The following is a 126,439-nucleotide window of genomic DNA, read 5'->3' as shown; positions in this document are numbered from 1 at the left end:
TATTTTGCTAAGAAAGTTTTAAAAGAAGTTGCGATGAAGATGAATGTTGGATGTTATGTTGAGGATGAGTTTTTAATGTGAAATTGTGAAGACCGTTCCACATAAATCACCTAGTTTTTAGTATAATCTATATATCTCTTCCTTATGTAAAATATTTCTCAGCTTTTTCATTCCTTTTGTCCACCAAACAAACTACTTTTTTGGGCAATTTACTCTTCAATGTTGTTTCTTGTAATCGAAGAAAGAGCTTGAGCAATGAAAAGAGTTCAATGTAGAGTTATGATTTCTTCTTTCTATTCTTTATTGTACGAACTTTGGGTAAAGTTAGAAGCAAACATGTAAAAACATTTAAGATGCACTAACAAACCCAAAAATATATAATAGAGGATAAAATTTAAGATGCATGATACAATTTTACATATTTATTCCTTTTGCGGTCTAGTGGGTTTTGGACCTTTTGGTATAGGTATGTGTAAGAACATTTACTGATTAGCTTTGAGAAAAGTTCATAAAAACAAGTTACAACAATTATACTTACAGATCATTTTTTTTACGTTTGGTTAAGAATAGATAGTTACATTTCTCGCTAAGAAAGTTACATACTATATGCAAAAAAAAAGAAAAAGAAAAAAAGGGCAACGGCATTATTGCATTGTATACGATTAATGATCTCAAATGTTATGCTATATAAATTCTTCACTAAGCCTTAATTAGCGCTAAGATCATTCTTTATCACGTACAAATTTGTGATGGGATTTTTATATGTGTTAGAAAGGTTAATCTGGTTTGTGTCTCAAATTATATATATTGTTTTCTCTGGACGGGGTCGAATAGTTCAATGACTAAATTAATTTGCAATATATAAACATTATTAGACGTCGGGGGTCGAATTCAAATAAATCTATCGACTTAAATGAATAGTGCGTATATTTTTGAGTTATATTTGGATATATAGACGGGGAACAATAGCTAGAAGCACATGTGAATGTGTTAGCTGGTGTCATGCAAAAAAAGAAAAGAAAAGAAAAGCTAAGGCATTGATTATTGCATTGTATACGATGAATGATCATAATGTTATTGAATATGATTCCTCACTAAGCATTAGCTCTAATCCTTATTGCATACATTTATAGCTATATATATGAGCTATCATGATATATCCATGCATCATGCATGCGTATTTAAAATCTTATTTGAATATTAAAAAATGGTTCTTAATGAGAGATACTATATATAATCAAAAAAGCTAGTCGATACATGAGATTTACATTTCATCTTATGGTTAATCTGCGGATACCTACGCAAGTAGTACCATAAGGCAAGGTCGGTCACACGCAATGGACACAAACTCTACAATGGGACATAGGGAATCTATACTATAATACTATTAATTGAGAAACCTAAGAAAGAGTGTTGGAGGTTTTATGAAGGCTAAGACTATCCTCATCGGTGGATTTATGTTGTTTCTTAGTTCATTTCTTAGGTGTAGATAATATTAATTATTCAGACATAAGTTAAGAAATGCAAGATTCGTTTCTAATTTTAGGATTGCAAGAAACGTCTCTTGCTGGACAGGTGTCACAAAATCAGTGGGTCGAGTCTTAATTGGGACGAAGGGGTTTATTTTTTTCTTTTTCATCTCTCTTTCACTTTCCTTTTCTCTCTTTTATCTCTCTCTCGAGACTTTTCGCGATTTGCTTTGATTCTCTTTTTCGATTCCGAAAAACTGATTGCTTCTCTTCCAGTTGATTCCCACGGCTGATTGTCCATGGATTCGGCCGCGATTTGGTTCCGGTGAAGCAGGAGGCATGTGATTCCGGTGGAGATCGATCCGTCGAAACCCTAATATTTGGGGAAGATTCAAGCAGTTCGATTTGTTCAGGTAATTGTTCTTGCATGTCTAGTAATTGTTGTTTATTTATTTGAAAAATGTCTCAATTTTAATTTAATTATGTCTTTTGTTTGTATGCTGGTTTCATTTGCGTTTCATCAGTTGGTTGTTTTGTATGTTTATAAATCATGGATATAGGATTCGTTTTTGTTGAAATTTCATGGTTTTTGAGTCCATATAAGAGTCCCAGTTGATCTATGTAACAACTTCTGTCGCTAATTAAACGAAAGAAGAAGAAAGATTTATTCTTCATATATTCTCTTCGTATCAGTGCGATTAATCCTCCCGATGTTGCTATTGTATTTCCCATGGATGGGTTTCATTTGTATCGTTCGCAACTTGATGCAATGGAGGTTGAGCTTTATTTGATTTTGAATAGTTCTCTCTCTCTCTCTCTTGCTCTTTGTTTTTAACCAGACTTTTTGAATGTCTCTCTAGGATCCCAAAGAAGCCCATGCGAGAAGAGGAGGTGAGATCTGTTAAGAGTTATCTTCTACGTAAGGTTTCAAAGTGTTCAAAATTGGTTTGACCCCTTTATCCATTAACCAGCTCCATGGACTTTTGATCCTGCACTATTGCTTAACTGTTTAAAGAAGCTGAGAAACGAGGTAAAGAGATTGTTACAAGATTTTTTGTTGACCTTAGGGTCTTGGAGTTACAACACTTGCATTAGACTCTGATTAGTTTTCAAGCTGTTCAGGGATCAGTTTATGTACCATCATTTGATCATGGAGTTGGAGATCCAGTTGAAGATGATATCTTTGTTAGCCTCCAGTAAGTAGCTTCCCGAACCGGTTGAATCCTAATTCAATAGTATCATATAATGGTTTTATGTACCTCTTCCCGAGACAATCAGTCTTCTCTATCTCCTCTTTTTACAGGCATAATGGTTTTATGGAAAGGCATGTATACACGAGGATCCGGCAAACCAACAATTGTTTTAGAGGCGGTCGCGTCGTATGATCTCTGGATATGGCACGCGTTTTTTGGGTCTCCAGGTACTTTTAACGATATTAATGTTCTTGATCGATCTCCTGTCTTTGATGATATACTTTATGGTCAAGCTCCACAAGTTACCTACTACGTTAATGGCAGAGAGTACAATTTGACTTACTATCTGACAGACGGTATTTATCCGAAATGGCCAACGTTTATTCAATCCATACCACTACCACAGACTCCAAAAGCATCTTTATTTGCTGACCGCCAAGAAAGCTACCGAAAAGATGTTGAGCGTGCGTTCGGTGTCCTACAAGCTAGATTCGCGGTCATTAAAAATCCATGTCTTTTATGGGATAAAGACCAAGTGGGATTGATTATGAGGGCGTGTATCATACTCCACAATATTGATATATCATGGTTTTTAGGTGTTTTTAGCCATGATATAAGTCTTATCTATAGAGTCTTTTGGTGTTTTTAGAGTCTTTTTGAGTCTTTATAGGATTTAACATGGATGGGAGCATAATTGAGCTAAATTGGAGGATTTGGAGCTTAATCAAGCATTGAGGCTGAGTTACAAAGTTGGGAGACGAAATTGAGAGAGTGCATCGATCGACACATTGATAGCATCGATCGATGCTAGGCCAAATACGAAATTGGAAGTTTTCCCACAAGTTTTGAAGATTTACAAATCTGCCCCAAAGTTTTCCATATTTGCATCATTGGTCCCTGGACGTGTTTAGGAGTATAAATAGGATTTTTATGGTCATTGTTTAGACCTAAGCTTTATTTTTCCCTGCAACTTTTGAGAGCAAAACCCTGTGAGATTTTAGAGAGCTTTTGGAGAGAAGAATCAAGACTCCTTCAGAGAAGATTCAGAACTCCTTTACTTCTTCTTTAATCTCTTTCTTAATGCAATTTATTCAGAAGATGTTTTGTGTTTCATTGATTATGTCTGAGTAGATATGCTTGTTAGGTTTAGGGTTTCTCATTAGGGATTTCATGGATTATTAGATCTGTTATTATTTAGGATTCATTATCTTTCTTGTTCTTCACCATAGGTTGTTTTTAATGCTAGATCTTTGATTAGTCATCTGGATTTAGAACTTAGGATTATTAATTGATATGAGAATATAATTGATTTTCCTGATAAAACCTTGGTGAGCAAAATTACTTTTTGCAAAGAGATTTGAATTAGTGATTTTGTGAACTTATCTAACCTGATTTTAAAGCTGATTTATTACCTAGAATTTTGCAAAGAGATTTGGATTTTCTGGTTTTAAATTTAGATAATATTTGCAGTGAGAACTGATTTATTTTATAATTGTGTTTAGAGTTCAAGAACGGTGCTTAATTGTTGAATCCTGCTTATTTAATTAATTGATCTGATTTTCCATGATTTCCTGAGAATTTCCCTAAGCCTAGCGTTTATTCCTATTGATTTACAACTCCTTTATTTTCTGTTTTTGCATTACTATTTAAATTTAATATTTTGATTTAGCATAATTAAAAGAGTAATAAGTCTATTGTGTGAATCTAGAGTTCTTGTGGATTTGATCCCTAAGTACTACAATTGATCTCTTAATTTGAGAGAGTAGCTCAGGGTTAAATTTGAGCATATCAAATTTTGGCGCCGTTGCCGGGGACTCTTTTGATTCACCATTAGATTAAAATCTTTGATTTTGTCTAAATTTTTCTTTTTCTGTTTTACTCACACGCTTTTGTTTCTTTTCTCTTGTGTGTTTCAGGTTCATGCCTAAGCCTAGCACCAGGAAAAATCCTACTGGTCCAGTTATTAAGCTTACAAACCAAGAGTTAGGACAACTAGAGCGTGAAAACACCAAAGCAGCCAAATCAGCGAAGATGGCCAATATAATCATATTGAGACCTGATGAGGCTGGGGTTTTGAAGGATCAAGAGGGTAATGTGTACAACGAGCAAGGCTAGAAACTTGATGCTGAAGGACGGGTTATTCAGGAAGAACTCATCGTGGCCGATGAGAATGCAGATGGCGTCGATCGACGCAACGTCGGCATCGATCGACGCAACCAGGACGGCATCGATCGATGCAATGCTGGCATCGGTCGACGCAATGCCGGAGCCGGTGCGAATGGTGCAGATTTGGGTGGCAATGACCAGCAAATTGTTCAGCCTAGACGGGACAACAATGGAGAGCTTGTCAAGACTCTTGCGGACTTCAACAGACCAGACTTATTCTATGAGAACCGTTCTGCAATTGTCCCTCCTCCATTCCCAAGGAATGACTTTAAGCTGAAGCCTGCCTACTTCGCTCTTGTTGGACAAAGGCCATTCCAGAACCTGCCAAATGAGAAGCCTCTAGATCACATTGAACACTTTGAGGACATTGTTACTAGCATCAAGGCTAATGGAGTCACTGAAGACTACCTCTACTGCAAGCTTTTCCCCTACTCTCTTGCTGGGGAAGCTTCTCATTGGCTAAGGCAGCTCAAACCAGGATCTCTGACAACCTGGCATGACATCAAGGTGGCATTCTTGAACTACTTCTATGATGATGCCATGTCTGATGAGCTGAGGATCAAGCTCTCCACCTTTAGACAAGGACCAACTGAATCTTACAAAGCTGCTTGGGTAAGATTCAAAGCATACCAGAGGGACTGTCCACATCATGGATTTTCAGAGGTGCAATTGATCAGTATCTTCTTTAGCGGAATTGATTGGAGGTATCAGATGGCTTTGGATGCTGCTAGTGATGGGAACTTCAAGACAAGGTACCCAAATGATGCTGAGAAGTTGATTGAAAGGTTAGCATCAATCAACAGTACCAAGAATGCAGACTTAGAGCGGAAAAGAGCACATGAAGGCAATGGTTCAAATCAGTTTGCTGCAGTGAATGCTAAGTTGGATACAGTGCATAATCTTCTTGTGGGAAAGAAGTCTGTCCATTTTGCTGAAGATGTTGAGAATTTTGAGCCAAAGCCAGAGACTAGAGAAGAAGATGTCAACTATGTGTATGGAGCTGGATATCAAAATCAGAGATTTGGTCAGAAGAATTCCTTCACAGGAAATCCAAGCAGCAACTTCACAAGGAACTATGGTTCTTCATCTTACCAACCCCTCCCTCCACCCAGTTCAGAGAGCAAGATGGAATCAATGATTGGCCAGATTTTGGAAGGTCAACAGAAGTTAACGGTGGACTTCAATGGGAAGATTGATTCTGTATACACTGAGCTGACTGGGAAGTTTGATGCATTAAATACTCATGTCAAGAAGCTGGAGAATCAAGTGATTCAGACTGCTGGATCTGTTAAAAGACAAGAGGAACTTCTTAATAGAAGAACTGAGAACCCCCACCATGCTTTAAATGCGATTTTGGTGAAGGAAGAAGATGAAGATACGACAGTCGGTCCAGCATCGATCGACACTACTCAAGAGCATCGATCGATGCAATCATCACCAAGTGTCGATCGACGCAATGTCAGCATCGATCGACACACCCCACAGACAACTACGGTTTCTGTTCCAGTTCAACCATCCGATTCACAACAAGCCTACAAGCCTAAGGTTCCTTTTCCTAAGCCTAGGAGGTCTAAGCAGGAGATTGAAGAAGCTAGATGCAAAGCTATGATGGACAAGGTAATGATTGAGATGCCTTTGATTGATGCTGTCAAGTTTTCTCCTAGTATTAAGAGATATGTGAAGAGAATGGTCACCAATGGTTTGAGTCATGAGGAAGGAGCACTGCTTACAAAGGATGTCAGTTCAATTCTGTTGAAGCAGCCTCTACAGAGGAAGAAGGATAAGAAGCAGGAGGTGGTTGTCTCTAAGGAAGTAAGTGCAGTAATTCAGAGTAGGATTGCAGAGAAGTTACCAGATCCTGGAAGCTTTGTACTTGACTGCTCTATCTCCACAGGAAGGTTTCCTCACTCTCTTTGTGATCTTGGTTCTAGTATTAACTTGATGCCACATTCTGTTGCTGTGAGACTTGGGATGACGGATTTTAAGCCAACTAAGATCTCTCTTATCTTAGCTGATCGATCTAGAAGGATTCCTGAAGGTGTCTTAGAGGATATTCCGATCAGGATTGGAGATTGCATGATTCCCACTGACTTTGTGGTACTGAAATATGACCAAGAGCCTAATGATCCTCTCATTTTAGGACGCTCTTTCTTGGCTTCAGCTGGTGCCATCATTGATGTGAAGAAGGGACACATATTTCTGAATGTAGAAGATTTGGTCATGAACTTTGAGATGGACAAGCTGAGAAGGGTTCCCACTATTGATGGTCAGACATTTTCTGTGGAGGTTGTTTCTGATGACAATCTGATCATAGAGCTTCAAGAAGACATTACTGCTGGGTATGTCAAAGAGTTGGAGCCTGTAGAGGAAGTGAGTAAACAAGCTGCTAAGCTTGAAGATTGGAGTGGAGATCATCTAATCAGTACTAGAGACCATGATGAGGTTCTAATGCATGACAAGTCTCTGGAAGATGATGTTTTGTGATGGAAACACGAATTGCTGAGGAAAGCTGCAAAAACGTTGAAGAAACACGAGTTCAGAGACTTGCATCAATCGATGCAGCTGTTGCATCGATCGACACTCCTTCCAGAGACGGCTCGGACTTGTCCACAACCACAAATTCTCGCGTTGGATCCTTAGCTGCAAGTCCTAGACCAGTTGTAAAGCTGAAATCTCACTATTCCACAGTTCAGAAGCCACAGGTAAGGCCAAGGTATGCATCTTCTTTACCCAAACCTTCTCCTATCATCAATAAGAATTTCAAAGGTACAAAAACTGTTGTGCAGTTAACCAAGCCGCGAGACTATCGCAGTGTGCTTGTTTCTTCTGTTGATGATTTTCCAGGACTTAAAAGAAAGCCACCCATCCCTCAGTCCCGTCCTGGTCCTGCTCCTCACATCCTTGTCAAACCTCATGCAGCTAAAGCCTACACACCCCCTTGGATGAAGAGGACATCCTCTCAGAAGCATTCACTGCCCTGTTCCGATCCACCGGATGCCTGAGATCCGACACAGTCAAGCTAATGACTGAAAACAAGCGCTTAGTGGGAGGCAACCCACTGGTAGGTTTTTTTTTTTCCTTGTTCTTTTGAATTATTTTTTATTTTTATTTTTATTCGCCAATCTCTTACTTGATAGCACTGGGGACAGTGTTGTTTAAGTCTGGGGGAGGCAGTTACTAACTACGTTTTTGTTTTTGAGAGTCAGTCGAAAAAAAATGGTTTTATTGAGTCAAAATTTTGTTGGGAACTATGACTTTTCTTTTTAGTGTACTGCTTTGGTTGTTTAATGCTGCAGATTGAATCCACAAATCCGACTAATGAAAAATCCAATGGCTGACCAGTGAACCAGAGACATCCGAATTTCCAACAGAATCCATAAAAGCTTGAGGTAATTTCTGTACTTTTCTTTTTACCTCATCAAGGAGATTGATTTTCATAGAGCTTGACTCCTTGTTCATACCTGACAAGTAAGACTTCAGAAAAGAAAATGGTACTCCTCTCCCTTATTTAAGTTTAAAAGATTTTTCCTGAGAGCTTTGTTTTTTTAAAAAAAAAAAGAGAATAAAAGATGAGATGATTTTGATCAGTTTAGAGAGGTAGGTAAATTACCTGTGACCTCATTATTCTACTCTTAAGTCAAATGATCATATAAAGCTTGGAAGCGAGGGGTAGGTAAATTACCGATGACCCTATTATTCGCCTACAACTTTGAGAAACAAAAAAAAAAAGAAAAAAAAAAGCAAAGCAAAGCTCTGAGGAAGAATAAAAAGAATAAGTCTGGGGGAGAGAAAGAGTACCACGTGTGGTAAAAGATATGTCTTGCTTGTTATGGTATTGTACGGGAATGAGTCTAGAAGGTTCTTGACATTGATCAAATTGATGAGACCCACTGATGAAAGCTTAATGGAGGAAGTAGTGGAATTTGATTTGAATTTGGGATGCTATGAAAGTCAACGGAGAAGTACATGGTGGTTCGATTTGGATTTATCAGCTAAGCATGTGGATTAAGGTTTGGATGATCATGGCATTGCTTTGAAAAGAAAATGAGTTTCTATGTTTTCAAACCTCTTTCACAGATGAAGTTTATGTTTTGCTTGAGGGCAAGCAAAGGCTAAGTCTGGGGGAGTTGATATATCATGGTTTTTAGGTGTTTTTAGCCATGATATAAGTCTTATCTATAGAGTCTTTTGGTGTTTTTAGAGTCTTTTTGAGTCTTTATAGGATTTAACATGGATGGGAGCATAATGGAGCTAAATTGGAGGATTTGGAGCTTAATCAAGCATTGAGGCTGAGTTACAAAGTTGGGAGACGAAATTGAGAGAGTGCATCGATCGACACATTGATAGCATCGATCGATGCTAGGCCAAATACGAAATTGGAAGTTTTCCCACAAGTTTTGAAGATTTACAAATCTGCCCCAAAGTTTTCCATATTTGCATCATTGGTCCCTGGACGTGTTTAGGAGTATAAATATGATTTTTATGGTCATTGTTTAGACCTAAGCTTTATTTTTCCCTGCAACTTTTGAGAGCAAAACCCTGTGAGATTTTAGAGAGCTTTTGGAGAGAAGAATCAAGACTCCTTCAGAGAAGATTCAGAACTCCTTTACTTCTTCTTTAATCTCTTTCTTAATGCAATTTATTCAGAAGATGTTTTGTGTTTCATTGATTATGTCTGAGTAGATATGCTTGTTAGGTTTAGGGTTTCTCATTAGGGATTTCATGGATTATTAGATCTGTTATTATTTAGGATTCATTATCTTTCTTGTTCTTCACCATAGGTTGTTTTTAATGCTAGATCTTTGATTAGTCATCTGGATTTAGAACTTAGGATTATTAATTGATATGAGAATATAATTGATTTTCCTGATAAAACCTTGGTGAGCAAAATTACTTTTTGCAAAGAGATTTGAATTAGTGATTTTGTGAACTTATCTAACCTGATTTTAAAGCTGATTTATTACCTAGAATTTTGCAAAGAGATTTGGATTTTCTGGTTTTAAATTTAGATAATATTTGCAGTGAGAACTGATTTATTTTATAATTGTGTTTAGAGTTCAAGAACGGTGCTTAATTGTTGAATCCTGCTTATTTAATTAATTGATCTGATTTTCCATGATTTCCTGAGAATTTCCCTAAGCCTAACGTTTATTCCTATTGATTTACAACTCCTTTATTTTCTGTTTTTGCATTGCTATTTAAATTTAATATTTTGATTTAGCATAATTAAAAGAGTAATAAGTCTATTGTGTGAATCTAGAGTTCTTGTGGATTCGATCCCTAAGTACTACAATTGATCTCTTAATTTGAGAGAGTAGCTCAGGATTAAATTTGAGCATATCAAATATGATTGTCGAAAATGAACGAGATGGATACAGTCAAGCTGAGGTTTCTGATTTCCCACAAGCAGAGGGTGTGGATCTTTCATATTCTATCAAATTCTCTTTATTCAGATTGTTCTCCTTATTTTTAAATATTAAACTATTTTATAGCAAAAAATTACGATAAAAATAGACGCAACTGTAAATTTTATATTAAGTTGTATTAAATTTCTCTATTGTTATAATTATTTAGAATATTTTAGTTAGTTTATAGAATAACGTTGAATATTAGATATTTAATTATTTAGATTCAACATAAAATGGACTAAAAGACATGACTATTTAAATAGATACACCTATTAGACTGAAAAGTTGTGATAACAAGATATAAATAAAATATAGTGAAAAGACACAACTTTACAATAAACAGATACAACAGTTTGAATTAAAAAAAAATTATGAAAATGTGCTACGAAAAATCGCAAATATTGTGTCTGCACTTGATTTCACCTAATATCCCATATAAACTAATTTTAAATAGAAGAATCTTTATTACCATATTGAGAAGTCAAATTCAAAAACTCACTATATAATCCATCTAACTCTTGAAAAAAAACTCTAAGTATTTTCATGAAATTTTTATTATTAAAATTAATTAAAAGTTGTAAATTAGATTCGTCATTCCAAAAATCTTTTATTAAATCAAGAATTGGAGGAATATTTTTATTTTTAAAAGAATGAATGCCAGAGAACAATTTGGAAAGCTGTAAAAGCTGTTGATATTTAAATTTTATATTATTTTGTGTCACAGCAAAAAAATGAAAACAGTTCAAAAAGAGAAATATATCTAAATTTTAAAAGAGACGAATATTCGAATAAACACAACTCTACAATCAACAGTTGTAACTTTACAAAAAAAAAACTGTTACGATGAATAATAGCAACTTTTTGTAAAACACACAGTTTAACTTTTCTACAGATTTTTTAAAAAAATATCCAAAAGGTGGTTGAAAAAACACAAATTTTGGTGACTTTTATTCGGATTGCTATTATATATAAACATTAGATTTTTATATTTAAAATTAACTAAAAGTTGTAAATTAGATTCATCATTCCAAATATATTTTGTTAAATCAAGAATTAGAAGAGTTTCTTTACTTTAAAAGAATGATTGCTAGAGAATAATTTAGAAAGCTGTAAAAACTGTTGATATTAAAATCTTATATTATTTTGTGTCATGAGAAAAAAATGAAAACAGTTCAAACAGATAGATTTCAAAAGATACGAATATTCGAATAACCACAACTCTACAATGAACAGTTGCAATTTTACAAAAAAATCGTTACAATGAACAATCGCAACTTTTTGTAAAACATACAATTTAAATTTTTTATATATTTTTTTAAAAAATATTCAAAAGGTACGATTGAAAAAACACAACTTTTGGTGGTATTTATTCGGATTGGGTTTAAATATATTGAAACGTCAAAATCCAAAAACTCACTATGTAATTCATCTAAATCTTGGAAAAAAACTCTAGGTATTTTCATTAAACTTTTATATTTATAATGAACTAAAAGATGTAAATTAGATTCATCATTCCAAAAATCTTTTGTTAAATCAAGAATTAGAGGAATTTCTTGATTTTTAAAAGAATGAATGCTAGAAAATAATTTAGAAAAATGTATTTATCGTTGAGATTTAAATTTTAGTTGATTTTGTGTCATGGCAAAAATATAAAAACAGTTCGATCAGACCAATATATAGATTTCAAAAGATGCGAATGTTCCAATCAACACAACTTTACCGTGAAAGTTGTAACTTTTCATAAATAACCGTTCTAATGATCCATCACAACTTTTCAGAAAATATCCAAAATGTACGATTGAATAAACACAACTGTTAGTCGCATTTATTCGGATTGTTATTATTATATAGATTTGGGTGATTTTCAAAAATACCCTTTTCTATGTCACTTTTCAAAAATATTTTTTCATGGTGTTCATTTTCAAAAATACCCCTTTTTAATATATAAAATGATAAAATTATAAACTCTAAACCCCATATATTAAACTCTATCCCTTAAAAACTATACCCTAAATATAAATTAGGAACCCAAACCTAAAATTTTTTTTTAAAAATTAATTTAACATAGTGTAATTGTGTAAAAGAAGGCAAACATGAAAATATTAAAAATAAAGGGTATTTTTGAAAAAGGGTTTGCCAAAAAGGACATTTCTAATAAATTCTCTATAGATTTAGTGTGTTAATTATCAAAAATATTGTTGTATTTTAATTTGGTAATTAAAAGGAGGTGAATAGGAAAAATTCATATTTTCAGAAATAAGCCGAATAAATATTATTCATAAATTGTATACACTTCATAGTTAACGGTTAATCTGCGGATACTTACACATGTCGAATCATTAAGGTAAGACAATGCCCATAAACTCAACAATGAGACATGTAGAGAATCCTACTATATTAATTGAAAAGTACAAATATGAAACTAACCTTAAAATGTGTAAAAATTACATTCAATTGCCATTAGAAAAAATTAATTAAGCTTAATTAACTAATTTAAATAAATATAATTAAATTAAAAATAAAAAACACTCACATATTAAATATTAAAAAATCTAAAAAAAATCTAAAAAAATATTTTCTCTCTCTAATAAATTATGGACGAAATTACTAATTATTTTTAAAAAAAAATATATAAACCAATCAGAATTTTAAAAACTAAGATTTTCTATCCAAGTTTATAATACAATTATTTTTAATAACTAAATTCGAAGATTTTGTAAAAATTTTAAATTATGATTCTCCTATCATTTTTATTTTATTTTATTTACAAATTGTTTAGAACTTTCATATAATACTTATAATTAATAAAATGCATATGTTGTGATTTGAATTTTTTAAAACAAAGATATATTACTCAATGTATGAAAATGTGTGTTTTAATTTCCACATTGGCGGGTTGGTAAAACTAAATTTATATAGATGATAAATTATTAATTTTTATTTACTCACAATTATAATATTAAAATTACTATTTTATATTTCACAAAATATGATGCAAATACAACAAATAAACAATATAAAACTGTAATAATACGTCAAAAATAAAATACTATAATATTCTACAATAATTAGTATTCAAATAGACTAATAGATTTATATAACAATTAAAAATAAATATTATCCCAAACAAAATAATTTAAAAAATAAATAAAACAATAATTTTTATTATTATATTATAATTTAAAAAAAAAGGTTGACCCGTATCCTAGTAATATCTTAATTGAGAAACCCAAGAGTTGTATTTTTATCTATATATCATAGCCAATCAACAAAACCTATTGATATTTTATTGTAGAAAGTTTTCTGCTTTATAAATGCATGATCATCACCAACTTTGATCAAAAACATATTGTATACTAATGTAATATGATACGGTTTCTAACTAAACTTGCTCTCAAATTTTGATAACTAACATTCTATATACTTGAAATGTATGTATACTAGTTCTTTTAATCGATCTTGTGTATAATTTTGTGTATATTTTTCCAAACAATTGTTGAATTATAGAGACAAACGATATAAAGGAATAATAGATTTACCTTAATACGCTATACTGTATATGAAAAAAACGTTGGCAAAGATCAAACTCAGTAGCAAGTAGACTGGTAATATATATGAAGCCATATATTCTAAACATGATCAAATTTTTATAAATAAAATGGTAAGCGTGTATATATCTTGGATTGAAAAAAAAAATCAATGAATATTGTGTTTGAGTTTGACCATAATTAAGATTCGTAGTTGGGAAAATTGGTGGGAAAGTGTCTTCCTAATATGGATATGGTAAACTTGGCGAGCAAGTCTCTTCTTCTATACTATATTGATGGAGGATTTTAAAGATGTGAATATCAGTTAGGTGCTTGACAAGGTAAATTAGGCTTATATTGCTAATTAACAACAGTCATGTCTCTGCATCTCAATCAGCCTTGGTAAACCTGTGTTGGTTAGATCCTCTCCTCTTCGCTCGAATGGCTTGTCATCTTCCTTGCTGCAAACCCCTCCTTGTAGCATCCTCGGCGTTGTTTCTTGGAATTGGGATTTCGGTCATTTAGGTCAACTCGTGATTATGAATGAGAATGAACATTGATGGAATTATACGAACAAGAAGGTGCCTCTGGAGTTGATGGATAAAAAAAGACGGTTTTGATTGGGTCATCTCATGGCTGGGTAGCTACTTTGAAGGGTAACGGAAGAGTGCGTCTCCAAGACGATCTAAACCCGGTTGCATCGGACACAGATCCGAAACGCATTTTGCTGCCTCCTCTTGTAACTCTCTGCCTCATTGCCAAACTCAAATTGTCACCAACGTGGCAATGTCCTCATCATCTCCTGAGGAAGAGGATTGTGTTGTGGCTGTCAAGTTCTTGGGACCTCAGCTCAGCTTTTGCAGACCCGCTCAAAGCAACTCCCAGTGGATCAACATTAGAATCGAAAACCCCTGCTTCAAGTCCTCCCGAGTCATGTTCTCCAAGAAAGATGGCATATTTCGCATACCCGGATCTGGAGGCCACCTCATAGGATCATGGGATCTCACTAAAAACCACATTCCAAAGTTCCAGAAGCTGCGATTTGAAAACCTTCCTGAGCTGACCAAGACTAAACGCGACCTTTTGCTTTCGTGTTGCACAAGCGAACACTTGGTGGAGTCGCAATCAACCGGTGAAACTTTCTTGGTTAAGTTGTTCAGGAAGGCCACTAACATCATCCACCCTGTTGCTCCCATATTGGATTCAGAAGGTTTGAAAACAGAAGCGTTGATGGTGTTCAAACTTGACCAAGACGGAAACGCTGTTTACACTCAAGACATTGGAGACCTCTGCATTTTCCTCTCAAATTCTGAACCTTTCTGCGTCCCTGCTAGCTCCTATCCCGGCGTGTCCACTAACTGCGTCAAACTCTATGACTCCTACGAAACCGGGCATGTCGATCTGGCTGTAGGCGAATTCAGTGGGTAACTCTGCATTCAGAACCCCTTTCTATTTTCCACCTCAACCTATATAGACTAGTTGTTTCGAATTTAGTGAGTCTTTGTTTTTTTCTCTTAACCTATATCAAACATTTAAATCTATTTTATGAATGGTGATCTCTGTTGCGTAATTTCATTTGTTTGAGGTGATATTCTCTTTTTTCGGTTGTTGAGTAAACTATATATGCATATGCTCTGGATCTTTTTGTTGCTTTTCAATGTGAACAAGTTACTTAAGCACTTCTGATCAGATCAGGTGACATGAATCTGAATTTGTATTATTGTTATAATATATTCTTGATATATAGCTTCATTGGGATCAACGATCTTGTTTTACCCGTTTTGGTTTTCCTAATACGGGTGTTAGGAACTGGTGGTGTGACTGTGACCATTAGAAACAGTATGTTTTTGGTTAACTCCAGTAGCAGGTGCAGGTGTGTCCATTATTATCCAAAGGAGAAAAAGGTACATTTGGCGCATACTTGTACTAACTAACATCATGTATAGTCTGAAGAATACTCAAAGCTTGACAGATGAGATGACACACTGAAGATCTACACCTCACATTACCAACCGAAAGAGCCGCAATATTGGTGACAGTAGATGCAGACAATCCATGTTTGAGGCTACGAGGAAAGCTGTAGTTGGTTCTAAACTTACGTGTGTGGTCTCGCATGTACAAAATATATCCTTCAAATATTGCTAAGGTTGTTGGTAATATTTTTGGCTTGTTGCTGCTTGATTGCTATTAAGGAACAATACTCCGCTCCATCGTAAGAAATTTTTATTCATATTTGTTATGTTAATTTTTCTTTCTCAGAACAAATTGACTCGTAAGTTGAGACCTAACCCCTTTTTTGGTCAACTTAAAGGGCTAAGCTTAACTATAATAAGATGGTAAAAACTTTAGCAAACAAAATCATGATTGAAGCCACTTCGACGGATTTATTAATTGGATTGGAAAGAGAAGAGAGAAATTAAGGGGGGAGGGTGTATTCAACTTGATATTTTAAGTGATTTGTGTAAAAGTTACAAATCCTATGTTATTCAATCATGGATTTTAAAAACTCTCCTAAAATCTACTGTTATTGAACTGATGATTTAAAAATCTACTTTAAAATCCACTATTATTCAAAACAGTTTGTGGATTTGGATTTTAATAAGTTTTAGGGATTCTGGAGGATTTGAGAGGATTTGTTTAGTTAAAAATACAGAAATCAAAATCTCATGGTTTTAGGTGGGATTTGAAAGAATTTTCCTATAAATCATATCAACTTCTCTAAAATCTACAGAAATTCCAAATTTACTAAATCCCATCAAATCCTCCAAAATCATTGTTTCAATACACCCCTAAAAGTCTTAAAAAGGTAAAACTGTGACAAAAAAGACTCCACTGGCTTTTTTACTGTGGGCGTGTTAACAGATTGAGTGAGTCGGTGGGTGTGAATCAAGGACTAATCCAACTCAAGGACTCTTTCTCTTTTATTTACATATATAAAAAATCAAATATAATCAGAGGAGAATGCTCACAAACCACCACCAAACAAAACAAGAGAGGTCTCTGCAAAACACAAACCTTGAAAACTCAATACATCATCACACATCTCTCTAATTGTCTCTTCATCAACGTTGTCCTTCTTCTTTCGAAGCCGCCACATAAGAGACAACAACTGTAATGTCGTCAAGCTTACCTCCGTAGTATCTAAAGCCAGCATCTTGTGCTGCCGTCGAGAATGGAGTTTGTCTGTTTTTGTCCTGTGCTCTTTGTCGCGCCAATGCTGCAATCTTCTGTGCTGTTACCTGAGGATCTATGTTGGCTCTCACAGCATGAACCACTATGGCTGTGATCTCGTTGTTGTACAGGTTGTCGAACAACCCATCTGTTCCAGCTATTATGACGTCTCCCGGAGCCACAGCAAAAGTAAAAACCTGACCCGAGCTTGGCAAATCGCCGTTTCTTCCACTCTCCAGCTGATAGGTGAAGTTGAAGTCATGCTGTTGAACCGGTGAACGGAAAACCGTGTGCCCTTCACGAACTACCATGAACCCGCTGTCTCCTAAGTTGATTGCATTAAGTCCCTGGTTGGTTAACGCTATGATGCAAGCTGTTGAAGACCCTAGTGACTTTGTGCTAGTGTGAGCCTTTTCCAACACTCTTGCTGGATCAATCGACCCTTTAGGCTCGTCTTGGATTGCATTCACTGAGTTAGACATAAGCTCCCTAGAGTAGAAACCTGCATCAATACCAAGCTCTGCCCAACCTCCCACACCATCTGCCACACCCAATGCTTGCTCCTCTGCACAGATAAAGTGAGCATCCTCTCCCCCAGTCGCCTCTTTATCAGGATGCGGTAGATAACACGACCCCGAGACAAGCTTCAGAGGCTTAGTACAAAGCTTAGCCGCTACAGAATCAGAAGAATCTCTAACCTCTTCCTCAGTGACAGAGTTATCAAGCGAGACATCAGGAGCATTCCCAGCTGATAAACGATTAGATAGTGAGCTATGCAAGCCTCTAAATCCCAATCCTTTTCTTTGGTGGTTCATGTATATCCATCTCTTGGCACCTCTATAAGCAAAATACGCATATATTGTAGACTTCTCCGAGTGATCTTTCCCTCTGAGTCTCATACTGATTCTTCCACGGTTAGGACCGTCTCCACATACCATACCAACACCAAAACGCTTCGAAACAAGAAGATCAGAATGACGATCCGCAAACAAGGATTTAGAACCTAAACTAGCCATTGATTTACCCTGAGCTAACGAACTAGGGTCCGAAAGCAAAAGATCAATGTGATAACCACAGACCTGAAAGGCTGGACCAGATACAGAAGGAACAGAGAAAGTTCGAGAAACAGCACCAACGACAGAAAGGTTCCTCCTTTCGTTAATCAAAAGCAAATCAGAGCTCGCAGGTTCGAGAAACCCGTTAGGGTTAGTAAACCTAGAGTGCAATCCCCTATAACTCCCAAACCCTAAATTCGCTAATCCAATCAAAATCTTAACTTGTTTCTGAAGACCTTCTCTCACAGTTAACATCTTAAGCACAAACTCGAAACCCAGTAATAATTATAACCAGAGATATAGATAAGATCATATCTTCCAAAGCATCACTTTTTTTTTTGCGTCGATTGATCCAACACAAACCCACAAAAGGCAGAGCTTCAAATCAAAAGACGAATTCAGAACTTACCAAAGAACAAAATCTTCTCTTTTTTTCACAACCCTTCAGGCTTCAGAGCAGATAATGCGAAGATAAAAATAGGGGAAAGCAGAAAAAAGAGAAAGATTAAATTTTTTGAAAAGAGGAATTGGCTAGAATCCAGATGAAATTGCAAGAAAGAACCCTAGCCAAATCTGGATCTTTTTTAAGACAAAACACAAATAAAGCTGGTGGTCAAAAGCAACTCGCTTCTCTTTTTTGCTTGTTCTAAAAAAAAACAAACCAGTAAAAAAATTAGGATTGTCTCAAATCCTTTTTTATTCTTCTTCTGTCTGCGTAATGAGAGAGAGAGTTTATGAACGCGTGGTGGGTACAGAGATGATCAGACTGTTCCTCTCTCACATATTTTTGGATATATGTGAGCCGTTAGATCATTGCTTTGGCAATACATCAGCCGTTTATTAAATTAATAATAGAAAATAACGAGAACACCGAGTCGTGGAAAAAAAAAATATCATACCGATTACTGGGCTTATAAAAGCCCATTTGAGTATCAATCAAAGCCCATGTGACCAAGAGTTTAGAACACCATATTAGTTAAAAATTTGTGGTTTCACTTTAAAAATATTTAAAAGAGAAACAAAATTGGGTTTAAGGGCTTCTGTACTTGAGTTCAGAAAAAAAGGAAGCATAGTTGTCACATAACATTGGGAGTATTATCAAAACTGTCCAAATTTGACATGACTTTTCGGAAAACTTATTGGGTGCATGTGAATCTGCATCTCTACTTCTACTATGTCTATGTGCGCATCTACCTTTGGAAGTCACAATCACATCATTTAGACCGCTCTAAATTTTTACTTAACAAATATTTTTAAGGACTGAAACAAATTCTGTGATGTTACCATAGGTCCATAGCCACACACAAAACGTACCTTTTCTATCTTCTTAATGACGACCATCAACTAACTAAGATAATGATTAGGCCCTAATAGCTAGTCCATTCATAGGGGCTTTTTAGAAAGTTGTAATACGTGAGATTCTAATTAGAAAGTTGTAATAAGCACTCCCCAAATTATTAGAGGCTCTTGTATAATTAAACTAAATTTAGCGAATTTGTGAAACAGAATTCTCAGTACTGATATCATCAACACCTACTCTAACTTTTATGTGTGTACATATATATATGAATTCGAGTTGGTGACTGCTACTGTGCTACATCATTGACTAATTTTATTTAATTATTACTAAAATACTAAGTAATCATGAAAAATTGTTTTAAAAGATAACTAACTTGGTCATTCATTTGAAAGTACTGATCGACTGTAGTAAATCTATACCATATAAGTTCATTTAATTTTCCATTGCTGAAAATACAGGGGGCAAGGCAATTGTGACGCACATGGGATGTGTATCACACTCACAACTTTTCATGAAATAAACAAAACAAAAAGGACACAAGGATTTATAAGTGAAACGATTGTATCTCTAAACTGAAAAAATACAAAAAAAAACTAATAATTAACAAATAAAATAAAAACCAAGCGGTAATTAGTTGAGAAAAATATGGAGTATGATCGCCTTTAACTCGCGTTTTTTCTTCTTCTTTCCGACTTCGATTTTTCAGAAACTTTTTCACTTATGTTTGGTCAGTTAAAAATCTTGTCATGCTTTTTATATTCGTTGGATTAGTCGGGATTGAGTTTATAGCAATATTTTCTGAAAATAAGAGTTAGATACTTAGATGTTATATTTATATTTGCCATTTCTACTGAAATTATTTTACACAAAACATGCATCTTTTTATTCTAAAATGTGTATATTATTACAAAAACAATAGCCACTTTTTCAAGAGAGTTAAAATATACCATTTATATTTATTATAGAAATAGGGTCTTTTCACCTTTTTTTTTTGGGTCAAACGGGTCTTTTCATTATAAAACACATCTAAACCTTAAAAAAATAATATGAGCCCATTTTGTAAGGTCCTTTTCTGTAAATAAATATTAAATATATGCATTTGATTACTAATATTATATATGAAAAACTAATCTCCTAGCTATTGTTACTACTATATATCAAAATCTAAAGTTTTAGTTTTCAAAGAATGTTTGGAGACTATTTAGCGCATTCCTCTGATTGATGTTTATTTTCTAAACTCTACCCACTTCTAATTGGCAAAATATCAATCATGAATGCTAATTCATGTGTGATTGATATATTTTTTAAAAAAATAGTACAAGTAAAAATGTAATTACAAAAATACAACGAATAGTCGTACTCGTACGTCAGTAGATTACAAAATACAACTAATAAAATGCATGCATGAATCACGTTGAAAAATCTAAACAAAAATTATGAGGAGGAGGAAATTATTCCTTTTTGTTCCGTTCCCTTCTGTGGATACCAGCTTAGAGAAGCTGCGATAACGTTTACGCCCTCGTCCACTGAAATTAGAATGCGAGGAATAAAAATAAAGAAAAATTAGAAAGTTGGAGAAGGAGACAAAACCAGTCAATTTTTTCACACACAACAACAACAAAAAAAGAACAAACCAGTGAAAAGTAAAAATACATGACAATTAAAAAATAGGTCAATAAAAAGGGTCATTTTGTGACAAGAAAGAAAGAAAATATCAAGTCCATCACTTCTCCTCTGTCGATCGAGCTTCAGTTATAGAGCAGCAACTAGCTATGTCTCTATTTCTGAAGCCCTTCCTCTTCCTATACGACACCACTCTTAGTCTCCTCTTACTTCTGGTAACTCATAGCTCCCCTCTCTATATGTAAATAATTTATTTATTAATGTACATTAACTGATAGTTATTTCTCATGCATGAATGAATTAGTTCAATGGAGGTAGTCTCGAGGATGCAGCTGCTGCCCAACAGAGGCTTGAGGCAGACAACAATGCTGCACAGTCGTCTGAATGGTTCCATATGCAATATTTGTGGATAAAAACGAGGAGTGTTGTACTAGTTCCCGTTTTCAAGTGTTTGGTGGTTATGTGTTTGGTATTATCCATCATAGTGTTCTTCGAGAGTTTTTACATGAACTTTGTCATACTCTTCGTCAAGTTATTTAGACGTAAACCCCATAAAGTGTACAAATGGGAGGCCATGCTAGCAGATGTCGAGGTTGGACCCGATAACTACCCAATGGTTCTTATCCAAATACCAATGTACAATGAAAAGGAGGTATATAGATATAGTACCTTTGTCAGTTAAACTCTCTGCTATATCTTAATATTTATAATGGGACCTATCGCAGATTGACGAGACCTTATGGCTCGTTGTAGGTCTATCAATTATCTATAGCGGCAGTATGCAGTTTGGTCTGGCCATCGCGCCGTCTAGTAGTTCAAGTTGTTGATGATTCTACGGATCCGGACGTAAGGGTAAGTGGCTTGTTTTTGTATTTTTTTTGGACATCAGTAAGTACGTAGCTTGTTAGATACATAATATATATAACTTTGCAGTGTTCTAAAAATTGGCCGCTTAAAATGACCAACACAATTCAAATGTGTCGATTTTGGCCAAATAGATAAAAAAAAAATAGAATTGGTCGATAGAAAATCAATTGTATAAATGGAAAACTTTTAAGTGTATACCTTATTTATGTAAAGTTCAATATCATAATTTATTGATTAAATAAATAATATAATAGATGCATCTATTGTATAGTATGCTAAATTTGAAAGAGAGAGCGTAACATTTAACATTATGATTTATTGATTAAATAAAATAATAGGACGATTTTCCCATTGCATTACGTATATATTTAGATGCATATATTGTATAGTATGATAAATTTGAATGAGGAAGAGTAAAATTTAACATCATGATTTATTGATTAGATAACATATTACAAAAAAAATTCTTAGATTTTCCGTTGCCTAATGTACATATTTAGATGCATATATATTGTATATAGTATGATAAATTTGAAAGAGGGAGCAGGAAGGTGTAGACGTAGAGATTGCAAAATGGCAAAGCCAAGGCATAAACATAAGGTGTGAAAGGAGAGATAACCGGAACGGTTACAAAGCCGGAGCTATGAAAGAAGCTCTTACGCATACCTACGTCAAGCAATGCGACTTTGTGGCTGTCTTCGATGCCGATTTCCAACCTGAGCCCGATTACCTTACCCGCACTATCCCGTTTCTCGTCCACAACCCTGAGGTTGCTCTAGTTCAGGCTCGATGGATATTTGGTATATGCTTACAAACATTTGTATTATGAATTAATTGGTTCTGATCCATGCAATTATGGAGATTTTTAGGCTTTTTAATATTAATGAACGGAGATTTTCTTGCAGTGAACGCGGACAAATGCTTGATGACGAGGATGCAAGAGATGTCCCTAAACTACCATTTTAAGGTGGAACAAGAATCAGGGTCTACTAGACATGCTTTCTTTGGGTTTAATGGTATGAATTATTTTCCATGGCATATTTAATAACATATCTTTTCCATATAAAAAAAATAAAAAAATGATAAGAATCAGTCAAATATAAGGGTCACGAACCACGCACTAGGCTACTAATCATAAACCTTCGCATGGTAAAGCCAACCTAAGTATCGAATATCTATAAAAAAAAAATCTTTTGGGATCAATCCACAATGACGATGAACTCCAAGAATTACCAGCATATAATCTAAGGGAGAGGATAGTAGCTAGGAACCTAACAATGAAATGAGGAAGTATACAAAGAAGAGTATATAAGTCACTTTCACTTATTATTAATGTGCGGTTATAATTTGGGACCATAGATTTTTCATTTTAGACGCATTGAAAACACCATGTGGGCCAATAACTAATTGGCCATACGACTCAGATGTTTGAGACCATGACAAATACATATAAATAAATCTTAGGAACCGCGGGTGTATGGAGAATATCGGCACTGGACGCAGCAGGAGGATGGAAATCAAGAACCACCGTAGAGGACATGGACTTAGCTGTTCGTGTTGGTCTTCACGGCTGGAAATTTGTCTACCTTAACGACCTCACGGTAACACACGTTTTTTATATATATGAGAAAGTTAGTAAAGTTACACCACTCATGTCATAACCATGCAAAGCCACAAGAATAAATACATTATTCTCCTTTTGCTATCACAAACAAAAACAATGAATGGCTAATTTGGAGGTTTGCAGGTGAGAAACGAGCTTCCAAGCAAATTCAAGGCCTACAGATTCCAACAACATAGGTGGTCCTGTGGCCCGGCGAATCTATTTAGAAAGATGACAATGGAGATTATTCACAATAAGGTCCTTTTTTGTTACTTTGCTTCGCTCAGGCCCCTCCTGTTAGTGACTGAATGGTCCTGTGTTTTTTTTTTTTTGTATTAATGAAATTAGTACAAGCTTTTTCTTTTTGTTGTCTCTAGATGAAATAGGACCCTGATAGTGATAAGCAGGTTGTCTTGTTTGGACTAGTGGGTCAATCTAGAAAAATACGTTTTGGTTACTGATTGGTTAGAGTCTCCACATCCGTGGGACTGGAGTAGTGTGATATGTACGGTGTCGTATATTAAATCAGTTTGGCTAATTAATATTTAATTAATTTGGAACAGAGAGTATCAGTATGGAAGAAGTTCTATGTGATCTACAGCTTTTTCTTCGTAAGGAAAGTGGCAGTACACTTCTTGACATTCTTCTTCTACTGTATTGTTGTGCCAACAAGTGTCTTCTTCCCTGAAATTTACATCCCATCTTGGTCTACCATTTACGTTCCCTCTTTGATCACTATCTTCCACACCATGGCAACTCCAAGGTACCTTTATACCTTTACTTGATTTAATTACTCATTTGTATAATCAAGATTAAACTGTCTTCTGACTTCAAATTGATGCATGTATAAATTTGAATCAACTAGATCCTTCTACCTCGTGATATTCTGGATCTTGTTCGAGAATGTAATGGCTATGCATCGAACCAAAGGAACTTGGATTGGCCTACTCGAAGGAGGAAGAGTGAACGAATGGGTTGTGACCGAGAAATTAGGTGATGCTTTGAAGAAAAAGTTACTCCCTGTCCAACGGAAATCTTGTTATCAAAGGTGAGAGAAAGCATATAATTTCCATTTTTGTGGGATTAGTTACCAATAAGTTACAAACTTTCACCCATAATTAATTTCCTCAGATCAGAAAAAGAGCAAGTAAACAACATTTAGACTTAAGCTCGTGATCTTGAGATGTACTACTTTTCAAAAAATTATTAATACACTAATGGTAGAACTATATATGGACAATATAATGCCTCTCTTTTTCGTTTTTGTTATAGTAAGTGATGTTTTCAACAAATACACATGCAAACATACATACTAACAAAAAGAAATTGTGTAATTTTGTTGCAGAATTAACTCAAAGGAAGTGATGGTGGGGGTATACATTTTAGGATGTGCATTGTATGGACTGATTTATGGCCACACATGGTTACATTTCTATCTATTCCTTCAGGCCACTGCCTTCTTCGTCTCCGGTTTTGGTTTTGTCGGAACTTAAGAACCTTCCCCAATTATATAATTATGGGTTAATTACTACATCATTTGTGCATGCTTTATTTATTATTATTTATAGGTACACCATGTTGTAGCTCATATTGTTTGTATAATGAATAAGATGTTTTGTTTGTTTAAATGTGTTATGTGTATACATCACGCTGGAATTAGGTTATATAAAAAAAAAATACACCACTTTGTAATTCTTGCCATTATTTTGATTTGTATCATCCATCCCTTATCTGAAAGTCGATATACGTGCACTAATATATAATTCCACTATTTTTCTCTCTAAACTTAGTAAGCTATTAATATAATACTGTCAAAATATGTTTTCATTATATGTTTGTTATAAAAATAAATAAATATCTATATATCTCCCATCTAAATAAGAAGAAGAAAAAAAAAACTTAACTGAGTTTTCTGCATAGCTCACGAGTCACCACTCACCACTCACCACCTAAGCATTGTGAAAATAATCATACTTATTTTTGGCAAGCATCTCCATCGAGCATCTCCTGCATGTCAACCTGATGTCTTTTATATTGTTTCACCGTCAAGCTTGCGGCCTCTGTTAAATTTGTAGTAGCTTAGCTTTCTGAGGTTTGTGCTATCTCTCATTGGACTTCGCATTTTTTTGTAATTGTCATTGGGCTTTGCCATTTATTTGGTGTAGCCCATTTAATCAAAAGTTTATGTACGAGTAAACCGAAACATGGAAGAGAACGAAAGAAAAAAACCAAATATATGAAATGATAATAACAATTCGGTTCAATTCGACAATGACTTTTAAAAAATCCAACCTTAACCCGAATACAAACTTCCAAATATTGAACCGAACCAAATGGAACCTTGGGAGGGTTCATACAACTTTACTAGTACAGTAAAACCTCTATAAATTATCAATGTTGTGACAAAGACATTTTATTAATTTATAGAGATATCAATTAATCTATAAATTAATAATAATTATTTTATAATATAAATTAATAATTATATTTTTATTGTTTAAATTGTTAAAATTATGTGTGAAAATTTAAGCAAAATAAGATTAGACATTCGGATGTTGTAAATTTTATGGTTTAAAAATTGAACTTGTAATATTTAGAAAACATTATTAATAATAAATAACAAATACTATAGAAAAATTCACTTATACACATGACATACATAAATTCAAATTTATGAATAATAATATCAATTTTCGTATTTTAATAGTTTGTCAAATTATCAAATTGTAAATGATGCATATCTACATATATCACACTAGCTTTGAATCCGCAGTACACCGTGGAACAAATCATAATTATTTTTCATTTTGTTGGTACTAATTAAGTAGAATTTATATGTATATGAGAGTAAAATGTATAATAATTTTTGCAAGTATTTTTTTATTATTTTGCATGTTTTAAGAGGATTATTGTTTTATGATATTGATTTATAATGAGGTTTGAGAGTCTTTTCCATTGTTTTAGTTGAATTATAGAATTGGTTGTTTGTTGAATTACGGATTTGGTAGTTTATATTAATTTTATTTTATAAATTTGGAATAATAGATTATTCATAATATATTAAGTTAATTTCTTTATTTCTTATTTTACACTTTAAGTATCACTATTATCTTCTTATAATTAAAAGAGAAGTAAGCTTTTTAACATGTCCGAAATTATCCAAGTATTTACACAGATTGCCACTCAATTTTACGAAAAGGAAAATGTTTCTCGAAATTGAGAAGGGTACAATCTGTGTAAACACATACTAATTCAACCCGCTCCATTAATACATCAATTCAAAAGAGAAAAGACGTAAAAAAATTATGGGTTATAATCTAGTCGCCCTGGGCGTTCGGAGAGAATGGGTTATACGGGTCGGGTTGTTCGGTTGGTGTAAAATTCGGGTTTCAGAAATCTTAGCCGAATAGAACCAAAATTATATTCGGTTCGGTTCAAACGGTACACGGGTTATTCGGGTCGGTTATCAAGTTTTTAAAAACTTCCGAGAACAATTGTGGACATGCAGAATTCGGTTTATTTATACCGAATTCACCTGTTTTTCACCTGATACAACATGAACATAAACAACAGAGTACAAAAACAACAAAATAGAAGACAAATGTCATTGCCTTACATAGCATTACAGAGGATAAGCTAGTTTTTGATCGAGTTTTACATCTAGCAACCATTACAGACCCAGAAGCTAATAAGCTAGCATATTATCATGTTTTAGCTAGCATATCATCAATGTTTAAGCTAGCTATTACATGAAAAAGAGGCTACAGAACCATCCAAACGTTAGCAACTCTTACCACCAGAGTTGTTTGTTGTTACAAAAGCATGCTAGTCCGCATCAAAAAGTAGACAAAAGAGCAGCTTCAAAAGTCAATACTATCCCCTGTTATCTCTAATAGTTAACGCTGCAAAGGTGCATCAAAAAGGACAAAAGTGCAGCTTCCTACCTACCTGTCCCATGCATACGAAACAATGTCAATATGTAAATCAAAACAAATACTACTTATACTCTTAAGCTTAATAGGCAGAAACTTAACTAATAAGTAGACATACCTGCCATATTATGAGTAATCATGGAGGAGGAGCTAGAGAATTCCTTGAATCTACAAAAGAAAACAGTTAGACATTTACATTTAAACAAACTAAAGAACACAGTCCAAAGAAGACAAATTAAAAATGACTTACCAAGAGATTCAAAAAACTCTACTTCTTCCGACATTTGCACCAAGGTAGCCACATCTGCTTCTGTTTTGAATGAACACCTCAACCACTGTTGGGTGCATACCAAAACCTCCACCATGTAAGGAGTTAAAGAACTCCTATACGGATCCAACACTCGACCGCTTGTACTAAAAGCTGACTCAGAAGCAACAGATGAGGCTTGCGATGCTAGAACATCTCTAGCAAATTCAGACAAGATTGGGAACTTGGAGCTATTACACCTCCACCAACTTAGAACATCAAAGGCATCCCTAGCCTATTCTCAACTCTTCCCTCAGGTTTCTCTGCCAGATAGCGTTGCAACTCATTGCCACTATCGTCATTCACCCCAAAATGAACCATCCTGCTGTATAGAGTCTCGATCCTCTCACAATCATCTTCTTCGTCAGAGAACTCATCAACGCCAATCTGTTGCTCCGCCTCTGCATTAGCTTGAATGTCAACTGGAATGGTCAGCCTTGAAGAATATTCTTAATACAACTTCTTCAATGCACTTGAAACTATAGCAGAAAGATGCCTACTCTCGACTGTATCTTTGCCATACAGCTGATCAATGCAAAGCGAAGCAAACTGCATCTTGTTGCGAGGATCAAAAAAACTAGCTATGATGACAAGTGGATTCATGTTGTTCAATCCATCCCAATACTTCTCAAACTTGTCCCTCATGACATGAGCCTGCTTTCGGGTCTCCTCATCTGGACTGGCACACTTGGCGATCAGAGCCCTCTCAACGTTCACAATTTCATTGTAACATGCAGAAGACGACACAGACTTTGAAGCAGAGAATACCAAAGTTGCCTTATAGAATATCTTGAGGAATTTAACTAACCTTGACACTTCTTCCCAATCTGAATCAGTCGGTGGACCAACTCTCTTGACCTTTGTCTTCTCATCCTCTTCCAAGAAGTAATCACAGTACAACTTGTCCTCCATCAGCATCTTCTCAAATGCAACCCGCAGCTTCAAAGCAGAACTCAACATAAGGTAAGTAGAATTCCATCTTGTGACAACATCCAGTGGCAAGCTGTCTCTGCATAGCTTCCCATTGTCACACCTCATCGCAAAAGACCTTAGCCGAGTGAAAGAAGATCGGACTTACTTCACTGCATTCCTAACAGCCACAATAGTTGCTTTAACCTTCTTCAATCCATCACCAACGATCAGATTCAGGATGTGGGCACAACAACGCATATGCAAGAACTCACCATCTCTAACCAAGGAGTCTTCCCCTCTCAGCCTCAACTCATCTTGAAAAACACTCAATGCCTTGTCATTGTTCCTTGCATTATCCACTGTCACTGTAAAAACCTTCGAGATTCCCCAATCTTCTATGCAGTCCAGCAACTGCCTAGCGATGGTGTCTCCTTTGTGATCTGTGATGACCTTAAAGCTAAGGATTCTCTTCTGCATTTCCCAGTTAGCACTAATCCAATGCCCAGTGATCACCATGTAGTTGTAGGAGGTTGTCGGAGATGTCCATATGTCTGTTGTTAAAGACACCCTTTGTTTCTCAACAGCGAACAGGTTCTTCAAGGCAGCTTTCTGTTGCAGGTAGATCCCAACAATGTCTTTAGTGCACGTTCTCCTAGAGAATGTCTTGTACATAGGGAAGACATTGAAACAAAACCTTTTCCAACCCTCAGATTCTACAAATGAGAATGGTAACTCATTGACTACCACCATCTCAGTAACAGACCTCCTAAACAGATGTGGATCATACTGAATCACCTTCAAGTTCCCTTTGTTATCACCACTAAGAACCTACTGCTTCTCCTTTTCTACCCAATCCTTGTACTGCTTACATATGCGAATGTGACCTATCATAGGACTAGTGCCTACAGTCTTCGAATCACATGCTATCTCTGCACCACAGTACTTACAGTAGCTCTTAGTGAGATCTTCATCTCTTTGCAGAAAGTGTTCCCAGCAAGGTGCTCTTTTAGCATACTTCTTCCGTGCTTTCCGTGGCTTATCAGCTCCAGAGGCTGGTGACTTACGCTTATTCTGAGCTTGAGTTTGTTCTGCTTCTGTCACTTGAGGTTCAGGTGGATGTTCCATGTCGATGTGCTCTTCAGACATCTACAATATACACAAAGAAGAAAACATATTAGTATTTGTTAATCTCAATACATTCAAACAACACATCTAAATCTCAGAGACAATCAAAGTTTTCAAATAAACCCTAAACATATATGATCCAAATTAATACAAATACAACAACTTATGACCATAAACAAACCGCAAGACAACAAAAAAACAAATGAATAATCGTTTATGATGAAAGCCCCAAACTGATTTTTAAACCGTAACCCTAAATGACCCAAAATGACACAAATGCAACAACTAGAGACCATAAACAAACCGCAAGACAACAAATTTACTCATTATTAAGCGTTTATGATGAAAGCCCCAAATTGATTTTAAAACCCTAACCCTAAATGAGCCGAATCAATACCATAACTGCATAACATAACGAAAACCTACCTAGAATAACAAATAATCGAAGGAAGAAGCGATTAGGAGAAATAAGAAGAAGAAAAGCTTACGTTGCGGATTAGGGTTTCAATCCCAGAGAAAGGCGAGATGTGAGATGATGAAGATGATGGTAAAGATGATGTCGAAGATGATGAATCTTAACCGAAGAAGGAGAAGAAAAGATTTGTTTGATCGGAGAAGATGAACTCAAAGTTTTTTTCTGTGTCGCCAACGAGAGAGGAGGCGGAGAACTCGAAGAAAAAAACAGAGAGAAATGAGGTTTAGGGTTACATAACTTATATATATGTCTCCCAATTCTCGGTTTACGTAAAACCGTTCGGTTCCGATTACCGAACCGACCCGAAACTGAAACCGAATTCTAATTATAATTGTCCCGAACGGTTTGCTCCTCAATAACTCTCAACTGCCGAGAACTGAAATTGTCGGGTTCCTCGGTTTGGTTTGTCCGGTTTTCACCGATGTCAGTCTTTAGTTAAAGTTTTTCAACTAGTAAAAAATGGATATACTGTAGATACACGTTTTATTTATTTTTATAACGCGATTGCATGATTCATGAACACGTTTTTTATTCAGTGGATTTTTTATCAAATGTATACAAAATACCGTATGGAAAAATACTGTATTCTAAAGCAAATAAAGTAAACTTATTTATTAAAACCGGCTAACGAAACCAAACTCAATTACTCAAAAAATATAAATAAAAAAATTACATGTGTGTTAGTAGGATCGAAGGCCCAATATGAAGTCTCAAATACTTTTCTTCACGGGTCAGATTCTTTGAAAACATGCGGATCCTCTTCTAACCGCATGTTAATTTTTAATTAGGTTTTCTAATTCTGATTTTAACCTTTTCAATTTCAATTAAATATCTCATTTGTGAATAATTCAATGGCAATTGCTGTAAATAAAACCATAATTTTGGACATTCTTAATTTTAATTTTGTACTCCTCTTTTAATAGTATTAAGATAGTGATTATAAAATTACTTACAAAACTTGTAAATTGACTCATTATATTATTAGAGATATATAACTTTGGATGGTTTCGTGTATTTGTTCGGGTGTTCGAATATACTCAATCGGGTTCGAGTATCCGATTAATTTACTAACAGCATCCAGTCGGATATTTTTAAGTTTGGATCGGATCAGATATTTTAAATCAAGTTCGGGTTAAATTTTTGGGTTCAGATATTTTGCCCAGTCCTAAGAAATATCGTGAATGAATTAAGTATAAATAATAACATAAATACCCTTAATGATTGATTTTATTATATACTTTATAATGATATTTGATTGTAATTAATTACCTTTAGTAAGATTATTTCTTAACTGTACTTTTGATTTAATTATGATTTCAACTTTTCTAACATTAATAACAATGTATACAATTATTGCATTTAATAATAGTTATTGTTAAATTTTTGACTATTTAATGAGAATCTTATCCTTTTACAAGTGTCAGCCAAATTCTCTATTTTTCTCAAAACCATCGACAGTAAGAGTCACTATAAATAAAGCATTGCAGAGACTTCTTAATTAAAAAAAAACAAAAACAATTAGAGATAAAATAATAAATATGACAAAAACTTTTCTTATCGTTGTTCTTGTACTATTAGGAACATCGTTTTCAAACTCCAACGCTTTAGCCTCATCATGTATGTTGTTATTTCTCCTATATCTTTGATCATTTTATAAAAAAATTTAGAATATTTTATTTAAAAAAACAAATAAGTAAACACAATTTATATGTATATGTGTGCATTATTTTTCTTTTTTATTAACTTGATTGTTTTATGCAGCTGTCAATGGATTTGGATATGATTATTGCATTAAACCATGTTTACCAAATTATACAGATACTGACTGCAAGTTTGAGTGTGTAACTTATAAAGGGTACTCAGATGGAGGGTGTGTTGGTTTAGCACCAAAATTTCAGTGTTGTTGTAAGAAATGATAGAAATTATCTTTATAATAAACTGGTGATTTGATTACTTGTATGCTCAATAACTAATCTTATTGTACTTTGATAAGTCTAAATAATTTCACAAAGAGAGAGAGAGTAATGGTAAGACAGTTCATAATTAAACAGCATGACACAAAATGGTTTCCCCTCCAATAATGAACCTCTCTTATTCTAGCCATGGTTCAGTCAGCAAATCATGTAGATTGTTATGTCAAATTCAATGGAATTGGTTTATATATTTGTTGTTATTGTATGGCCATCCCAACCCTAGTTATCGAAAGGATCTTTGGGAAAGATTAGAAATAATTGCAAATTATCGCAGTGGACCTTAGTTAGTCACTGGGGACGTCAATTTAGTAATGATGAAAAACTGGAAGGTCCACTATGACCAGAATGTTATTTTTGTGAAATTTCGACGAATGGTTAGAAATCGTGACATGTTAGGTTTAAAATATGTTAGGAACAAATTAAAACAACTCGACTCATTTTTTTAATTCATCAATAAAAAATCTCATACTTGTATTCAACCTACCGGATTAAACGACCAACAATCAACAGCAAACCAGCAAAAACAACACCAATAATATTAAACCAATAAATAACAAACAAAAGTCACAAAACAAGAACCAAATAACAAGCAATTTAAACTTCAATTCTAAACAACATCATTCCAGTTTTAGCAACCTAACAGAAGCAAAAATTAATCAACAAATCTCTAGAACATCTTCCTCTTCATTACCATGATCCAGAAAAAATCGCGAACCCTAAAAAAATGTGATTAGGGTTCACAACTGTCTGGCAAGCTACTTACAAGGACAGTTGTTTGTAAACGTCTATCTATCACTTGACAGTTTTATTGTTCTCCTCCACAATCTGCGTTTACGATTATTACAGACAACTTTCTGGCAAGCTACTTACAAGGACAACATGTATTCTGTAAATGGGGAAAGATTGTGGAGGAGGACATGCAAAGTGCCAATTGAAGTACCTGATAAGAGGAAAAATTGAGGGCGTCCAAAGAAGTTTGATCGAATAAAAGAGCCAGGTGAATCATCAAGTAATCCAACAAAGCTCACCCATGAAGGTAAATCTGTGACATGTAGCAATTGTAAGCAAATGAGTCACAATACAGGAACCTGCAAAAACCAAGCTGTGCAATTAGCTCCTACACGCAAGAAAGGAAGACCGAGGAAAAGTCTTGCCTCTAGTAAGCTCAATTTCTGCCAACCATATGACTTTTCTTCATCTGCCCACTGAAAAAATCCATGAACGACACACTTGAAGAATCTTCTACCAGGATTCTCATTTTTCCATGATTTTGCAACTGTCGTAGCTCTACCACATTTGCAAAGAGGAAACCAGATTCGGCTCGAATTTGCATCAGATCTTGAACTTTGACTCATCATTCCCGTTTAACCAACGAAGAGAAGAGGAAGATAAAATCAAATTAGGGTTTGCGATTTTGGGTTCTTTATGTAACACCCGCAAACCAATTTTTGGTATTTTTGTAAGGGTGTCGATCGACACCTTCTAGTGAGGCATCGATCGACACCAGTTGTGGCCGGTTTGGTCGGTTCAATTTTAATTGTCCGGTTTGCGTGGTTGGTTTAGGGAATCCCTAAATCGAGTGTAAAAGAGGGGAAACGACCTAGGGTCGTGTTTTTGGTGTTAGTTGGCCGCTTTTAGAGAAAAAGAAAGAGAGAAAAGTGTTCTTGAGCTTTTGGGAAGAGATTGAGAGATTCCTTGCTGTTCTTGGGAGATCTAAGGCTGGAAAGGTGTTAGAAGCTTGCTAGGAGTGACGGAATTCGTTCTTGTTGGTCAGAATCTTCTTGAAAGAGGTGAGTGCATGACCATGGCTTAGCTAAGCTAAGATCTCTAGATTCTATGTGATTTGGTGCTTATGTGGTTGTTTCTTTGAGTTCTCTATGGTATTTCGTCACTGTCTGGGCTGGGTTTGGCTTCTGGGAGCGCATGGAGCGGATTGGAGAAGATTGGAGGCGAGATTCGGAGTTTCTGATCGAGGGAAATCGCTGCTCGGCATCGGTGTCGGTCGACACCAGTTGGGGTGTCGGTCGACACCAACGCGAGGACGGCTCAGGACTTTGGCGAGTGTCGATCGATGCCATGTGGAGGTGTCGGTCGACACAAACTAGGGTTTTCAGGAGTGTCGGGCAGGGTGTCGGTCAACACCAGATAGTCAGTGTCGATCGACACCATCTGGTGTCGGTCGACACCCCTCTTCCAGTTACGATGGATGTTGCATGCTTGTATATTGCCTGGTTTGTTTTATTGATTGTTGTTTGTGGCATGTAGAGATCTTATTGCTTGTGTGTATAGCCCAGTAGATGGGAGGATTGCCTCACTAAGTATTTGTGATAATACTTACGCATCTCAATTGTTGTTTGTGGTGTGCAGGTAAAGGCAAAGTGTGATCGTGGAATCCAGGCAATGAAGAGGAGGATGTTCTAGAGACTTGATTGGATGTTGTCTGGCATTGTTAGGTTGCTAGAGTTGAGTCATTAGAAACATTGTTAGGTTGCTGGTTTCATGTTTTCTGATGATTGATTATTGGATATTGCTTATGCTATGGTATTGGTTATATTATTGGTTTATTATTGGTTATTGGTATTGCGTATTCCGCTGTTGAATGTGTTTGTGGTTAGGTGGCTAGTGGGTATGGGACCACTAGCTGTAGATTATTTTATTATATTATATTTATTATTTATTATTAAAAAAAAAGGTCGATCGTTTCATTTTGGTATCAGAGCCCTTACGGTTCTAGGTTTGGGTTCACTAGGTTTCTGTTGTAGATGTTTGGGATTTGCATGCTTGATTGATTATGTGAGTTAGTCAATTGTGTGTGGCATGGAGTCCTAGAACATCCTCTTCGAGCCGAGTGTGTGATTCCACGGTGAGTTTATGTTTCTGTGTTATAATAGAAATTGTTTGCTTAGCCTTCTGTTCATGGTAGTGCAGATGGTTAGAGAGGATGCTGTGGCTGGTCGAGGTTGTGGACGCGGTCGTGGCCGTGGACGTGGTCGTGGTAGGGGCAGAGCCCCAGTGGTTAGTGAGACCAAGGACCAGAGTGTGACAGCTGAGGGTGTTGGCGAGTCGCAGGATGTTCCGGGGGATTCCGTGAGTGTGGCAGGAGGGGGCGGTGTTGATGCTCCAGTGGCCGGTGATGCTAGGGTCCCGGGTGTGGGAGTCCCAGCGGGTGGAGTCCCTGGTACTGACTTTGCTGCTATGCTAGCAGAGGTGTTGGCGCGGTTACCACCAGTGGTACCGGCGCAAGCTCAGGTAGTGCCACCAGTGGTGGCGGAGGAGCGGCAGCCAGTGGCTGCTGATGCGGGGGTCCATGCTCGATATCTCAGCATGTTGACAGAGATAGGTCGGTTGCGTACTGAGCAGTTTTCGGGAGGTGTAGATCCTACTGCTGCGGATGCGTGGAGGACGAGAGTGGAACGTAACTTCCATACTCTGAGATGTCCTGAGGAGTTTTGGGTGGACATAGGTGTCTACTTTTTGAGTGGTGATGCTGAGTTGTGGTGGAGATCTGTGGCTGCTAGGAGGGTGCAGCGGGAGATGACTTGGGCTAACTTCGTTTTGGAGTTCAACCGCAAGTATTTTCCTAGAGAGGCATTGGATCGTTTGGAGGTGCAGTTCCTTCAGTTGTCTCAGGGGACACGGTCAGTGCGGGAGCTGGACTAGGAGTTCAGTCGACTTCTTTGTTATGGAGGTCGGGCTATGGAGCCTGAGGAGGCTCAGATCAGGAGGTTCTTGAGGGCTCTACGTGATGACTTGAGAGTTCACTGTTGAGGGAGGAGTTATGCTACGCGTGCAGAGCTGGTTGAGACTGCAGTAGAGATTGAGGAGGATATTCGGGCACAGTCAGTGGCGGTAGCTCCAGCAGTTCAGCCTAGTAAGGCTCAGCAGCAGGATGGTTCTAGCAGGGGCGGTAGGCATGCTCAGGGAACCAAGAGGAAGTGGGAGGCTACGCAGAAGCCGAGTGGTGCGGGTTGCTTCGGTTGTGGGAGCAGGGATCACAGGGTTGCTAGTTGTCCCAAGAAGAGTGTTTCGACGGCAGGACCTCGGGTATGTTATCACTGTAGGGAGACAGGGCACATCAGCCCTTTTTGTCCCAAGTTACAGCCGGCAGCAGTGACAGCGTTGCAGCAGGTGCAGCCTGGAGGTCAGCAAGTGGCACGGATTGAGCAGGCGCCACGAGTTTACACGACAGCTGAGACTGGTGGAACCAGTGCCGGGGCGATCACAGGTATATTTTCTGGTACTTTAACTTTGTGAATTTTAGTAGGTTCAGAATGTATATGTTTCCTGTGATAAAGTGTTAGGTTCTCAACACATGAGGTTTGTGTAGGGACCTTGTTGGTGGGCGGGTTTAAGTCCCACGTTATGTTTGATTCTGGAGCTTCGCATAGCTTCATTACTCCAGAGTGTGCAGAGGGTGCGGGGATCAGCGGGGATCCTGGAGAGCGTGCAGGAGTTGTCAGAGTTGCGGGAGGCGAGTTCCTGAGAGTGAGTGGACGAGCCAGAGGAATTGATATTCAGATCGCAGGAGAGTCGTGGCCAGCAGATTTGCTTATCAGTCCAGTGGAGCTGTATGATGTTATTCTCGGGATGGATTGGTTGCATCGGCATAGGGTGCATTTGGATTGCCATCGGGGTAGAGTGGAGTTTGAGCGTTCAAGAGGGAAGTTGGTATTCCAGGGTATTAGACCGACTTCGGGGAGTCTTGTGATCTCAGCCATTCAGGCTAGGAAGATGATCGAGAAGGGCCGTGAGGCTTATTTGGTTACTATATCTATGCCAGAGCCATTGGTGAAGTCTACGGTTAGCGGTATTCCGGTAGTGGAGGAGTTTGAGGATGTGTTTCAGTCTTTGCAGGGATTACCACCATCTCGGTCGGATCCTTTTACCATTGAACTGGAACCGGGGACGACACCGTTATCCAAGGCTCCTTACAGAATGGCTCCAGCAGAGATGGCAGAGCTGAAGAAGCAGCTAGAGGATTTGCTGAGTAAGGGATTCATCCGTCCTAGTGTATCACCGTGGGGAGCGCCGGTGTTGTTTGTGAAGAAGAAGGATGGAAGTTTCAGGTTGTGTATTGATTATCGGGGTTTGAACCGGGTCACTGTGAAGAACAAGTATCCTCTTCCTAGGATCGATGAGTTGTTGGATCAGTTGAGGGGTGCTACTTGGTTCTCCAAGGTAGATCTGGCATCGGGTTATCATCAGATACCGATAGATGAGGCAGATGTGAGGAAGACTGCTTTCAGGACGAGATATGGGCACTATGAGTTTGTGGTGATGCCTTTTGGATTGACTAACGCGCCAGCAGCGTTTATGAGATTGATGAACAGTGTGTTTCAGGAGTTTCTGGATGTATCTGTCATCATTTTCATCGACGATATCCTGGTTTATTCTAAGAGTCCTGAGGAGCATGCAGTGCATTTGAGGGCAGTTATGGAGAAGCTGCGGGAGCAAATGTTGTTTGCCAAGTTGAGCAAGTGTAGCTTTTGGCAGCGTGAGATGGGCTTTCTGGGTCACATTGTTTCTGCAGAGGGGGTTTCTGTAGATCCAGAGAAGATTCAGGCCATTAGGGATTGACCTAGACCGCAGAATGCCACAGAGATCAGGAGTTTTCTTGGATTGGCAGGTTACTACAGGAGATTTGTGCAGGGGTTTGCAAGCAGAGCACGTCCTATGACTAAGTTGACAGGGAAGGATGTTCCTTTTGTCTGGTCAGAAGAGTGTGAGGAAGGCTTTGCAAGCCTGAAGGAGATGTTGACTACTGCGCCAGTGTTGGCTTTGCCTAAGCAGGGAGAACCCTATGTGGTTTATACAGATGCATCTAGAGTTGGGTTGGGTTGTGTTCTGATGCAGCATGGGAAGGTGATTGCTTATGCTTCGCGGCAGTTGCGGGTGCATGAAGGCAACTATCCTACTCATGATTTGGAGATGGGTGCTGTAGTTTTTGCCCTGAAGATTTGGAGATCTTATCTTTATGGTGCAAAGGTACAGGTGTTTACAGATCATAAGAGCCTGAAGTATATATTCACTCAGCCTGAGCTGAATTTGAGACAGAGGCGGTGGATGGAGCTTGTGGCAGATTATGATTTGGAGATAGCCAATCATCCTGGTAAGGCTAACACGGTTGCAGATGCTCTGAGTCGGAAGAGGGTAGCTTCGGCTCAGGAGCAGGAGATGGAGTCTCTGGTAGGGGAGATCAGTGCTTTGAGCTTATGTGCTGTTTCACAGGAACCGTTGGATTTGGAAGCAGTAGATAGAGCAGATCTTCTGAGTAGAGTGCGGTTGGCTCAGGAGAAGGATTTGGGGCTGGTGAATGCCTCTAAGGATGTGGATTCAGAGTATCAGGTCTCAGAAAATGGTACTATCTTGGTGCACGGTCGTGTGTGTGCCCAAGGATGAGGAGTTGAGACAGGAGATTCTGAGAGAGGCTCATGCGAGCAAGTTATCCATTCATCCAGGAGCGTCTAAGATGTACCGTGACCTCAAGAGGTACTATCATTGGGTCGGGATGAAGAAGGATGTGGCTAGTTGGGTTTCGAGGTGTGATGTGTGTCAGCTAGTGAAGGCTGAGCATCAGGTTCCTGGCGGGTTACTGAAGAGTTTACCCATTCCTGAGTGGAAGTGGGATATGATCACCATGGATTTCGTGGTAGGATTGCCCATGTCTCGGACCTTTGATGCTATTTGGGTCATTGTGGACCGGTTGACTAAGTCTGCACATTTCCTGGCCATTAAGAAAACTGATGGAACAGCGGTCTTGGCTAAGAAGTATGTGAGAGAGATAGTCAGATTGCATGGGGTGCCAGCGAGCATTGTGTCTGATAGAGATCCTAAGTTCACTTCGGTGTTCTGGAAGGCATTTCAGGCGGAGATGGGCACTAAGGTGCATATGAGTACAGCTTATCATCCCCAGACAGATGGACAGTCTGAGAGGCCGATCCAGACGCTGGAGGATTTGCTGAGGATGTGTGTGTTGGATTGGGGTGGCCATTGGGCAGATCACCTGAACCTGGTAGAGTTTGCTTACAACAACAGTTATCAGGCGAGTATTAAGATGGCTCCTTATGAGGCTTTGATGGGAGGCCATGTCGTACACCATTATGCTGGACTCAGGTGGGGGAGAGGAGCATGTTTGGTGCTAGTTTTGTTCAGGAGACCTCAGAGAAGATTCGGGTTCTCAAGCTGAACATGAAGGAGGCTCAGGATAGACAGAGGAGTTATGCTGATAAGAGGAGGAGAGATCTTGAGTTTCAGGTAGGAGACAGAGTGTACCTCAAGATGGCCATGTTGCGGGGTTCGAACAGGTCATTGTCAGAGACTAAGTTGAGTCCGAGGTATATGGGTCCATTCAGAGTGATTGAGCGGGTTGGACCAGTGGCATATAGATTGGAGTTACCTGAGGTTATGCGTGCATTCCATAAGGTTTTACATGTGTCTATGTTGCGGAAGTGTCTCCGTGAGGGTGAGCAGGTGTTGGCTAAGATTCCTGAGGATCTTCAGCCTAACATGACTGTGGAGGCGAGACCAGTGAGGGTTCTCGAGAGGAGGATCAAGGAACTTCGGAAGAAGAAGATTCCTTTGATGAGAGTCCTGTGGGACTGTGATGGTGTTGAGGAGCAGACTTGGGAGCCTGAGGCAAAGATGAAGGCAAGGTTCAAGAAGTGGTATGAGAAGCAAGCTGCGACTTGAGCTTGTTTAGCCTGGTCCCATCTGTAATCCGTGGCCGGAGCGGGAATGGAGTATTCCAGCCCATCTCTCTTGTTACTCGGTCGCTTGGGCTGGTTGGTTGTGCGACTCAGTAACAAGATGGGGTGGTGTTGGGGTACAAAGTTCCGTGAGGCGGGGTTGTGAAGGAAAGTTCCTGAAGGAGAAGTTTCCAAAAGTGGAAAGTTTCCAAAAATGGAAAGTACTAAATATGGAAAGTTTTATGGGAGTTAGAATTTGTCCATTTTAGCGGTGGAGAGCCTTAAAGGGGGCTTGTGTGTGACCTTAGTGGCGGACTTTTGAGTCAGTGTGCCCGTGTGTGGCGGTCTTTTTAGACAATGTGTGGTCTTTGTGACGGGCTTTTTAGCCAGAGTGTCTTTGTGACGGTCCTCTTTAGGACATTTGTGTGGCCTTGGTGGCGGTCCTTTTTAGGACATTTGTTTGGCCTTTGTGGTGGGCTGTTTAGCCAGAGTGCCTTGGTGGCGGTCCTTTTTAGGACATTTGTTTGGCCTTTGTGGCGGGCTGTTTAGCCAGAGTGTCTTTGTGACGGTCCTTCGGGACATATGGCCTTTGTGGCGGGCTGTTTAGCCAGAGTGTCTTTGTGACGGTCCTTCGGGACAGATGGCCTTTGTGGCGGGCTGTTTAGCCAGAGTGCCTTGGTGGCGGTCCTCTTTAGGACATTTGTTTGGCCTTGGTGGCGGTCCTCTTTAGGACATTTTGTTTGGCCTTTGTGGCGGCCCTTGTGGCGTGTATATGATCCTTGTGTGGTCATGAGGTATTCCGGTGAGGGAATATGTGGTTGGTAGGACATTGAGATGTTTTTACGCGAGCCACAGGAAGGAAACCTGGATAGGGATAGGACTCAGACGTGTTCAGAATCGTTTGCTCGCGACTCTTGGGGGACTTAGGTTCTCCTAGTACTGCCATATTCAGAGACTTTGTGGCTCGGGAGTATGGTTGGTATATCGACTTCGGATGACGATCCGGGGGCGCGCTGTAGGGTGGCAACTCGAGAGACAAGTTTGGACTTTTCCTTATATATTATGGCATGCGGGCTTTGGCCTGATGAGGAGCCAACATTTGGCATGCAGACTTAGGTCTGATGAGGAGCCAATAAAAACTCAAGGTTTAGGCCTATGAGTAAAGGAAAGTCTAAAAAGTCAAGAGCAAATGACGCCTGGAGCGTGAGTCTATCGCCTAGAGGTGACCTTCTGTAGATCGGTCGGAGGAGTGCGGGCCGTGGAGACGGTTGCACGGGAGTCCTTGGCTGATGGTTGTTCGAGATTCGAGGACGAATCTAGATTGGTGGGGGAGAATTGTAACACCCGCAAACCAATTTTTGGTATTTTGGTAAGGGTGTCGATCGACACCTTCTAGTGAGGCATCGATCAACACCAGTTGTGGCCGGTTTGGTCGGTTCAATTTTAATTGTCCGGTTTGCGTGGTTGGTTTAGGGAATCCCTAAATCGAGTGTAAAAGAGGGGAAACGACCTAGGGTCGTGTTTTTGGTGTTAGTTGGCCGCTTTTAGAGAAAAAGAAAGAGAGAAAAGTGTTCTTGAGCTTTTGGAAAGAGATTGAGAGATTCCTTGCTGTTCTTGGGAGATCTAAGGCTGGGAAGGTGTTAGAAGCTTGCTAGGAGTGAGGGAATTCGTTCTTGTTGGTCAGAATCTTCTTGAAAGAGGTGAGTGCATGACCATGGCTTATCTAAGCTAAGATCTCTAGATTCTATGTGATTTGGTGCTTATGTGGTTGTTTCTTTGAGTTCTCTATGGTATTTCGTCACTGTCTGGGCTGGGTTTGGCTTCTGGGAGCGCATGGAGCGGATTGGAGAAGATTGGAGGCAAGATTCGGAGTTTCTGATCGAGGGAAATCGCTGCTCGGCATCGGTGTCGGTCGACACCAGTTGGGGTGTCGGTCGACACCAACGCGAGGACGGCTCGGGACTTTGGCGAGTGTCGATCGATGCCATGTGGAGGTGTCGGTCGACACAAACTAGGGTTTTCGGGAGTGTCGGGCAGGGTGTCGGTCGACACCAGTTTGGTGTCGGTCGACAGCAGATAGTCAGTGTCGATCGACACCATCTGGTGTCGGTCGACACCCCTCTTCCAGTTACAATGGATGTTGCATGCTTGTATATTGCCTGGTTTTTTTTATTGATTGTTGTTTGTGGCATGTAGAGATCTTATTGCTTGTGTGTATAGCCCAGTAGATGGGAGGATTGCCTCACTAAGTATTTGTGATAATACTTACGCATCTCAGTTGTTGTTTGTGGTGTGCAGGTAAAGGCAAAGTGTGATCGTGGAATCCAGGCAATGAAGAGGAGGATGTTCTAGGGACTTGATTGGATGTTGTCTGGCATTGTTAGGTTGCTAGAGTTGAGTCATTAGAAACATTGTTAGGTTGCTGGTTTCATGTTTTCTGATGATTGATTATTGGATATTGCTTATGCTATGGTATTGGTTTATTATTGGTTATTGGTATTGAGTATTCCGCTGTTGAATGTGTTTGTGGTTAGGTGGCTAGTGGGTATGGGACCACTAGCTGTAGATTATTTTATTATATTATATTTATTATTTATTATTAAAAAAAAAGGTCGGTCGTTTCACTTTATCACAAATGGATTGTGGTTAAACGATTAAGGACAATAGTATCTTTCAATGAGTTTATTTAACCACGTGTTGTTAGTTTTTCACCGGAGTAACGATTCAATCATGACCATTAATGGTTGCTAACCACAGGTACTAATCGACCAACAAAAATATAAACAAAGTTTTAAATAGCAACGTAAACTATATGGAGTATTAAACTTCCAACAAAAAAAATCAGATATTAAACTTCTAAATAAAAAATAAATAAAGTATTTTCGGTTTTTCTAGTGTTTAGTCCACATTGTTTGTGGTAATATTTCTTAGTCCATATTATTAAATTTATAAATTTAACCGGTGGTACATATATAATTTGGTAATTTAGTATTCAAATTATATATTTAATTTGAAGTGTCTAAAAAGTTAACAATTGTAGTTAACTCATCCGATATCGGACTTATCCAATTCCATGGTCGATGACCCAATAACACCTGTCAATTACAAGGAAAAAAAACACAAAAGTACATGATCCGTTTTCAAAAGAGAATTTGGCAGCAATAACCAAAAAAAATCTAACCACACTAACCATCAATCCCATAGGAAAAAAGTCAACATCACAACTTCTAAATTTCTCTTTAAAAAAAAAAAAAAATTATCACACAAATTGGCCTTTTTAAAAAATGTAAATTCTTTTATTTAGATTCGACTAAGCAACAACCAAAATTAGAGTACATGACCCATTTAAAAAACACACAAAAATACACAATCTATTTAAATATAGCACCAATTTAAGTTTTTGTTCCAAAACTAGCACACACTCTTAATTATTCTAAATTTAGTACAACTTTAATTATAGAGAAATTATCTAAATAAAAAATATTAAATAAAACTAAAAGATAGGGGAAACGCAGCGGTTACCGTCTATGCAAAAAACCTAAAAAATTTCAGTTGAATTCGAGAGGTTCATAGGAGGAGAAGGAGAAAGAGCAAAATAGGGTACACATGGGGAAGAAGCAAGGAGAGAGAGGGAAATCTTTGATTTTGAGGATTGATGCAGCAAATGAAATCAGAGATGCTGTTTATTGCCGCCACCGATGCTTCTCTCTCGCTGTATTTTTTTTTTAGTCTCAAATTTTAAACACACGGTAAGATAGATATTTTGGATTTTGGATGTGAAGTCCGATTCTTAAATCTCATTGCTTTGTCTGATTGAAACCTATGTCCCTTTCTAATTTTCAGAAAGTTTCAGATTTTTAGTAGATTTGATGATTTGTGATTTAGGTCTCTCAATTTCCAAACCCGTAAGCTTCTCTTCCACCTTTTTTATGTTCATTGGATTTAACGAGTAAAAGATATATATGAAATTCAGGAAAGCTTATATGATCTTCAGGACGACCTTCATAAGCATAGATATAGACTATGCTTTGATTAGTTAGTCCTCGATTAGTCTGTTTAAGATTCTCCTTTGTTAGTTAACCTTGCTTCTCTTGGAATATTGCCTGTGAATCTTAACTTATATCAAATTCCTTTTAAGCTTCCCAAACATCTACTACTTTGATACATTATCTCGACACAACAAAAATAAGTAAACTCAATAGCTTGATTTCGTGGTATATCAAGTGTTTGTTTGCATGTTCTGAGTTAACCATGTGTGCTAGTTTTACTTTGCTACTTAAGACACGCTAAAATATTTGGGAATTTTGTCTATTTTCTTTACAGAATGCAAGAGTTATCTACTGTTGATGGTTTTGCGGAGATAAATGAAAGCTTAGCCGAGATGGGGTTTTACTACATCCAACATCACGCCCAAGATGCAGCACCAAATGTTCTTAATCTCAGCATCAACATTTTGGCGAAGTTGCGTGAAACATGCTTGCGTACCGAAGACTTGGAAGATTCTATAGCCATGGTGAAATCAATGAAAAAGTGTGGTTCACCTATCATCTATATCTGTTGTTAGACATCTATGATGGTTGTGAAACATTTTTATATTGTTTTGGTACTCGTTTGATGTTTATGCACAATAAGAGTGTCAAATATTTCTATTTGACAAGTTAATAGTTGTTCAGGTAACTGTGTTTGAGTTTGTTACAAGTTTTCTTTAATTCAGGAAGGATTCCACGAAGTTCATGAAAGATTTCTTGAATTTCAGGATGACCTTCGTAAAAATGTTTGGATTTTATGATGAACTTAAGGAAGGATAGATAATCACATAACACTAAAGCTTTTTTGGCTTCATGGTTTTTTCTTCCTTTGTGGTATGTTGGTGTTAGTTTGCTACTAGATTATTGCTGGATATGATTTGGTTTTTTGGGTCTACTGTTGCTGATGTTGGGATGATTTTTCATGCCATATCTGAGTATGATAGAACAACGAAGTAAAAACACTCTGTTTTAAAAAACTTAGGAAATATTCAGTAATACTTAGGAATGACTTTTAGCAATTTAGGATGATCTTCATGAAAATCATTTCTCAAAATATTATAAGAGGATTACATCTTTAAAGTGATTTTGAATAAATCTCATAATGGTTGTATACAGTTAATCAAGGATTCAATTATATTTTGGAATGATTCAATAATATTAGTCCATATGTTTGTTAAGTAGAATGTTTTAGGAAAGATTATATAATATTCATGAAAATTTTCTTGAATTCAGGAATACTTTCATGAAAAAAAGTAAAAAAGGATTAAAAACAAAAAAAACGGCCAGGTGGTGACGATGGTGAAACTAATCTTCCTCTTCCACCTAAGAAGAAGAAGCGTACTGGTTTTGTTTCATCATCAACATCTGGCACTAAGAAAAATCAAACCAAGCTAATTAAACCCATCTCTTCTTCTTCTAGCAAGAACCAAACTAAATTCGCCAAGACCTCCATGGGTAAGTCTCACAAACTTAACTCCACCAAATTTTCTTCTAACACGACTAAGACCGACTTCGAGCTCAATAATCTCAATTCCGGAACAAAACCCACAAATTTCACAAAACCCATTAATTCTTTGATCAATAAATCAGCAGATCTGTCCAAATCAAGCTCATCCAGAAACAAAACCACCATAAAATCCTCAAGTTCCAAGCTTTCTTCACCTCTTATATATAGAGAACAAATCACCATTCTCAAAACCAGTGACCAAATCAAAACCAATTGAGAAAGAAATCAAACCATTTCTGCTTAACAACGAAGAAGACGAAGAGTTCGTCAGCTAATTAGAGATCCACCAACTAAATTTCAAAGATTTTTTTATCCCAAACCTAGAACGAATCTCAACCACATCCAAGAACTACATCAACAAAGCCAACAAAGAGATTACCAAAAACTTTAAACCCTACTTCGGCAACAAATACAGACCAACCATAGAATCACGAACAGATTCACACAAAATTGCCAGATTCCTAAATTAAAAGCCATAACCATGTCGAGAATCTCAAAATCTGAGAACGGAAGCTTCGTCGAAAGCTTTAGCGCAAGCATTGCCGAAAGTTTCACTAAAGTTCTTAAAATCATTAAGTAAAAATTATAATTAATTTTATTATTTAAAATAAAATAATAATAATGCTACTTTTGGAACATTTGAACATGTGTGCTAACTTTAGAAGAAAAACCTAAAATGGTGCTATTCTAGGGTATTTCTCTTTAATATTCCTCTAATTATATAAATAGAAATTTTGAATATTATTTCTACACTTATAAATATGTCTTATCTGTTTATAAATATTTTTAAAATTATGAATCATAATACTTGTTATTTAATAATATATAAATTATTTTGAATAACAGATTTAATTTGTATCATAATAATACTTATAATTTTAAGTTAAAAGCTAAAATTAAAATATTTTATAATTTATATATAACTTGAAAAGTAAATCAATAAAATATGAATCTAGCTTAAAAAGAAAAAATCACTAATACGAAACAAAAGTCACGATTGGAATCTGAAATTTTCTAATAATTTCAATAGATGTGAGTTAGTAATTTTAATAGGTGCTATAACGATGAACAATGGATCCTATTTTCAGCCATGGGTTGGATCTTCTAAAACATGTGGATCTTCACACTAAACGGATCAATCTTTTTAATTTTTATTTTAATCACAAATTTATCCTTCTTAATTTCAATTAAACATCTCCTTTATAATTAACTAGGTTCGAACCCGCGGTACATCCCGGAATATTTTATTTTGTATTTTAAATAAATTTTATTATTTTCTTATATTTAAAACTTTTAAATGTTAGTCGAAGTAATACAATATATTTTTTTTTGATGTGTTGGTATATTTTGCAATGCATGATATAATTTGTAACTTAATTAATTCCAACATATGTTTATAAATATATGATATTTGAAATAAATTAATAATTTTAGTGTTGGTTCAATAGTTCAAATCCATCATGCTATAGACCCATCCTTCAACATGTTTAAAATTTGTTAACCCGTAGAAAATCATCCTACAGTTAGTATATATGTGTTTTTGACCCGTAGAAAATCAAAATGTATGTGTTTTGATTGAATTATTTTGACTCATAGTCGCATCAACCCAACATACTTTGGTTTAATTGATAGGTTTAAATGTGGATACTGATTAAGATGTGATACAACGCGATATAACACTTTCGGTTTAAAACATAATTTATTATTTCAATGTATACTATATTTTTAGAAATTAAAGATGATCATCTTTTTTTTGGACAAAGAAATAAAAGATGACCATATGTTTTGTTTTAATATATTTGATGTCATTAATGTTCTTAATTGTGAAAACTATTATAATTGAAAAGTAAGGATACTATATTTTCAAGTGATAAGTGATAAACAATTAAATTTATTAATTATGTAAAATTCTACTGCTCTTTGCAAAAAAAAACACAAATTACATGACCAGTTTAAAAATAAACAGATATTTTGTTCTAAATCCGGTTAAACATAAGATCTAGATTTAAAATAAACGACATGTTTTAAAAAAAAATTCATGATCCGTTTACAATTTTTGGTTATGTAAATTTTTGCTTTATTTCAACACTTTAATATTTTTAGTTTAAGATTGAATCATAATACTTGTTATATAAAAATAATACTTGTAATTTAATTTCTGTATCATAATAATTGTAAGTTTAATTTTAAAGCTACTGTTTAAATATGGTTTAATTTAGAATTTAAAAGGTAAAATAATTAAATATGATCTAGCTACAGCCAAAAACAATTTTCCTACATCGGTTACATGTTATGACTTATGACCATCTAACTTATATGATAACTAGGATATATCCCGTGCTTAAAGCACTGTCAACATTTTCTAAAAAATTTATAATATAATAATAAAATTATTTTTTTATTTTATTTTTTTTTAATTATTTTGTTTGAAATAATATTTATTTTTAATCAATATATAAATCTATTAGTATATTTGAATACTAATTATTTTAGAATATTATAGTATTTTATTTTTGACGTATTATTACAGTTTTATATTGTTTATTTGTTGTATTTACATCATATTTTGTGAAATATAAAATAGTAATTTTAATATTATAACTGTGAGTAAATAAAAATTATTAATTTATCATTAATATAAATTCAGTTTTACCAACCGCCAATGTGGAAATTAAAACACATATTTTCATACATTGAATAATATATGTTCGTTTTAAAAAATTCAAATCACAACATATGCAGAAAAAAATATGCATTTTATTAATTATAAGTATTATATGAAAGTTCTAAACAATTTGTAAATAATATAAAATAAAGATGATAGGAGAATCATAATTTGAAATCTTAACAAAATCTTTGAATTTAGTTATTAAAAATAATTATATTGTATACTTGGATATAAAATCTTAGTTTTTAAAATTCTGATTGGTTTATATATATTTTTAAAAAAATAATTAGTAATTTCGTCCATAATTTATTAGAAAGAGAAAATATTTTTTTAGATTTTTTTTAGATTTGATATGTGAGTGTTTTTTATTTTTAATTTAATTATATTTATTTAAATTAGTTAATTAAACTTAATTAATTTTTTCTAATGGCAATTGAATGTAATTTTTTACACATTTTAAGGTTAGTTTCATATTTGTACTTCTTAATTAATATAGTAGGATTCATAAGTTTAAATCTAAGATATATTATATTTTGTGTTGGGATAAATAAAGTCAGCCGAACAAATAGAGACTAACCAAAATAAAAATAGTTTGGCTTTCACAATTAAGGATCCAATTAAAGATCCATGCTAAACACGCGGATCCTATAATAGAGTATTGGATCCTTTAATGAATTTTCAATAACTCAATTATACCCAGTGTTCAAAAAAGCGCTAGGCGTTAACTAGGCGGTGATGCAATGCCTAGCGCCTAGAACGCCTAATCGGAATTTAGACGGTTTTAGGCGGTTTAGGCGTTTACATTATAAACTATTATATATCTGATATTATATACAAAATATATATAAAAATAATAAAAATATTAAATCAAAAACAGAAAAATAAATAAAAACATTATTTTAATTCATTTTAAATAACATATTAAACATTTATAATTATGTTTATAGAAGTAAACTTTAAATATTTTAAATTTGTGCAATTAAAATTTTAAAAATACACTAAAATGATGATACTACAATTTTAGGCGGTCAAAGCGGTCGTCTAGGCGGTGCTATAGCGCCTAGCGCCTAGACGGGGCGGAGGCGGACGCCTAGAACACTTTTTCGAACATTGATTATACCCATATCAATTTCAATTAATCATCTCTATTATGCTTAATTGAGTGGCAATTGAAGTAAATAAAACCAACATTTTGGACATATTCAATTTTGTACTTCTCTTTTAATGTTACTAGGTAATATCCCGCGCAAATGCGCGGATTGTTATATAATATAATATATTAATTAATTTAAATTTATTTGATAGTCATAAAAATTAACAAATTAATTAAAATGTCATTAAAATTTTTTACATTTTTATTTATTCAAATTATACAATATCAAAATATATAATTTATTAAAATAAATTCATACATACATTATACATATCTCTTAAATTTATTTGTTTTTTTATGTTCAACTTTGGTAATAATTTTCATTAGTATTTTTGAGCATTTGAGGTGAATATAATTTTACTATATTAAAATTTTACTATTAGATTTAAATATATAATTTAAGTTTTTCATATAAATGAACACATAAACTAAAGTATTTAATAATTAAAAGGTAAACTATTTTGAAAGTAAAAAATACATATTTCCTATAAAATCATATGAAATGGAATCAAAATTTTAAGATACAATCCAAAAAAATTTATAATTTTTTTATTATTATTCTCTAGGTTTGGTTATAATTTTTAATCATTGTAATAAAAAGCTAAATAGAAAATAAAAAATCAATTTTTTATATAGAAAAATCTTTAAAGTATATATTTGAATTAAATTAAAAAAATAGTGATTTTAATATCATTATATGTTGAATCACAAACTGAATATAATGACTATTATTCTAAAATAAATGTATTACAATTTTGTTGGATGTAAGTGAGAGTTTAGAAAAATTGATTTGATAATTATATTACAATTTTTTTTATATTCCCCTCAATTTAAGTTATATTGCTAGGCTTAGTTTCAATTTTTCATCCTTGTAGTAAAAGCTAGAAAGAAAATAAATATCAAATTGTTTTTTTTATATAGCAAAATCCTTAAAGTGCATATTTGAATTAAATTTTAAAATAAATGATTTTTATATAATTATAATGATGAGTATTCTAAAATACATTTATTACAATTTTGTGAGGTAAGAGAGAGGTAAAAAAAAATTGATTTGATAATCATATTACAAAAATTTCCTTCATGAGAACATTTCAAATTTTAAGAATAAAATAAATATACATGAATATGTAAAAACTAATCAAACATCTAAAGTAAATAATTAAGATGTTTTCTTTACCTTGATTCCTTTATTATGAGATGGTGATAACCAAAATATTATTATGAAAACAAAGAAGAAGAAAGAAGTACATAAAACAAAGAAACAATAAAATTCAAAACAATGTAAAATATATAGTAAACAAAAAGTATATTCAAATTCTTATTTGGGTTTTCAACCTATGCAAGAACATTATAAAAAAACAAAAAAAATATTTAGGATTTGGGATATGGTGGAGGAGGATGAGAGAATGATATTTATAGGATAAAAAGTGATGGAAATTATATTTCTAAAATAATTAAATTAGAAGAGTTACAATTATAATTAATAGTGTATTTAAATGAAAATGAATGGAGAAGAAAAATTTAATTCACAATTTATGTAATTTCAGTTACAATTTAGTAGTAAAGAATGAATATAAAGTATGCAATTGTGTTGTTTAATTAAAAATAAATTTTAATTTTTATAAATTAAATGTCAAATGAACCAATAAAGAGAGAGTAATAATAATTAGACTGCAATATATATTTTTGTGTTAGTAATAATAATTAGGAAAATAAAATCTTATATATAAGTATAAAATGCCAGCATATTTATATATATATATATATATATATATATATATATATATATAAAAGAAGTTGTATACCTATTCGTCAAGTAGTGTAAAGGCTGATAATTTTACCATTTTGATGGAAAGCTTTTGATTGCTATTTACGGAGAAGCTGACCGGATTGCAGGTCCTTCAATGGAATGATACTCAGTTACTCATAGAGGAATGGGAGGTGTATAGAAGGAAATATACATAGAAGAAGCGGACTTTCGGAATTACATACGAAATAATAAATGGAAACACCATAAATATTGGTGTTAATGATAGTTGGCTATCAATATAAGGAGTTACATTTTCGGAATAGAGGAGTTACGTTTTTGGTATAAAGACTTTTCTATTAATCATATGATAATCTAGCCTTACGTTTTTGGAATAAAGGATCACCATAAATATTGGTCGTAAATTCGTAATGATAGGTGGCTATCAATAAAAGGCGTTACGTTTTTGGAATAAAGATTTCTCTATTAATCATATGAATAATCTAGTGTTACGTTTTTGGAATAAATGATCACTATAAATATGTGTGGTAAAAATAGGTACCTATCAATAAAAGGAGTTATGTTTTTGGAATATTTTTGGAAGTAAGTCATGGAGTAAACGTTGAGCAAAGCAAAAACAGTCATAAAGGATGATGTTTTAGAATTTTTACTTGAATTAAGAAAAACATTTAATGTTTAGCAATAAGTGTATTATTTATTTATAATAACATATTTTATAATTATTAACCGATAGTTTTTCATCAAACTTTTAAATTCTCATTTAATGATTCTTGATATTTACAATTTCTTAACATTAATTGATAAAAGCATACAGGAAATCATTTTTTGTGATACAAGAAAAATACTAAAACATCATCCTTTATGATACAGAGGGAATAAGAATAATCAAATACAATTAAGAACACCATTAAGAGTAATTTAAAAACCTATTAAATGCAAACCAACCAATAAGGAGAAACCAAAACCTTACTTTTATATATATGATTAAGATTCAGTTGCAATTTGACTAATTAAATAAGAAATTTTGGACATTCTTAATTTTGTACTCCTCTTTTAATGGTATTAAGATGTTATAGAATATTTTCTATCATTATATTTTGAAAATACAACCTTACAATTGTTCTATAGAAATGAGCTTTAGGAGAAACATACATTATTATATTAGCATACATATATATATATATATATATATAATTACATGATTACTATTTATGATATTATTGGAATCATATTTTACATAAAATTTTCATAAAAAAATATTAACTTATTATCTTAACAAATTTTGTTTTTTTATACTAACCCAGTTCGGAACCAATAAAACAAAATTTATTAATTTATAGTGTTTTTTTTTTTTTTTTGTCAAACAAGTGAAATTTTCATTCAAATCAAAGCCTCATGAAGAGGGAGGTTATTACACCATAAAACAAGATAAACATAGGAGAAAAAAGATAAAAGCTCCATGAGTTCTTCAAGGTGATGCTCAACTCTCTAAAGTTTTGCAATATCTGAAGGATCTATTGGGGCCAAGGTGGATTCGACCATGAAGACAGGCTTCGTGAAATCCTTGATCAACGAGTGATCATAAGTAACTCTAGCGACTAACGCAATCGAGCTTTGAAAAGAGTGTTCCACAAGGGTGACACTAGATGGGTGTCTCGCCAACATGAGAGGTAAGGTGATTGGGGGAACGTCCTTTTGAACTTTAAGATCAGACCTCATGGCATTAGAAGGAGCTTCAATCGGGGATCGCAATAGGTGGGTGCCTAACCGTAGCAAAGCAGGTGAGTCCTCCCTCACATGAAGCTCATGGCCATGGAGGTTAAGGAGTTTCACACAAAGCTTGCAGTCGGTTTGGCCCTGAGATATGAGAACAGACCCGAGCTTCCTATCGTTTATTGGTATATGACAATTGGGGACAAAGGGTGGCAGCTTCAAATTCACGCAGCTTGTTGGCTTAGATTTCAGATCATAGCTCAGTAATAAAGGCATCCACACACTGCTAAGTAACTGGCCTCGACAAGGATAAATCTCAGACCATTCTATAGAACACATCATGCTGCTACCGAGGAAACCTCGACTTGACCAAACAGCTATGATCAGAACTAGAGAAGAAGAGTTTAATATCACAATGTCATTCACGGGTGTAGATAGAGTAATCCAAATCCCGATCAGCACAAACCCATTACAGCACAAGAAGCTTCGGTGCCCACCTTGACTGATTTTCAAAAATATAGACTTGATTTTCCAGGGGTACAGAGGTGGCTGGTTGACAAAGCATCGGTAACCAACACTCCGTGGAGGTGTGATCATAACGCCGTTGCTTTTCAACATCTTCAGCTGAACCCGAAGCAATGGTATCAGGATTTCAAAGATACAATGCCAAGAATCGTTCAAAGGGTTCAAGTCGAAATTCAGATGGAGACTACATCCATCTAACACAGAAGATCGGACTACCATATTGAATTGATTTGGCAAGCAGGAGAGAGCAAAGGACTTGTACCATATGCTTATCGAATTTGAGCAATAGCTTTCGGTATAGAAGGCAAAGCCGGCATGGGGCATCGAGCAGAACAAACCGGGAATAAAAACTCAATCGAGTTGAGGTTACAACGATTAAATTCCTTCCTAAGGTACCTGGACCAATTAGAAAAAGTATCTGGTTTAAGAGATTTGGATATGGGCCGAGAGTGAAGTCTTAAAGGGCCAGGTCCAATAAAGGGAACCACCAACTGGAGTAGGTCAACCACTGCCGCCGTCGTCATCATCGCCGGTACAAGCGTTGCCGACTTGTAGATCCGGTGAATACGGTGAGCGCCGAGGGTCACAAGGCAATAACACACCGGAGATCGAGGGGGAAGGGTAACCCGTACTTCAGATTCGAGTAGGTCTAGTGGTAATTTGGATTCGAGAGATTTTCCTTCTGTCGACTTCCGGACTGGCGTGAGCAGGGCATGAAGAAGATGGCTCACAGAGATCCATCTATGTAGTCTGTCAATTTCGCACTCGCCGGGACACGACAGGGGAAGTGTAGGAGCAAAGAACATGGTGAGCAGACACGGGAAACAGAGAAACCACAAGCGAGGGAAACAGAGAGAGCACAAGCAGTTGCACAGGAGTCGAAGTCTTGGATAGAAGTCCTGATGCCGGCGAACTAGAGCTCCGCCGGCGTCAAGAGAGAGAGGGCTGTTAGATTTATCGATAGTTGTGCCTGAGAGGGTTTTTAGTTACACTCCAACCTACATCCATGTATTTAGAATATTTTATTTATAGTATCTATTAATTTATAGAAGTTTTAGCAGTATTTCCAATTTTTCCACTACAGTTTACTGTTTAACAATGTCACATTAGTGTGGGATTCTTAATTGTGTCCCTTGTCAACAATGTGGAGATTTTGTTAACGGGGCTAGTGGGTCTGTTCCAATTCTTACGTTATATCTTTGTGGAAAAATGCCTATTGTCTTTGGATGGATACTAGCGTCCTCTAGTGAACTTTAAGAAACAAGATGCAATGTTCTTCAGGCCAACAAGAAAAATAATGCATGATACAGGAAAAATGAATACTATTTTACAGTAAGAGTATCAGAATTCTCAACGCACGCCCATTCAATATCGAATTTTGGGTGTTCAACAACCAGTTTTCACTAGTTCGTTTCGAATATATATAAGCACCTAACCCAAAGATCTCTCCAAAATGTTTATTTCCTAAAATGTATAAACTTGGGGAAAAATAAAAGAAATTGAAAAATAGTAGTTTCCTATTGGCCACTCACAAGTACACCCTTTTTTAAGTCTTCTCCAGTCTCCTAGAAACAGGTCTCTTTCATAATTGTTCCATTACATTAAGCGATTTACATTTATATGTGTAAAAAACCAACCCCAAATAATAGTAATAAAATAACCTTAAAAGTTGAAACAAAACCTAGTTCTTAAAGTTAGTTATGTTGTCTAGAGTAGAGATGACAACATTAAGCATGTGTTTGCAAAGAACTATGCTGTTCTTCACTTGTTGTGTTGTAATTCTGTCACTTTTGATCATTGAAACGGCAGCGTTTAACGATAAAAACCAGCTCTTTCAGCCGCTCGAAACAGAAAACGCAAACGCGGTGACCGCGGTGATGGAGCGAGGGTTAAAAACCACGCCGCGGCCGAAGCACAAGAACGCTTACGCGACGATGATGTACATGGGAACACCAAGAGACTACGAGTTCTACGTTGCGGCACGTGTGTTGATCAGATCGCTCAAGGGTCTTCATGTGGACGCTGATATCGTCGTCATCGCCTCCCTCGACGTCCCTCTCGACTGGATTCACGCAATGTAACTCATCTTCTTCATCTTCTTTTTTTCATCTCCAAAACGCTAACGTTTTAGTTGGTCAGGAAAATAAAAATATATCTTGGTTTCTTCTTTTAATCAAAGCTAAAACTAAACATATTTCATAATATTTATAACAAAAGTATATCTTGGTGATGGAAACGGTACATTAAGTAAAGAGGTAAACGGGATTGTGGTGGTCAAACGTATTTGAACGAGAGGCGGTGGCTTACGTATATGTTGCATGTACGTAAATGCAAGGCAAGAAAAGGTAAGTGTGTGAGCAAGTTTTGCTTCGAAGCCAAAAAGATGTGGAAACATATAAGCTGCTGCAAGGTCCCTGATTGCACATACAGATATTGTCTTCCCACTTGGAAATTGCTTCATCATTACAATGAGTGCGGGAAAAAACCGTGCCCTCTCTGTGGACCTGTCAAAAGCTACTATGAAAAGAACAAAGACACAAGTGTATCTCTCCGTAAAGCTAAGTATTCAAAACGTCAACCCAAGAAATCCTCAACATCCAGGAAACCAAATAAAAAAAGAGGTGTTGAAGCTTCATCTGTTGATACTGATCTGAAACCCTCAATGAAGCGCCTGAAATTACAGCAACCACCCTCCCAAAATGCCACTCCCGAGACAGGATGTGCTGTTGTTGTCTGTAAACCTGATTCCTCGTTGAGTATGCCTACGGATAAAGATGCTTTGAAACCTGACAAAACTGATCAGGTTATGCCTATGGACATATATGTTCCTAAAACTTGTGGGATTCCCGTTACCCGGGAGCTGGAGAAGCTTGTTTCTGAAGATACTCCCAAGGGTAAAGATTCTGGTGTGTTTACAAAGGATGACAAAACTAGTTGCTTACTGGCACAAGCAAAACCCAAATGTATAAAGAATGAAGTAATAAGCGCATCAAAGATATGAAACAGTCTGTGGACTTTGCGAATGCTTCTAAAATGGAAATCTCCTCACTCGTTGAGTTATTCACTCCAGAGCAAGTAAAGGGGCATATCCGCAGTCTTCGTCAGTGGGTAGGCCAGGTAAACAGTCACATTCTAAAACTTGAGTTTCTTCTCTTGTTCTGTTGGTGCATTCTTTTTTGTTCTAAAGTAACTAAATTTCTTTCTTTTCAGAGTAAAACGAAGGCAGAAAAAAACAAAGCAATGGGGTGCTCCATGTCTGTGAATTCTTGCCAGTTGTGTGCTGTTGAGAGGCTTGTATTCGAGCCAATACCTATTTACTGCTCGCCGTGTGGTGTACGCATCAAGAAAAATGCCTTGCACTATAGTGTTGCGGCTGGCGAGTCAAAGCATTATGTCTGTGCACCTTGCTACAATGAAGCGCGCGAAAACTTGGTTTCTCTTGATGGAACTTGTATACCGAAAGCAAAGCTTGGGAAAAAGAAAAATGATGAACAAACCTCATCACTTTTATGATTACTAAAATTTGCTTCTTATTTTTTGTTTTTGTTTTTTTGTATCCTCGTCTGAACCAATGGTTTTATATGTGCAGTGGGTTCAATGTGACAAGTGTGAAGCCTGGCAGCATCAAATTTGTGCTATGTTCAACAGCCGAAGAAATCATGGCGAAGCCACCAAGTACACTTGCCCTAATTGTTATATACAAGAGGTGGAACGAGGCGAAAGAAGACCATTACCACCCAGTGCCATTCCAGGGGCAAAAAAATTACCAGTTACTGCTCTTAGCAACCATATAGAGGAGCGCTTATTCAAAAAGTTGAAGGAGGAAAGACAAGAGAGGGCTAGTCTTCAAGGAAAAAGTTTCCAGGAGGTGATCTCTCTTACTCTATAACTCTTGTCTAATCTGAACTGAAGGCATATCCTGTTGGAACTGAATTTTCAGAAACAAGTTTCAGAAAATTGCAGGTTTTGGGACAATGACTTTCCGGTGACTTTCCGGCCAAAATCCGGCCAAATGGCTGATCGGAATTGTCTGGTCGATAGTGCAATGGAAAGCTGGTAACGAGTACTACAAGATGGTATACTCATACGTCCAAAACGGAGTTAATTTGAATGAGAAATAAGAGTGTGAAGTGAGCTACTTGGGATGGTTTGGGAAATATCCCACATCCGAAATATGACTGATTTTTCACTCATATATATATAGTTTCACACTCTTCTAGTTTCAAAAGTGTATAGAAGGAAGAGGGAAGGTTCCCACACGCGAACCGAACCGAACCGGGCCGAGCACGGATGTGGGACGGGCCGGACGCGGGGCGGGCCGGGCCGGGCTGGTCTTGGACGCGGGCTGTGGTCTCTTGGGCTTTTGGGTTTTTGGGCTTTTTGGCTCTTGAGACTGCTGTAGGCTCATTTAATTCTTTGGAAAGACTTGGTGTGAACTCCAAGCAAACATGAGCAGCACTCCGAGAATATTCACTGAATATTTTCTTGAGAGCTCCCTCCTTCCACTATATATAGAGGCATAACCTCTCATTATTTTTCACACACAAAAAACATAAACACTCCTTCCTCTGAAGATCTCTCTCTCCCTCTCTCTTGCTTAGTCCAAGTAAGTTCTTAGTTTAGTAGTCTCGAGAGTATAACGTAGATCTGTTCGCTTGAGTTCTATTACTGGTGTGCTACGGTAATAGTTCGTGATCGGTTGTATCCTGGGATTCATAAATCGTGATTGTCCGAAAGCACTTACGGCCGATTTATTGAATTAAGGAAAGAGATATGATATCTCGCCTCTGTGATTTATTTACTGCTTTATATTATGCTGTTGTAATTCGTTTCTGATTTCGTTAATTTAAATATAATTCGCATATTTTCTCAATTCGATTTTTGCGCTCCTAACAGTCTTAATTCAATAAATCCGCTTTCTGCTTATCGCTTTAAACGGATTGAGAATTTTTTATTTATTTTAAAAACGATTTCAAAATCTTCTGAAAAACTGTTTCTGCTTTCATCTTTCGGTGCCTACGCGGAAAATGTTTGAAGAACGCTTTTACTTTAATTATTTCTTCTCTACTCTCTTTGGTTTCCACGAACGCTCTTAATTGAGTGAGTTTGTGAAACAAGTTTCTGCAAACGCTTGTTAAGCGAGTTTGCAAAACTAATTCAGTGTAATTTAATTACTTGAATTGTTTGATTAATATATTAATCAGATATGTTTATTGTGAAACAGAAAAATGTCTGGAGACAACACCAACAACGTTGACGGTGATAGGGTTCCTGCAACCCCTGTGAAACTCCTGCGGAGTTGGCTTTACGCCTTGCTAAAGAACTTGAAAAGACGAAGCTTACCGATTCGGGTATGGAAAACGTGCGCCGAAATCTGTTCGGTAATGGATCAACCCACATGGGGATACCACCTTCGGCTTCCCAAGGGATGATGCCAGATAAGTTCGATGGCAAAGCTGGGTTCAAAACGTGGCAAAACAAGATGCGCTACTACTTGGCCAGCATGAACATGGAAAGGTACCTCACAGAGGATCCACCAATGCTTCCACAAGGTGACACTGACGTGTATGTGGTTGGAAGTATTGATAGTTAAGCTCAAGGAGACTACTGTTGCAAAGGTCAGATTCTGAACCGTTTGGTCAATGATCTGTATGACCTCTACAGTATGTACAAGACTTCAAAAGCATTGTGGCTAGCTTTGGAGACCAAGTACAAGACTGATGAGTCTGGGATGCAGAAATTCTCAACAACGAAGTTCCTGAATTTCAAGATGGTGGATTCCAAACCAATTATAGAACAAGCGGAAGCTCTTCAACGCATCTTTCAGGAGATCGATTTGGAAGGGATGTCGATATGCAATGTCTTCAAGACGAATTGCCTGATCGAGAAGCTACCACCAGGCTGGTCGAATTTCAAGCATTACCTTAACTTCAAGCGTAAGGCAATGTCTCTTGATGATCTCATCCGTCGGTTGAGAGTTGAGGACAACAATCGTGGAGCTCATTCGGATGCTCAAAGCCAAGGGCATGATGTTCATGTAGCTGAGCATAAGGCCAAGTTTAAAGGCAAGGGTAAAGGGATCTCTATTCCTCATAAACCGTTGAAGGTGTCATCTGGACCAAACTTCAAGAAGAGCAACCTTGAGAGGAAGTTCAAAGGGAAGTGTCATCATTGTGGTAAGATTGGACACAAGGCTGATGTTTGCAAAAGCAAAGCAAAAGATCTCAAGTTGCAAGCAAACCTAACTGAAGAAGACATGGTTGCGGTGGTTACTGAATGTAACATGGTGGAAGACAACCCAGTGGAGTGGTACTACAACACTGGTGCTACCACACACATATGCTCTGATAGGACCATGTTCACCACCTATGTGCAGAACAAGTCAAATGAGCAGCTTTTTATGGGCAACACGGCGGTGTCCAAGATTGAAGGTAAAGGCATAGTGGTTCTGAAGCTAACTTCTGATCGTGAGCTCACCCTCCAGAACATGAAGCACGTACCTGATATGCAGAAGAATCTCATCTCTGGAACAGTGTTAAGCAAGCATGGTTTTTCCATCAATTTTAAGGCTGATAAGTTAGTTCTTAAGAAAAATGGGATGTATTTGGGAAAGGGTTTTGTTAAGGATGGACTGATCAAAATGTCTGTAACGACAGTCCATCCAAAAATTGTAGCTTCTGCTTCTGTTGCTGAAATGAAAGAAAACCCTATTGCTTACTTGGTTGAGTCGTTTACTACTTGGCATGAACGTTTAGGACATGTCAATTACAAAACAATGCGAAAAATGCAAAACTTGAATTTGATTACGAAATTCAAAACTAACCAAGAAAAATGTGAAGTGTGCGTACAGGCCAAACTCACTAAAACTCCCTCACCACGCGTTGAAAGAACAACCGAACCTCTAGGTTTAATTCACACAGACTTATGTGATTTAAAGTATGTGCAAACTAGAGGTGGTAAGAAATACTTTGTTACCTTCATTGATGATTGCACAAGATATTGCTATGTATATCTCTTGCATAGCAAAGATGAAGCACTGGAAAAATTCAAAGAGTTCACCCTCGAAGTAGAAAATCAGCTTCAGAAAACTATAAAAGTAGTTCGAAGTGATAGAGGAGGAGAATATAATGAGCCGTTCAATGCATTTTGCAGAGAAAAAGGCATTATACATCAGACAACCGCTCCCTACTCGCCAGAATCTAACGGAGTAGCGGAACGAAAGAATCGAACTCTGAAAGAGATGATGAATGCGTTGTTGCAGGAATCTGGGTTAGCCCAGAACATGTAGGGGGGGAAGCTTTGCTTACCACTAATTACATCCTCAACAGGATACCGCATAAGGTTACTGGCAAGTCACCATATGAGCTTTGGAAAGGTACAGTACCTTCGTACAAATACCTCAAAGTGTTGGGGTGTCTAGCAAAAGTGGCTGTACCACCTCCTAAAAAGGTCACAATTGGGCCTAAGACCGTAGACTGTATCTTCATCGGATATGCACATAACAGTAGTGCATATCGATTTCTGGTTCATAAATAAGATATTCCAGATATCCATGTGAATACAGTTATGGAGTCAAGAAATGCTTCATTTTTTGAAGACATTTTTCCCTGTAGGAAAACTCAAAAACAGACTCGTGAACAACGAGATGCAGCGACTTTGGTAGCTGGCAATACTTTGAGTACTACTTCTGTAGAATCAGAACTGGAACCTAGAAGAAGCAAACGAGCTCGCAAAAGTAAATCGTTTGGTGATGATTTTCTGATGATGGCATTACTAGCTGAAAATCTACCAAGAACATACGCAGAAGCTATGTCTACACCTGATGCACCTTATTGGAAGGAAGCAGTCAAAACTAAAATAGACTCTATCATGCAACATCATACTTACGAGATGGAAGATCTACCACAAGGATTTAAGCCTTTGGGATGTAAATGGATTTTTACGATAAAACGAAAACCAAATGGCGATATTGAACGGTACAAGGCTAGGCTTGTAGTGCAAGGATTTCGGCAAAAAGAAGGCTTAGATTTCTTTGATACCTATTCACCGGTAACAAGACTATCTTCGATCAGGATGCTCATAGGTATTGCAGCCTTGAGAAAACTTGAAATCCATCAAATGGATGTAAAAACTGCTTTTCTTCATGGAGATTTAGAAGAGGAAATCTACATGAAACAACCTGAGGGATTTGTTATTCCAGGACAAGAACACAAAGTGTGTAAACTTGTGAAGTCATTATATGGACCCAAACAGGCTCCTAAGCAGTGGCATGAGAAGTTTGACAGTATGATGATGTCTAATGGTTTTCGCATTAATGAATGTGACAAATGCATATACTACAAAACTACTCCATCAGGGTACATTTTGTTATGCTTATATGTAGATGATATGCTTATTATTGGCAGCAACAAAGACATCATAACTCAAACGAAAAACATGCTCAAAAGAAATTTTGACATGAAGGACTTGGGTTTAGCAGATGTAATTTTGGGGATAAAAATCATCAGAACTGATGAGGGCCTTATCTTGTCTCAAACCCACTATGCTGAAAAAGTGCTTGATAGATTCAATCATTACTCAAATGGGACTGCAAAAACTCCAGAGGATCCTCAAATTCACTTGACCAAAAATTCTGGTGAACCTGTGCTGCAGGTGGAGTATGCAAGAGTAATTGGCAGTCTAATGTACTTGACAAACTGTACAAGACCGGATTTAGCGCACTCTGTAAATGTACTTAGTCGCTACACAAGTAATCCAGGACATAAGCATTGGATGGCTATAGCTAGAGTTTTGGATTATCTATGTTATACCAAAGATCATGGCTTGCACTATGGTAGAGAACCCGGAGTTTTGGAAGGTTACAGTGATGACAACTGGATCGCAGACTCGAGAAACTCAAAATCCACAAGTGGATATGTTTTTACACTTGGAGGTGCAGCAGTGTCCTGGAAGTCTTCCAAACAAGCTCTGGCAGCTAAATCAACTATGGAATCTGAATTCATAGCTTTGGAGATAGCTATGTCAGAAGCTGAATCACTTCATAATTTCTTGGAAGACATCCCAATGTGGGGGAATCCTGTGCCTGCAATACGTGTACACTGTGATAGCGAATCGGCTTTGGGCAGGGCAAGGAATACCCATTACAATGGCAAATCTCGTCACATCAGACGGAGACATAAAACTGTTAGACAACTTATCTCAACTGGTGTAGTTACGATTGATTACATCAATACGAAAGAAAACCTAGCGGATCCATTTACAAAAGGTTTGGCGCGAGATCAAGTTATAAAATCATCAAGAGGAATGGGTTTAAAGCCTATGACTTAAGAGGATGTTTGATGGTAACCCCACTTACTCATATTGGAGACCCCATGACCTAGGTTCAAAGGGACAACTAAATCAAGCTGAATCTGCTACAAGCACTAGAAGACTTTTGTCTTTTCCCAGTTCCTAGAGTGATGTAAAGTGCTTCCTGTATGTTAGAGGTTAAGCATATGCTTTTAATGATTTGAAATGTAGCTTTGTAAAATATTTGAAATAATTACAGGATATTTCTTTAAATACAAGCAGCTTATATAAATCACCTTGTGAGTGTGAAATGGGGCCATTTCTAGGAGATTATATGAGGCTATACTCTCCAAGCTCACTCATGATTAACCAGGCATGTTCCACAATGAACACAATAGAGAACCTCGTTCTACGAGAAAACGAAGCTGTGTTATGCCTGCTGTCTAAGTTTACATACAAATCCGGATGGTTCAAGACATCATGTTCACCAACTGGCCGAGTAAACTCGACAGGTATAACAATGAGTCGGTTCAAGGTTGAAAAACGCCACCAACTCATATACAGTTAGTTTTCGCATATACTCTCGAAGGTCTGTCTAGTCTAGCTATTAGTGTCAGTCTATAGGGTTAGTTATGTCGTCATATGTTTAGACTTATTTCTATTCATGTGGGGGATTGTTGGAACTGAATTTTCAGAAACAAGTTTCAGAAAATTGCATGTTTTGGGACAATGACTTTCCGGTGACTTTCTGGCCAAATTCCGGCCAAATGGCTGATCGGAATTGTCTGGTCGATAGTGCAATGGAAAGCTGGTAACGAGTACTACAAGATGGTATACTCATACGTCCAAAACGGAGTTGATTTGAATGAGAAATAAGAGTGTGAAGTGAGCTACTTGGGATGGTTTGGGAAATATCCAACATCCGAAATATGATTGATTTTTCACTCATATATATATAGTTTCACACTCTTCTAGTTTCAAAAGTGTGTAGAAGGAAGAGGGAAGGTTCCCACACGCGAACCGAACCAAACTGGGCCAAGCACGGATGCGGGACGGGCCGGACGCGGGGCGGGCCGGGCCAGGCCGGGCTGGTCTCTGACGCGGGCTGTGGTCTCTTGGGCTTTTGGGTTTTTGGGCTTTTTGGCTCTTGAGACTGCTGTAGGCTCATTTAATTTTTTGGAAAGACTTGGTGTGAACTCCAAGCAAACTTGGGCAGCACTCCGAGAATATTCACTGAATATTTTCTTGAGAGCTCCCTCCTTCCACTATATATAGAGGCATAACCTCTCATTATTTTTCACACACAAAAAACATAAACACTCCTTCCTCTGAAGATCTCTCTCTCCCTCTCTCTTGCTTAGTCCAAGTAAGTTCTTAGTTTAGTAGTCTTGAGAGTATAACGTAGATCTGTTCGTAAGTTCTATTACTGGTGTGCTACGGTAATAGTTCGTAATCGGTTGTATCCTGGGATTCATAAATCGTGATTGTCCGAAAGCACTTACGGCCGATTTATTGAATTAAGGAAAGAGATATGATATCTCGCCTCCATGATTTATTTACTGCTTTATATTATGCTGTTGTAATTCGTTTCTGATTTCGTTAATTTAAATATAATTCGCATATTTTCTCAATTCGATTTTTGCACTCCTAACATATCCTATATATATACCTTATGCCGCTTTACTTATGTCCAAGTTATATTTACAAAACAATTACTTTTATTATTGATATGTCAGGTCCCTGGAGCGGAATCACTTACTGTCAGAGTTGTGGCATCGGTTGACAGAGTATTAGAAGTAAAGGATCGTTTTCTTGAGCTTTTCCGAGAAGATAATTTTCCTTCTGAATTCCCTTATAAGTCCAAGGTAACAATGTGTTCATTGATTGCTTCTTATTCATTTTTTTTATGATGCTTGTTTGGCACTTACAGATCTCTCTCTCTATGTTCTTTCTATATATATATTTCAGGTCATTTTGTTGTTTCAGAAGATTGAGAATGTAGAAGTATGCTTATTTGGCATGTTCGCCCAAGAATTTGGAACAAAATCTGGACCTCCAAATCAGCGGCAGGTCTACCTTTCGTATCTGGACGCAGTTAAGTATTTCAGGCCTGAGGTTCGAATAGTGTCCGGAGTGTTAGAAACTGAAGTTTCTGAAACAGAGTATTAAGAATGAATTGGACTTTGTATCACAATCAGATTTGATAGTGATCAACCCAGAAAATAAATAGAAAAACTTTTGTCTCTTTATTAGATAGAAAAAGAAAACCAACAACTTGTAATTCGACAATACAACAATGACTTTAAATAAACTTTCAACAGAGTCGAAAGTGAAGAGATGCAACTCTTCTTTCTTGTGCCTCTTAACTAACAGACACGACTCTAACACTCACTCCCGTAACCGACACGACTCTAACAACAAACTTAATTATGACTAACACTCCTCCTTAATTGAGTTTTGGTCTCATACCAAGCTTGCTCCTTAGTTCTTCAAATCTTTTGTTGCTAAGTGCTTTGGTAAGCAAATCAGCCAGCTGAATTTCACCTTCGCAATACTTGAGGTTTATGAGACCTTTGTGTTCTGCTTCTCTCACGAAATGGTACTTGATTTCAATATGTTTTGTTCTTCGATGTTGCACTGGATTCTTCCCAATCGCAATTGCCGACTTGTTGTCGCAGTAAATTGGAACTCTCTCTTGAGAATCAAAACCAATATCTTCCATAAGCATTTGTAACCAAATTGCTTGATTGGTTGCTGCACAAACTGCAATATACTCTGCTTCTGCCGTTGATTGTGCCACTGTTTGTTGTTTGCTGGATTGCCAACAAAACACAGCAGATCCGAGAGAGAAAACATAGCCAGATGTGCTCTTCTTGTCTTCAACTGAACCTCCCGACTCACTATCGGAGTATCCATGCAACTTTGGATTCTCAACACTTGAAAACTGAACGCCAAAGTGAGAAGTACCATTGATGTACCTTAGAACCCTTTTAGCTTCTTGATAGTGCTTGTTAAGTGGCTTTGAGATGTACCGTGATAGATATGAACTTGCAAACATCAAGTCTGGTCTTGATGCACATAGATATAACAATCCACCAACAATACTTCGATATTTTGTAGGCTCACCGTATTCTTTGTGATCCTCAACGTCCTTGCCATGGGGTGTAAGTGGGGTGCTTACACTTTTGCTTCCTTTCATGCCAAACTTCTCAATCAACTTACCTGCATATTTTTCTTGTGAAAGAAAAACTCCTTGATCATCTTGAACTATCTCCATACCCAGAAAGTAATTTAACATTCCCATATCTATCATCTCAAACTCTATCTTCATTTCTGCCTTGAATTTGTCGATGAGTTGTTTATTGTTGCCGGTGATTATGATGTCGTCCACTTACAAACTCATGACCAAAATGTCTTTGTCTTTCTTCATCACATAAAGAGCTGCATCATTCACACTTCTTTGAAAACCATGCTGAAGAAAGTATGCATCAATTCTCCCATACCAAGCCCGAGGGGCTTGTTTTAAACCATATAAGGCTTTCCATAGCCTTAACACTTTCTCTTCTTCACCTTCTTTGACAAAACCAGGTGGTTGTGACATATATCTCCTCATCAAGCTCTCCATTTAGAAACGCTGACTTGACATCCATTTGATAAAGCTTCCATTCCATTTGTGCCGCAAAAGCAAGAACAGCCCGAATTGTGTCATGTCTTGAGACAGGTGCAAACGTCTCAAGATAATCAACACCATATTGTTGAGAAAACCCTCTTGCAACTAACCTTGCTTTATACTTGAATGGAACTCCATTTGTATCTGTTTTGATCCAATATATCCACTTCACGCTTATGACATTTTCATTTTCCGGTTTCTCCACAAGTGACCATGTTTTGTTTTTCTCTATCATCTTGATTTCTTTAGTCATAGCTTCTCTCCATTCTTTAATTCCACATGCATCATCATAAGATTTTGGCTCTTCAGAGACAGCAAAACATGCTTCTGTTTCTTCGAGAACCACCCTTGGAGCAATTTGCAGGATTTCAGTCATGGACTTATATTTCTTTGGTGATTCTGAAGATCTTTCTCCTCCTTGATTGTTATCTCGGTCACCAATTTGAGGCTGAACTGGACTTGAGATGATTTCTCTTTGTTCTTCTTGTGATTGAGGAACACTTACGGGAATACTGAAGTTCTTCTTGACTTCGACTTTTCTCACCCAATCCCATTTTTTTTCTTCTTCAAACGACACATCTCTAGATATCTCCACTTTCTCCGAATCAAGTAGAAATACTTTGTATCCTTTAAATTTGCTGCTGTATCCAATGAAGATTCCTTGCTTTGCCCTTTCATCTAACTTCCTTCTCTTTTCCTTGGGTATATGTATGTAGCATATACTCCCAAAAACCTTTAAGTGATCAACTGTTGGCTTGTGACCACTCCACTTCTCTATTGGTGTGACCTCATCTTCTATTGCCTTTGTGGGCAAACGGTTTTGTAAGTAGTTTGATGTCTATACCGCCTCTGCCCACAGCTTGTGAGGAAGGCCTTGATCAGCAAGTAAGGTACGTGCCATCTCCATCAAAGATCGATTCTTACGTTCTGCAGTGCCGTTTTGTTGCGGTGAATACGGCACAGTTACTTGTCTCTCGATTCCTTCTTTATCACAAAACTCATTGAATTCACTTGAAGTAAATTCACCACCACCTTTTAATATTTTTCTCCGATTGTGTCTCCACCAAGGCTTTAAACTTCTTGAAAGTTATAAAAACTTCAGATTTTTGTTTGAGAAAATATACCCACGCCATGTGAGTATAGTCATCTACAAACAACAAGAAGTATCTACTTCCGTTAAGAGAAACAGTTTGCATTGGACCGCAGACATCTGTATGAACAAGCTCAAGTTTCTCCTTTGTTCTTGTTTGAGACTCCTTTGGAAACGCTTCTCGGACTTGCTTTCCCAGTTTGCAAACTCCACAAACTTCTTTGTTTACATGGAACTTTGGTAACCCATCTACCATCTTCTTGTTTTGCATTAGTTCCATTCTTGAATTTCCCACATGCCCTAGTCTTCGATGCCATAACTCCATTACTTCCTCTTCACGAGTCACCAACGCACTTTCTTGAAAAGAATTCCATGTGACTGGAAGGCTCTTATTCACCATCTGTATTTCCATGATCTTCTTCCCCATAGGATCCAAGATGGTACAACGCTTATTCTTGAACAAGACGCTATATCCAACAGATATAATTTGTGGGACACTTAGTAGATTCTTCTCCAGTTCCGGCACCAGAAATACATTCCTTATCACCTTCTTTCCATATTTTGTGCTGACTGTAATATCTCCTTTACCGCAGTCATAACAACTTCTCCGTTCCCAACTTTTATTCGAACATTGATACTTCTATCAAGGCTTGTGAAGTATCTCTCTTCTCTTGTCATATGATTTGTACAACCACTGTCGACTAACCACACATCTTCTTTAGTGATTATCAGTGCTTCTTCTGTTGCACTAAATAACATATGATCTTCAACATCTTCATCTTCAAGCGTCACATGTGCCCGTTCATACTTCTTAGAACGACACTCTCTTGAAAAATGCCCAACTTGGCCACAGTTGAAGCATCCCTTAGAATTTTTGCTGTTCTCCATCTCTTGTTTCTTCCAGCAGTTCGATTCTGTGTGGTATTTCTTCTTACAAAATCCACACCATTGTTTGACTTTGTTGTCACGCCACTTGCTTTTCCATTCTCTGGTCTACCAATGGCTTTTCCTTCTCGTGACAAAGCATGAAATGCTCCTTCTGACATGCTTTCACTTCGAGACGACACACGCTTCTCATGTGCCTTCAGAGTTCCGATCAACTCAGCTACAGGTAACGAAGTTAGATCCTTCGTCTGCTCCATCACAGCCACAATGCTGTCAAATCTTGCGGGAAGAGAAATTAAGATTTTCTGAACAACTTGATAATCTGTCTTCTCTTCTCCATGAACTCTTAATTGATTTCCCAAAACAATTAACTTGTCTGTGAAATCTTTGATGTTGTCTCCTTCGTTCATCTTTAGGTTTTCATATTCCCTTCTCAATGATTGCAAATTGATCAACCGTACTTGAGGAGATCCCTCAAACTCTGTTTTCAATGCACTCCAAGCATCCTTCGATGTGACTGCTGGTGCAATACGAGGAAATATCTGATCTGTGACGGCAGTTTGCAAGAGTTGCAGTGCCATTAGATCCTTCAATGATGAGTCCTCCCATTTATTTTTCAATTGCAGTGCTTCTGGAGAATGATCTCCTTCAGTTGGCTTAGTTGAAACACCCGTCTCCACTACTTCCCATAATTTTCTCGTTCTTAAGATGGTCTTCATCTTTATTTCCCAGAAAGCATAGTTATCCCCATCGAATATGGGAATCACTTGTTGTGATGTTGCCTCCATGATCTCAGATTTTTGTTTGTCTTTGTATTTGGATTGGCCCTAGAATCAGTAGAGCTCTGATACCATGTTAGAAACTGAAGTTTCTGAAACAGAGTATTAAGAATGAACTGGACTTTGTATCACAATCAGATTTGATAGTGATCAACCCAGAAAATAAATAGAAAAACTTTTGTCTCTTTATTAGATAGAAAAAGAAAACCAACAACTTGTAATTCGACAATACAACAATGACTTTAAATAAACTTTCAACAGAGTCGAAAGTGAAGAGATGCAACTCTTCTTTCTTGTGCCTCTTAACTAATAGACACGACTCTAACACTCACTCCCGTAACCGACACGACTCTAACAACAAACTCAATTATGACTAACACGGAGAAGCCCTCCACACGTTTGTGTACCATGAGATTCTGGTAAGCCACTTTTCCTCTGTTCCCACAGCTTCTTTTAGGTTTCATGTTTTGCTTCACGAGCCTGATATTGTTCCCATTTTGCAGATTGGTTATCTCGATTATTGTAAGAAACGTGGTTTTACAAGCTGCTATATCTGGGCATGCCCCCCACTTAAGGGTGAAGATTACATTCTTTATTGTCATCCTGAAATCCAGAAGACGCCAAAGACTAACAAACTAAGGGAATGGTATGAGATCTGACCGTTTTGTTTTTAATTACTTGTTTGTCAAGTTTTATGTAGATTTTGTTGTTGGCACTTACCACATTCCTACCTAGCAATGTTAAGGAAATCTTCAAAAGAAGGTGTGGTCGTCGAATGCACAAACCTCTACGATCATTTCTTTGTCTAGTCTAGCGAATGCAGAGCTACTGTGACTGCTGCAAGGTTGCCATATTTTGATGGAGACTACTGGCCAGGTGCTGCTGAGGATTTGATAGGTCAAATGAGCCAAGAAGATGATGGTACGAATTTAAACAGAAAAGGATCTACCAAAAATGTCATATCGAAAAGAGCCCTTAGAGCTTTTGGCCAGTTGGAGCTTTCTGCTAATGCCTCAAAGGATCGACTGATGATGCAAAAAGTAACTTCTCATTCTCTATATATGCCCACTAATGATGATCATACTTCCTCTAGTTTCGTCTGTAGCTCATGTTTTATTATTTTGTTCTGTTTTGTGTAGCTCGGTGAGACCATTTGTCCGATGAAGGAAGATTTTATAATGGTGCATTTGCAACATTGCTGCAAGCATTGTACCACTCTCATGGTATCTGGAAACCGGTAGGTGTGCAATCAGTGCAAGATTTTTCCAGATATGTGACAAGTAAGATCTCATCATCTATATATGATCATATGCATTCAGGTTATCTAGTACTTCAAGCTGTTCAATTAAACCATTCTCTTTCAACCCGCAGGTGTAATGAAGTGGAACAGAACCGCATAGATAAAGAGAGACACCCGATTAATCAGAAAGAGAAACACTCCCTATTCCCTGTAAGTTTCTTTGGTGGTTAGAGCTTTAAAAGTATCATTCCTATCTCTTTTTTGGAAACTAACAAGGTGTGGATTTGCAGGTGGCCATCAAAGACGTTCCCGCAGAGATTATGGACAAAGATGACAACCTCGAGAGCGAGTTCTTTGATAATAGACAAGCTTTCCTGAATCTTTGCCAAGGAAACAACTATCAGTACGACACTCTAAGGCGGGCGAAACATTCTTCCATGATGATTCTCTATCATCTTCACAACCCTACTGCCCCTGCATTTGCGACGTTTTGCTCCATCTGCCAACAAGAAATTGAAAACTCTCAGGGCTGGCACTGTGAAGTTTGTCCAAGCTATGATGTATGCAGTGCCTGTTACTCCAAGGCCCCTATCAACCATCCACATAAACTGATAAGTCGTTCATCTTCTGCGGATACTAGTGTTGTACAACACACCGGGCAATCTAATCACAGTTATCTAGCCAATCCGGAGAAGGTATTTTCTTATTAAGCCATTACTTATATTATTTAGACTGTTTCTGTGTGTGTAGCTGCTAGAAACAGAGCAAATGAATCTCGGTTGTTGGTATTTTCAGTTAAAAGAACAGCTGGTACATGTAAATGCATGCCGCTCTGCAACACAGTGCCAGTATCAAGGTTGTCGTATGATGAAGACATTCTTCAGACATTTTTTGGCATGTAAGATTGGTCCTGTAAGAGGTTGCCCCTATTGTAAGAAATTTTAGAGTATCTGAAGATATATTGGTCTTGTTACTGGTTATAAGAATCAAGAGAGATGATCAAGAAGCAATGGGTAAACCTGATACAACCGAAAGTACAGACACAAATGCAGTGAACATTGTAGTTAACAAGTCAGACACAAACATATGTTGAGAAACAGAAGCATTGATCAAGTTGGAGCATGTGTAACCAGCTACAGACACAGACGCAGTGATTCCTCAGATAGATAATCAGAGAATCTACCACAGCCAAGACAGCTCAATGTAAAGTCACATGGAATGAAGTGACGTATTGAACCTTGGAGTCTTAGTGAGAAGATCCAAGAAGTGAGACCTCAAACAATCATGCTTTAAGCTCATGAGAACAAGTCTTCCATTAGCAGTTGAGTAACTCTGAAAGTGCAACAGAGCAGAAAGAAGGAGCAGAAAGAAGGTATCAGCTGCATCATACAACTTAGCAGAAGTTTGTTTAGCAGTTGAGTAAACTTGAAGTGCAACAGAGATGAAAACAGAGCAGACAACTTGTAGTGGCTGTGTAGTGCTACAGAGCTGGAAACAAGAGATGAATCGTGAAGAGGTTGTGTAGTGCAACAGAGCAGAAAAGCGTCAAGTTGCAGCAAACAGTGGAACGGCTGTGTCAGAGAAGCATGCTTGTGTTAGGTACGACAGGAACAAAAGCATGGGTCAATTTGACAAAAAGAGAACAAGCTTTTACCTAAAAGACAAGAGGAAGAAGCTTGTGGAATCTAGGGTTTGTGGAGAACTCTAAGAGGTATAAAAGGAAGAGGTGGTAGCAAGGAGAAGCTCATGCACCCTAGACCTAAAATTGAGAGAAGCACACATGTTGTGTATGGTGTTGTCCCACCGACAAGATAGAGAATCTGTTGGTGGTTTTTGTAGAGGTTCACACTCGTCGGAAAAGACAAAGAGTGGTGGTTCCTTTGGTTCATGTAGATAAGAGTGGTAGGCACAAGTGTGTGCTAGATACCATTGGCAAATGTGACTTTTGTGTTCTTATTCTAGTGAATGATTCTGGACTTGGTCCCGGGGATGTAGGTTATCCGAACCCCGTTAACAAATCTCTTGTGTCGTCTCTTCACTATCCTTTCATCTCTCTGTTAAGCATCGCTCATACATATCTGTCATACAAGTCTGTAGATCTAGCACGCATCTCATTCTTTCAATTGGTATCAGAGCAGGAAACCGATTTGAGATTATACTGTCTCTAACAGGTTAGATCCTGAGATGTGTCTAGATGAGGAAGAAGAGCTATGATCTTATTTGGAGAAAATCAAGTGATGGGTTCTATCCAGGTTGGTGAAAATGAAGAACAAAGAGATGAGAGAAAGATGACGACATCAGATCTGTTTTCAAACTCGTCCAAAGTTGTTTGTACAGTTCATCGGATTTTTCAGTGTCTCTTCAAGATGTCTTGGTTCTCATGCCGTGAGAAATTGTAGTCGAAGAAAGGAGAAAGGTTTTCTCACATGGGTATTTTGTGTTTTTGGTCGGCTTTCATCTAAATTCGTAAATCAGGCCCAATAAAAGCCCACAAGGAGTTGTTTTAAGGTGTTGGGCATGTGAAGGTTTTTACCACGTGTGGATCTGGTTTTAAAAAATCAACAAGTCAACGAGAGTCTTCTGCTCCAGTTTGGTGTTTGCCATGAAATTAATAAAGGATTTGTTGATGCTCAGAGATTCTCCATTGTATGTGCGTTGTCACAAGAAGCTGGAAGCAATAGGTATTTTTCCTAAAGCTTCTAGATTTGGTTTGGAAGATTAGCCTTCAAGTTTTTGCGATTGTCTTCATCATTGCTTTTGAAGTTTATGTTCTGATGCCGGAAATGCTGTGAGCCATTGTGAATTGTTTCTTGAGCATTTCATAAAATTCACTGGAGATTATGGTAACAATATGAAGTATATATCATGGATTTGAGGTGGAATTACTTCATTTTTGAAATTATAAAGTGAGTTGGAGGCTAAGAAAATGTCACATGATGCTCATTGTTGATAACCCAAATCTGGGGTGAGTCCTTGTTCTGTGTCTCTAACGGTAAAGAGAGAGAGACGAAGTGTTGTGGTTTACATCTGATTTTGAGTGAGAGAAGAAGACGTTCATCTCTCTGCCGCTGAGGATTCAATGGTCGTTTGATTGGTTCCGTGCAATCACAAGTGTTACTTGTGTTGGGACTTTAGAGAAAGAGTTAATAACACAATCTGGTTATTTTCTCTAATTTGAAAAGAAAGGAAGTGATTATCGGCAAAGAATTATGATCTCTGAATCTGGGTGTCTATGGAAGTGAAGAAGAGCTTGTGTGAGGAATGAAGCTTGATCCTCACTAATGTTGAAGTTTGTCGCTGATGCCTCTTAAGAAAGATGAGGAATTGATCTTGTGTGGTCTTGTGTTATGTTGGGTTTCTGGTAACTGTGCAAAGGCCTAGTGTGGTATTATATCTAAGCCCATTACAGAAAATGGTGAAGATAGGTCAAAGCTGCAGGTGACTGTGGAGTTCGACATCAGCCACATGTTTGGGTTCAGTTTGAGCCTGTATGTATTCTTGAAGAAGCTCGTGGAGTGTTGCGATCTAATGGAGATAGAAACAGTATGGTGAAGAAGTGATCAAGGAAGGGCTGAATTGCATGAGTTGTTTTGTAGAGGTTTGTCTCAGCCTATCAAAGATGCTCCTAGCTAAAGAAGAAGACTTGAGGTCATATTGATTGGTTGAGATCACAAGAAAGGGAAGTATCATCAAAGGATAATCATTTGGATTATGGGTCTTATGAATGTTGCTGGCTTTTGAGAAGAGATCAAATGAAATATTTTTTTCAGATACTGAAATCTGCAGTCGTGTTATAATTTCATACATCAAGGAAATTGTGGTGTCTCTGGTATGTGTTCTTCTTCTACATTTTCCTTTGACTTCAGATCTTGGTTTCTAGTGCTGGCAGATCTTTTGAAAAATTGGAAATGAGATCTTCTCAAGGACATAAAGATCTCATTCTGGTTCTCTGTGATATTATTGGAATCTGCTTTTAAAGTTGGTTGTTTGCAGAGTTATCTTCTGGATATGTTTTGGGGATTTGGTCATAACTTCCAAACCGTAACCCCAAACCATGATCTGCTTTCACATGTGGCTTTGTATCTCTGATGTTGATCTTGCGACCAAGTTGCAAAAGTTTCTGGGTTGAGTTGCTGCTTCGTTTGTGTCGTGGATCAAGAAATGGTGAAGAATTTTTTATGATAGATATATCAAGGTCTTTGAAGTCTGCAAACAGATGAGTCTATGTTGATTGTGTGTTTCCTATGGAACAGTTTTTGGTTGAAACACATAATCAACATGGGGGAGAAAAACAAACTCATAATGTTAAAAGAAGAAGATATGAAGAAGTTATGAGTTTGATGGAGTTGCAGGCTCATGAAGCTAGGTTCTTGTCTGACTTTGCTTATGCGTTTGACTTCGCTGTATACCTCGGATTTCTGTATTGAAGGATGTTTTGGAATTTTGAAAGCAGGATCTTCCCAATGATATAAAGTTCTCCTTCTGATTCTGTGTCATTTGATAGGAAACTGTTCTCAAATTTAGCTGTTCGCAGGGTTTTAGCAGTTTGGATCTGCTTTGGATTTTGGTCTTAACTTTCAATCCACAAACCCAAATTGTGATCCGCTTTCTCCTGTGGCTTCATATTGCTGTGCTTGATCATCCCACAACATTTTGAAATTTTCTGGGCTGTTTTGTTATTTCGTATATGCTCTGCATCAAGGCAGGAGAAGAAGCTCAGTTCAAGACCTCATGGTTGGAAAAAGAAACAGGAGTTCTTAATGTTCCTAGGTCAGGTAATCACAATCAAAGTATTAAGATCCATCAGTGAGTAAGACGAAGTTAATTGTGAAGAAGTGTGGAAAGTCATCTGATCTGAAGGTGAATATCTTGCACCAAAGTCTGAAGTGGTTAAGGCAGACATTCACCTCTATGTCACTACCTCAAACGTATGTCAATATATGTAAAATCTTCTGCGTGATGGAATATGTTTACAAGGAATTAATCTCTGCTGGGAGTTAGTGTCACGAGAGAAGTGTTACTATGGATATGTGAAACACATTTGTTTCTGTTGAAAATTCTTTTGGGTCTTGGAGTTTTAAGGTTTTAGTGAGGATTGTCCTTGAAGCTCGTATCAGTTGATATTGGTTTTGTTCTTAGTTGTGCATTGTATTGGTTGGGATTGTTTTTCAAGTTAGTTGTTGCAGAATATTCAAGAAGACATCTGGGTGTTAGAAGAGAAGAGTAAAAGCGCTGGATTATTAAATATCAAGAGAAGGATTCACTTTCACTAGTAGTATAAGATGGTCGGGATCAATCTGAGGTAGAATACTCAGAGTTGTGTAACTCCGGTCCAGTTCTGCAAGGTTAGCTTAAGTGACATCTGCAAGGAGATGTTGGTCGGGATTAATTTGAGGTAGAATACTCAGCCTTGAGTAACACCGGTTAAGTTGTAACCCAGGAAGCTGAAGTGTCTTGTCAGTGAAAGTTGGGATATCGCTTTTGAAATTCAAGAAGTTGTTGCTGCTCCAGGTTTTAAAAATCTGAGGATTTTATATGAGTTCCTTCTTATGTGTTTTTGAAGAAAGACGTTCCAAATACTGAGATAACAACTGCTACAGAAGCTGCAATCATCTGTCTTATTCATTGGTTCACAGTTGGGATCACAAGATGTTGTTCAAAGGTTGGCTCAAGAAACTGTTGTGTGCGTGTGGTTTTATACCCAATCTCTGGTTTGGTATATTGCTTGAGGTTCAGGAGGAGTTTCAAAAAAAGCATAGGTGTGATCTGTATTGTAACTAGTTGATATAGAAGAGACCTCTACTTCATGAAGTACAATATCTGGATATCTGATCTGACTTAGTAAAGAAGAGCGTTTTGAAGCCTATATTTGCAAAAATGGAAACAGCTCTAAATCAAGGCTACTTGAGCAAGCAAGTCTGCAGAAGCTGAGGCTATTCAGTCAATGCTACATTTCACAAGATCATCATGGTTCAAGAGAATTGTCTATGTTTCCGCTGCGACTACAAAGGTATTAAGTTTGATGATCATGTTAGTTTCCATTGTTCAAAGGCTGAACTTCAAAATGAAGCACAATGATTGCTAGTACTAAGAGGTTCTGATCAAGTTAAGATTCATGAGGTTCAAAGGGGATTTTAAGATGTTTGACAATTGTGTTCTCAAGGAAGTGTTCTCGGCTTAGTACTGGTTTGTGTTTTTGTCTTCAGAAATTAGCTGTTCTGTGCGTACGGCAGGCTTTGATCCTGATCCTATTGGCGACAGCGGTACATTTCTGAAGATGGGTTAACTAGTTATGAGCTACTCTCATCTGTGTCATTGTAACCAAGTCATCATTGTCATTGGTTTGATGGCTGATATCATGTTCTGGTTATATGATTTTGGTATGTGTGAATTTTCTGCAGTGTTCAAGCAAGTCTGAGCAGACTCTTAACATCAAAGTAAGAGGAGGATCAATATTTGCTTAATGAGTTTCTTATTGGACTAAGCTCTTGATATCTGTTACTTTTTACCTTAGTTATGCACTCAAGCAGGGGGAGTTTTTATGGTTGCCTTGCAAGATGAGTTAGTGCCATTGATTGCTTGAGTATCAAACTGCGCTAAAAAGGGAGAGTTCTTGTATTTACTCCCATTTGCTAGTTGTTGGGGCTGCTATGCTTGTGTCATTGCTGCTGTCACAACTTGAAGATGTTTGATAAATGCAGAAGATGGTATTAATGTCAAGTCCAAGGTTTGATGATGACAAGTTGGTTCATCGTATGAAGTTGAATATCAAACTGAGCATCAAAGGGAGACTCTCTGAATTACTCCCATATGCTAGTTGTTGTTGTTGCTATGCTATGTCGTGGTTGCAGGCAATACTTGGAGGTATTTGATATTCACTAAAGATGTGATCAAGTCAAGATAAGGAGCTTGATGGGTTATGATTAAGGGAGAGTTAGAGTCCTTCAACTCAGTCAACAAGGGAGAGATTGATTTGTGTGTTGACCGAGATTGAAGTTGTTTGAAATATATATGCCAAAAAGAAACAAGAACATGATATGTAGAGGTTGCAGATCATCAATGTTTGTCAGTCCTACAACTCAGTCAACAAGGGAGAGATTGAAGATACACGGTGTTGACAGAATTGTAAGATTGACAACAAGGCGTAAAGGAGTAACTATTGAAACAGAAGAGAGAAGATCACAATGACAGAATCCTCTCAATGTAATGAAGATGCCAAAGTTTCAGTTACATCATGAAAGCTTGAAGATCATCAAGTGCAAGAATAGAGAAAGCTTGAGTTCTATAACTCAATAACAAAGGGAGAGATTGAAGATATATTGGTCTTGTTACTGGTTATAAGAATCAAGAGAGATGATCAAGAAGCAATGGGTAAACCTGATACAACCGAAAGTACAGACACAGATGCAGTGAACGTTGCAGTTAACAAGTCAGACACAAACATATGTTGAGAAACAGAAGCATTGATCAAGTTGGAGCATGTGTAACCAGCTACACACACAGACGCAGTGATTCCTCAGATAGAGAATCAGAGAATCTACCACAGCCAAGACAGCTCAATGTAAAGTCACATGGAATGAAGTGACGTGTTGAACCTTGGAGTCTTAGTGAGAAGATCCAAGAAGTGAGAGCTCAAACAATCATGCTTTAAGCTCATGAGAACAAGTCTTCCATTAGCAGTTGAGTAACTCTGAAAGTGCAACAGAGCAGAAAGAAGGAGCATAAAGAAGGTATCAGCTGCATCATACAACTTAGCAGAAGTTTGTTTAGCAGTTGAGTAAACTTGAAGTGCAACAGAGATGAAAACAGAGCAGACAACTTGTAGTGGCTGTGTAGTGCTACAGAGCTGGAAACAAGAGATGAATCGTGAAGAGGTTGTGTAGTGCAACAGAGTAGAAAAGCGTCAAGTTGCAGCAAACAGTGGAACGGCTGTGTCAGAGAAGCATGCTTGTGTTAGGTACGACAGGAACAAAAGCATGGGTCAAGTTGACAAAAAGAGAACAAGCTTTTACCTAAAAGACAAGAGGAAGAAGCTTGTGTAATCTAGAGTTTGTGGAGAACTCTAAGAGGTATAAAAGGAAGAGGTAGTAGCAAGGAGAAGCTCACGCACCCTAGACCTAAAATTGAGAGAAGCACACATGTTGTGTGTGGTGTTGTCCCACCGACAAGATAGAGAATCTGTCGGTGGTTTTTGTAGAGGTTCACACTCGTCGGAAAAGACAAAGAGTGGTGGTTCCTTTGGTTCATGTAGATAAGAGTGGTAGGCACAAGTGTGTGCTAGATACCATTGGCAAATGTGACTTTTGCGTTCTTATTCTAGTGAATGATTCTGGACTTGGTCCCGGGGATGTAGGTTATCCGAACCCCGTTAACAAATCTCTTGTGTCGTCTCTTCACTATCCTTTCATCTCTCTGTTCAGCATCGCTCATACATATCTGTCATAGAAGTCTGTAGATCTAGCACGCATCTCATTCTTTCAGTATCATCAGGCACCATGCCCGCAGTTGTAGAGATTCTCAGTGCACTATCCCTAAATGCAGGTACATATATATATAGAGAGAGATTTTCACATGCTTTTACACATGTTATATATATATATATATATAATTAATATATAGATGGCTAATTCGTCGGTGTTTCATTGTAACAGAGATTTGAGAGCGATGAATAGTAGACAGCAGCAGCAGTCAGACAAAAGGCGTAGAGCTGCTGTAATGGAGATGATGCGGGAAAGGGCCGCTGAAGCCACCCGCACTGGCTGACTCATCTGATATAATGAATTGGTCGCTGTAAAGGAAGACTATGAAGCCAAAGGAGGAATTTAAAATTTTACGTCTCTTCAGCACCTGCTTACTATAGGTTAGGATTAGAGGAGGTAGATATGATTGGGAAGGAAGGGTATACATATATGCCAAATATAACATGTAGTAGTAGGTCTTGACGGATCTTTTCTTTTAATTTCTCTTTCAACATCCTTTATATTGGATGCCAAATTCCATCTTATATAATTTGTTAGATTGATTCTTTTGTAAATAACTAAAGGAATTTGTCAGTATATCTCTCATTGGGTCATATAGTAACGATTGGTTGGTTATTCGAAGATGGTTTCTTGTCTTCTGTGTTACCATTCTTCTTCCCTGCAAAAAAAAAAATGATCATATATGAAGCAGCAGCAGTTACCTTGTTTTCTCTCTGGCATATACTTGGTTAGTCTTTACTTGTGGAAAAAATAAAGGACAGCTTCAAAAAATGTTCAGCTTATGTAGTTGAAATGATCTCTGTGAGATTTAACGTAACTGGTTGAGTTAGTGTACACCTGCCTCCAAGTGGCTGCTAACTTGATATATGGTAAAACTCTTTCAACAACGTTCATCAGTTTCATAACAGCCTTAGGAGTTGCCTCTGCATATCACCAAAAAAAAAAAAAAAAAAACAAAACAACACCTGCTTAGATCAACATTTTGCAGCCGAAAAAGATGAAAAACAAAACCATGAATAATAGTGTTGGAATCACATAAAAAATTAACTCGCTTCAAGCTTGTTGTTCACGGCTTCTAGAAAACGTTCATGGACTCAGGACTCCATCTCATTAATGGTTTGCTGATCCCGGCCGGAGACGGCTCTGCAGGAATACAGTTTTGGCCTGTTAAATTCGGGCTTATCTTGAGCTTCTAACTAAAAAACAATTGACAATTAGTAGATTGACCCTAAACCTTTATATATTAATGATAGTCCCTTCAAACTTCAGATGTGTGACTTGGATTGTATCCCAACAATCTCCTCTTCAAACCAAGAACACGCCTCCTCGAGATGATAACTCCATCTCGAACCGACCCCACTTGGACCGATAATAAATTCCTTCTTGGGCCCCCATTACTCGGGTTAACAAGAGGCATGTCCGTATCCACTTTTTTAGTTTCACCAGAATTTTAACCTTGGGCTCTGATACCATGTTAAATTTGGGCTTATCTTGGGCTTCTAACTAAAAACCAATTGACAATTAGTAGATTGACCATAACCCTAATTTATATATTAATGATAATCCCTTCAAAATTCAGGTGGGACTTGGATTGTATACCAACATGGCCATGCTTCACTTGGTAATTAAGATTTACTGTACCAATCAAACCAAAAGGCTAACAAGACAAAGGAGAGAAACTAACTCTGAAGAGTCTCATGATGAGTAACAGCAATCCATATGTCTACGTACACCCTTATGGTTAATGTCTCGTAACATTTGTTTTCAATATTAATGGGTTTAGATCATCTAAATCTGAACTCAAGAGAGTATAGTTAATCTGGATGCATTTCTCTCCTATTATTCCCTCCTGTTCCTAACTTTGTTTCTTGTGGTCACAGCTGACAGTGGAGATGATGTGCTATAGTAAAGACACCAGTCGATATGAAAGCTGGCCCCTCATATTAAAATTACTTGTCTCTCTTGTGGATTTCTCCACAAAATAAGCTTATTACAAGTCTTGTGATCATCGTGATTGTCACAGAATCAATAGAATCAACTGTTGCCTTATGGCCCTTATCCAGAATAGAGAACATCAAGATCTGTGACACACTTCATTTCTTCCATATATTATTTTACATGAATTACAACGACAGATTCTTTCCATTTTCAATTTATGTGGCTTGCCTCAGTTTATGGTTCTCTAAACCACACAAATATAGTCTGACCTGTCAAATAGGTTGGTCATGTTTTTGTATATAAAGCACCCATTTTATTAGATTGAGCACAAAGAGGGCAAGATTATAAGAATACAAAACAAAGGGGTCAAAAGAGAAGAATAATTAAAAACTTGAGGGTTAAACCATAAATAAAATAAAATAAAGAGAAGAGAGTAAAGCAGAGTGAATCCGGTGAAGCCGTTGCCTTGCCCTGCCCGCAAGTGCAACTGGAAACACACGCCACCGATGATTATGAATCAATTGATGAGTTCGAAATCTCAAACATCGTAGCGTAGAGATTTGGGATTTCGATGAAGAGCTTACTCAACTGGGCTTTGTCTTTCTTCTCCGACCAACTTTCCCGGCGAGATGGTTACATCTGGGCCACCGCGATTTCGCTTCTCTTAATTCTTCTCTTTCATATCTTATTTTCTTCTAAATTTCGCTTCTTCAGTTCTTCGCCTACCGACCCAGTTTCTCATGCCGTGATTTCTCAATCAAGGTAAATAAAGGTTTGATTTTTATGCCAGTTAATGTGTTTTAGTATCCTTTTTTAGCTTAAAGTGTGTTGCTTTCAAACTTTGAAGGAGAATGGTTCTCTAATCTTTAGGCTTTTTTTTTTTTATGTGTATTGCTTTCATTGAGCTGTTTCTAATACGAGTTTCCTCTATATATCCAGACTAGTTGCTGATGAAGATTTGAAATTTCTTATCGAAAAATTGGAGGAAAGAAATGAGTCTGATGATGAGATATGGGAACATGTTATTCACAGAAGCAACGATCGCATTTCTTACACTGCTAAACGCTCCAAGCCTAAAGTAGTACTTGTTTCAAATCGTTTTCTATATATCTTCTTCACTTTGTGTCATTTTAGTCTTTTATTCTGATTAATGAGTAATGATGAATAAAGCCTTTGGCTCTTTTCTTTTCTTAGGATGGTGGTCCTATGAAGTACCTAAGTGTCACGGTCTTTGAGGACTGTTCTGCAGAGATTTTGAGGGACTTTTACATGGACAATGATTATAGGAAACAATGGGATAAGACTGTGGTTGATCATGAGCAGTTGCAGGTTGACACTATTACCGGAGTCGAGAGTGGTCGCACGGTTAAAAAGTTTCCTTTGTTGACATCAAGAGAGTACCTACTAGCTTGGAGACTGTGGCAAGGAAAGGACAAATTCTACTGTTTCACTAAGGTATAAAATTAACTGAAACTTCTCTCTCTCTCTCTCTCTATCTGTCACAATTTGTTGTTGCTTCTTAACTTATTGTTTTGCTCTTTGGTTATTATTATTATTAGGAATGTGATCACAATATGGTACCGAAACAGAGGAAGTACGTACGTGTAAGCTATTTTAGATCTGGTTGGCGAATCAGGCAAGGCAAGTCGTTTTCTTATTCACCTAAAATTTCTGATCAATGTTGTTTGAATTCCATATAATCAGAGATCAAGTGATCATAGTGAGTACGGTATTTGTGTAGTCGTCCTCAGATTCCATATGTTTGATACCTAAACCTTAACACTTGCTGCAGTTCCCGGCAGAAATGCTTGTGAGATCAAAATGTTTCATCAGGAGAATGCTGGGTTAAATGTTGAGATGGCGAAGCTCGCCTTTTCAAAAGGCATATGGAGTTACATTTGTAAGATGGATAATGCACTTTGTAAATACATGGCAACCAGTCAGGGAACCCAACAAGGACCCATCTTATCTGCTGTCACCTTAATAAAAAAGGTAAGGTGAGGTTCGTATTAAATATTTTGTTCTGTTAGCTGCTGGAATTCAGTGTCCTGAAACCCGAATGTGCATGAAGCAACCGATTTGGTCTTCACTGTCATGGTTGTTGTTGTTACTGCAGGTTCCATCAGAGTTAGAAACTCAGACAGATGATGTCACAGTCTCCATGGGAACAAGTAGTGGTGAAGAAGTGTTGACTCATGTTGTAGCCAAACACAGAAAAATATTGAGAAAACCATCAAAGAAACTGATAGCAAAAGGTCTGGTACTTGTGGGTGGTGCAATCTGCTTGTCCCGTGGTCATTCTGCCTTGGGTGCTAAAGTCGCATTGGCTTACCTATTGACGAAGCTGAACAAACATGGAACTTCTCTGAAGCAGACCAGCCAGAACACTATGAATTAAGTATATATCTCCTTATCATTTGGGTTGGAGAACGGCTCTGATCACATGGAATTCTGGTATATTTAAGTAAATATCTCCTTATCATTGCAATGTAAAGCTAACGTTATAAACAGACCAACCTAAGGTTATATTCTTGTAACTGAAGGTCTTTTTATCCATTTTCAAAAGTTAGAACTGCTTTCTGGCGGCTCTAGAACGTTCATGGCCTTTGAAGGAGGATGTGCAGGAGCAGAGTTCGCCAGGCTTCAGATAGCTATATTATATTTCTTCATTATTATCTAGTCGTCGTCACAACCTATGACTTCTCTTTGATTGAAAAACCGGATATCATTCCAGCACCAGTATTTGGGTACTCATTAGTATTTCTAGATCTCACCGAGTGAGTGATGGGAATCTATCAAAGCGTACGTGTTTAATCCCCATTCAAGCCTTTGAGTCTACATATATGGATGACATGATTGTTCACAACTTGTGAATTTGTCTCCATGTTTTAATAATTCTCACTACGAAATATTTGATCATGCCTCTTTAAAAATCTTAATAGTTTGTGGTGACTTCGGAAACATTAGCAATGCTAATCGAATCATAGATAATTAAATCAACCTATAACTTACCCGTTTACATGCCTATCAAAACAATAATTTGTAAACTGGTTACAACCTTTTTTTTTTGTTTTTAATATAGTTTTGATTCTAAGAAAACATTTGAAAAAAGTATATATGTATTTATTGTTATTAAAAAGCCAAAAGATACTTTGCTTTTTTTCTTTTAATGTGTGATTTTTTTTTTGTGTATCAATATTTCTTTTGATTTTTTTTTGTTGTGATGATTTTGAATTAAATGTTAATGTATCTTTTGTAAAACGAAGTTAAGAAAACGATTTCATGTTTACAATACAGTTCGAACTTCGAAGCAAGGATGCGAAGCTGATTTGGAATGATACTTAACCAATTGCGCCAGTTCAGATTTTTTGTTGGCAAAACCTTCGGATTTCATAATTTGTGCGGTTGAGTCTAACTGGATTCAGCAGATTGAGTTCGAAAAAAATCTGAATATTTTTGTTGACTGGATTCAGATTTAGTTCCAACCAAAAAGCCTATAGTATTATTATTAAATTAATCTTGACAAAAATTATTCTTTTCTTCAAACATGGTTGATTTAAGAGAATGCCCCAGAATACCATCAAACCTAGTTTTAGTTCCTAATTTACCATCCATTACTTATTTTTCCACTAATACCATTATTTATTAAATTAAAAGATCATTATATTCCTATGTTATAAACCAACGTGAGTGAAGCTTTTGGATTTCGTTCTCAAACCCTCTCTAAGTATTGTCATCGTGATTCATCATCTCCGACGAGTTCTGACAGCTCCATCTATCTTTGACATCGTTCGTCTCCGTCTTCCTCCGACATCATTCATCTCTGTATTCCTCCAACTTCGTCAATTTGTTTGACATCTCTTTGGTTTCATCGACGCCGGCAACAACGATTTATTCATTCTCCAATTCACCATCAGATCTGAGAGTTTCGATATCGATGTTGATGAATCTATCGAATTCAAAGTCGAAATCGACAAAAATGACTGTTCCAAGGCCATCACTGTGTCTAGATCCGATGACGCTCCCGTACAAGACAACAACGGTGGTAATTAATTTGGTGGTTGCAGTGTTTGCATTATCATCGGAGATAAATTAATGATAAGGTATTCTCTATGCTCTGATTGCTTGATTTTACCATTTCATTGCTTTATTGAATAGTATTTTGTGCTTCATTCTAAAATTTTACAAAATTTGTTGTTTATAAAATTCTTGTGTAGTTTTTGAATCCTTTAGCTAATGACACACATTATTCTGGAAGTGTTTTTTTGGGGTTTCAAGGTAATTAATAAAACTGCTAGTGTTGCAAAACTAGTTTAATTGTGATGTGATCTTCGTGTATTATAGTTTTAGAGTTGAGTTATGTTTATAAAGATTGTACATACTGGTAGAGAAGATGTGAGTCATGTAAACCACATTTAGTTAAATGCATATAATCTTTTCCTTTTGTTCTTGTATCAATAGGGACAATATTGTAGTCACTCAATATCTCTTCTCACCAGCTACCAAACCACTTACATGTTTGAAAGAGATTTGGTGTTTGTATCTATATGTGCTAAGAATGACATTTACTCGATGGGAGTATCAACAATACACAAATGATTTTTGCAATAGTTGTTGCTGTGAGTAAAGGTTATGGAATATAGAGTTAAAAATTTCTTTGTGCTTAATATGCTTTTAGTTCTCATATATATATTCTTTTGTGTTTCTCTAGTAGATATTGAATGAAGAAGAGATGGTATGACTATAACAGTAAGATATATAGTCTTTACGAGTTAGGAAGGCATTCATAAATTGGTTTTTTACTTATATGTGTTTATGTTTGTAGGATTTTTATCGACTAAGTGGATGTGTCATTACACTCAAGTGATTGATGATATACATGATCGCTAATATTTCAAGGACAAAGCAGAGTTGATGATGAAGATAAGAAAATGGACAATTGTGTGGAAGTTTGAATGCATGTCATTGTGGAAGACCTTCCTAAATTCAAGAATGTCTTCCTAAACATTAGAAAATCCTCCCTAAATTTAAAAAAATGTAATTTTAAATCTTTGTTTATCTTCTTGTCTCACTGTATAACATATTACTCATTAGTGAGGGATAGTGATTGAAATTTGTTCACATCCTCGTGTTTTACCTATATAGTAGAATTTTAACTTGAGGTATAATTGTATTGTTTAACGATGGAGAAAAATCCAAAAGGTCTTCCTAAATGCCAAGGATTCCTTCCTAAATTTCAAGGATTCCTTCCTAAATTTCAATTAGTCTTTCCTAAATGAAAATAACTAAATATTGGAAGAAAGTTATTAAAACTGTTATTCATTAGCGTCATCTCAAACATTATACAATCCTAGATAGATGAAAACAAACAAAAAGTTAAGTATGCTTTGACTTCTTTGATGCAATCATAGTTTGTAAACTAGTTTATCTTCAATTCAGATCATGGCTCATCTCCTATGTTGAAATGGAGCTTAGAGTTTGATATTTGTAGGGAAAGAATCTTCCATGTCCTGCAAAAAAAAAAAAAAAAAAAAGCAGATCGTGTCAGGAAAATCATCCTAAAATATATAGATCATTTCCTGAATCTTCGACAATGTTTCTCAATTTTCAACTATCTTAATCAATCAACGTTTATGTGAAAAACCACATGGTATGAATGACTTCATGAGTTAGCAGAAAGCACAAAAAGTAGTCACAAGAAACCACCTTTCAATCAATGTAAGTTTCTAAATTAACAAAAAACACAGATGGTGTCAGGAAAATCATCATAAAATACAAAGATCATTTCCTGAATGTTCATCAGTGCTTCCCAATTTTCAAAAATCTTAATCCAATCAACGTTTATGTGAGAAACTACATGATATGAATAGCTTCATGAGTAAGCAGAACGCAAAACCATTGGCCACAAAGAGCCAAAATTTCATTATGAAACATATCGTATTATGAAAGTCTTCCTAGAATTTCAACAGTGCTTCCCAAATTTTCAACAAACAAGAAATCTACAGTAGTCAGTTATGAACACGAAAACACTAAACCATGTCAGCAAACCAAGCTTAATGTATAAAGATAAAGTAAACTGAAACATAAGCAAATCCAAATTGTATAACTGTGACATGTATAAGCTAATCCAAGTTGTAAGTAGTTCTTCTTGAATGATCAAATCAAGCATGTAACTTCACTGGTTAATCTAACTAGAATGACACAAAACCATCTCAATAAGCAACATGAACATCCAGTTGCAAGACTCATCACAATGACACTTATAATTAACTTTTCTATGCAACATTAAAACGACCAAGTCAAGTACACTAAGCAAAGTTATAGTTAGAAAAGACAACACCAATGGAATAAAGTATAATGCAACTGAATAATAACTACCATCAACCAAACTCTAGCTAACAAAACTAGCATCACCATTGTTACACAGATAAGAAAATCCACAACAATTTACATGTTTAGGAAGAACAAATCATTACATGACGAAGACAATCCACAACAGATAAATTTTAGTAGAAACCATAAGAATCTACTAAATTTTGCACCCAATAGGTTTAGGTTTTTGTGGATTTAGTAAAGTCAAAATCACACACACACACATAAATCCTATGGTGTTTTCAATTTCTACAATAGAAAGAGAATGAAATGAATCTTACCTATAAACTGCAATGACCAATGCTAAAGCGTTGTGTGGAGAAGATTGATCAACGAAGAAGTAGAACCTCAAATATAAATCGCAACGACGATGAGGCAAAGCAAGGCCGAAACGAGGCATAAGGATGGTGGTGGCTAGGGCGATGCGAATCGAATTGAGGAGACCTCTAAGACGAAGCAAGACAACAGCATACCGGCGAAGCGGTGAAAATCTGGCGAGATAGACCGATGATGCGACGGGAATCCGGCGAGATAGATTGGTGATGCGACGAGAATCCAGCGAGATAGACCGGTGATGCGACGAGTTTCCGGTGAGATATACCGGTGATGCGATGAGAATCCGGCGAGGTGGCGAGAATCCATCAACCACCGTATTTATTTTTTTGAGTGAAGGGAGGCAACGAGAAGCGATTTGGAAACAATGAGGGTTTGAGAAATAAGAGGGGTATTTTCGTCAAATGGTTTAATGAAAAATGTTAGAAATAAAAATTGTTTGGGCTTATGGTATTTTTGACCCAGAAACTTAAAATAATGGTATTCATGACAATTGCCCTTGATTTAAAATGATTTTTAATTAGTAATATTATGGTTTAGAAAAAAGTATCTTCTAAACAACGACAAAAAAAAAATGGATTGAATCGATTAGACAATTCATTTTTCCTTTTGATAAGGTAGGTGAGACAGACATGAGATCAATTCAAAAATTGAAACTTGGCTTTGATTACATTTACATATACAGTATGTAATCATCTAATCATCTAAATTTAGCTACTTCATTTAGAGTCGGCATTGAATATTGTTGTACATGGTGATTTTAACTTTTAAATTTGATTTGTTATATAATCGATAACTTTATAATGACTTTGCTATCAAATCTTGTCTTATATACATGTGACATTTGAATGTGGGTGAAAGTTGATTAAGAACAACAACCATATACAATAATCCATTGGGCAAAAAAGTTCAAGTGATATAATAATACATGGTTTAGATTGAGATTATTGTATTTATTTTGATTTTGTGTAAATAAAATAAGGTAAAAGTAACAAAAATGTATAATTAGAATTATTTGAGATTATTGTTAACTTTATAATGACTTTGCTATTAAATCTGGTCTTATATACATTTGGTTGTAGCTGCTTGAATTTATGCTAAATTGTGTTGTTTTGCAAGGTAAATAAATATCCAAGCATGATGAGGCGGAACTGGTGACTGCTCAAAACCAGCTTTAGTACAAATTTCTAGCTCTCCCTATAAATTTAGTTGATTAGTTCGATAGTTTTTGGCAGCTGATGATGGCAATAACTTAGTTGGTATATATGCCTTTCACTAAACAATCAAGATAATAATTTAGAGAACTGAACCGTACATATTTCATCCTATACATTTGGTTGCAACTGCTAACCTGCTTTTAATTGTGATTCAAGACTTACAACATTTGGAAAAAATGGTAAAATGATTTAACTAGAATACATCACCAAACTAATGCAGATTAACCCAAATGCTTTCCAGTAGGAAAAAAACGGTAAAAGGATCTGTATGTACTACGTGGTTTTGTCAAAAGAGGAAGAATACAAATAAATTAAACCCTAAATGCTTGATTTCTTGCACTCCAAGATTGCGCTACTCTTTGTCGAGATAGTTGTTGTACGATGGATTGGTCCTTTATCCAACGAGAGAGGAAGAAGAGAAGGAGAAGAAACGAGGCACAATATATTCCAATGGATGTGGTGGTTGAGATTCTCAAGAGATTGCCTACAAAATCCCTGATTAGATTCAAGTGTCTCTCAAAGCTTTGGTCGTCGCTCCTCTGCTCCAGATATTTCAGCAGCCTTTTCCTTACGGTGTTAAATCTGGGTTTATTTTGGGCTTCTAACTAAAAACCAATTGACAATTAGTAGATTGACCCTAACCCTTTATATCTTAATGATAGTCCCTTTAAACTTCAGATGTGGGACTTGAATTGTATCCCAACAATCTCCCCTTCAAACCAAAGACCACATGTGGGATATTAATACGCCTCCTCAAAATGATAACTCCATCTCGAACCGATCTCACTTGGACCGATAATAAACCCTTTCTTGGACCCCCATTACTCGGGTTAACAAGAGGCATGTCCATATCCACTTTTCTAGGTCCACCAGAATTTTAACCTTGGGCTCTGATACCATGTTAAATCTGGGCTTATTTTGGGCTTTTAACTGAAAACCAATTGGCAATTAGTAGATTGACCCTAACCCTTTATATATTAATGATAGTTCCTTTAAACTTCAGAAGTGGAACTTGGATTGTATCCCAACAACGTGCCAATCCCGACCACGTCCTCGTCTTTACATCTGTTTAGCAGACCTCTACAAGGACCATAATAATGTAATCCTATCTTCGGCTCCAGACACTACTAAATCGTCGTCTTCCTATGTTGTTGACCGCAATCTGACCATCCCACGGATGGGAGGGTACATCTCGCAAAATCTTCGTGGCCTCATGTGCTACACCTTCTGGAGAAAACCGCGAATCTATAACCCTGCCACCAGACAAATTTTCACCTTACCCGCCGTAAAATCCAGCATCATACCTCCAGGAGTAACTAAGAAAATCGTCTACTACTATTTCGGACACAACCCTCTTAACGACCAGTACAAAGTAATCTGCTCAATTGTGCCAAACCTAACGACCATGCGAGAGCATTGGGTCTTTGTCCTAACACCTCAAGGTGGCTCCAACCCCATCAGACTTCTGTCCCTACACCCCGGTCCATCGAGGACAGTTTGTCAATGGGGTTATATATTACCTGGCTTTGATTGACATGTATAATTATGTTCTTGTGAGTTTCGACGTTATATCGGAAGAGTTGATAATGAGCCAAGTACCTCGCATGGACGGTGATGAATTGCATGGACGATTCAGGTTAAAGAATGTGAATCTTATAGAGTATGGTGGAAAACTTACTGTTCTTGACTCTACCCAGCTAAGAGACAAGGGTATGGTGGTTTTATGGATTCTGCAAGATGCTGGGAACAAGGAATGGTCCCAAAAGACTCTGGTTTTGCATCCTTGTCAGCTGCAATTAGTCAACAACTTGTATTCCACGTAAACGGTACTACTCAAAGTGGCAAGGTTGTTTTGATACCACATGATTTGCTTTCTCCCTTTCACATTCTTTGTTATGATCTACAAAGAAATGATATGAGAAAGATTGAAATCAAAGGTATACCGGGCCACTGGTTTAGGAAGAAGAAAAAAGATAGACGTTTTGACGTGATGTTCATGGATCAGAGTGAGAGCGTCATCGATCTTGATCTTCTTGGAGACTTTAATTAATCCTATCCTATCTACCTCTAACTAAATAACGTATGCTTTTTGTGTGTTTACATTAAGAATACAACTGATTATATTTGAAAGGAAAAATTAAAGGCTCCTTGACTTATATATTAGCTGCATGCCTATGGTTATTATTCTTGTTAACTGTCTGTGAGATCACACAAATTCTTGAAAACATCCAATATATTTTGAGAATCTACTAAAAAGTAGGAGATACCAAATTACAAAATTTAACAGTGTTATTAATTTAGAATTTGTTTAAGTATAGTAACTTGTAAAACTTGGCTTTCTTGCAAATTGCTTCCTCAGAATCTGACTGAAGCTAATATAAAATCAGTGTTTACTAGCTGCTACGAACCAGCTAAGTAATAATTTCAAAGAAATGCGGGTTGTTACATTGTGTGTTGTTATAGCTTTTGTTGGTCGTCAAGATCTCTTATTTGTTCATCTAACTTGAATTAAAACTTTATATACAAATATCAAAACGAACACTAAGTAATTAAATTAAAAAAAAAACTTCAAAGTAATAGTACTCAATTATTGGTAAAACTGTATTAGTATATAAATATTAGTCTTGTAATTTGGAAGTATATGGTACGTAGTAGTAACTTGTAAGATTTGGTTTTCTTGTATATTGCTTCCTCAAAATATGAAGCTATTTTATATGAACAATATTAGTGTTTATTAATCGATAGTAAAGAAACTAAGAAAGATATGTGGGGTGTTGCATTGAGTGTTGTTATAGCTTTACTGGTCATCAAGATCAGTGTCTGGCTCTACAGATGGGCTAACCCTTACTGCTCCGGCAAGCTACCCCCGGGTTCAATGGGGTTTCCGGTGATAGGAGAAACCGTTGAGTTCTTCAAACCTTACAGTTTCAACGAAGTCCCTCCATTTGTCCAGAAAAGAATGTCAAAGTTGGTTTTTTTTTTTTTTGTTTTTAATGACATCTGCAAGTTTCAAGATTCTGTTTCATTTCTCTTCTTTCTTCTTTAATGTTTCTCTCTCTCCCTTACTGGCTTGTACTTCAGGTACGGTGGTGGCTCGTTGTTCCGGACAAATATCCTCGGCTCTAATACGATTGCTTCTACAGACCGGGAAGTGAATTTTGAGATTCTCAAACAAGACAACATGTGTTTCGTCATGAGTTATCCAGAAGCTCTTGTTAGAATCTTTGGGAAAGATAACTTGTTCTTCAAGCAAGGCAAGGACTTCCACAGGTACATGAGACAGATTGCTCTGCAGCTTCTTGGTCCTGAGTGTTTGAAACAAAGATTTATACAAAAAATAGACCAAGCAACACGCGAGCATCTCAAAGCTGTCTCCTTCCAAGGCCTCTTAGACGTCAAAGATACTGTTGGAAGAGTATAATAAGCCCTAACTCCATCTAGTTTTAAGCGATAAAATGTCTATCTTACCCACTTGTCTGATTTAATGAAATATGTCTCTTTGTTGTATTGCAGTTGATATTGGAACAAATGGTCCAGATGATCATAAGTGACATCAAACTTGAGACTAAGAGCAAACTTATTGAAAACTTTCGAGATTTCAGCTTTGATTTGGTTAGGTCCCCTTTTGATCTTTCTTTTTGGAACGCTCTTTACAATGGTGTTATGGTAAGATCTCTTGTCCATAACTTGTCAGCTATAGAACTTGTCTGGTTATTAACAGTTTAACACTCTGCATGCATCCACTTTCCTATGTAAAGGCACGCAGAAATGTGATGAAGATGATAAAAAGAATCTTCAAAGAGAGGAGAGAAGTGTAGAAAGAAACAGAGAAGCAGAACAGAGGAGAAAGATTGATTCTTTATTATTCAATCGATAAGGAGGTAATACAATGTCTTGTTCCTTTATATATTAGGATACAAGAGATGTTTGAGTCTTAACCTAAGTTCTAGTATCTTCCAACCACTCTTTACGTGGCATCACCATCGTCGCACGATTCAAGGGCGGCAAATCGGTTCTTTGATAGCATTGCCGTACTGTCTGAGAATGATGGTGACTTTGTCTCTTTGTCGTTTATTGCAGGTAACCGTTGAGCAGCTGTATGCTTTGAGAGAGAGTTGGGCCTTGGTCCTAGCAGGCCTTTTTGCGAAGATATTTGGGCTCTGCTCTTCACATTCCCCCGCAAACTTGGAGTCTGTGGCACGCTGACGCCAAGTTTGAGTTAAAGGATTTCAAAAGGCCGTTGAGGAAGAGACTTGGTAAAGATATCTGCGAGCTGGTAGTCTGCAGGTATGTGATTCACAATGATGTTCCCGAAAGCAACTTGTTCACGAACATAGTGATAGTGTGTTGCAAAATGTTTGGTGCGAGCATGGAAGCTGGGATTTGCTGTAAGATAAACAGCAGAGAGATTATCGCAGAAAAGTTCTGGTGTATCAGATAGCTTTACTCCCAAGTCGTGAAGGAGATTGACAAACCAAGTGATTTCAGAGGTAGTTTTAGACATTGCTCTGTACTCAGCTTCGGTAGAGCTTTTAGAGACTGTGTCCTGCTTCTTTGATGACCAAGAGATAAGATTTTGGCCAAGAAATGTGCAGAAACCACCAATTGAGCGGCTGGATTTCTCACACCCAGCATAGTCACTGTCACTGAAAGCTGTGAGCTTGGAGTCCGAGAACTTAGAAAAGGAGATTCCCATGGTAGTTGTCCCTTTGATATATCGCAGAATGCGTTTGAGAAGATTGAAGTCAGAGAGTGTTGGCTCATGCATCTTCTGACAAACGTAGTTAACAGAGAACTAAAGGTCCGGTCTTGTTAAGGTCAAGTAATGCAATCGTCCTGCTAGACTGCGGAAGTATTTTGGATTATTGAAAAGTGGAAAGTGAGCAGGTTGACCAGATTTTTGTACCTTGCGAGTAAGTTTCTGAGGAAGAGGTGTTGCCATAGAAGCACACGAAGAAATTCCTGCAACCGCTAATAGATCTTCTGCATATTTCTGTTGCGACAAAAACATCCCCCCGTCATGATATTGTATTTGAATTCCCAGGAAGTAATGTAGTTTGCCTAGATCCTTCATTCGAAATTGTGTGTTAAGCTGTTCGAGAAGATCAATTAGAAGCTCCGAGGAATTCCCTGTGATCGCCATATCATCAACATAGAGCAATAGCATGATAACGTTTTTGCCTTTGAAGCAGACAAAAAGAGAAGGATCCCTTAAGCTGCAGGTAAAGCCAAAATCTAACAAAAAATTGCTAAACTTGTCAAACCAGGCTCTAGGAGATTGCTTCAGTCCATAGAGAGATTTTTGGAGAAGGCTAACGTGATCTAGGTAGTTCTTATCGACAAACCCTGCTGGTTGTTTCATGTAGACAGTTTCAGTGAGATCGCCGTGAAGAAAGGCGTTCTTGACGTCCATTTGCTTCACTTCCCAGTTCATTGTCGTAGCAAAATGAAGAACTGCTCTGACTGTTGCAGTTCGAACAACAGGGCTGTAAGTCTCAAGGTAGTCAATGCCTTCTTCTTGATTAAATCCTTGAGAAACTAGTCGAGCCTTGAACTTATCTAAGGAACCGTCAGCATTGAGTTTGACTCTTAATACCCATTTTGAGCCTAAAACATGCATGTCAGGAGTGTGAGGGACTAAAGAAAAAGTGTTTGCTTCTTTGCAATTTCCCATTTCCTCATTCATAGCAGCTGTCCAATACGGATCTTTTAAAGCTGCTGTCACTGTTTCAGGTTTCGGGTAGGAGACCTTCTGTGTGAGGAGAGCATAACGAGGATTTTGAGATTCCTGCTTTGGAACGTGTAGCCATAGGATGAGTTGAAGTCGAAGGAAGAGTTGCAGAGTGATCTGCATTAACCGTTTGAACCTCGACTGAGTCTGGAACACTTTGAGCTAATGACTGAGAGCTGTTGCCTATAGGAACAAGGTCTAAGCTTGCCGTACACTCAGGACTCTCATCATCAGTCATGTGTGAAGACTCAGTAGAAGATTCAGTGACATTTGTTGAGACTGCAGGACTCTCTGTTGTAGAAGGTAACGAAGTTGTGTGAATGGGAGATGAGACTGCTTGAACGTTGATGACAGGAGTGGACATCATAGGAGCAGAATTGGGACTGGCTGCTTGATCAAAAGAAGCAGAGTCTAGAGGAAGCTGTTTAAGCCAAGCAGTGTACAGTAGAGTAGGAGATACTCGTTGCATATGTCGATATGCATTCGCAAAAGGGAAACTAGATTCATCAAAAATGACATGACGACTGAGATATATGCGACTAGTTGGAGGATACAGGCAGCGATAGCCTTTGAATTTCTCAGTATAACCGAGAAAGACACACCTGAGAAAACGAGGATCGAACTTATTTTGTGCATATGATCTTAGAGTGGGGAAGCATGCGCAACCAAAAGTTCTCAAGGCAGAGTATTCTGGTGACTTTCCAAACAAAGCTTCGTGAGGACTGATATTGCAGGTGAGAGTGCTTGTGGGAAGAAGATTTGATAGAAAGTTAGAGGTGAAGAAAGCCTCCACCCAGTAGCTTTGTGGAGTAGCACTCTGAAACATCAAGGTAAGAGCCATTTCTGTCAACTGTCTATGTTTTCTTTCAGCTATGCCATTTTGCTGAGGTGTGTGAGGACAGGAGATAAAATGTTGTATACCAGCTTCTTGAAGATGAGACAGAAATCTGTTACTTATGAACTCACCACCACCATCTGATTGAAATGTGCCAATTTTAGTTTGCAACAAATTCTCAACCAAAAGTTGATACTTGATGAAGATGGAGCAAAAGTCAGATTTTTTCTTTAAAGGGTAAAACCAACAATATCTTGAATAATTGTTAATAAATACTGCATAAAATCTGAATCCTTGAACAGAAGAGACAGGAGAAGGGCCCCAGAGATCACAATGAACTCTCTCTAAAGGCCTTGAAGCAACAAAGGAAGAAGAACTAAATGGCAATCTTGAACTCTTCCCAATCTGACATGTTTCACACACCTTATTGGTACTTTTATTGACTTGAATTACCTTATTTGCAGATAGAAGTTGAAGAATTTGTGCATTAGGATGTCCCAACCTCTGATGCCAAACATCATCACTTGTTTTGATTTGTCTTGTAGAGTAAAGCACCTGAAACTTCGGATCATCCAGTTTGTAAAGACCATCATTTTCCTTTCCCTTTGTCAGAACCTTGAGAGTTGCCTTGTCCTTAATTACAACATCAAGATCATCAAATGTGATAGCACATGGGTAATCCTTAGTCAATTTAGAGACTGATAGTAACGATTTTGCTATTTCAGGGCAAACTAAGACGTCTTTAAGAGGGAGATTACCTGATGTCGAGGGAAGATTGGCTGATCCGACATGAGTAATTGGAAGAAAGTTTCCATCTCTCGCCATTACTACATCACTGCCATGGTAAGGTTGAGACTGTTGTAATTGTTGAGTGGAGCTTGTGATATGCGCTGTAGCTGCTGAATCAGGGTACCAACTATTGTCTTCAGTAACTGCAGCACTTATCGCAGGTTGAACAGGTTGTTGATATTCTTCATCAAATCTGTACCAGCATTCAAAAGCATTGTGTCCTCTTTTGTTGCAGATTTGACAGACCGGTTTCTCACTCTTGTTTGCAGGTGTTCTGTTTGAGCCAGTAGTCGAGAACTGTTGATGAAAGCCACGACCGCGTGTGGAAAAGGATCCCCTGCCTCTCCCTCTGTTTCCACGACCACGAAAGCCTGAAGTTCTTGCAGTGTGAAAGGCAAGATGTGGCGAGACTTCAGTTGAGACAGAGTAGCCTTGGATTCTATCATCATAACCAGTGAGACAAGATATCACATTGTCATAGGTAGGTGCAGGTAAGCGATCCATGGAATCTTCAATAACAGTGATGATAGGCTCATATTCACGACTTAAACCTCTTAAAGCAGCAAAGATTTTCATTTTCTCACTAACAGGATCTCCTATAGATGCTAGCTGATCACAAATATCCTTGATTCCTCTCAGATAGTCAGACATGCTCTTATCTAACTTTTCAGCATTTTGAAGGCGTCTTTGAAGCTCAAACAACCTAGAAGAAGATGTTCGGTTGAAGTGAGAGATTAGAGTTTCCCATACCTCTCTAGCAGTTGTAGAACCGATGACTAGTCAAAGAACATTCTCTGTCATGGAGCCAAGCAGCCACGCCTTGACAACTTGATCAGATTTGGACCAGCTTTCAAAGTCTGGGTTGAGTATGTTCTCGACCTTTCCGTCGTTGTTGTTGCGTATGGGAATCTTTTCATCTGGAGGTTTAACACCGCCATTGACAAAGCCTAAAAGAGATTGAGTGCGGAGAAAAGACTCAAACTGTGACTTCCAAATAATGTAGTTTTGCTCAGTGAGTTTGATAGTGACACAGTTTGAGATGTGGAGAGAAGGAGAAGAATAGGGTTCCATGGTTCCATCCATGGCTCTGATACCATGTAGAAAGAAACAGAGAAGCAGAACAGAGGAGAAAGATTGATACTTTATTATTCAATCGATAAGGAGGCAATACAATGTCTTGCTCCTTTATATATTAGGATACAAGAGATGTTTGAGTCTTAACCTAAGTTCTAGTATCTTCCAACCACTCTTTACGTGGCATCACCATCGTCGCACGATTCAAGGGCGGCAAATCGGTTCTTTGATAGCATTGTCGTACTGTCTGAGAATGATGGTGACTTTGTCTCGTTGTCGTTTATTACAGGTAACCGTTGAGCAGCTGTATGCTTTGAGAGAGAGTTGGGCCTTGGTCCTAGCAGGCCTTTTTGCGAAGATATATTGATTTGGGCTCTGCTCTTCACAAGAAGAAGCAACATCGAATGATTTAAAATATGGAGACTTTATGGAGACAATGATAAATGAAGTGGAGAAAGAGGACGATACGGTGAACGAGGAAAGATCTGTAGAGCTAATATTAAGTTTACTGCTTGCGTCTTATGAAACTACTTCTACTATGACTGCAATAACTGTAAAATTCATAGCTGAAAACCCCAAGGTGCTTATGGAGTTAAAGGTAATTCTTACTAAGAGAACTCTGTAGTGAATAAGTGTTGTTGAGAAGTTTGAATCTTTTTGTTCTTTATAAACATATGCTTAAAGCTTAACTATGTTGAACAGAGAGAGCATGAGACCATCCTCCAAAACAGAATCGATAAAGAGTCTGGAGTTACTTGGAAAGAATACAGATCCATGATGAATTTTACCCACATGGTAGCTTTCTGTTTTCTTACATTAATTGCTTGCACCCCTTCATGTATACATAAAATCCCAAACTTGTTGCGCATCCGTCAGTAGTTAAGCCATTTAGTTGATTGCTGCAATTTCAGGTTATCAATGAGTCTCTTCGTTTTGGAAGTTTGTCACCTGCTATGTTCAGAAAGGCGGTGAGTGATCTGGAGATCAAAGGCAAGTCAGATTCTCGCTTTTGCATCATGAACATTTATTTCTACAACTTTGTAACCAATGATCTTATTTAAAAAGCGTGTTTTGGTTGCAGGGTATACATTTCCAGCAGGATGGATTGTACTGGTTATTCCATCTCTTCTTCATTATGACCCTCAAATCTATGAGCAACCATCCGAGTTTAATCCATGGAGATGGGAGGGGAAAGAATTGCTTTCTGGCTCTAAAACGTTCATGGCCTTTGGAGGTGGTTCAAGACTCTGTGCAGGAGCAGAGTTTGCTAGGCTTCAGATGGCTATATATCTTCACCACCTATGACTTCTCTTTGATCGAGAAATCTGGTATCATTCGAGCACCCTTACTTCAATTTTCCAAGCCGATAAGCATAAGTATCTCAAAAAATCCCTAAAATTCTGTCTCATTACTGTTCAACTCTCTTGTTTTTAGTATTTGTGTTACTTGTGGATACATATCTCACTATTGGTAAAACAACTGATGAATGTAAGAAGAAACTAATCTTCTCTCAGTTAGAAAAATTACAACAGTAATAGTTCATCCTCCTCTGCCTCTTTCCCTTTTATCATTATTCTTTCTTCATATTTTCGGTTTCAGCAATTAGATGCTCCTCAAAAACGGCATTCTTGGCTTGGAGATTACCATCAGAATCTTCCTCATTGCTCCATTTTCTTATGAACTTGGGGACCATGTTTTTTACATCTCGCGCCTCTGACACTTCATCCATATCATTAACTCGTCCGAACCGGACTGCGCTCACTTTTCTCGCATTCCCTGCTAGTATCTGTCCCCAAAGGTTGTTAGAGAATATCATAAGCGTTTTTGCAGAATGTGGTGCAAAGGGGAGTGCTATTATGTACCTCTAGTCTATAAACTTGGTGCTTTTCCTTCTGATCGTGACGCTCGTGTTTACCATCGTCCTGTTCATCATTCTCTTCCTAGTTTTCCTTTCCAAGAACTACCGTCACACTCTCACCTGTCTTTGGGATATACCCAAAGGCCTCACACACAAAACCTGAGACCGTCTCATACTGATGGCCCTGCGAAAAGGGCAACAAAAGAATACTTTATATTCTGTCAACAAGCAAACATAAAGATCGGTTCTGCTTTCTAGAGGGACACACTAAAGACACGGCTAAAAGAGTATATTACCTCTGGCATCTTTATGTTGAGTTCTTCAGATAACTGGTCAATCGAAGTGTTGGCATCAACATCATAAATCCCCTCGGCTCTCATCACGATATAACTCGTTTTCTTCTGAATCTTCTCCTATTCAGCCCAAAACAATAGAAGTGAGAAACTAAGTTAAGAAAATAGATCCAACCCTAGAAGAAGAGCAACAAGTCGAAACTAGGATGAACTTACCTTTGAATCGTTTTCATCAAATATTTCACCAACAATCTCTTCGACCACATCTTCAAGAGTTACTATCTGCATAGAGAGAAATTAGACAACCTTTCAAGAGAGAGCAGGAGAGATAAATTAAGTAAAGAAGAGGACAACCAGCAACATACTCCAACGGTTCCACCGTATTCATTAAGAACAACTGCCATGTGAACCTTTCTTATTCTAAACTCTCTAAGAAGATTCCAAACTGACATTGAATCTGCACATCAAAGTTTATTGCGAGTGAGCAAATAATGCCTAAGGTTTAGGTATTAAACTAAAAAGATTGAATGCATCGAAGATTACCAGGGACAAAGAAGGCTGGTTTATGTGCCATGTCCACCACAGTAGTACTTTCAAGCAATTTCCTGATAGGCTACGAGTCCCAGTAGCTTTCATGAAGAGAAAGTTGAGAACAAAGGGGAGAAGAGCAAGACAAATGGAGAAAGTCAAAAGTGGCTAAAGAGGTCAAACACTTGGAATCCAGTAGAAGGTTTAATATTCAAATAAAGAGCTTGGTTTTGTTTAGCCAAAGCGTTGTCGTTTTATTAGTAACCCTAGTAAGGGAGTTGTATTAAAATGAAGGAGCCTAAGTTTAGGGAGTTGTCGTTTTTTTTTTTTTTTTTTTTTTTGTAAAAATTGTAAAAAGAGAAAAATTAAATAAAAGTAAATAAAGCAAATAAACTAAAATTAAAAGATACCTTTGGGACTTCTTCCCAAGTGAGCTTGTTTATAGTCACTAAGCTTGACTCTTCATGCTCCTTAAGCATGGGATCCATGTGGAAGAGGTTCTGGAATCCTCTCCACTATAGTAGGCTGGTTCAAAAGATCTACCAGATTTTGTCCAGGTTCCGTGGCAAATGTGGTTTTGACCTCTTCAAGATGTAGCATTTTCCTTTGTTTCGTCCTGGTGGAAAAAGTTTGACCATCTATGGTTGGCCTCTTAACCCCTTTTTTCACATCAAACTCCATCTTGAAGTACTCACCATGCTCTATCTTGATATTGCCTTGTTTTACTTCGATCACAACACCAACTGTTGCCAAAAATGGTCTTCCTAGAATAAGTGGATCATCTGGTTCCTTATCCATATCCAGGATCATGAAGTCGGTAGGCACTTCCAGTCTCCCAATCCTTAGAGGCAGATTCTCTAGAATGGCAATCGGGTGTCTCACCGTCCTATCAGCTAGAACCAAATACAGCTTACTTGGTGAAACATGGTATTTTGTTGTGGTAGAATGATGAATGTATGCAATGGTGAGATATGAATGGATGGATGGTAAGGTGTTTCAATTCCCCTTATGCAGTTGCAGTATAAGAGGTGTCAATCCTAAATGAGTGTTTGTGAACAATTAAGACATGCATATGAATCTAAGTTAAGCCAAATGTAAGGATGTTTGTCACTAACAATCCTAAGATGAAAATATAAAATGCAGAAAGTAGAACTACAAGAACTAGATGCTAAGTGTAAATGAAACAGAATGGCTATAACAGTTATGAAGCAAGAACAGAAATAGAAACTACTGTAATACAAGAAATGAACTAATGCAAGACAAGTAATGAACAGAAAACTAAATGAATGCAACAGAAATGAAACAAGAATGAAACAGGACCACTATAAAGCATAAACACAAGTTCTGGGGAAGAACTCGAGCAAGCACTCCACCGAGTGTAGATCGAGTGCAGGGTCGAGCTGGACTAAACGTAAAAACAGAGCAACACAATAAAAACAGAGCAATGCAAAAACGAATCAAACAACAAGCAAGCAACATGATTAAGACTAAGAAAATAATAAACAAAGAAGGCCTTGAGGAGGGATTCATGGGCTGAACTAATCATTGTGGTTATCTAACTTAGTCAACAAACCTCAAACAACTTGAGCTAATCTCTAGACATATTATTCTAAAACATGTTTAATCCACTCTAATGGCAAGAAACAATCAAACCTATGCATTTCTAGACTTGTTCTCACATAGTAAAGAATCTACACAAGCAGGCATTAAGCAATACATCTCAAACCAAACAAGACCTCTAATCTCTTAGCAAGCCTAATGGTAAGCTCTAGATCTAGCCTTATCTATGCTTCTTAAACATTGGTGTGATGCTAAGATGCTTGAAATCAAACCCTATCTTCTCAGATATAAGATCAGTATTAAGAACATCTAGCCTAGAAGAGATCTACAACAATCAAGCTTGACAAAATCAAACATACCACAAGATCAATCCAGCCTAACCCATCCTCAAGATCCTAGAGAACTACTCACATGAACACATGATGAACATAGTCAAAAACCCAGAAAATATTGAAACTTGCATTATTAGAAAGATAAAACAAAGATCTACAATATTGATGAAGAAATGAAACTCGAAATCTTAATATCTTGAAAGTTATGAAACCAACAAAATACAAGAATCTAGTCTTTTCTCTCTTAAAACAAGTACAAGATCTAAGAAAAATAAAAGTGCAAAAGGAATAATTCCCAAAAGGGTAAATACTAGGTCTAGAGAATATCTAAAAAGCTGGATTCTTTTGGTGGCTGCAGGTACAAGGCTTTATATAGGAGAGGGAGTGGAAGCCCTAAAAATACTAAAAGACAAAATAGTCAACGGCTCGGTCAACTCGACCTGTGCTCGGTCGAGTGGCAGGTCGAGCTGGCTTCTCTCGTGCATCCTCCACTCGGTCAAGTCCTCCTCAGCACACGGTCGAGTGTCTGGTCGAGTGTGCGGTCGAGTTGGACTCCGGACCTTGGTTCTTCAGCCTTAACTCTCTTGCTTTCTCCTCATGATTGCTTCACTTCTCCTCAACATTGCTTCCATGCTCCTTAAGCTCCAAAATCACCTGTTTATGCATGAAAAGATGCAAATGCAATGCAACTAAACTCTAATGCATGATTGGTCCTAAAGCTATGCAATAATGGTCAAAATAGATAGCAAAAGATGCAAACGATGTGAATAAACTAAGGGAAAACAAGGTAAAATATATGAACATCACTTGGTTTGAAATCAGAGAATCCCAACTTGTTAGCAACTGAAAGTGGCATTATGCTGACCGAAGCTCCAAGATCACACAAACAGCTCTTGAAGATCCGAAGTCCTATCGAACACGGCGATGTAAAAGAGCCAGGATCTTCAAGTTTTTCCTCAATTCTCACCTAAGGATCCAAGCAAACTCCACTTCTCAGAATCTCAAATCCGATCTCCTTGACAGCTTCCTTAACCTCATCCTCCAATCTAGCTGCTTCCTTAGCAGCTTCCTCCTGAAGCTCGTGTGGAGGCAAAAGCGTAGGTGGTGGAGCTTTGCGATTAGCCATTCGCTCTGGAAGCGCCTCCAACTGGATGTCAAGTGCAGCATTGAACCTTTCCTCCTACTCCCCTCCTACCAGTGCAGGTGGTTGAGGCTGATCTCCCTTCTCAACATCTACTCGATGCATCATCCGATCAACACCATCGTGTAGGTCATCAGGTTCCACTTCGGCCTGTTCTTCAGTTTGTGATTCTCGAACCAGTGCTCGATCATCAACTCGATCAGTCTCTTCGGGTGAAGGCTCGGGTTCATACTCGGATATATAGTATTTCGCCTCATTTTTCATTTGGTTTTCCACATCCTCCCCATTTTGATCATCACTGTCCCCAGTGAGGTAATCCTCATAGTCATCATCCAGGAAAATGGCCTGAGCAGCCGCATAATCCTTGGGGTTTTGAACAGCTTTACCTGGCAGTTGATTGATCTTTGGTGTGGGTTGGTTGTTGTGGTGGCCTTCCAAGTGTCGAACCTTTTTGTTGAGTGACTCGTACTTGGCATTGAGGTCATTGTATCCTGAGTCGATCTTGTTGCTCATTTCCGCGAACCGTTTCGTGATGTCCATAGAAGTTGTAGCCTGTTGCTGAATCATTTGCTGAATAAGACCTCGTAACTCGGCTTCTTGTGACTGGATCGGTGGACCTTGGTGTTGTTGGAACCCAGGTGGTTGGTTGTAGGTCCCTTGGTATTGTGGCTTAGGTGCATAGCCTTGGTTGTACTGGACAAAAGGCTTCTGTTGGGTCTGGTTCCGTTGAACTGTAGATGGGTAGGTTTGGTCTTGAGGATTCGCAACATTCGGGTTCTGATAAGACAGATTAGGATTTGGCTTGAAGTTGTTGTACCCTCTGTTGTAACCTCCTTGGTTGTTGATGTAGTTAACATCCTCTAGCTGCATAGTCTCCCCATCTTGTTGTTGAAACTGCTCTTCCTCTGATATAGCATGGACATGCTTATGCTGGTTGAGGAGCTGATCGAGCTTGTCATTGAGGGCTTTCATGTCCCTCTTATACTTGGCATCTTCCTCTCCTGTAGATCGCACAGAGCGATCATATTTCTCATTGTAGTTGCCATCAGATTGAGCCAAGTTCTCAACTAGGTCCCAACCTTCATTAACATCCTTGTTGAGGAAGTTACCATTACTTGCGGTGTCCAGCAACATCCGTATCTTGGGGACCACTCCTTTGTATAGTGTGCTCAGCAATGAAGCATTACTGAAACCGTGATGTGGACATCGAGTAGTGTACCCCTTGAAACGTTCCCAAGCTTCATTGAACGTTTCGTTGTTCTTCTGTACAAAGCTGGAAATTTCATTTCGCAGCCTTGCGGTTCTGGAGTTTGAGAAGAATTTGGCTAGGAATACCTTTTTGCACGCTTCCCAAGTGGTGATGGACTCCTTAGGGAGCGATTTCTCCAAGATGTGTGCTTTATCTCCCAAAGAGAATGGGAAAAGCCTGAGCTTGAATCCATCTTCACTGACTCCGTTTATCTTTGTTAGGCTACAGAGCCTATCAAATTCATCCAGATGATCCAATGGATCCTCCATTGGCAGTCAATGAAACTTGTTGCTCTGTATCATCTGGATGAGACTACTCTTGATCTCAAAATTGTTGTTCTGCACAGCTGGTGGCACAATGCCATTCCTCTGAGTGTGAGTAGTCGTAGCATCTCCTCCTCCTATGGTTGTCCTTGCTTGAGGAGCCGGTGGACCATTCTGATTATTCATCGTCTCCTCAATGATTGCTGGTTTTGGTTGAGCTTGTTGTTGTCTGAGTAGCCGAGGTTTGTGGATGTTGTCGATGAAAGGACTCAGGTTCTGACTACCCTTGGATCGTGTTTGCATGCACAGGTAAGTATCCGAGTGTGTACACGAGGATCAACTAGATCCAGGTGATCGAGTGACGGGTCGGGTGGGTGCTCAGGTTGTACCTGAGATTCAAAACAAAGAAAAACGAAAGCAAACAAGTCAGTATCCAAAACAAATATAAACAAACGAACTTGATCTAGTATCCTGAAATCCTAAACATAGCAAAATTAAAACAACCAAATGGCAACGGCGCCAAATTGATAGACAAGTTTTCACCAAGGGTATCAATTCCCTATGCAGTTGTAGTACAAAGGATTATCAATCCAAATGGTTGTTATGCTAGCAGATAGGATGTAATCAGAATCAAGCAAGTCAAGCCAAGTAATAATGGGGTTTGGTTCTAACAGTCCTAATATAAACAAAGTAAAGAATATAAACAAGTAAACCACACGACCTAAGCCTCGATGCAAGCAATCGAGTATAGTATTGAGTGGGGTGATCGAGTATGCAAGTAAAATATGAACAGCTCGAGGTATTACTCGATGCATGTTATCGTGTACCTGATCGGGTAAGTGGTCGAGTAAGTAAGGAAAATGCAAGAAATGAAATACGAAAGTTCATAAGGATGGGGGTAATCAAATCATAAGTGTTCTAGACCAGTACGGATGCCTTACATGCCTCAAGCAATTATTTCCTAGACAATGAACATCTAAAACCTTGTCACCACACTTTCACACTAGCAACAATCAACCTTGAACATACTACCACACTGTCGCACTAGAAATATGAACAAGCAAGCATTAAGAACAATTCATTTTTGTCAGTAAACTTAGACTTATCTGATTTTGTCACTCAAAGTTAAGTATACCTCTAGCATTGACCTAATCAAGCATTTTATCTACTCCTTTCGGCCTTTAGCATTGTAAACGCCCTAGATCTAATCTCAACCTTTCAGTCCGTTGACAGCATTAAGAACATCAACCTAGAAGGAAATTTATCTATCATAACAATCAACTAAAAAATCCTAACCGATCAAGAACACCTAATCATCTATCCCATCCCTAGAAACTTTGCTACACTACTCGGACATAGAAACGAATGACAAAGCCATAGAAATAAACGAAAATGATATTATTAAAGAGATAGAGTAGAGTAGAAAAGAGTATGGGATAGAGATCTAAGAGAAACTATAAAATAAAAGTACAAAAACAAGAAAAAAATGTTGAGTCGCTCAGTTCTCTCACAGAAGCTCCCGCTCTCTGGTTTGAGGGTCTGCGGCGTGCACGTTTGTGAGCTAGGGAAAGAGGGGGTTTATATATGGAAACCCAGACCTGCCCGATGGTCTACTCGATGGGGTACACGAGGGTGAAGTCGGGTAACTCCTCAGGTGGATCTTTGGGTTGCTCCTCGCGCTCTTGGATCCTCTTCGATCGTGTTGGGGTTCGGACTTGTTCTTGTATCTCGATGGCTCCTTCGGGTACATGCTCGAATTGTCCTTGTTTTTCCCCATTTTTGGCTTTTTAGCACCTGTTTTCATCCAATATATGCAAATGCAGAAATGCAACACCCTAAATGCTCTATTACTTGATTGTTACAGTAAATGACCTAAAAATGCTAAGTTAGAAGTGTGAACAATGCAAATATGGACAAAAAGGATGCTAAAAACATGTAAATTAGAGTGTTATCCCTAAGCTTGAGCAAAAAGATGAACTTTGAGAGAGATTTCAAACTTGATTTTAGTTGTTTTGAGCAAATGAGAGAGTGTGAGAGATATATGATCGAATCAAGCTCTATTTAAAGAAGCTAAGGGGACAAGGAGACAAGGGTGGAGCGTCCATACCATTCAAATTTGAAATGGGAATCTTTGACATTCTTTTTGCTGCCACTCGACCCCACACTCGACTAGCACGTGGTCGAGCTCCTTGACCAAGGTTTGAAATTTCAAAATTTTTCTTCTTTTTCTCCCTCCACTCGATCATTCTAGAGAAATGAGAATCAAGTGGGCTCTAGATCTTTGCCAACTCGGTCGAGTACCTCTCGTGGGCCGGTCGAATGGGCTTGCGAATCTACTTCTCCAAGTCCAAATCTCTCCATACCCATCTACACTTTCATTGAAAGACCTGTCCAACACAAACATAAAAGAAAACACATCAAAACTACTAAGAAAATAAAGCATATTTACACTACAAGAAATATGGGCATTGGTAGCATATTATTGTAGCGCAAATTTACTAACTGCTACTAAAAGTGTCAAAATCGGAAGTGAACTCTATTATAGCATTATTGTAGCGCTATGAAAGATTTTCAATAAGCGGAAATCCAAAAATCATTATTGTAACTGGAAAATCATCGAAGAGGCAAAACACTTAGCCAAATTTCTAGTTTGTCCGCCAACTTAAAACTTAGCTCATCTTTTTTTTCCCTAAAAAACAACATTTATACAAAAAAAAAAAAAAATTCAATTCATTTATCCCTAATCTAAATCGAAGAAAATTTTTCCTCTTCTCTCCACTTCTCCTCTCTCTCCGATCTCTACTCTCCCTCTCAGTCTCCGTCTCTCTCCACGTCCGCTTCATCGGCGATTTCTCTTCCTCCGCCGCCACCACTTTCTCCTCCATCATCTCAGCCGCCGTCACCAGAGGTGGCCATTCACGAGGTTGCCAAACTGAGTCTCATGACCAGCAGCTCGCCAAAGCCTTGACCTTTCCTCACTTAATCGCAATTGGTACTCTTATTATGAACTAATCAATCTTCTCAAAAATACTAATTTTTAGGAATCGATGTTTCTTTGTAAGTCAATGAATTTCTCAATCTGATTTTGTGTCTGTAATATCTGGGTTTATAAAGTCTGTAGCTTTTTGTTTGTTTTTCGCTGTCCTTATGTAGGATATGATAACAAATTATGTGTCTTTTTTGTATTTGGATGTGTTCTTCGCTAAACATCAGAGTTTTGGTTTGTAAAATTTTTAGGTGTTGTATCAACAATTGGAGCAGGGGTTTATATTCTTGTGGGAACAGTGGGGAGAGAGCATTCAGGACCTGCTCTAGCCTTTTCATTCTTTATAGCTGGTGTTTCTGTAGCACTCTCTAGCCTTTTTCCTTCAGCTGGAAGTGCCTATCACTACTCTTACATTTGCTTTGGTGAAGAGTATCATTTCACTTGCTTGTTTAGTTATCTAGCAGTTTGTTGCGGTTTCATTAACCACTCGTTGAAGGATTTGGAGCCTTTAATGTTTTGCTTTTGAATTTTGTGGGATTCTGCATAGTTGCGTGGTTAATTGGCTGACACTGATTCTGGAATACACTCTTGGTGGTTCAACTGGCGGAGGGAGAAGAAGAAGAAGCCATTATCTGATTACGCGTCTGAGAGACGGGGCGATGTTATTCGAAGATCTCATCGAATGTTGCGATGGCAAACTCAATCCCGTCAAATTCTTTTCTGCTGATGAGATCCGCAAAGCGACCAACAATTTCAGCGACTCGAATCATATTTCTGAATTATCTGATTTTGGCTACGAATGGTATTCAGGTCAAACAGAGAACCATCACAAAATATTCATCGATAAAGTTGTAAGAAGGTCCAAATTTGATGAAGTTTACTTTGACACGACATAGCAGTTTCATCGATGGTGAGTGGTCACAAAAGCTTCAGGAAATTGATTGGATGTTGTCTTGAGTTTGCTGGTCGAGTCACAGTTCTTTGCCTACATTGGATTTGATTCAGTTGCAAATATGGCAGACGAGGTTAAAGATTGTGATGCTAAACTTAGATAGAATACTTGCAAGAATGTGGGACGAAATGGGGACTTGTGAGAGTTTAGTATATGAGACTTGTGAGTTGTGACAATTTTTATTATATTTAGCATTTTGCATCTTTTTATAGGAAATGTATTCTGAATTATGCAAATTTTATACTACTAACGGTTTGTGATAATTCAATAAAATAAGTTAGAGATTTTTTTTATATCAATCTCTTAACATTCTCCAGAATCACTAAAATAACATTATCAACTCACAACAAAAATAATTCATGATATTTATGAAATATGATTAATGGTTAATATTTGTAGAATATTTTTCTGTTTCAAAATTAAGAAAAAAAATATAATGAATTATTATTTCATACTAAAAATATAAAATAAAATAAAAATTATTACAAAATACAAAATAATAATAAAACGTTAGTTGAATTTTTGATTTAGAATGTAGGATTTATGGTTTGGGATTTAGGGTATAAGTGTATATAAGGTTTGAAGTATATATAAATCTACTTATAATATAAATACAAATACTAAACTTTTAATTGTAAATTATTAAATTTTCTACTTAGAATAACAATGAAAATATAGAAACTATTAATGTTTTATATTGTCTTATTACAAAATAGAAATAAGAATGAAAGCAATAGAGTCTTTGATGTTAGGGTATAGGGTATAAGGGTTGTGATTTAGGGTATAGGGTTTGAAACTACTAACTCTTAACCATAAACACTAAATTTTTAATTGTAAATTATTAAATTTTCTACTTAGAATAACAATGAAATTATAGAAACTATTAATGTTTTATATTGTCTTATTACAAAATAGAAATAAGAATGAAAGCAATAGAGTCTTTGATGTTAGGGTATAGGGTATAAGGGTTGTTATTTAGGGTATAGGGTTTGAAACTACTAACTCTTAACCATAAACACTAAATTTTTAATTGTAAATTATTAAATTTTCTACTTAGAATAAATATAGAAACTATTAATGTTTTATATTGTCTTATTACAAAATAGAAATAAGAATGAATGCAATAGAGTCTTTGATGTTAGGGTATAAGGTATAAGGGTTGTGATTTAGGGTATAGGGTTTGAAACTACTAATTCTTAACCATAAACACTAATTTTTTAATTGTAAATTATTTAACACCAATATCATAAAATATATCAAAAATAAAAAAGATTCAAGTATTACAAAATTAATCTAGTAATTTTGAAAATATATATTTCAAGTATTACAAATTTTAAAATGTAAATAGAAAAGCTGGTTTCTGATTGATTGATCCATAGAGTTAAGGATCACCCCTTATCTAATACACACCGTTGATTTTATTTAAATCAATGGACTACCTTCCTTCTTTCTGACTTCCCTTTGCTGTCTCACTCACGCTCCTCTTTTCTTCTTTTTTTTTTTTGTTTGTTTGTTTGTGTGTGCAAGAGAAACACTTCCTCTTCTCTTCCTCTATAGCTTCTCTCTATGTCCACGATTTTTCATTAGCTTCTCTTCTTTGCCTTTGAGCTACCGTTCTCATCTTATCCCTCCCATCTCCAGATGATTCGCCGAAGACCAAACCCAAGGCAAAATCGGATCTTTCGTAGCAATCGGAGGAAGCAAAATCACAACACCACCACCGAAACTTACTTGTTCATCGGAATCAAACACACTCAGTATCATTCTGTGACTGATTTTGGTTTCCGTTTGTTTTTCCCAGGGACTGATGCTGGTTCACTTTCTGGGTTTTCAGCCAAAAGTCTTTCTAATTTGGATTCTCGCCTTCTCTTCAGGTCAGATTTGTTTCGTTCTAGCTTTTGTTCTTGTGATTTCGATTAGGTTAATGGCTTGAATCTTCTACTAGTTTTTTCTTTCTCGTTTAGGTTATTAATTAAGATCGAAGATGAGATTTAGTATGGCTTTTCTCAGATTGATTTTGAATCTGATTTATGTGTGTGTAGGAGCAAGTGATTAGAGTAGCTGAAATGGAGACATCACATGTATATAACTCAGTTTTCTTCATGACTTGTGAAGTTCTTTGTTCCTCTTCCTCTGATCCTTCTAATAGAGGAAGGATTTACGTTGTTCTGTGTTTGGTATTTGGTTTTGTTTATTTACGTTGTTGTTTGATGGTGAACTTTGCAGAGAAAAACTTCAGCTGGTGATCCTGGGACCATATGTCTGTCTGCTTATGTTATTTCGGTTTCTTGATTTCAGGTTGTTCAACAAAAAACTGCTTCTTGCTTGTGTTTGATAACTGTCAAGAAGGAAGACAAGCTTGAGTTCAGGAAGATCTTTGAGGTATGGCAATTGTTATTGGTCTCTGCACATGCGTTATGACTCTATGAAGAAATAGAGAGTTCACACAAAGCCAAAGACTCTAAGGTGATCTGCTGATGGAATGGCGTTGGCTGTTAAATGGTATGAGTTGGAGATCTACTAGAGCTGCTTCGGTTTCTTTATGACTTGGTTTGGTGAAGAAATGTACTTGCCTTTTTTTTTATGACTTGGTTGGTGATTCAAGCATTTGTATTTTTTGGGTATTTGATAGAATGATTCTATATAAAATGTATGGTTTATAAATTTAATGTAATATTAATTTTATTTATGAATCAATTTGCAATTTATATTTTATGCAATATAGGTTTCAAATAATTGAAATATAGCACATAATAATATACATTAAACAGCATTAACAAAATGATACAAAACAATATTTTACAGCACTAATAAAAAGATACAAAACAATATTTTATAATACTCATAAAATGATATAAAATAATATTTTACAACACTAAAAAAAAGTTATGAAAAACTTTATTATAGCATGAATCAAATGTTACAAAAGATTATTTTATAGCAGACGATTAGCGCTATATTAGCTCTGACTATCGTAGCATTTAAAAAATGTTATGGTAAGAGGGGGACCTACTATACTAAATTTAGAGTCAGTCCGTATAGAGAGGATATGGATCATACTATTCCAAGGCAGGTCCTCTCTCTTCTTCTTGGTAAGCAATGATAACCTCTTGTATAGCCATCACTTCCTCTTGTTTCTCAATCACAACCTCTTCCTTCAAGGCTTTCTCATCCTCTTGTTGCAAAGCCAACATTTCTTTTTTTCTCAATTATTTTCCTTAATTTCTTAAGCTTCTGTGCCTTGAAACGTCCTGGGAATGGTAGAGGCGGTTTGTAAGCAGGAGGAATGTACTTAGCAGGCTTGACAGCTTCTGATCCTTCAGCTCGATTGACCACTCGATCAGGCACTCGGTCGAGTTCTGGCTCGAGCACATGGTCGAGTGCACTACCGGATTCAGTCTGCTTTGCACAAACTTCACTCTGAACTTCAAGAAATGACCAATCCTCCCCAGCTTGAACTTCACTGTCCTTAGTGACTTCTTCATCAAAGATATGTATGGTTTTTGCTGTGAACTCCTTTGGGTTTTGAATAGCTTTTCCATGGAGTTGGTTAGGCTTAGGAGCTGAAGTAGAAGCAATGGAGCTCTCCATGTACTGGAATGTAGAGGTCAGACTCTCAAGCTTGTTACTCAGGGCATTAGAATAAGAATTCAACTTTTGGGTAATCTCAGTAAACTGTCTTGCTTCCTCAATCTGCTTATTGGTTGCCCAAGCAACATTTGTTGCATCATAGCCTGTAAGTCAGGTTCTTGGGATTGGTAGGTCTGAAACATTGGAGGGTGACACCATTGAGCCTGGAACCCTGGTTGCTGTTGCGTGGGTACATAATGGAACAGACTGCTTTGAAACATGATTACGGACTCGAACTGACACTCGGTCGAGCACTGGCTCGAGTTGAAGGTCGAGTCGACTGAGATGAGAGGTCTATTTGTATCCGGCTTCTGACTCGATCAGGTACTCGATCACACACTCGGTCGAGTGGTGGTCGAGTTGATGGTCGAGTTGGTACCTGAAACTCAATACAACCAAGCAGAAGAAGAATCTAGATCAGTAGTGATTAAAGTAGAGACAGAACTCAATCTTAAACTTATATTGATCCTAATTGTCACAAAACACACTCAAATGGGCAACGGCGCCAAATTGAAACACATAGATTTGTGGTGTAAGGATTGGTGAATGATGATGAGATATGAAATGAATGAATAGATGGCAGGGTGTTTCAATTCCCCTTATGTTGTTGTAGTACAAGAGGTGTCAATCCAATCTGAGTGTTTGCAAGCAATCAGGATGTGCATAAATGTCTAAGTCAAGCCAAATATGAAGGATGTTTGTCACTAACAACCTATTGATGAAATGTAAAATGCAGAATGTAAAAGCTACTAAGATAGATGCTAAATGTAAAGAGAACAGACTAATCAAAGCTATGATGAAACTAGAACAGAAATAGAAGCTATGATAATGCAAGTAATGAACTAATGCAAGGCAAGTTATGAACAGAATACTAAGTGAATGCTACTGAAATGCAACTAGAATGAAACAGGAAGTGAGACAGGACAACTACAAGGCATAAACAAGAATTCTGGGGATGAACTCGAGCAAGCACTCGATCGAGTGTAGATCGAGTGCAGGGTCGAGCTGGGCAAACACGAGAAACAGAGCAATGCAAGAAAAACAGAGCAATACAAAAGCAAATCAAACAACAGCATTTAAGCTAGGAAATCAATAAACAAGGAAGGTCTTGAGGAGGGATTCATGGGCTGGACTAATGATTGAGGTCATCTAACTTGGTCAACAAATCTCAAACAACTTGAGCTAATCTCTAGACAATGATCTCCTAGAACATGTTAATCCACTCTCATGGCAAAAACAATCAAACTCATATCTTTCTAGACTTGTTCTCACAAAGCAAAGAACTTATACAAGCAAGCATTAAGCAACAAATCATCCAAAGTCAATAATCAAACAAGACTTCTAATCTCTTAGCAAGCCTAATGAAAATCTCTAGATCTAGCCTTATCTTTGCACCTTAAACATTGATGTGATGCTAAGAGGCTTGAGATCAAACCCTACCCTCTCGGTAATAGGATCAGCATTAAGAACATCTAGCCTAGAAGAGATCCTAAACAATCAAGCTTGACCAAATCAAACAAACCTCAACACAAGCCAGCCTAAGCCATCCTCAAGATCCTAAGCAACTACTCACAAGCACACATGATGAACAACAAAGTCATAAACCCAGAAAATACCGAAACTTGCATCAATAGAAAGATAAAGCAAAGATCTACAATATTGAAGAAGGAATCAAACTCGAATTCTCAATATTTTGAAAGTTATGAAACCAACAAATATGAAGAATCTTTGGTTTTTCTCCGTCAAGGAGGTACAAGATCTAAGAAAATAAAAGTGCAAAAGCAATAATCCCCAAAAAGGGTAAAAACTAGGTTTTCTGACTATCTAAGAAGCTGAACTCCTTGATGGCTGCAGGGTACAAGCCCTTATATAGAAAAAGTAGTGGAAGCCCTAAAAATGATAAAAGACAAAATAGCTAGACGGCTCGGCCAACTCGACCCAGTGCTCGGTCAAGTGACCGTTCGAGTTGGATTTTCTTCTGCTCCTTTGATAGACTGGTTTTCACCTAGGGTATCAATTCCCTATGCAGTTGTAGTACAAAGGGTTATCAATCCAAATGGTTGTTATGCTAACAGATAGGATGCAATCAGAATCAAGCAAGTCAAGCCAAGCAATAAGGGGGTTTGGTTCTAACAGTTCTAATAAAAACAAAGTAAAAGAATATAGACAAGTAAACCACACGACCTAAGCACTCAATGAAAGCAATCGAGTACAGGATCGAGTGGGGTGATCGAGTATGCAAGTGAACTATGAACAGCTCGATGTATTACTTGATGCAGGTTATCGTGTACCTGATCGGGTAAGTGGTCGAGTAAGTAAGGAAAATGCAAGGAATGAAATACGAAAGTTCATAAGGATGGGGGTAATCAAATCATAAGTGTTCTAGACCAGTACGGATGCCTTACATGCCTCAAGCAATTATTTCCTAGACAATGAACATCTAAAACCTTGTCACCACACTTTCACACTAGCAACAATCAACCTTGAACATACTACCACACTGTCGCACTAGAAATATGAACAAGCAAGCATTAAGAACAATTCATTTTTGTCAGTAAACTTAGACTTATCTGATTTTGTCACTCAAAGTTAAGTATACCTCTAGCATTGACCTAATCAAGCATTTTATCTACTCCTTTCGGCCTTTAGCATTGTAAACGCCCTAGATCTAATCTCAACCTTTCAGTCCGTTGACAGCATTAAGAACATCAACCTAGAAGGAAATTTATCTATCATAACAATCAACTAAAGCATCCTAACCGATCAAGAACACCTAATTATCTATCCCATCCCTAGAAACCTTGCTACACTACTCGGACATAGAAACGAATGATAAAGCCATAAAAATAAACGAAAATGACATTATTAAAAAGATAGAGTAGAGTAGAAAAGAGTAGGGATAAAAGATCTATGAAAAACTACAAATTAAAAGTACAAAAACAAGAAAAAATGTTGAGTCGCTCATTTCTCTCACATAAGCTCTCGCTTTACGGTTTGAGGGTCTGCGGCGTGCTCGTTTGCGAGCTAGGGAAAGAGGGGGTTTATATATTGAAACCCATTTGACCTAGCTTCCCAGACCTGCCCGATGGTCTACTCGATGGGGTACACGAGGCTTGAGTTGGGTAACTCCTCGGGTGGATCTTCGGGTTGCTTTTCGCGCTCTTGGATCCTCTTCGATCGTGTTGGAGTTCGGACTTGTTCTTGTAGCTCGATGGCTCCTTCGGGTACATGCTCGAGTTGTCCTTGTTTTCCCCCATTTTTGGCTCTTTAGCACCTGTTTTCATCCAATATATGCAAATGCAGAAATGCAATACCCTAAATGCTCTAAAACTTGATTCCTACAGTAAATGGTCTAAAAATGCTAAGTTAGAGGTATGAACAATGCAAAATATGGACAAAAAAGGATGCTAAAAACATGTAAATTAGAGTGTTATCAGACCCCCAAACTTAAATCTTGCTAGTCCTCTAGCAAGTAAGTAAGAAGGTACGGGTTGAAAGCGGGGACTCATAACCTTAAGATGCTAACCGAAGGACGCAAGCCATAGTCCTTAAAGATAGTTTAATGGTGCTAAGATCAATCAACATACTTACAAATATTTTTCAATGCTTATTGCCATGCATCGATCTAGCTCAACCTCCAACTAAAGATAAGGAACATCTCTTTTACATTCAATTAAGTGTTTGGCGAATTCTTGCAAATGGAAGGTGAATCAAGCTCAATTGGTTTCAAGGGTAAGGCTTTTTGATAAGGTGGTTTCAAGCAAATTATTTAGGTGGTTTCTCTCAAAAAGTGGAATGCTAGACAGTCGTGAAAACTATCTAAGACTGAGAACAATTTGGGCATACAAAGCTTAACTCTTGATGATCTACCCTTTTCTCATACATTCATAATAATTTTTTTTTTATTTAAACCTAGAATTTAACTATCCACACCCTTGATTTTAACTCTCTTTTTTTTTTTAACCCCCTAAGGTTTAGACTTTTAGACTTTAAAATTCTAGCTCTTAATCTCTTTTTTCTTTTTCTTTGCTAAACTCCTAATATACATATATTCTTTTTTTTTCTTTCTTTCTAGGAGACTATAGCAAGAACTTTTTCTTTCTTTCTTTTTTACTTAGAGACTTAGAGCTAATTAATTCTAACCTTAGGGACTTTTCTCTTTTTTTTTTTTTTTTAATATATTCCACAACCCATCCCCAAATAAACATTCTAACCACCTATCTTTCAAAACAGAATCTATTAGCTAGTTCAAATCTAACTTAGCTAAATCAAGAGGCAGTTCTTTGTCGTTCTCAATACTCTCAAGGTTTCACAACCTATAGCACAATGAAAAAGGCCTCACTCAACAATTCACAACAAGGTTTGAAAGAAAGGTTTGGGTTCATGGGTAGGAGAAATGAATCGGGTTAAATGAAAAGATTGGTAGAAAGTGGAGTGCTAACCCGAGTTTAGAGTTACCATGAGCAAGTATTCAAGTTCCATAAGCAAGACAATTAAAGTTCAAATTAAATCCAATAATATAGAGATGTTCTAATGTTCAAGCAAGTGGAGGAAGCATTCAATCGACACAAAGGGTCTAAGCAAAGATTTTTCACTTTTTCCAAAGACTGATCTAGCAACAATGAACTGTGATTAAGGGCTATAGCTTCAATCCTAAGGTTTGATTTTAAACAAGGTGGTTTTGATCATTGTCTCCTAAGATGCATATGCAACAATCCTATATGAAACAAACTAGACTCAATCCTAATATGTAAATGCAAGTACATGAACACTCTTTTTTTTTAATTTTTTTTTTCAAAATTTTTTGGGTTTTTTAATGCACATAGATGCAGACTCAAATGAATAAAACTAGCATGCAAAAATTTGAAATAATAAAAATAAGAAAATAAAACACAATGTTAAATACATTCTAGGACCCCCCCCCCCCCCAAACTTAAATTACACAGTCCCTGTGTAAATAAAAGTTGGAAAAGAATCCAAGAAGCACACAAAATAAGATGAAACTAAATGCAATGTTATATACAAGTGTTGGATGAAATTGGTACCTCATGGGTTGGTGAAGAAAGAGGTTGCAGCAGCCTCCATGCTTGCCAACGTATAGCCAGGGTCGTCTCTGGCTTCAGCAGGTGCCGGTGTATGCTCGTCAGAGAGCTCAGATATGCGTACAGACGACTTGCTCGGACCAGCATCCGAGGTGTTGATCGAGGGTGGGATCGCGTAGCTCATCGGGTAGGGCATCGGGTAGTAGGATGGAAATGGCGGAAGAGGCCCAGAATGATCACCGGTGTATCCACTCGCAGGGTGCATCGTGTACGGCATCGTGTATGGCATCTGGTACGGTGGAGGAAAAATTCCAGCATAATCACCTGATTGGGTGCTCGATGGGTGCATCAGATAGTGCATCGTGTACCCTATCGGATTGGGTGTCAGGTAAGCGTTAGAGTGGCTTTTCCTCGATGCTTCTGGTCGGGTGAGGTCTTCCTCAGCTCGGGGCTCGTACGATGAAGCTCTTTAAGGTTCCGGAGGTGGCAGTCCTCGAGTTCCTCCTAGTGGTCCGCTTTTCCCATCCATGTAGGTGCTTGTGCCGAGGTAGGAGGTGAGGCACAGCTTGCCCTGTCTTGCAACTCCTTGATCTGTCCTCCCATTACCTTCACTGAACCAGCAAGATCCTTCACCTTTTTCACCAGGAACTTGTTCATCTTCTTCAGCCATCCAATTCTCTTGTAAGCTTCCCTCACTCCGACTGGTTGCTTTTGAGAGCATGCGTATTCCTCAAAATCAAACTCCTCCAAGCTATCTCCTTGTCTCTGCCCGGTCTCTTCTCTCTTCTCAGCCTCGGACTCCTCCTCCGGGTTGTACAGCTTTTCCAACGGCGGTGCGAAGTCAATGTTGTGCCCTAACCAAACCTTGGTGTATGCGACATTGGGTAAAACCATTTGAGCATCTCCGGCGGTTGGATGGACAAATTTGAACAATGCCATGTCATTAAGCCTCTCATAGGCCAAGAATCTCGCCAGCACGAGGTAGTCCGCATCCAGCCACCTTGGTTCGTGGACAATTCCCTTTAAAGGCACATCGCATGCCACTAAGATTGGTGTAACTAGTCCCCCAATAGAGATCTCTCCGCCTCCTTCTCTTCTTTTCACAGCCCACGATTTCAAGTACAGGAATTGATCGAGTAGCACGAACAACATACTAGTATCAGCTATGGCTCCTACTAGCGGTGTTCCATCCCTAGCACTATCCAAAACTCCACACAATGCGACATCCAATAACTGAAGCTCATGGTCGTCCACATTCCCAGTCTCTTTTCTAGCATAAAGAGTGCATGCGAGGGACTTGTGAAAATACCTCAAAACAGGGCTCCTTATTTGAGCAGATTTGGAGCTGGTGGACTTGTAGGGGTGCTTGTCTCCTATTGTCAGCCATAGGGACCTCATCTCTTCCTTGCTGACCTCCATACCTTCCCCACTACCAGCCTTAAAGCCATACAGCGTCTCCATCTCCTTGAAAGTCAGCCAGTATTCCGTGTTCCGAATAGAGAAGGTGATGAACCCGATCCCCCCATCGGGTGGTAGGGTCGGGTGATCCTCGAAATAGTGCAGCTTCAGGGTTGAAAGGAAGTGGACCGTCTCCTCTTCATAAACTTCTAGATGGGATCGCATTATATTGCCCATCTGGCACATATCGAACAAAAACTCAACGTCTCTAGCGATGCCCAATTGCTTCATTGTCTCACGGTGAGGGTATCGGGTACCAACGAAGCTCATCTTCCGGAAGACTTTGAACAATCTCGCCGGAGTGTCGACTTCCTTTTGCTTAAGCCTCCGCGAGGCTTGGCGGGTCCTCTCTCTATGCTCCTCTTCTCTTTCTCTTTCCTCCTCCTCAGCGTATTGATCTTCTTCAACCACTGCTCTCTCAACCACCTTCTCAGCCTTCTCCGAAGCTGGTCTCTTCCCCCTTGCAATTGCGGCTCTACTCCTTGATCGAGAGGTTTGGATCTCACCTTGTTCTTCTCCTCCAGCATCAGAATCGACCTCCATAGGGTCGGTAAGCGTCTTTTCGGACGTAGACAGGTCCCTACGTCGAGGAGAACGGTGGACAACACTCGCCATTGGACTCGATGAGCGAACTCGGGGGCTTACTTGATCGGTTACTCGAGCATCAGGTCGGGTGGTGGATCGAGTTTTGCATCGGGTTGGGGAGGCTAAACGTCCACCTAACGGTCGGGAATGTGGAACGTTTCCTCTTCCTTGGGGTTGTTGAACTTCGGCGGCGTCTCCTCCGGTTGTAGCAGCAGCAGAGGTGGATCTTCTTCCCTTCCTTTGGTAGGTTCTAGCGGCTGGCTCCATGTCGATTCCTTGAGAAGAAAAAGAAAAGCTAGTTCTTGGGATTAATAGGGTTAGTCTCCAAAGAAAATCGAATGAGCTTGGAATCGAGAGAGAAGAATAGAAACTTATGGGAATTGAAAAGCTTAAGAGAATGAGGGAGACTTATCGGTGATGAAGAGGGAGAAGGGTTCGACCTCCTTAAATAGGGTAGGGTTTCGGTTGGTGGGCTTCACTGAGAGTGGGCTTCTTTGCGGAATTCGGACTCCACTCTCTACCCGAGCGAAGACACGACCAGGCGCGTCGAGTACGGTGTCGGGTTGACCCTCGGGTTTACCAATTCTCTCTTCCCAAATTTCCATTTTTTTTTATTATAAAATTGCAAAAATAGGAAAATTAAATAAAAGTAAATAAAGCTAGTAGACTAAAAATTAAAAGATACATTTGGAACTTCCTCCCAAGTGAGCTTGTTTAAAGTCACTAAGCTTGACTCTTCATGCTCCTTAAGCATGGGATCCATGTGGAAGAGGTTCTGGAATCCTCTCCACTTCAGTAGGTTGGTTCAAAAGATCTCCCAAATTTTGTCCAGGTTCCATGGCAAATGTGGTGTTGACCTCTTCAAGATGTAGCATTTTTCTTTGTTTGGTCCTGGTGGAAAAAACCTGACCATCTATGGTTGGCCTCTTAAACCCTTTCTTCACCTCAAACTCCATCTTGAGGTGTTCACCATGTTCTATCCTGATCTTGCCTCGTTTCACTTCGATCACCGCACCAACTGTTGCCAAGAATGGTCTTCCTAAAATCAGTGGATCATCCGGTTCCTTATCCATATCCAGGATCATGAAGTCGGTAGGCACTTCCAGTCTCCCAATCCTTAGGGGCAGATTTTCCAAAATGCCTATCGATGTCTTACCGTTCTATCAGCTAGAACCAGATACTGCTTACTTGGTTTGAAGTCGGTGAATCCCAGCTTGTTAGCAACTGAAAGCGGCATAATGCTGACCGAAGTTCCAAGATCACACAAACAGCTCTTGAAAATCCGAAATCCTATTGAACATGGCAATGTGAAAGAGCCAGGATCTTCAAGTTTTTCCTCAATTCTTACCTCGGGATCCAAACAAATTCCACCTCTCAGAATTTCAAATCCAATCTCCTTGACAGCCTCCTTAACCTCATCCTCCAATCTAGCTGCTTCCTTTGCAGCTTCCTGCTGAAGCTCATGTGGGAGCAAAAGCTTAGGTGGTGGAGCTTTGCGCTTAGCCATCCGCTCTGTAAGCGCCTACAACTAGATGTCACGTGCAGCACTGAACCTTTCCTCCAACTCCCCTCCTACCGGTGCAGGTGGTTGAGGCTGATCTTTCTTCTCAACATCTACTTGATGCATCATCCGATCAACACCATCGAGTAGGTCATCGGGTTCCACTTCGGGTTGTTCTTCAGTTTGTGATTCTCGAACCAGTGCTCGATCATCAACTTGATCAGTCTCTTCGGGTGAAGGCTCAGGTTCATACTCGGATATATAGTATTCGGCCTCATTCTTCATTGAGTCATCCACATCCTCCCCATCTTGACCATCACTGTCCCCAGTGAGGTAGTCCTCATAGTCATCATCCAGGAAAATAGTTTGAGCAGTCGCATAATCCTTGGTGTTGTTGGAACCCTGGTGGTTGGTTGTAGGTGCCTTGGTATGGTTGCTTAGGCGCATAGCCTTGGTTGTACTGGACAAAAGGCTTCTGTTGGGTCTGGTTCCCTTGAACTGCAGATGGGTAGGTTTGATCTTGAGGATTTGCAACATTCGGGTTCCGATAAGATAGATATGGGTTCGGCTTGAAGTTGTTGTACCCTCTGTTGTACCCTCCTTGGTTGTTGATGTAGTTAACTTCCTCTTGCTGCATAGTCTCCCCATCTTGCTGTTGAAACGGCTCTTCCTCTGATATAGCATGGACATGCTTCTGCTGGTTGAGGAGCTAATCGAGCTTGTCATTGAGGGCTTTCATGTCCCTCTTGTACTTGGCATCTTCCTCTCCTGTAGATCGCACAGAGCGATCATATTCCTCATTGTAGTTGCCATCAGATTGAGCCAAGTTGTCAACTAGGTCCCAACCTTCATCAACATCCTTGTTGAGGAAGTTACCATTGCTTGCGGTGTCCAGCAACATCTGTATCTTGGGGACCACTCCTCGGTATAGTATGCTCATTGATATGGACATCGAGTTGTGTACCCCTTGAAACGTTCCCAAGCTTCATTGAACGTTTCGTTGTTCTTCTGTACAAAGCTGGAAATTTCATTTCGCAGCCTTGTGGTTCTGGAGTTTGAGAAGAATTTGGCCAGGAATGCCTTCTTGCACGCTTCCCAAGTGGTGATGGACTCTTTAGGGAGCGATTTCTCCCAGATGTGTGCTTTATCTCCCAAAGAGAATGGGAAAAGCCTTAGCTTGAACCCATCTTCACTGACTCCATTTATCTTAGTTAGGCTACAGAGCCTATCAAATTCATCCAGATGATTCAATGGGTCCTCCATTGGCAGTCCATGAAACTTGTTACTCTGTATCATCTGGATGAGACTACTCTTGATCTCAAAATTGTTGTTCTGCACAGCAGGTGGCACAATGCCATTCCTCTGAGTGTGAGTAGTTGGAGCATCTCCTGCTCATATGTTGGTCCTTTCTTGAGGAGCTGGTGGACCATTCTGATTATTCATCGTCTCCTCAATGGTTGCTAGTTCCGGTTGAACTTGTTGTCGTCTGAGTAGCCGAGGTCTGTCGATGTTGTCGATGAAAGGACTCAGGTTCTGGCTACCTCTAGATCGTGTTTGCATGCACAAGCAAGTATCCGAGTGTGTACTCGAGGATCAACTCGAACCAGGTGATCGAGTGACGGGTCGGGTGGGTGCTCGGGTTTCTGGTACCTGAGAGTCAAAACAGACAAAGACAAAAGCAAACAAGTCAGTATCCGAAACAAATATAAATAAACGAACTTGATCTAGCAAGTCCTGAAATCCTAAACGTAGCAAAATAAAACAACCAAATGGCAACGGCGCCAAATTGATAGACTGGTTTTCACCTAGGGTATCAATTCCCTATGCCGTTGTAGTACAAAAGGTTATCAATCCAAATGGTTGTTATGCTAACAGATAGGATGCAATCAGAATCAAGCAAGTCAAGCCAAGCAATAAGGGGGTTTGGTTCTAGCAGTTCTAATATAAACAAAGTAAAAGAATATAGACAAGTAAACCACACGACCTAAGCACTCGATGAAAGCAATCAAGTACAGGATCGAGTGGGGTGGTCGAGTATGCAAGTGAACTATGAACAGCTCGAGGTATTACTCGATGCAGGTTATTGTGTACCTGATCGGGTAAGTGGTCGAGTAAGTAAGGAAAATGCAAGGAATGAAATACGAAAGTTCCTAAGGATGGGGGTGATCGAATCCTAAGTGTTCTAGACCAATACGGATGCCTTACATGCCTGAAGCAATTATTTCCTAGACAATGAACCTCTAAAACCTTGTCACCACACTGTCGCACTAGTAACAATCAACCTTGAACATACTACCACACTGTCGCACTAGCAATATGAACAAGCAGGCATTAAGAACAATTCATTTTTTTGTCAATATACTTATACTTATATGATTTTGTCACTCAAAGTTAAGTATACCTCTAGCATTGACCTAATCAAGCATTTTATCTACTCCTTTCGGCCTGTAGCATTATAAACGCCCTAGATCTAGTCTCAACCTGTCGGTCTGTTGACCGCATTAAGAACATCAACCTAGAAGGAAATTTATCTATCATAACAATCAACTAAAGCATCCTAACCGATCAAGAACACCTAATCATCTATCCCATCCCTAGAAACCTTGCTACACTACTCGGACATAGAAACGAATGATAAAGCCATAGAAATAAACGAAAATGACATTATTAAAAAGATAGAGTAGAGTAGAAAAGAGTAGGGATAAAAGATCTATGAAAAACTACATATTAAAAGTACAAAAACAAGAAAAAATGTTGAGTCGCTCAGTTCTCTCACAGAAGCTCTTGCTCTCTGGTTTTACCCGATCAGGTTCACAATAACCTGTATCGAGTAATACCTCGAGCTGTTCATATCCCATTTGCTTACTTGATCACTCTCCCCCCCCCCCCCCCCCGATCTTGTACTCGATTGCTTGCATCGAGTGCTTAGGTCGTGTGGTTTTTTTGTTTATATTCTTGTCTTTTATTTATTTTAGGACTGTTAGAACAAAACCCTATCTGCTTGGCTTGACTTGTATTATTCTGATCATATCCTTCCTGCTAGCAATAGACAAACATTTGGATTGATAACCCTTTGTACTACAGCTGCATAGGGAATTGATACCCTGGGTGAAAACCTGTCTAGCAACGTCCCGAAGGACCGTCACAAAAACCATACATCCCGAAGGACCGCCTAAACAGGCAAAATTGGCTAAACAACACGCCACATAGGTCACACAATTGGCTAAACAGCCCGCCACAAAGGCCACACAAGCCTCACCAAGGCTCACAACCACTAAAAAGGACAAATTCTAACTCCCATAGGACTTTTTATTTTGACCACTTTCCATTTCTTGAAACTTTCCCCTTTCAGAAACTTCCACTTCACGAAACTTTCCTCTTTTAACACAAACTTTGCTGAAAACTCATATCCCGAACACCACCTCATCTTGGTACTTAGTCGCACAACACCCCTACCTGATATGATCCTCCCAAGGAATCGGCACCTTCAAGTTGGTTGATAGAGACACCTTGATTCTAAAGACAATGAAGCCTTAAGAATAAGGATGGTGGAATGAATGGTCGCAAAAGAGTTGCGGAAAGACTCTTGATATACCGGTTTGATCTTTCAGCCTCACACCAAAAAGATCGGATCTCTCAGCCTCGCACCAAGGAGATCGGGGTTTTGATTAATGGAATCACACCAAGCAATCGGTTTTGTTCATAAAGAACAAAAGATAATCACTCTCAAAAAGAAAAAGTTTTTGATAAAAAGTTGGATGATTATTTCATTGGTAACAAAGCCATATACTTATTATTCTTGAAAACTAAAAACATTAAAGATAAATAGTTGAATGAAGATTCAACTCTTGGTGTTTCCCTTCCCAAGGTGACTCTTGAACTTTATTTCGTCACTCCTCTTGGACCACAAAATAAAGTGATTATTTTGGGCTTTCTTGGACTTGAATTATGCTCAAAGTGGACTGGTCTTGATAAGTATCTTCCCCAATAGATTTTCCCATGCTCTCCTTGGCCATAAGCTCTTGAATAAGCCCATTTAGTGCATTCCTTAGCTGCTTAGCTTTTGCTCTAGTCATTGGTCCTTCAGGTACAAGCAATGGTTCCTTAGCTACAAGCTCCTCAGGTTCAAGCTCAACTACATATTACTCATGTTTAAGCTCAGCTGCAAGCTCCTCCACCTTAGCTCCATCCATGATCATATCACCACCCCTAAGCAACCAAGTAACAACAGAGATGGGCTGGAATACTCCATTCCCACTCCAGCCAAGGACTACAGTTGGGACCAGGCTAGACAAGCTCAAGTCGCGGCCTGCTTCTCGAAACACTTCTTGAACCTTGCCTTCAACCTTGCCTCTAGCTCTCAATTCTGCTCCTCCACCCCATCACAGTCCCATAGAACTCTCATTAAAGGAACCTTCCTCTTCTGAAGTTCCTTGACTCTCCTCTCCAGAACCCTCACCGGTCTTGCCTCTAGGGTTATGTTGGGCTGAAGATCCTCGGGAATCTTAGCAAACAGCTTGTAATCCTTGCAAAGACACTTCCGCAACATTGACAACATTGACAACATTGACACTTGACGCATAAAATCAGGCAACTCCTGCCTATATGCCAATGGTTCCACCTGCTCAATCACTCTGAATAAACCCATATACCTCAGACTCAACTTAGTCTCTGACAATGGCCTGTTTGGACGCCAAAACATGGCCATCTTGAGGTACACTCTATCACCAACCTGAAAAGCAAGATCTCTCCTCCTCTTATTGGCATAACTCCTCTGCCGATCCTAAGCTTCCTTCATGTTTAGCTTCAGAACCCAAATCTTTTCTAAGGTCTCTTGAACAAAACTAGCAACATATATGCTCCTCTCCCCCAACTGATCCCAACATAACAGTGTTTGACATGGCCTCCCATACAAAGCCTCATAAGGAGTCATCCCGATACTCGCCTGGTAGCTGTTGTTGCAAGCAAACTCTACCAAGCTCAGGTGATCCTCCCAATGACCACCCCATTCCAGCACAAACATCCTCAGCAAATCCTCCAACATCTGAATCATTCTCTCCGACTGCCTATCAGGCTGAGGATGGTAAGATGTACTCTTATGCACCTTACTGCCCTTATGTGCCTAAAATGCCCTCCAAAAGACCAAAGTGAACTTGAAACCTCTATCAGACACAATACTCACTGGCAGCCCGTGCAATCTGATTATCTCCTTCCAATACTTCTTTGCCAAGACTGCTACTCCATCGGTCTTCTTGATGGCCAGAAAACGTGCCGACTTAGTCAAACGGTCTACAATGACCCAAATCGCATCATAAGTCCAAGAAACTGGAAAACCTACAACGAAATCCATGGTGATCATGTCCCATTTCCACTCTAGAATGGGTAAACTCTTCAGCAAGCCGCCCGAAACCTGATGCTCAGCCTTCACTAGCTGGCAAACGTCACACCTTGTGACCCAACTAGCTAGATCCTTCTTTATCCCGACCCATTGATAATACCATTTGAGGCCACAATACATATTGGTCGCTCCTGAATGAATAGAGAACATGCTCGCATGAGCCTCCATCAGAATCTCTTGCCTTAACTCGTCATCATTGGGCACACAGATCTGACCGTGTACAAGTATGGTACCATTGGCAGAGACCTGATACTCCGAATCCGCATCTCTAGAGGCATTCACCAGCCCTGCATCCTTATCCTGAGCCAACCTCACTCTGATCAGAAGATCTGCTCTATCAGCCGCCTCCAAACCCAACAGCTCATGAGAAATAGCACACAGCCTCAATGCACTAATCTCCCCAACCATAGTCTCTATGTCCTGCTCCTGAGCCAAAGCCGCTCGCTTCCAACTCAGAGCATCCGCAACCAAGTTAGCCTTACCAGGGTGGTAGTCTATCTCCAGATAATAATTTGCCACCAACTCCATCCACCACCTCTGCCTCAAATTTAGCTTAGGCTGAGTGAATATATACTTATAACTCTTATGATCTGTAAACACCTGTACCTTCGCACCATAAAGATCTCCAAATCTTTAGGGAGAAAACTACAACAGCCATCTTCAAATCATGAGTAGGATAATTGTCATCATGCTTTCGCAACTGCCGCAAAGTATAGGCAATCACCTTCCCATGCTGCATCAACATAGACTCTAAACCAACTCTGGATGCATCTGTATAAACCACATAGG

General features: G+C 37.9%; 5 protein-coding genes, 3 long non-coding RNA genes, 2 other non-coding genes and 5 pseudogenes across 20 annotated transcripts; 13 read left to right on the top strand and 2 right to left on the bottom strand.

The window, feature by feature from the left end:
- The first annotated feature begins 1,699 nt into the window (after positions 1-1,699).
- LOC104731946 (putative uridine kinase C227.14) lies at positions 1,700-4,700 on the top strand. 3 transcript variants are annotated; one of them, XM_087477922.1, is made up of 6 exons: positions 2,168-2,244; positions 2,330-2,360; positions 2,441-2,499; positions 2,592-2,665; positions 2,773-2,889; positions 4,579-4,700. In XM_087477922.1, exons 1-5 carry the CDS (start codon positions 2,200-2,202, stop codon positions 2,852-2,854), a joined length of 291 nt encoding a protein of 96 aa, XP_087334048.1. In that variant the 5' UTR covers positions 2,168-2,199; the 3' UTR covers positions 2,855-2,889; positions 4,579-4,700. The 3 variants fall into 3 exon arrangements, 2 of the variants coding, with proteins under 2 accessions (XP_087334048.1, XP_087334047.1); XR_015574137.1 differs by lacking the exons at positions 2,168-2,244; positions 4,579-4,700 and adding an exon at positions 1,700-1,882 and having other exon boundaries at positions 2,773-2,911; XM_087477921.1 differs by lacking the exon at positions 4,579-4,700 and having other exon boundaries at positions 2,773-2,986.
- Positions 4,701-14,139: 9,439 nt separating this feature from the next.
- Positions 14,140-15,191, top strand: LOC109127960 (uncharacterized; annotated as a pseudogene).
- A 1,466-nt stretch (positions 15,192-16,657) lies between these two features.
- Positions 16,658-18,799, bottom strand: LOC104731944 (putative protein phosphatase 2C 55). The gene has a single exon (XM_010451453.3). It carries the CDS (start codon positions 18,242-18,244, stop codon positions 16,826-16,828), a length of 1,419 nt encoding a protein of 472 aa, XP_010449755.1. The 5' UTR covers positions 18,245-18,799; the 3' UTR covers positions 16,658-16,825.
- Positions 18,800-20,824: 2,025 nt separating this feature from the next.
- Positions 20,825-25,010, top strand: LOC104731943 (putative glucomannan 4-beta-mannosyltransferase 1). Its single transcript, XM_087478191.1, has 10 exons — positions 20,825-21,127; positions 21,217-21,564; positions 21,666-21,764; positions 22,327-22,579; positions 22,685-22,795; positions 23,244-23,380; positions 23,527-23,640; positions 23,946-24,145; positions 24,248-24,430; positions 24,728-25,010. Exons 1-10 carry the CDS (start codon positions 21,062-21,064, stop codon positions 24,873-24,875), a joined length of 1,659 nt encoding a protein of 552 aa, XP_087334317.1. The 5' UTR covers positions 20,825-21,061; the 3' UTR covers positions 24,876-25,010.
- A 6,567-nt stretch (positions 25,011-31,577) lies between these two features.
- LOC104731942 (uncharacterized) lies at positions 31,578-32,086 on the top strand. The gene is made up of 2 exons (XR_758699.3): positions 31,578-31,750; positions 31,895-32,086. It is a non-coding gene; the product is annotated as an uncharacterized LOC104731942 (long non-coding RNA).
- An 11,221-nt stretch (positions 32,087-43,307) lies between these two features.
- Positions 43,308-44,468, top strand: LOC104733577 (uncharacterized). Its single transcript, XR_015575415.1, has 2 exons — positions 43,308-43,540; positions 44,115-44,468. It is a non-coding gene; the product is annotated as an uncharacterized LOC104733577 (long non-coding RNA).
- A 10,403-nt stretch (positions 44,469-54,871) lies between these two features.
- Positions 54,872-55,326, top strand: LOC147930609 (putative glucuronosyltransferase PGSIP7 pseudogene; annotated as a pseudogene). The gene has a single exon (XR_015574881.1). The product of XR_015574881.1 is annotated as a putative glucuronosyltransferase PGSIP7 pseudogene (transcript).
- A 46-nt stretch (positions 55,327-55,372) lies between these two features.
- On the top strand, positions 55,373-78,868 carry LOC147930608 (histone acetyltransferase HAC4-like; annotated as a pseudogene).
- A 1,778-nt stretch (positions 78,869-80,646) lies between these two features.
- On the top strand, positions 80,647-83,389 carry LOC104731932 (uncharacterized). 6 transcript variants are annotated; one of them, XR_758692.2, is made up of 7 exons: positions 80,830-81,285; positions 81,463-81,601; positions 81,718-81,978; positions 82,083-82,164; positions 82,316-82,515; positions 82,640-82,977; positions 83,067-83,389. XR_758692.2 is itself a non-coding variant. In XM_010451442.3 (6 exons), the coding sequence occupies exons 1-6, from the start codon at positions 81,095-81,097 to the stop codon at positions 82,919-82,921; spliced, it is 1,155 nt and encodes a 384-aa protein (XP_010449744.1). In that variant the 5' UTR covers positions 80,647-81,094; the 3' UTR covers positions 82,922-83,079. The 6 variants fall into 6 exon arrangements, 2 of the variants coding, with proteins under 2 accessions (XP_010449744.1, XP_010449745.1); XR_015574581.1 differs by having other exon boundaries at positions 80,847-81,285; positions 82,316-82,520; positions 83,090-83,389; XR_015574580.1 differs by having other exon boundaries at positions 80,847-81,285; positions 82,316-82,520.
- A 5,437-nt stretch (positions 83,390-88,826) lies between these two features.
- On the top strand, positions 88,827-90,495 carry LOC109127886 (F-box/LRR-repeat protein At2g40920 pseudogene; annotated as a pseudogene).
- Positions 90,496-91,159: 664 nt separating this feature from the next.
- On the top strand, positions 91,160-98,419 carry LOC147930607 (cytochrome P450 708A2-like). 2 transcript variants are annotated; one of them, XR_015574277.1, is made up of 8 exons: positions 91,160-91,412; positions 91,527-91,860; positions 91,959-92,111; positions 92,204-95,961; positions 96,070-97,472; positions 97,577-97,669; positions 97,786-97,864; positions 97,956-98,419. XR_015574277.1 is itself a non-coding variant. In XM_087478095.1 (4 exons), the coding sequence occupies exons 1-4, from the start codon at positions 97,302-97,304 to the stop codon at positions 98,177-98,179; spliced, it is 567 nt and encodes a 188-aa protein (XP_087334221.1). In that variant the 5' UTR covers positions 97,256-97,301; the 3' UTR covers positions 98,180-98,419. The 2 variants fall into 2 exon arrangements, 1 of the variants encoding a protein (XP_087334221.1); XM_087478095.1 differs by lacking the exons at positions 91,160-91,412; positions 91,527-91,860; positions 91,959-92,111; positions 92,204-95,961 and having other exon boundaries at positions 97,256-97,472.
- Positions 98,418-99,138, bottom strand: LOC147930606 (DUF21 domain-containing protein At1g55930, chloroplastic-like; annotated as a pseudogene). Its single transcript, XR_015574278.1, has 3 exons — positions 99,029-99,138; positions 98,737-98,916; positions 98,418-98,660 (listed from the first exon to the last, which is right to left on the bottom strand). The product of XR_015574278.1 is annotated as a DUF21 domain-containing protein At1g55930, chloroplastic-like (transcript).
- A 4,637-nt stretch (positions 99,139-103,775) lies between these two features.
- On the top strand, positions 103,776-103,882 carry LOC147930605 (small nucleolar RNA R71). The gene has a single exon (XR_015576790.1). It is a non-coding gene; the product is annotated as a small nucleolar RNA R71 (small nucleolar RNA).
- Positions 103,883-106,639: 2,757 nt separating this feature from the next.
- Positions 106,640-108,329, top strand: LOC104731933 (uncharacterized). The gene is made up of 2 exons (XR_758694.3): positions 106,640-107,090; positions 107,336-108,329. It is a non-coding gene; the product is annotated as an uncharacterized LOC104731933 (long non-coding RNA).
- A 12,855-nt stretch (positions 108,330-121,184) lies between these two features.
- LOC147930604 (small nucleolar RNA R71) lies at positions 121,185-121,293 on the top strand. The gene has a single exon (XR_015576851.1). It is a non-coding gene; the product is annotated as a small nucleolar RNA R71 (small nucleolar RNA).
- Positions 121,294-126,439: the final 5,146 nt, after the last annotated feature.

The sequence above is a fragment of the Camelina sativa genome, chromosome 12 (genome assembly GCF_030686135.1).
Source record: "Camelina sativa cultivar CO46 ecotype springtype chromosome 12, ASM3068613v1".
NCBI classification, from domain to species: Eukaryota; Viridiplantae; Streptophyta; class Magnoliopsida; order Brassicales; family Brassicaceae; genus Camelina; species Camelina sativa.
Note: the sequence above shows the minus strand (reverse complement) of the source record. Positions and strands in the feature narration are given on the sequence as shown.

Excerpts from the sequence above, each read along its gene's own strand:
- LOC104731943 (XM_087478191.1), top strand. The coding sequence starts at position 21,062 with ATGTCTCTATTTCTGAAGCCCTTCCTCTTCCTATACGACACCACTCTT. Across the intron at positions 23,641-23,945 it reads TGGAGATTATTCACAATAAG|AGAGTATCAGTATGGAAGAA; the intron begins GTCCTTTTTTGT and ends AATTTGGAACAG. Across the intron at positions 24,431-24,727 it reads CGGAAATCTTGTTATCAAAG|AATTAACTCAAAGGAAGTGA; the intron begins GTGAGAGAAAGC and ends ATTTTGTTGCAG.
- LOC104731946 (XM_087477922.1), top strand. The coding sequence starts at position 2,200 with ATGGATGGGTTTCATTTGTATCGTTCGCAACTTGATGCAATGGAG. Across the intron at positions 2,361-2,440 it reads AGCCCATGCGAGAAGAGGAG|CTCCATGGACTTTTGATCCT; the intron begins GTGAGATCTGTT and ends TCCATTAACCAG. Across the intron at positions 2,666-2,772 it reads GATATCTTTGTTAGCCTCCA|GCATAATGGTTTTATGGAAA; the intron begins GTAAGTAGCTTC and ends CTCTTTTTACAG.
- LOC147930607 (XM_087478095.1), top strand. The coding sequence starts at position 97,302 with ATGGAGACAATGATAAATGAAGTGGAGAAAGAGGACGATACGGTGAAC. Across the intron at positions 97,670-97,785 it reads TGATGAATTTTACCCACATG|GTTATCAATGAGTCTCTTCG; the intron begins GTAGCTTTCTGT and ends CTGCAATTTCAG. Across the intron at positions 97,865-97,955 it reads GAGTGATCTGGAGATCAAAG|GGTATACATTTCCAGCAGGA; the intron begins GCAAGTCAGATT and ends TTTTGGTTGCAG.
- LOC104731932 (XM_010451442.3), top strand. The coding sequence starts at position 81,095 with ATGAAGAGCTTACTCAACTGGGCTTTGTCTTTCTTCTCCGACCAACTT. Across the intron at positions 81,286-81,462 it reads GCCGTGATTTCTCAATCAAG|ACTAGTTGCTGATGAAGATT; the intron begins GTAAATAAAGGT and ends CTATATATCCAG. Across the intron at positions 81,979-82,082 it reads AATTCTACTGTTTCACTAAG|GAATGTGATCACAATATGGT; the intron begins GTATAAAATTAA and ends TATTATTATTAG.
- LOC104731944 (XM_010451453.3), bottom strand. The coding sequence starts at position 18,244 with ATGTTAACTGTGAGAGAAGGTCTTCAGAAACAAGTTAAGATTTTGATT.